Source organism: Aotus nancymaae, unplaced genomic scaffold (genome assembly GCF_030222135.1).
Source record: "Aotus nancymaae isolate 86718 unplaced genomic scaffold, 86718_ANA_hifiasm-v0.15.2.pri h1tg000033l, whole genome shotgun sequence".
Taxonomy (NCBI): Eukaryota; Metazoa; Chordata; class Mammalia; order Primates; family Aotidae; genus Aotus; species Aotus nancymaae.
Genome location: NW_026988447.1, coordinates 48,383,883 through 48,528,061, shown reverse-complemented (window position 1 = coordinate 48,528,061; position 144,179 = coordinate 48,383,883).

The window sequence follows — 144,179 nt, the reverse complement described above, 5'->3', positions numbered from 1 at the left end:
TTTCATAGTAAGTGAAATTTTCAAGATTACAACATACATTTACCACTGTGACTTTTTCTTCTAATGTTTAGTACTTTTAAATTACATTTTGTAGTGAAAATGTCTTCTATAATCTATCCACACGTTATTCAAAATAATTTGAAAAAAAAAGATCTACTAAATGAACCTTAAAAATGCAAACTTTAAAAACAAGTGAATCTTCTGTACTTATGACATCTAAAATGAATTATGTAATGTATTTTTATCTGCAAGTTGTTTTGGCAGGATCAAAGTGTGTGTGTGTGTGTGTGTGTGTGAGAGAGAGAGAGAGAGTGTGTGTGTCTGTGTGTGTGTGTGTGTGTGTGTGTGTATTTGAATTCAAATGCACTTGACTCATGGAGAAATGATGCCACAAGCTCCAAACCCAAACATCAGTGATGAAGTGACTGGACCTGAGGAAGATTTTGCCTAAGGAAACAATGACTGTATGCTGCTATGGTTTGAAAGTCACCTTAAAAACTCATATTGAAACTTAATCCACATTGTGAAAATGTTCAGACATGGGGCCTTAAGAAGTCATTGAAATAATGTATTCTTGAATTAATGGATTAATGGGTAAACATGGGCTTGAGACTGGTGGTTTTATAAGAAGAGGAAAATAGACATGAGCTGGCATGTTAGCATGCTCGGAACCTCCCACCATGTGATGCCCTGTGCCACCTCAGGACTCTTCAACAATACCCACCAGCAAGAAGTCTGTCACCAGATGCAGCCCCTAGACCTTAGACTTCTCAGCTTCCACAACTGTAAGAAATAATTTTTTAATTTATAGATTATTCAGTTTCAGGTTTTCTGTTATAAAAAGAAAACAGACTAAGACATATTCAGAATGGACTCATGCAATCTAGAAAAAATAATCATTTACCTTGGTTTATCAATTAAAATATTTTCTATAGTTTTAAGGCTAAATATGTCAGATATTTCTATTATACCTTTGAGACAATATAGAAAATATTTGATGTAAATATTTTAAACATCTAATTAACAACCTGTGATTATGAGATACTTGCATACATAACACATACACACAGAGACATCTGAAAATAAGGGATTATAGATTTTTAAAATGTGTTTCCAACTCTTAAAAGAATTCCCTGTTATAAAGCAGAAATCTTAATTTATTGATCAAATAATTAAGTATTAAAAATTAAAGACTAAAGATTTTAAAGTGCATTTGGAACATAGTTTGATGTTCACTTTCAATTTGTTCTTTTGTGAACTGGGCTTAGCATCATGCAACAGGCTTTAGTCCTTAGTAGAACTAATTTCATGAGTGATGAATCACCTGAAAAGCATTTAAGTGGACAGTAACTCATATAATTTTATCTTCAATTAAAATTGCGTATTTTCTTGATTGTGAAAATTTGTGGTTAATTGCAATTAGCAGCATCTTCAGAATACATGATCAAAAACACAAGGTGATCCCAATGCTACATGTAGGTAATTCTGAGGTAAATTCACAGGTCTTTATGACTCTCATGCAGGCTGCCATAGATTACAAACTGAAATCTTACACTTTTGTTTTAGCTCTTGCTTTAGTCTGAATGCTGGTGTCCCACCAAAAGTTCATATGTTGGGATTCAGCCTCTAAAGTGAGGATATTAAGAAGTGGAACATTTGACAAGTGATTAGGTCATAAGGGCTTCATCATGAATGGGATCACTGCCCTTTTAAAATCACTTGAAAAAACCTGATTTTCCTTTCTGCCCTTCCCCTTCAGCCCTGTGAGGTCACTATGGGAAAGCACTGACTATGAGGAATTATCCTTCACCAAATACAGAATATTGCCCGTGGCTTGATCTTGGACTTGGCAGCCTCTAGAACTGTGAAAAATACATGTCAATTGTCTATAAAATGTCCTGTGTAAAGTAATTTGTTATAGCAGCAAGAATAGGCTAAGATAGCCCTCCTCCATACTGACCAATATGATTGGCAGAAAGCATTGCCATTGACTAGATCATTTTGTAGAATAGCCACAGATGATTGCACTGATTAAAAATTCGGGTAGATATGAGTCTATGATTCTATGTTGGTTCTATAGCCTGTTTGCTTTACTCTGTCAGATGTATTTTTCAGGATTCTTTGTCATTAGTCTTCTGGTTGACTTCAGCCAATGAAAGTCACTGGCAAGAGAAAGGGAGAAGCCAGCATATTTTTGACACTCATTATCTCTTAGCAGTAATAGCTGTTACCTGAAATCCAAATTTAACTGGGAGTCTTGCCTGTAATTTAGCCCAGGATCTCACCTGTAGACGTGCTTGCTTCTCTGTCTTCTCTGTATCTTCAAGTACCTCCTCTCTTTACCCCATTAGCCTAGTGGTGGCAACAGCTTCTACTGTTGCCAACTCTGGGGTACCTCATTATCACTTTCATTATTTCTGTATTCCTGATGGTGGACCATGATCAATACAGGGAGAATTAATATACCAGACACAGGATAAAAGGTTGAAGTTGTGGAGAACCAAATGACAGTATTTGACTACATCAAAATTAAGAATTTCTATTCCAGGAGTAGTAAGTTCTGATATACTATTGCACAATAGAATAACAGTAGTCAACAATAATGTATTGTATACATCAAAATAGTGAGAAGAGTAAATTTTGAATGTTCTCATCACGAAGAAATGACAATTTTTTGAGGTAATAGATATGCTAATTACACTGACTTGATCATTCCAAAATATATATGTATATTGAAACGTCACACTGTACTTCATAAATATGCATTAATATATTATAATATGTAATTAAAAACAAAATAAAATTTATTTTATCAATTTTTTAAAAAAATTTTGATTCAGTGAAAGACTCAAAATACACAATGAAAGGATAGTTACCACAGGAGAAGAAAACATCTGCAGGATGTATAACTAGCATATTTTAGTATCCTGAATGTGAAAAGAAATCTTGCAAAGCATACAAAACTCTGGAAATCCAATTGTAAAATGGGCAATTATATCAATAAACAATTCTCAAGATAAGAAGACAGAATGTCAAGTAGAAAAATGAATAGATGCTTGGATAAAAATTTACCTTAATTACATAAATTAAAACAATAATGAGATTCTACTTTCTACTTAGTAGTCTCAGAAAGTGGTCCATTCAACATTGTTACTGGTGTTTGTCATGACTTTAAGGAAAATTTTCACAATGTCTGGAGCCCTTGATTTCCTGCAGGAGAGAATATTCACAAAGTGCTTACTTCAGGAACATTCATAGGTGTCATTATAACTGAATTTTAGAGAGAAATGTCTCTTCAGAAAAAAATGGAATCTGCATCATAAATATGAAGTGGACCAGATATGCTTCTGCTGGCAGCTCATGTCATTGTTGCCACTGAAAATCCAGCTGATGTGAGTCATATCCTTGAGGAACACCAGCCAGCCTGTGTTACTAAGATTGATTGCATTTACCAGCCACACCTATTGCTGCCTATACTTCATTCTCAGTCTTTACTAAGCAGATCTAGGCAGCTTTCTGGGAGCCCTGCATTTTGGTGGGTACTGACTACAGCATTGACCTCCCATGAAGGCATGTGATGTTCCTGATCACCATGGCTCTGGGTAACATAGGTCCTCCTCTGTGTTATGTGGACACTGCCATCCATGCAACACCGAGGAGGTGTACTTATTGGATCTGATGTGGTAGATGCTGGCCCAGGAAGTCTTGTGCATGTGTGGCAGCATTCCTCTTGAGCACCCATGCAAGTCATGCCTGTCTTCTATTTCTCTACATATACTAAAGAGATTCTTTTTAAAGCAAGTTGTTACTGAAAAGAATATGCCAAGGATATATGTCAGGTGATTGCACTTTCCCAACTCCTGAATTTACTGCTGCTCCATTTGAGTTTGCAAAGTGGCCTGAAGTCTCACAAGTTTCCCTCTTAGACTATTCATTCTTCCTTGTTGGATACTAGGTTGTTCAGCCCACAATTGAAGACAGGTCAGCAACAACTATCTTCTGCAATAGTCTATATGAAATAGACTGCTGAGGCTATTGAATATTATACCTCTTCTTCCACATGTTCTTAAACAAAATACGGAGAAATATCTGAGAGAAAACAAGCATTAGTCTTAGTTTTTAAAATTGCAATACTTTGAATAATAACAAGAAAGCAGGAATCAGGAATATTCACACAGTTATCAGCAATAGTGGAATGGAAAAAGGCACTAACGAGATAATTAGCTTATACACTAGACCTGTTTATCACTTTCATAGCTCTAGCTCTCCTACATGTGTAAGAAGGCCTTTATAAGGTGATTTATTTTAACATTGTATGTATGAAGAAACAGCTGGAGATAAACTCTGCAACATAGTGGTCAGATGATCAGGTAAGGACCTAAATCTGGTAAAACTAGATCTCAAATAGAATGTTAAATAACAAAAATAGAAAGATAAAAATGTGAGATTTATTGTGCATATTATTGGTGTAAATTTAAAACTAAATAACTATTATTTTTACACTGGTTTGAATATTTAAATACAAAGACAGAAAAGTTAATTGGAAAGATATGCATTAAAACAAGCATGTGTAGTATTGATAGGAAGGTAATGGGAGGTTAAGGTTAAAAACAATAAGAACACATAAAAAATGGACCAAAAAATTACAGAAGTTTATAAATTTAAAAGAATGAACAAGTTAATCCATATTTCTGAGGTCATGTTTCCTACATCGAAACAAAATTATCAGGCTCATTTTATTTACCTAAAAATACCTTCTATGTAATTACACAGCCATCTTGGTACTTGCTACTATAAATAACAATTGATTGTGTTCACAAACCTGCATATGGTAGACTGTAAGTGTCTAATTTGTATATATTTGAATATGCACATTAGTTTAAAATATGATACAAAATAGTTACCATAAAATTTTCTCTGTTGATTCATCTGTTTACAAAGTTTAAATTTATTGTCAAAAGTTATTCTAGAATCATCTAATATGTATCATTGATATTAGAAATGTTTGGATTTTAAAATGGAATGCATTTTCCAAAAGAGATGATACCATTACCTCAGCATATTTAAGGAACAAATAACGGTGAGCATTTTTCAGGCAAATTTGTTGTATTTGACTTGAGCATTTGAAAGGCATGATTAAAGTAACCAGTGACTCTAAGGCAAGATTTAGTGCACAATTCTTCAGAATGCTTAACACTCCTAAAAATGCTATTCACTCAAGACTGAAGTACTGAATCACTTTGTCCTAATCAGCTGTGAAAATTAAATGTTAACTGCCTTTAATATTTTATGTATTTCTTTTATGTGCAAGAGATGAAAAAGTGATTAAACATTGGCACAAGAATAGAAGAGAACAATATTCTAGATCATCTACACCACATTTTTTTGTTTGTTTCTGGATACAATCAAAGAGGGCTTCATTCAATGATCAATGAAAATTTTTTTATTATTTGTCATCTCTGTATTCTCTGATAAACTGAGATCACACACAGACACATCGAAGTTATTAATGATACAGTCAAAGGCTCCAAAGAATTTTCTTTTTCATTCATTCATTCATTCATTCATTCATTCATTTTTATTCAATAGAGATTGAACATGCTCCCTGTGGGAAGTAAGAATTGAATTTCAGAGTTGCTAAGACATGATTAATTTATATCTATTTCAAATCCTAAATATCTTCCACATAAACATGCAATGATATAAAGCGCTCATGTCCTGTTAAAGTTTGATGAGGAATTGAAGGTAAACATACGACAGCTAAGGGCTGACAATGTGATAAGCCAAAATAAATCTAAGCAAGATGAACTGTACAGACAGAAGACAAGCAATTATTAGAATTTCCCCCCTTGTATGATAGTTTTATAAATATTAATCTTTAAAAAAGTCTATTTTATGAAAAGAAGTGTGTGAAATGACAAAATATAAATACAACAATGACACATGTTTCAATGGTATCTAATATATTCTCTTGTGTGATTCTACACTTTATTTTTAAAAAGCCTGGCTTATATCTGAAATCTTGGATGTATCTCAGGGACAGGTGAATGTGTATCATGAATCAGAAAGCCTCTGCTATGCACCAAACCGAATATTGGACACAGGGTCTTAATGGGTCCATTTCACACACACACACACAAATCTCAGCTGGAAACTTTACAGAGCCCTTCTAAATTACCCTTTCTGTCCTCTTCTGTTTGCTCTTCCAATATATAAAGAGTGGTTTTCTGATTACAACTAATGGACAGAACACTGGTTCAGGCAGCTTTGGACAATAGTGAGCACAGCAGGGTATAAAGCTGGTTATGGAGAAAGAACAAAGGTCTGACTTCTGCAGTTAGAGGTGCATGGCCTTTGTGTAGAATGCTGGGCAGGTGCTCTTTGACAAACACATTATTTAACTCTCTTGGAATGTCCATGATTTCTCTGTGAAATGTTGTTTGAATAAAAATGCTCTTCCCAGTTGGCCACAGGACACACCACCGTCATTGTGTCTGACTGACCTCTGAGGGCATTTGAGATTAGGATCTCAGCAGTAAAAATTTGTTTTGCTATACAATGTGTACTTTAGGACATCTATCCAAATATCAAGTAGATAAAGTACCAGGTGTGTTGAATATTATTACAAAATATCAGTAAAAATTGTATCAATTAGGGCTTAACTAAAGAGCAGAAATGGTAGGTTATATAAATACACACATATGCACACACACACAAACATACAAATAAACATAGGCACATATATGACTTACTACAAGTAATCTGCTTACACAATTGTAAGGGCTGGCTCAACTATCCCAAAGTTCATAGAGCAGTCAGAAAGGGAGAATCCATGAGGAAAAAAGGGGATTACAGCCCAGGTGTTGCTTAAAGTCTCTGATGTCTGATGTCTCATCCAGTCTCTCTTTAAGGGACACCAATGAGATTAGGTCAGGACCACTTGAGATAACCTCTATTTGAATTAAGCCAGAATTAACCTCTTTGGAACTCTAATTACATCTGCAAAATCCCCTCACAGCACCAAGTACACTAATGCGTGATTGAATAACTGGAACAAAGAGAGTGTATGCTACAAAGTAGCTGCTATCTCCTTCCCAGATTCCAACTTACAGAAGAGAATAGCTCTTGTAGCGTACCCTATCTGAAAACAAATTAGAAAAATAACTGTGACGAATGTGTTAGCCTAGCCAGGTTGATATAACACCAACACAAAAATAAATTTCTTTAAATTTATATATATGAGTTCTTTTAGTACATATTTAACTTTAGTCCAACACTATCCATCTATACTTTTACTTGGTTTTTGAGATATAATTATACAAACACTATGAGATGTTCACATAATGAACAGACACAATTCTTGATGTGACAGAATATAATTGAGTAATTCATTTCATTGTGTGTTATCAAGAAGGTACTAAATGCAAAGTAGTTTGCTGGAACAGTAAATGCAGAAATTTTAAGCCATTACCATGTTGCTAAAAGAGCTCAAAGTCTATAGAGAGGTTTTGTTTTTCTTAATACAAAATTTCATTGAAGTGCTACAATAGACATAAACAATAGTATCAAAAGAGAGAGAAAAGGTAAAAAGGTACCTAAACAAGTATGAAGGTGTTAGAAATGTCTTAAATTAGGAGTGATGCTTCCACTTAATTCTGCATGCATTTAGCTACTGTGAAACTATAGAGCAGGGGAAAATTGCTTTCAGGCAGAAGGAAAATGGTATGTGAGGAAAATTATGAAAACTTTTTTCAAAATGCCTCAAACAGCTTTTCTGAGTTCTCTGAGTTCTTCTAGTGAATCATTAAAAGTTGAGAACGTTTGACACTTAGAGTAAATAAAGAATATTTTGGTTCAGTTTGGTTTGGTTTTTATTTTTTGTCTCTATAGAAAAGACAAGTAAAGAAGATCTGGGACCTCTATCACCTACCTACGTCAGTTTTTCATCCTCTGTTATTTCCTCTTATTAAAAAGTGAACATAGGCCAGGCACGCTGGCTCACAACTGAAATTCCAGCAGTTTGGGAGACGGAGGCGGGTGGATCACCTGATATCAGGAGTTTGAGACCAACCTGGCCGACATAGTGAAACCCTATCTCTACTAAAAATATAAAAATCAGCCAAGTGTGGTGGCACACACCTGTAGTCTCAGCTGCTCGGGAGGCTGAGGCAGGAGAATTGCTTGAACCCAGGAGAGGGAGGTTGCAGTGAGCTGAGATGGTGCCACTGCACTCCAGCCTGGGTAACAGAGTGAGACTCTCTTGTCTCAAAAAAAAAAAAAAAAAAAGGTAAACATAAAACACCAAAATATGATCCTTCTAAAACCTATTATGTGATTTAAACCGAGAGTCTCTACCAATATTTCATATTTTGGATGCTCATTAAATTTTTAAGGTTGCAAATACAAATCAAATGGTTACCTAAAAGTAATGCCGTTTAACATGATATAAATTCAACCACAATTAGAGCAAATGCATCTGTTAATAAATAACAATCTTTGCCTTTTAGTGAATAATTTAAAAACCACTAATTTATAAATGGATTGAGATCACATTTTCAAAAATTGTCATCCACATACAGATTTACACATGTAACTAATACTAAAATGTGAAAAGCCACATCAATCATATGTCCATTGAACTTGTCTTCTAAGGAAACATCTCAAAAAATTAAGTTAATATCATATGGTGTTTTCTCCCTGTCCCTACTTGTTTATGATAGATTATTTTCATCTAATATTTTAAATTAAATAATTGCATATAAATAGTTTTTAAATAAAATGTTACTAAAAATCATATGGTCAATTATAACTCCCTTGTCTCATTATCATTTTTATTTTCTCTGTTTTCACTACTTGATTTTTCGTTGCAAATTATCTTTATTTTCATTACTTGATGTTTTTCATTACTTGATTTTTTATTTTCCCTCTTTATTTTTACTACTTGATTTTTTGTTGCTATTTATCTAATGATTCTTAGATACCCACTCAAATTTAACAGTGAAGCATGTACAGGTGGATGAGAAACTGCACTTACAGTTCAGACTTGTTTACCAATAGGTCTCAGTCTGAGGTGATTTGTCAGTGATATGCTACTGCACTGGAGTATAACTAATGGTCTAAAGACCATATATATATATTACTTTTGGGCTACTTAGTTTCTTCGGGGAGAAAATCTCTAATTCTCTACCAAAGCGTAAAGTGGCTCTTGGTGTTCTGCGATCTAAGTGAACAAAGAGGATGGAAATTTGCTGATGTCAGTACTGCACCACTCTGACCATCTCCTCACACCTTCCCCTTTATAGCTAGGATGTCTAATCCAGTGGATGGATGATGTATCCACAGAGCTGCAAATAACAACAGTAGCACCTATACTAACCCTTGTACCAATACAGGCAGATGCCATGGTATTTGACAGAGAGTACTCTTGCTCTGCTGCTTTGTATTAGAGTGTTCAAAGCTGATCTTAATGTTGCTACGTGGGCCATGTTATCACCCATCCCAACGCTTCCTTAGAGATGTGCTGTGTAAAAAGTTTTGGCAATTGATATGTTCCTTTTTAGGTACATATAAGCTTAAAACTTGGCCTAGGACCAAATAGAAGAAAAATTTTGTGAAGTTGGAAACATGTACAATTGTGTAATGATATCCTTTCCTATCCCTTCATACCACGTCCTGATCCAAGAAACTTTTCCAATAGAATCTGAGCATATTTACTCTCATATTTAATTTTTGTGAAAATGTATTTAATCCACTAAGCCTACCTTTAATTGTCAAAAATACCAAAATTTTAAAGATGATGGCAAATATATTATATATATATGTAATATTAATTTTCTTAGTCATTTCTGTACAGCAAAGTACGTACCAGAATCAGAAGAAATATATTTAGGGAGCCTGGATAGTAAAACTGAGAGTTTTCTGTTTCATACCTTTAATTTTGTCCTCTGAATTTTATTTTAACCAACAAGCAATACCTACAATAGAACAGAATAACATCTGCTAGTATCCTGTTGTAGACCTGGAGGCTGCTGATAAAAATCTAAAGTAATTCACTCACCCTATTCCGCAGGTCCTTGTCCTTGTGGAATTCAACTCAAGGGGATTTTCAATGAATTTCATTCCTGTTAATGTTTGGGTGATTTGTTTTCTTCTTCTTTTAAAGATTATATTAACTATTTCATTGGGTGCCAGAAAATTGTTTTGTCTCCAAGCCCAGCAGAGCTTGGCATCACCACCCACATGCCTCCGCTTTTCACGCAACCAGGTAGTCAGTACTATGATTCTAAGGCCTGTGCCTTAAAATTCCAATGAGCTAAATCTGAGTTGTTAGTGTTCTCTCTCTCTCTCTCTCTCTCTCTCTGTGTGTGTGTGTGTGTGTGCGCACGCGTGCGCGCACATGCGAGCATGTTTCACTTAAATCATTCTAATTCTCCCTAAAAATTATCACATAAATTCATAACTGATTGTACCATACAGGAGAGTTTTCATTGTGTAATTATCTAGGGTTCATTTGCCAAACTATACAGCAAAGCCATTGACTAAAGCACAAGTATTTGATTATCTGTTTACTCCACTGATAGGGGAAACCTAAATATTCTTTCACTGATGAAAAGTTTAACTTTACTCACTGTTCAGGCTTTTCCTTGTTTTCTTCTATAAAGGCTTTGTCATCTGCAGAGAATATTGATGTTAATTTTTCTATTATTAGTAATGGGCTTCTATCCACAAATTATTAGTAAACCAAGGAGCCTGCATTTTCTCTAATAGCAGAGTTTTGGGCTTGGATCATGCAGAACTGGGAGTGGAGAGGTAATCAAAGGACTTTATCATGGATTCCATGGGAGTGAAGCAAACTGCTTAAGTATGTGGTAGAGTTCCTGAACTCCTTCCCTCTCACCTTTTCCATACCATGCTGTTGATTACTCCACTGTCACTTTATGAATGGGTTACTGTATGCCACTCTTCCCTATTGAATGTCTTTCTGACATCACTCAAAGTTTGTTCAGCATATCTGGGTTCATCTGAGACCCATCAGTGGTAGTAGAGATCTGTGTCAAAGCTCAGTCACATTTTTAGGTAGAAGCAATTAATATATTTATTTTTTGAATAATAATGTAGAGGAATTAAATGATCCGTACAAAATCATCCAGCTACAACAGCAGACCTTGACGTCAAAGCCAGACATCAAGCCTTTGACACTAGTTTGTTAATCTGTATCACATATCACTACATTTCTCCAAGTGCTCTGTTTCTTGGCTCTAATAAATGTATACATATGTCTTCTTAAAATAGTATTCACTTAGATAACTGATTTTTAAAATGTATTTATTGATTTATTTATTCGTCAAAGTTGTAACGGTAAATTTCCACTGTGATAATACTAAACTATCATTATTTAGAATTATTGGAACCCCAAATAATGAAAATTTCTTAGCATATGCTGGATATTAGTGCCTAATTAACTTACATTAACTATGTAAAAGAAATACTGACTAGAATAATATATTCAGTAGTGTATACACCAGTAAACACTAGAGACATCTGTGGCTTACCACAGTAGAGATTTGCTTCTCAATCACCTAAATTAAAAAGTAGATGTTCGTGATCTGTGGCAGGAAGGAGGAAGGGCAGTGGATTCAGCTGCTGACAAGCATTCAGAAACTGAAGCTCACAGTTTTCAGCATTAGCAACGTGGGACTTTCAGGGTTGTCCATTGTCATCCAGGCAGCAGGACCAAGAAGAGAGAAGGTGGAAAAATCATATTCACATATTAATCACTTTGGAGGGGAATACAGGCATTTTTTTATGTTCTCCTTTTACTCCTAGAAAATGTTGATAGTGGTTTTGTTGCCAGTTTGGAACAATTCTATGCCATGGAAAAGGACTATTTTTTTTTTTTTTTAACGTCACAGATAGCTGTCCCTGCTACAGATAGAATGCAGTATTTTGGAAAACTTCTTATAAAACCTTTTTTAATTTTTAAGCCTATGAATAACTTATCAAACAAAGTGTTTTAAAGATGTTTATAACTGATGTGTGCTTGTTTAGTTAGTTAGATATATGTCATAAGCAAAGAGAAAAAAAATTGTGGCAGGGCCAGGAATTTAGCAAAACGAAAGCATTATAAATAATTTTGTCCAAGCCTAATAGCACAGGGTTAGGCTTGCTTATGGAGTCATAAAAGCACAACAGAGGTATTCATAAATTCCTTGTCATGGAACAAATGCAGGAATGGTACTCAAGAGAAGAGGTTTTACAGCCCTGCGATGTCCTTGCTATTCTCCACATTGATCTCCAGTTGCTGCCTGACTGGACGTACATATTACAAAAGGCTGATGAGACTGAGAAAGCTTTGGAGAAGTAAGGCACTCAGTACTTCTATGGCATAATGAGGATATATGCAGTTACATGAAAATTAAGATGGCCCCGATCAATAATGTAAGTCAAAGAATAAAAAAGACAAACTTCTATTTCCCTAAAAAAGAAGCGAAACTGTAGATCACAACTAGTTAGTGAGGTTGTAATGCACAAAGTACGCTCAAGATTTCAAAGTTCTTGTATTGCTTATCTGAATGAAATTAAACACATACATCATTCTAACAAACATTTCCCAGCAGACTGTGAACTTTGAAAATGAGAAAAAGAATTAAAGGCAATGTATTTTATATGTGTGTTCCTTCTTCTCAGGTTCAGTTATTTTTCCATAAAGAATTTAGGTTTCCTATTCAACAGACATTGATCAGTCTTTTAATAGATGCTGCTTGCTAAAGTAGTGCAAAAACTGACGCTCAAAAACAATAAACACAACAGTTCTCATTTATCTAATTGTCTAAGTGACAAACCTAGTAGCCTATATCAAAAGAGTAGAAAAGGATGTAGAGATATGACTTGATTCTTTTCTTTAAACTTTTTTTGGTTTGTTAAAATATATATATATATATGCCTCTCTTTTTTAAATTGTACTTTAAGTTCTGGGGTACATGTGCAGATCTGGCAGGATTGTTGCATAGGTACACACATGCCATGGTGATTTGCTGTCTCCATCCCCCTGTCACCTACATCAGTCATTTCTCTCAATGTTATCCTCACAAACTTCTCCACACCCCTCAGGGTTGTATCTGCAGATTTGTTATATAGATAAACTTCTGTCATGGGGATTCCTTGTAGAGATTATTTCATCACCCAGGTATTAAGTCTAGTACCCATTAGTTACTTTTTCTGCTCCTTTTCCTCCTCCCAGACTCCAGCCTCCAGAAGGTCTAAATGTCTATTGTTTCCCTCTGTGTGTCCATCTATTCTTATCATTTAGCTCCTACTTTTAAATGAGAATATTTGGTTTTGGTGTTTTGTTCCTATGATAGTTTCCTAAAGATAATGGCCTAAAGCTCCATCTATGTTCCTGCAAGGGGCATTATCTCATTTTTTATGGCTGCATGGTATTCCATAGTGTATATGTACCACATTTTCTTTATCCTATCTACCACTGATGGGCATGTAGGTTGATTCCATGTCTTTGCTATGTCTTTTCTTTTATATGTCTTTATGAAAGAGAGATTTATATTCCTTTGGGTATATACTTAGTAATGGTATTGCTGTTTTTAGGTCTTTGAGGAATCATCTCACTGTCTTCCACAATGATTGAACTAATTTACAGTCCCACCAGCAGTGTATAAGCATTTCTTTTTCTCTGCAGTGTCATCAACATCCGTTATTTTTTGACTTTTTAATAATAACTATTCTGACTGATGTGAGACGGCATCTAATTGTCATTTTGATTTCATTTCTCTAACAATCACTGATGAGCTTTTCTCATGTGCTTGCTGGCTGCATGTACACATTCTTTTGAAAAGCGTCTGTTCCTATTCTTTCCCCACTTTTTAATGAGGTTGTTTTTTTCTCGTAAGTTGGTCCAAGTTTCTTATAGATGTTTGTCGTATACACAGTTCGCAAAATTATTCTCCCATTCTGTAGGGTGTCTGTTCACTTTGATGACAGTTTCTTTTGCTGTGCAGAAGCTCTCTCTTTAGTTTATTTAGCTCCCATTTGTCAAGTTTTGCTTTTGTTGCAATTTCTTTTGGTGCCTTTGTCCTAAAATCTTTGCCCCTGCTCCTATGTCCAGAATGGGATGGTCTAGGTTGTGTTTCAGAGCTTTTATTGTTTTGAATTTAACAGTTAAGACTTTAACCTATCATGAGTTAGTTTTTATATATGGTGTCAGGAAGGAGTCCAGTTTCAATCATCTGCATATTAACCAGTTCTTCCAGCACCAGTTATTGAATAGTGAGTCCTTTTCCCATTGCTTGTTTTTGCCAAGTTTGCTTAAGAGCAGATAGTTGTAGGTGTGTGGCCTCATTTCTGGGTTCTGTATTCTTTTTCATTGGTCTTTGTGTCTGCTTTCATACCAGTGTCATGCTGTTTTGGTTACCTTGTAATATAGTAGCCTTGTAATACAGTTTGAAGTCAAGTAGCATGATGCCTTCAGCTTTATTCCTTTTGCTAAGTCTGTCTTGGCTATTTGGGTTAATTTTTGGCTCCATATGAATTTTAAAATGGTTTGTTCTAGTTCTGTGAAGAATATCAATGGTGATTTAATGGGAATAGTATTGAATTTGTAAATTCATTTGGGCAGTATGGACATTTTAATGATATTCATTCTTTCTATCCATGACCATGGAAGGTTTTTTCATTTGTTTGTTTCATATCTGATTTCTTTGAGCAGTGTTTTGTAGTTCTCCTTGTAGAGATTTTTCACCTCCCCAGTTATGTATTTTATTCTTCTTGTGGCAATTGTGCATGAGATTACATTCGTGATTTGGCTCTTACCTTGACTGTTGTTGATGTATAGAAATGTTAGTGATTTTTGCACAATGAGTTTTGTATCTTGAGACTTTGATGAAGTTGTTAATCAGCTCAAGGAGATTTTGGGCTGAGACTATGTGGTGTTCTAGATACAGAATCATGTCATCTGCAAACATATATATTTTGACTTCCTCTCCTTCTATTTGGAAGCCCTTTATTTCTTTCTCTTGCCAGACAGCCCTGGTAAGGACTTCCAATACTATGTGTAACAGGAATGGTGACAGAGAACATTGTCTCCTGCTGGTTTTCAAGGGTAATGCTTCCAGATTTGGCCATTCAGCGTGATGTTGACTGTGGTTTTGTTCCTTCCTTTAAAAAAAAAAAAAAATTTTTTTTTAGTTTTTATTTTAAGTTCAGGGTTACGTATGAAGGTTTGTTAGAGAGGTAAACTCATGTCATGAGGATTTGTTGTATAGATTATTTAATCACCCAGGAATTAAGCCCAGTTCCCAATAGTTATCTTTTCTGTTCCTCTGCCTCCTCTTACTCTCGACCCTTAAGGAGACCCCAGTGTCTGTTGCTTCCTTCTTTGTTGTTCAAAAGTTTCATCAATATCCAGTTCATTGAGAGTTTTTAATATAAAGAAGTGCTGAATTTAATCAAAAGCCTTTTATGTATCTGTTGAGATAATTATGTGAATTTTGTCTTTAGTTCTCTTTATATGGTAAATCACATTCATTGATTTGCCTATGTTCAACCAACCTTGCATCGCGGGGATGAAGCCTACTTGATCATGGTAGATTCAGCATTTTGATGTGCTGCTGAATTCAATTTTCAAGGTTTTGTTTTGAGGATTTTTGCATTAATGTTCATAAAGAATATTGGCCTGAAGTTTTATTGTCTTGTTGTGACTCTGCCAGGTTTCAATATCAGGATGATGCTGGCCTCATACAGTGAGTTTGGAAGGAGTCTATCCTCCTCAGTTTTTTGGAATAGTTTCACTGGGAATGATACCAGCTATATTTTGTACATCTGGTATTATTCAGCTGTGAATCTGTAGGGTCCTGTGCTTTGTTTGGTTGGTAGGCTAATTATTACTGATTCAATTTTGGAGCTTGTTATTTGTCTGTTCTGGACACCAGTTTCTTCCTGGTTCAGTCTTGGGAGGCTGTATCTGTTCAAGAATTTATCAATTTCTTTTAGGTTTTCTATTGTATGTGCATAGAAGTGTTCATAGTAGTTTCTGATGGTTATTTTTATTTCTGTGGGGTCAACAGTAACTTTCCTTTCATGATGTCTAATTGTGTTTGTTTGAATTTTCTCTCTTTTCTTCTTTAGTCATCTAACTAGTGGCCTATTTTATCACTTTTTTCAAAAAACCAACTCCTGAGTTCATTGATCTTTTGAAAGGTTTTTCATGTCTAAATTTCCCTCTTAATGTTTCCTAAGCTATGCACCAGAAAATTTGGCATGTTGTATCTTTGTTCTCATTAATTTGAAAGAACTTCTTAATTTCTGTCTTAATTCCATTATTTACCCATAAGTCATTCAGGAGCATGTCATTTAATTTCAATGTAATGTCATGGTTTTGAGCAACTTTCTTAGTCTTGACTTCTATTTTTATTTCATTGTGGTCTGACAGTGTGTTTATTATATCAGTTCTTTTGCATTTGCTGATGATTGCTTTTATGTCCAGTTATATGATTAATTTTAGATTACATGCCATGTGTCAATTAAAAGAATGTATAATCTGTTGTTTTGTAGTAGAGAGTTCTATAGAAGTCTATCAGATCCATTTGATCCAATGTTGAGTTCAGGTTCTGAATATCTTTGTTAATTTTCTGCTTTGGTGATCTAATACTGCCAGTAGTGTGTTGAAGTCTAGCCCTATTACTGTGTTGAAGTCTTAACATGAAAGAGTGTTGAATTTTATTGAAAATGTTGTCTGCTTCTATTGAGATAAGCATGTGGATTTGTCTTTAGTTCTGTTTACATGATGAATAATGTTTATTGATTTGTGTACATTGAACCAACCTTGCAGTAAAGCTAAACCAACCTTTAACCCTAGGGTTAAAGCCTACTTTATCATGGTAGAAAAGCTTTTTGAAGTGTTGTCAGATTTGGCTTGCCAGTATTTTGAGGGTGTTTGAATAAATGTTCATGAAGGATATTGGCCTGAATTTTTCTTTTTTTGTTGTGTCTCTGTCAGGTTTTGGTACCAGGATGATAGAACGAGTTAGGGAGGAATCTCTCTTCCAGAATTTTTTGAGTAGCTTCAGAAGGAATGGTACCAACTCTACTTTGTACATCTGGTATAAATCAGCTGTAAATCCATTTTGTCCTGGGATTTTTTTTTTTTTTTTTTGGTTGGTAGGCTATTTATTACTGGTTCAATTTCAGAGCTGATTATTGTTATACTTAGGCATTTAATTTCTTCCTGGTTCAGTCTTGGAAGGGTGTCCATGTCCAGGAATTTATTCATTTCTTCCAGATTTTCTAGTTGATGTTCATAGAAGGGTTCATAATATTATGTGAATATTATGTATTTCTGCAGAGTCAATGGTAATATGCCCCTATTGTTTTTGATTGTGTTTATTTGAATTTGTTCCCACTTCTTCTTTATTAGTCTACTTAATGATCTATTTGTTTTATAAATATTTTCAGAAAACAGGTTGCTAAATTTGATCTTTTGAGTGTTTTTTGTGTCTTAAGCGCCAACAGTTCAGCTCTGATTTTGGTTATTTCTTGTCTTCTGCTAGCTTGGGATTGGTTTACTCTTCTTTCTCTAGTTCTTTTAGTTGTGATATTAGGTTGTCAAGTTGAGATCTTCCTTTTTGATGTGAGCATTTAGTGCTATATATTTGCTCTTAACCCTGTGTTAGGTGTGTCCCAGAGATTCTAGTATGTTGTATCTTTGTTCTCATTGCTTTCAAAGAACTGCTTGATTTCTCACTTAATTTCATTGTTTACCCATAAGTCATTCAGGAGCAGGTTATTCAATTCCCATGTAATTGTATGTCTTTGAGTAAAATACTTAGTCTTGATTTTTAACTTTGCTGTGGTATGAGAGAGTGGTTGCCATGATTTATGTTCTTTTGCATTTGCTGAGGAGTGTTTTACTTTTGATTATGTGATCGGTTATATAGTATGTGCCATATGTTGATGAGAAGAATGCATATTCTATTGTTTTCTGGTGCAGAGTTCTGTAGATGTCTATCAGATCTATTTGATCCAGGTCTTGAATGTTTTTGTTAATTTTCTGCCCCAGTGATTTATCTAATGCTGTCAGTGGAGTGTTGAAGTCCCCCACTATTATTATGTGGGAGTCTAACTCTCTTTCAAGGTCTCTAAGAACCTGCTTTATGAATCTGTTTGCTTCTGGGTTGGGAAATATATATGTATATATATTTTCTCTACTTTCTGAATTTGATTGGTGGCCTCTCTAGCTATGTTGGGGAAGTTCTCATGGATGATATCCTAAAATATGTCTTCCGGGTTGCTTCCATTCTCCCCATCTCTTTCAGGAACAGCAATGAGTCATACATTAGGTCTCTTTACATAATCCCCTATTTCTCTGAGGTTTTGTTCACTTCCTCTTGTTTTTCTCTCTTCTTATCTGACTGTCTTATTTCAGAAGGACAGCCATCAAGCTCTGAGAGTCTTTCCTCCACTTGGTCTATTCTGACACTAATTTTTTTGAGTGCTTTATGAAATTCTTGTAGTTTGTTTTCAGATTTATCAGGTTGGTTTCATTTTTTTTTTTACACTCCCTGCTTTGCCTGTCTGTTTCTGCATTGTTTTAACATGAATTTTGGCTTTGTTGGAATGAGTTTTAATATATACCTTTAGCTCAATGATCTTTTTTCCTATCCCTAGTCTGAATTTTTTTCCTGTTATTTCAGCATCTCAACCTAGTTCAGAACTCCTGCTGGAGAGATGATTCAGCTGTTTGCAGGAAAAAAGGCCCTCTGGCTTTTTGAGTTTTCAGTTTTTGTGCTGATTCTTTCTCATCTTTGTGGGCTTAACTTCCTTCAGTCTTTGACATTGCTGACTTTTTGATATTTTTTTGTTTGCTTTTATACTATTTGATTGCCTTGAGGGTTTGATTGTGGTATAAGGTGGATTCAGTTGACTGGCTTCATTTCTGGAAGGTTTTAGGGGACCAACACTCTGCTCCCAAATCCTAAACTGTGTGTTTTAACTGGGGGACATATATTGGGCACCAACTTTATTCTCTGGCTCTTCAAGGTTAGGAATCTACTGTGCTGGGGGAATCTGAGGTGCTCCAAGACCACCAATCACTACACTCCAATGGATGGTGTCAGCCAAAGCCTTCCGTAGTGCAGTGACAGCAGGATCCATCTTCACGTTCCAACAATAGCAGTAGTGGCAGCTGTGGCAGAGTGCCAGTGGGTTCTGGGGTGCCTGCCTCCCTTGCAGCTTAGTTAGAGGGGAAGGTGGGGGTGGCTGGGGACCTCTGCTGGAGACTGTGTGAACAGTTGTGCTGAAGGTGGTGTTGGCTCAGGGGCCAGGCACTGGCAGGCACAGGTTTGGGTATAATTCAAACCTTCTCTGCTCCCCTTAAGCAGGAATGATGGCTCAGGGCAGGGGAGGATCCACTGTTCTCTGCATAGTGATAGTACAAGGGTTGGGTGCTCGTAGGTGTGGTGCTTGCTGGCTCTGCACCCTCCAAGTCTCTGTCTGCAATGGCATTCCAGAAGCAAAGGGGAGGTAGACAGGACTCCAGCACACTGTCGGTGCCAGGAAAGCAAAACCCGCCTGCACAGACATACACCAACAGAGCAACCTGGGGAGCTGTCCTGAGCCCGGGGGGAAAGATGCAATATAGGGAGGGAGTGTGTGGGCTGGTGCCTGGACATAGATGCTGCCCCACTGGAGCTCTCTGCCAGTCCTGCACAGTCCACCAGCATGGAAACTGCGACACAGGCCTCCAGACCACTCAAGGCTGCCCTGCAAGTAGGCATGGCCATGCTGGGGCTCTGAGAGAGGCCAACAGACCAGGGAGTGCTCAAGTCAGATTGGCCCTATCTGTTAGACAAGACCACCCTGCAGTGTTCAGTTCCAGCAGTTCCTCTAGCACTAATACCTCCTATGGGAGCAAGTCAAGCCTAGCAGGATGGCCACTTCTGGCCTTACTCTGCTACAGATGCTCCTGCATCAAACCTTCTGGGCTCCACATTAGCTGGCTTCCTTCCTCTACCACTTCTCTAAGAAGCTCTCCTTGCCAATTCGAATGCCTGTGGTGGTTGATGGGTCTTCTTCTGCCAGTGGTCCAGACACCTGTGGGGAGAGCAGGTTGCTCTTTGCCATTTCAACTCACCCGTTCTTCTGGAGCCATTGGTAGCCAGGAACAAGTCTGGGTGCAGTTCATCTCCATGTAGGGTTCCCAGCTTTCTCCTCCTTCTTGCCAGCTTCTGTGTCCTCTCTCCGTCCACTCTCAAGAAGATCTGTGAGGAGCATGCCAGTCATCTCAGTCTTTAGGTGGGGGTTGTTCCACCTGTCTGCATTTAGTTGGCCATTTTACTGAATACAATTATTTTGCTATACCAAAGCTATGATCAACAGCCAGTCTCAAATGAAGGCAGTGAATGAAAAGGTGTTAGATTGCCATCAGAAAATTCATTAAACATAAGATACCCGCTGTTTGAAAGAAATGCAGTAGTGACAGACTGCCAGGGAGAAAACAGTAACTTACAATTATTTATCTTAAGGTGAATTATCCTTTATGCTAGTTTCATCTTTTAATAATAGTAGATTAAAAGGATGAAACTAAACTGTAGAATTATTTGGTTACACATATTCATGATTTTTAATAATAGATAAGATTTTACATGACAAATGATTTTTTAAAGTGGTGATAAAAGGAAAGGCCATAACATGAGGAAGTGAATGTGTTTTAACAACAAAAAAAAATCAATATTTTAGGGAAAATGAGCCCATAAAATACAAGACAATAAGGGTTATTTTATAAATTATTTTTGTAATCATATACAAGATGTATTTGTATTCACAATTCTCTAATTAAGTATTACATTCTACAGTAGATACACACCCTCTGTAATATGCAGGAAGCTAGTTCAGCTGTTGCATACATTAGATGACCAGGTCCTTATTTGCCAAAGCATGTCTTTTTTTAGTTTTTTCCCTAGAGATATTCGTTCTTCCATGAACACATGGTTTTCCAAGTAGGAACCTCATCTTTGCCCTCCAGCATTGAAGAATTAATCTAGAGATATTCATTCTTCCATGAACACATAGTTTTCCAAGTAGGAACCTCATCTTTGCCCTCCAGCATTGAAGAATTAATCTATGTGGACTTATAACTTCAGTTATTCTAGAAATTGTTTACAGTTTTAAATTATATAATTAAGGGAAAGAGCCTTGAATGTAATAAACGTAATGCAGCTTGGGGTCATTGTCCTACATCAAAGATACATAATTCAGATGTTCTCAATACCATAAAATACATCCACATGTAGGTTCCAGACTGTCTATAGATGGAAACAAAAGTTCTCTAGGGATGGCTGATGTCCTCACCTCTAAAATAGTCGCTTATAACAACTCAGAAGAATACAAGTTGTATCTCTTTTTCGTAAAAAAATATTAAGTAAGATGCAAAGTTTCCCAGCCAAGATACTGAACAAAGTTTCATTTTTATATTTTTGTATTATTAGTACATCTACAAACAAAAATTTCTAGTTGTTTACATACTAAACTTTCTACTAATTACCAAGACTCACAATCCTAATTAGTCAAACAATTTAGACAAATCTCCTATAAAAATGTTTTCACATATAGACTTACATAAAACCTCAGGTGGCCTTAAAATTTTTCATAAATAGTTTTGAAGGCTGCACATACACTTCATTTTCTCCCCCATCAGTATGTCTCTACCAAAAAGTACAATATTATACAATTAATATTTGTATGTGCAAGGTACGATTTCGTTAGATTTCATATAAGGTGTGGGTATACATTGCATTATTTCTAATGCATTTTTAAGATCATAGAAACAAAGGTTGAATAATTATTAATTTCCTATTGCTGCTTTAACAAATCCACAAACATGGATTGAAACACAAATGTTTTATCTTATGTTTACGAAGGTCAGAGGCTCCAAATCAGTTTTATTAGTAAAAAAGTCGGATGTCAGCAGTACAGGTTATTTCTGGAGACTCTAGAGGAGAGCCAATCGCCTTGCCTTTGCCAATTTCTAGAAGACATCTGCACTCCTTGGTTTATAGCCCCTTCCTCCATGTTCGAAGAGACAAGTTAAAGTAGTATCATTACATCTCCTTCACCAAGTCAGCTTCTGTTGTCACATTGTATTCTCTGACCCTTCTCCTCTTGCCTCCTGCTTATGAGAATTTTTTTTTGGGGGGCGGAATTTTTTTTTTTAATTATACTTTAGGTTCTCGGTTACATGGGCAGATTGCGCAGGATTGTTGCATAGGTACATACATGGCAAGGTGGTTTGCTGCCTTCCTCCCACCATCACCTATATCTGGTATTTCTCCCCACGTTATCCCTCCCCACCCTCCCCGCCCCCCACTGTCTCTCCCCTAGTCCCCTGCAACTGACCGTAGTGTGTGATGCTCCCCTCCCTTTGCCCACGTGTTCTCATTGTTCAACACCCACCTATGAGTGAGAACATGCGGTGTTTGATTATCTGTTCTTGTGTCAGTTTGCTGAGAATGACGGTTTCCAGATTCATCCATGTCCCAATGAAGGACACGAACTCATTGTTTTTTATGGCTGTGTAATATTCCATGGTGTATATGTGCCACATTTTCTTTATCCAGTTTACTGTTGATGGACATTTGGGTTGCTTCCAGGTCTTTGCTATTGTAAACAGTGCCGCAATGAACATACGTGTGCATGTGTCTTTATAATAGAACAATTTAGAATTCTTTGGGAATTCTTATGATCACAGTGGTCCCATAGGCTACTCCTGAATATTCTCCATATCTTGAGATTCTGAACTATATGGGAAGTTCTTTTTGCCATGTAAAGTAATATATTCAAAAGTTCTAGGGATTAGAACATGGACTTTTTGGGGGAATGGAGGCACTATTTAGCCTACTCCAATAAGTTTGAGGTAATTTATAAGAATGGCCTAGAAAATATGAGGTTCCATAACTGGGACTACCATGTTATAAATAAACCAGTCAAAAGTCACTTTTGCTGTCAAAGTTCAGCGTTTCTGAAAAATGGAAACTGAAGAACTCAAAAGTCACGTTCACTTTTTCACACAGAGGAACAACGTATATAGTTCTTTTTCTTCTTGTGTGTATGATATTTTAATAGTTTTATCAAATAAGATTTTTTATGAAAATTATAATTTTCTGATTTTCTTTTAACAGTTTCTTCTGATTATGGGAGTCATATTACTGTTTTATTAGAAAACTGGATAAGTAAAAATAAACATGAAGATAGAAAACAAAATATAAATTCAGGAATCATATTGCTCAAGAAAACACTGATAATATTTTGGTAATATGTCTAATAGTCTGTTTCTCATACCATTCATATCTAGAAACATTTTGTTTCAAAAAAGTACATATTATAATAAGTCACGTGGATTCAGCACTTAAAATATAGCAGATACTATGGACTGTCAAAACGGCCATGAGTCCATGGAATATACATATATATATATATATATATATATATATATATAAAATCAGTTAGCCATGGTTAAGTAGCATAATTTAATAAATTGTTGAGTCATACGTTATGACTTTTAACACATTGGGTCATATTCCTTTTCAGAAAATGTATACTAATTTTTAGTCATATCAGTGTATGCAGTACTTTCTTGAGGCAGTAAGTTTTTTTGAATCTAATTTTTTATTCCGTCTTGAATCACCCAATTAGGAGTGTAGAATATGACCCAAGGAAATCTCATAGAATGACTAGACACTCCTTGCCTCATAGTATAATTTTTATCTAAAACTTTATGCCAAAGAAGGACACCTTTGGTGTATACTAGAACAATTTTAGAGCTTATCAAGAACTTAGATGCTCAACTTTTGTACTGAATCTGGGCCTTCCTATTTAGGAATTAAGAATATGTATTTTTGGTTTTCTGTCCTTGCATTAATTTGTTTAGGATTCTGGCCTTCAGCTCTAGCCATGTGGGAGCTAAGCATTGAGCACCCATGGGATGTGCATATCATATAAATAGGGGAACAATAGACAATGTGGACTACTTGAGGGTGGAGGGATTAGGAGGGTGGGTTAAGAAGCTACCTATCAGGTACTATTCTCACTACCAGGGTGTCAGGATTCATACTCCAAACCTCAGCATCATGCACTATTTTCATGTAACATATCTGCACGTTTCCCCCTCATCTAAAATAAAAGTTAAAATTTTTAAAAAGATACAATTTAATTTAACTTTTTAAAATAAATGTTAAAACTTTTAAAAAGTCCCCAAAGAAAAGTATATGTATTTTTGAAATGTTTTCCAGGTAACTAACATGTATCTTCAGGTTGCAGAATCTCTGAGTAAATGCTAATGCCTGAGACTTTTAGTTTGACTGCCCCTATGCTCTAGTTCTTTGTAATTAGCAAAGTTTTTCTCTAGTCCTTGTAAGCCTAGAAAAATACATTCTAAAAAAGAGTATGTTTTCTCTTCAATTTGTCCTATTTTGTGTCTTTATGATTAAATTGGATTCTCTTAAACCTAAGCTTCCAGTAGATGAGTCAAAATTCATTTTTTTTTTCCTGGTAGACATTCTATAAACCCACCAAAATTTATTGTGAAGATTATCTTTTTGTCTATTAAACATACACAGTGATGTCATTAATCACATCACTGTTTATGTGTTGGTCTGATTCTGGATTCTGTACCATATATCAGTTTGTCCTTGAATCAATACTACATTGTCTTAATTTCTAAGCCCTTCATATCAATGAAGGTGTACCCTAAAGCTTTTCTTCTTCCTCAAGATTAACTTGTTTATTGTGGGTCATTTTCATTTTCATATACATATTAGAATCAACTTTTAAATTTTCATAAAAATGCCTACAAAGATCTTGATAGTAATTGCATTAAATCTGTAGAAGAATTTGGGAGATTAGTATCCTAAAACTTTTTAATTTTCCAATCAATAAATACAGTATACACTTTTGTTTATTTGTCTCATTCAGTGTCTCAGTAATACTTTATAGATATCCAGTACATATTTTGTTTGTTATCCCTAAGTAATGTATTATTCCCATAGTATTGTAAATAATATTTTTATTTTGTTTTCCAATTTCTAATTGTTGCTAGTATAGAAATCCACTTGGTAACCTGTGCCCTATGATCTTGTTCCATTTGCTAATTAATTCTAATAGATTGCTTATAATACTATTGGATTTTCTAAATATTTTCCTTTTCCCTCCTCAATACTTACATGTTTTATTCTATTTCTCATACCCTATTTTAGTGGCAAGAACATTTAAAGTTCATTAGCAGTGATAGTGGTGTATATCTGTCTTGTTCCTATACTTAAAGGGAAACTATGAACTATTTCACCATTAAATATAATCTTAGCTGTATGCTTTGTGTGAGTTGTGTATAAATTAGCAGACAAATTTCTTTTTTATGTATAGAGTTTTCTAGTGATTTTAATCATGAACAGGTATTGAATTTTATTCATATTTTATTTAAGGCTTTGCTTATGCCTAAAAATTATCATATGATTTTTCTTTTTTAATGTTAATGTGATGACTTTATTGATTTCTCAATAGTAAACTAACCTCACTTTCATGAAATAAAACTTACTAAATAATTGTCTATTAATGTTGTTATATATCACTTTAATTTGGAAATTTGATTTGGGAATATTTTTATAGGCTTGTGTATATGTTTATGAGAAATATTGTCTTGTAATTTACTTTTTCGTATCTAGTTTTGGTATTGAGGTTATTACAAAATAAGAAAATGATGTGGAAGCACTTCCAATCTTACTCTTTGGAAGAATTTGTGTAAAATTAGTATAATTCCTTTCTTAGACATTTGGAAGAATTCCCTTTGAATCATCTGAGTCTAAAAGTGTGTAAAGATGTGTATTTGTGTGTAGGTATTTAAATTTAGATTCAATTTCTTTAGTAAGACCATTCAGATTATCTATTTATTCTAATGCTAATTTTCATGAGTTACATATTTTGAGAACTTGTCCATTATTGTGAAAATTTTAACTTTATTGCCATATATTAGTCATGATGTATTATTTTTATTTGTGAGATCAAGGTTGATGCTTTGTTGTTTATTCTTATATGGATAACTTACATTATCGCTGTTTATTTTTTTCTGATAAGACTTGTTAAGGAGTTATAAATTTAATTAAAATTTTCAAAGAATTTATTTCTGGATCTAATTTACATTCTCTGTTTCATTGCTTTTTCTCTTACCTCTACAATTCCTTTGAGCTTAATTTGCCTTTTATCCGACAAGCTTCTTGAACTGAAAGCTTAAATCAATGTTTTACAACTTTTCTTCCTTTCTAAATTGTCCATTTAGAACTTAAAGTTGCACTTTAAATTTTGTTACATGCTTTACAGACAAACTGCATACTTTACATGACCCATATTGATTATTTTAAAGTCATTGTTTAAACACTCTGAATTCTGAATCAACGCTTGGTCTCTATTATCAGCTCTGCTTTTTTTTTTCCACCTTCTTTTTCACTCATTTTCTCCTGTTTTGTCATGTCTCGAATATTTTGAACAGATGCCAGACTGCATATTAAAAATTTTGGAGTCTCTAGTCTCTCTTATTTTTACCAGATAGAGTGCCAGCAGATCCGTTTCATTCTTGGCCGACTGGATTTAAGGCTTGGTTAAGTATAGTCTATTTCTGTTTCTCATGCATATTACAGCCACTTTAGGTATCTATCGCAAATACCAAATTACTGCCAAACTTACTGGTTTTAAAAGCAACATTTATTATCTCACAGTTCATACAGGCCAGAAATCTGGGAATGATTAAGCTGAACTTTCTGCTTCAAAGTCTCATATGCTGAATTCCATGTGTCGGCAGGGCAGCAGTCCTCCTAAGGATTACCTGGGGCAGGATCCACTTCCATGGTTACTCAAGTGATTGTAGCAGAATTCAGGTCCTTTTGGGCTCTTGGACAAGGGATTCAATTCCTCATTGGCTGTTGCCTGGAGGCCATGTAAATTTCTCCATAGAGTAGATCACACATGGTTTAAATATGATACTGTGCAATATACCACAATAGAACATAACCTTTACTCCTGTGGAGTGACTTTCCATTGTCTCAACGGAAGTCTTGAGGTATTTCCTAAAGTGATTCCTCCAAAGTAAAGCTTGAAATTCACTCACTCTTCATTTAGGATTACGTAGCTGCTAAAATCTCTGCTCAACAATTCAGCCTCCTAGTTGCTGTCTTCTGCTTTATTTCTTGGAATATGTGTCATTTGCATGACCTGAAAATTCTTTCTCTTTGGATTTTTGCCTTTCTTGTCCTAGCTTCTGAACTGGGCAGCCCTGAACTGTCCCTTTTGTTCTCTGTCCCTTTTGATCCTTTAGTTCTCTGATTTGGTACACTCTTCCTTAATTACAATTTTTATAATGTATTCTAGAAAAAAATCTGAGGCGAATTTGGGCTAATCTCATGGGCTTCCTTTCTTTCACGATTATAGTTCCTAAAATCTTGCCTGTTTGGGTTGCCATTTATATGGTTTGTAAAAGTCAGTTTATATATTTGTCTAGTAGTATTTTTTTCAAAGCAAGATGGTTCATTTGATACAGTATATGTTATTAAATTTATGTATCACTATGCTCTTACGTTTGTATGTATTATAAGAATTTTTGAAGTAAAAGCCTTTATATTTTATTACATTAAGTGGGAATTTTTTTCTGTGTTTTGAACAAGGGGGCTCACATTTTCATTTTGTACTTGTGTCACTAATCATGTAACTAGACCTGATTCCTGAATAATAAACTTTTATTATCTGGATTACATTACTCTCTAAAAAACAAGAAATTATTTAAAAAGGATTTTCCCATAAAGCATCTTGCCTGGCATGACAGACTTGATAGCTCATCTCTAAACCCAATTTCTCTTCTCTGTCTGTATCCCAGGCTCCCTGGCCATTGGTGTGACTATGTGACAGAATCCTAGTAAAAGAGAAATGACTATAAGTGTCATGTCCTACTTCTAGCACTATCCCATAAAAACCTCCACTCTCTGACTCTTCAGGCCATTCCCCCCTTGATTTCATACAGAAGACTTCAAAGACCTAGGAAGCCAGAGATGGAAGGGGTGTAGCATAGAATCTTCTTGTAGGAAAGCTGTCTTTTTCTCAGAAGGCTATTTGGGACCTTATTTATATGAATAAAAAATTATAATGTGTTTGACTCATTATCCTCTTGCCGGTGTTTATTTCAATATTTAACATTTCTATTAATAGTATAGTCCATCAAACCAAATTTCTTAGTAACCAATATCAAGGTCATCCATTCATTTCATTTTATAATCTATTAATTGACTCAAATGGACAAAGCCTTGATGTTAACAGAAAATGTATATTGGAGGAAGAAGAAGATTGGGAAATAAAACTGATGATGTTGCACATATGTAGTTATTTTCATTGCATTGTATATATCATGATTCTTTCTGTTGAAAATAAGAGAAAAGATATTTTAATGTATTTGAGATAATTTGTTGCCCATATTTCAATATAAAATAACAAAACGTGGGAAACTAGATTATTGGTAACATGCTAATGATTCGTCTCTAAGATAATGATATGATTTGGCTGCATTCTCACCCAAATCTTGTCCTGAATTGTAGCTCCCAAATTCCCAGGTGTCCTGGGAGAGACCCATGGGGAAGTAATCAAATCATGGGGGTGGGTCTTTTCTGTGCTGTTCTCATGATAGTGAATAAGTTTCATGAGATAGTTTTGTAAAGGGAGTTCCCCTGCACAAGCTCTTTCTTTCCTGCTGCCATGTAAGACATCTCTTACTTATCCACCATGATTGTGAGGCCTCCCCAGCCATGTGGAACTGTGAGTCAGTTTAATATCTTTCCTTTATAAATTATGCAGTCTTAGGTATGTCTTTATTAGCAATATGAGAACAGACTAATGCAGATAATATGAAATAATCAAAATTATCTTTAATATACTTATGGTAACAATAACTTGACAGATTTGATATTTGTAAAACCTAAATTATGATTTATATTTAGTATGGATTGAAATTAAATGACTAAAAGAAGATCGATTTCAAGTGGAATAATATAAACAGTAACATAATCACGTATTTCAACAAGTAATTTTATTATTTACTATAAATTATCTCCCTTAAATTTATATAAACACACTTCATCATTTGTCATTCCATTAGAAACCAATTTTCCTATGTATGCTTGTATGTTCTTCCTTCTGCAGTGCTCTGTCAGCCTATAGATTTTGTCTGATGATACTTTATCTGTAACTGTGCACTGCCCCTGGGATCACTCAATGCAATTTTTAGAAAATCAAATGATTAGTTCTGTTGGATTTAACCAACTCTCTCAAGAGTAGGAATGACACCTGTCATAAATTACTCATGAAATTTAAGACGCATAGAAGAAATAGCAGTAAGTTAAAGAAAAATCCTTTCAATTTCATCTGCCCATGGAAAATTGCATATAAACCATCCCTGATGTCTCTATTAATATAGAAATGGAATAGTGCACTGCAAGAGGCAATGTATTACTATATCATAAACTGGCATTGTGTGATTAATGTGATGGTAAGAAACTCTTCTACCTATTAGTAGACCTCAAGTTAGTCTTGAAGGAGGCAGAGTGACTCATTAGGAGCAAAATAAAAAGCAAATACCCAGAAATGAAGAAACAGAAAATTCAATTCAGGAGTATTGAAAAATTAATGAAAATTTTTCAGTAAAAAATATAGAAATTTTCAAATATTTAGATGATTATATTGTGGGAAGATGGTAAATTATTTAATGGGGCCCTGCTATGAATTGAATGTCTCCCCCAAATCTCAAATTTTTTAAGCTAGAAATTTAATCTTCAAATCATATGTTGATTGGAGGTGGGTTCTTTAGGAGGTAATTAGGATTGCATACTGTCATCAGTGTAAGACTTCCACAGTGGAACTGGTGGCTATAAAACAGGAAGGGAGACCTGACTGATATGTATATATGTACTCCTGCCCTCTCACCATGTGAATGCTTTCTGCCATGTTTTGTCACAGTAACAAAGTCCTCACCTGATACCAGTGCCTCACTCTTGGACTTCCCAGTCACTAGAATGATGGAATAAATACACCTCTATTTTTATAAATTACCCAATCTGTGATATTCAGTTATGGCAACAGAAAATGAACATAGGATAGACCCAAATGGCAGAACTGGAATTATGAGGAAAATATGTGGAAACAGATTTTGGCTCAGTGAAATAGAGCCTGGCATCATAGCTTAAGCAGGTCATTTTAGAAAATACTAAGTAGATCTTTTCACAGATTGGTATTACAGATGGTAGATATAGCGGGCTGACTTGCAGCCCCCTAAAAGATACGTCTACACGTTAATCCAAGAATCCATGAATATTACCTTATTTAGAAAAAGAGTCTTTGTCATTATAATTAACTGAAGGATCTTGAGATGAATAAATCATCCTGGATTGTCCAGAAGAACAACAAAGGTTCTTATAAGAGACATAGAGGAGGAGACAGAAACAGATTAGGTGTTGTGAAGGCAGATGCAGAAATTGGAGTGATGTGGCCAAAAGTGAAGTAAGTCAGTAACCACCAAAAGCCAGAAAAGGCATAGAAACAATTCACCTCTAGAGCCTCTAGAGGGAGTATGGCTCTCCCAAACCCTGGGTTTTGGCTATCTGGACGTCAGAACTATTAGAGAATGAAGTTAGGTTATTTTAAGCCACCAAGTTGTGGTAGTTTTTCATCTCAGCCATAAAAAACATATAGCTAATGGACAATAATCTAGAATATTCAAGGAAATGAAGAACTGTTAGGAAGATTACACTGTCTGATATTTATATTCCTCTTCCAAAACTACGTACTACTTTTTCAACATTATAAAGAAAAAATTATCTAGCATTCTGGAAACATTTATGCTATTCCCTACCGCCTCCAGAAAGGAAATTTTAAAGATCATTATGCTATTTTGGATAGTTGGCATTTAAAACAAATTCAATGAGACATTTTTCCCATGGAAATTATTGTGGAATCAGTAAAAATTTCAGAAAATTGCAGAATAAAATATTTACCAAAGTGTGTAATAGATCTAATCCACAAAGTATTAATGTCCTTTCCTTTTTCTTACCCTTCTTTTCTTTATTTTCTGTTTTTTTACACATTGTAAGCAAACAGTTAAACCAGTTTATATCCAAAACAAATTTATCTAATATTAAGAAAATAATAAAGTTAGAAAAAATAATAAAAGTAAAAACTGTCAAAATATCTCTCTCTTAGGATCTACAAATGTATCTCTCTTAGGATAAACAAAATAAAAGTTTATTAAACTTTTATTTTGAAAAGTTTATTTTGAACCTCTAAAATATTTCCATCTTAGGATATACAAAAATAAAAGCAAGAACTGCTGACATATATCTCTCTTGGGATCTTAAGTTCTATCTTTCTTATTTTATATTTATAGCTTTACTATGTTCTTTCCCTAACACAACATGTAAAAGAACTTGACAGAATGATTTGACTCCCTTTCAAATAAACTTGTGCATAGTTTCAAGAGTTTTTATTTTTTTTAGAGTAAAACTGATCTAATTTCCTAGTTAGTTCACATTCATGCCTAGAAGGTACTTGGAATTCTTGGAAAAGAGTACACACAGAGTTGTTTCAACCTGATAACACCTGTGCTTTTGTGACCAGGCTTCTGAAACCAATTGCATACATAATATACACTTGGGTAAATGTTACCTGTAGGTGAACAACTAAACTTCAGGCTTGATTTTCCTACCTAGAACTCACTGCAGTAGAACTATAGAAGATTAGGATTTTATTTTGTTTCATACATTGCTTGTATGTTTTTATCTTTGGAAGCAGTTCAGATTAATTATTTCACAGTGTTTAGAAATCATATGCATGAGTAGAGACGATATTCTCCAAATGCTTTAATTTAAGCTTTGGTGGTACTCTGAAATTCTGCCAAATATCATTTATATTAGTCAGTGGAAGGAAATATTAACATAAAATAATGCAAGTCTATAAATAGAAATCTTTTTCAAATTATTTTTGGAAGAGTTCGTAAAGTTTTTACCTGCAATTTTTCCTGATTAAACCCATTTTGGTTTGAAGAGTTGGCCTTCTCTACAGACACTAAATTTTGGCCAAAAGAAGACAAGTCTGGTTAAAAGATGCATAAGAGGAACACCAACTTGGCATCACAAGTTAGAAAGTACCAAGATGTTCAGTAGATAATCTTGAATTATAATTAGTTTTATTTATCTTATGTTACACCATTAAATAGAGCTCCAAAGTTCGTAATTAACATGTTCTCTTCCTTTCATGTTCTCTTCCTTTATGCACATATATAGGTATATAAAAAATCAATTCTTTAGTCAACTACAGAAAAAAAAAGTTGACATAGAAAAGCTATTTTTGACATCGTCGCCCTAAATTTTGCTGGTAACTTTGAATGCCTAATTCACAAAGTAGTACTAAATTTTCTTTATAGCCCTTTAGAATGGCTGAGGAAGATTGATATAAGCACACATACAAATATTTGCCTGCACTTCAAGTGTATAGAAATTTAAGAAATAGTGATGGGATAAAGAAATGAATATAAAAGCTCTTACACGGCGTAAAATATCCGAAGCCTCCATATTAATTAGAGGTCACAAAGACAGCCCTTGAATATATTGAGTAACTTTGAGTGGTTCAGAACTAGCAATTAGGAGATGAAATGTAATCATGACTATAACCATTGTCATACTCTCTTCTTTCTATACTACTTTGCACATTCAGCCTGTGAATTTGTCACTCCCCTACTGATGTTTCTTACAACCCACACCACTGTGGTCACTGGATCCGCATTCCATCATAAAGAAACTCTCCTTCATCCTCAACTTCTACACAGATGGCTTTATACAGCTCCTTGTTCTCAAAAGACAGAATTTTTCTTGCAACCATCTTCAGTGATGCCTGCTCCTTCCCCGTCCCTCTATGTCAGTCATGAACATTGCTCACATCCTTGATTTAGATTATAAAATGCCTCTTATTGTATACCCCAATGATACCCATACCATTGGACCAACTAGTTATTCCTCATTAGTAACTCCTCCCTGGTCTGCCATTCTTCTAGTTTCTGGATTCATGGCTGGTCTTTTGGTATACATCACTAGAACCATCAACCAGTCTTTCTTTTTGTGCTTCTGGGAGTCGATCTAACTTGGATTATTGCTACAATTGGCCTTATCAAACATTATGCCCCCCAAAATTAAGCAGTTCTGAGTGGAATAAAAAATACATCATTTTTTTTCCGGCATTAACACTTTTTAACAATTTATTTAGCAGTTCCTGCTTCTCACCTTTAGTATATCTTCTGAATTTCCTGAGTTTCCTTCGGCCATTTCCAACTCTTTGCCAACAATATCAATTACCTTCTAATTCAAAGCCCAACTGAAAATTTTCAAGGTTTATCTCCACTCTCTAAATATTTTGGTAAATACTATTCTTTTTTCCTCTCATCTTTCTCACTCAAGTTCTCTTCATCTGTTTTTCTTACCAATTATCTCTGTCTGCTTACCTGCTTAACTTGCTTACATTAAAAATTCATCAGCCATTTTTCTCCTCTATCTTCTGCCTCCGGATGACTTCGTTCATTTCCTTCGAATTCCCATGCTGGCCTCTCTTCTGATTTTCAGACATATTTAATGAATTGCAATATCTGGAATTTCCATAAACACCTAAAAAATAGGTTATTCTTTTTTTAGAAAAAAACGAAAAATGAAAAGATCTTTACTTTTAACAAGAATAATACTACCAAATTCCTAGAAAATAAGACTGTTCAGTAGAAAATCAGCAGAAGACTCAAACCATTCCAAGAAGAGACATAAATGTAGCAAAACATGTACAGCTTCTCCAGTAACAAAGAAAATGCAAAGAACAGGTGGTTTTGTTTTGTTTGGCTGAAGGATAATTCCGTATTAGTGAATACTAACGAAAACCAGTGTTGTGAAAGATGTGAGAAAATGCGTATTCTTATATTTGGAGTAGGTGCATTATTTGAGCAAAACTTGTGAGAGGCAGAAGGTATATACTATATAAATGGAAATTGCAAATGCTAATACTAACCTTTCTGCAGTATACATACTGAGAAATGCATCATCAGGCAATTTTGTTGTTGTGTGAACATTATATTTACACAAATCTAGATAGCATAGCCCACCACAAACCTAGGCTATGTGGTATAGTCTATTGCTTCTAGGCTACAAACTTATACAGCATGTTACTGTACTGAGTACTGTAGGCAGTTGTAACCCAATGCTAAATATTTGTGTATTTAAACATAGAAAAGATACAGTAAAACTACAGTATCATAATTTTATGGGTCTATATTCATAAATGAATGCTGTTCATTATGGAATGAAATGTGCTTATTTGGCACATGACTATGTAGTGTTTTTTTTTCCTGTTTCCTAAATCATTTTTAATCTATTTTTTCACACGTGAGTAACTTATTTAGTGGTGATTTCTGAGATTTCACTCAAGCAGTGTACATTATACCCAATGTGTAGTCTTTTATCCCTCAAACCCTAACCCCTACCACCCTTTCCTCTGCGTTCCCAAAGTCCATTGTATCATTCTTATGCCTTAGCATCCTCACAGCTAAACTCTCACTTATGAATGAGAACATAGAATATTTGGTTTTTCTTTCCTGAGTTACATTACTCAGAATAATCATTTCCAATTCCATCCAGGTTGCTGCAAATGCCATTATTTCATTCCTTTTTATGGCAGAATGGTATTCCATTGTGTGTGTGTGTGTGTGTGTGTGTGTGTGTGTGTGTACACACATATATATATGCATATATATGTATATATACACAGATGTATATATACACATATATAGCATTCATATGCATACACACACACATATACACACAAACGCATATATCATATATATATACACACACACACATCATATTTTCTTTATCCACTCATTTATTGATGGGCATTTAGGCTGACTCCATATTTTTGCAATTGCAAATTGTGCTGCTGTAAACTTGCATGTGCAACTATCTCTTTTTGCATGACTTCTTTTCCTCTGGGTTTTTTAGACAGGAATGGGATTACTGGATCAAATGGTAGATGTAACTTTTGTTATTTAAGAAATTTCCACACTGTTTTCTATAGCAATTATACTAGTTTACATTCCCACCAACGGTGTAAAAGTGTTTCCTTTTCATGATATCCACGCCAATATTTTTTTTTTTTATGGCCATTCTTGCAGGAGTAAGGTGGTATCATATTGTGGTTTTGATCTGCATTTTCCTGATAATAGTGATGCTGAGCACTTTTTCATATGTTTATTGGCTATTTGCATATCTTCTTTTAGAATTGCTGATTCACGTCCTTAGCCCATGTTTTGATGGGATTGTGTGGCTTTTCTTTGTTGCTGATTTGTTTGAGTTCCTTGTAGATTCTGGATTTTCATCCTTTGTCAGATGTATAGATTGTGAAGATTTTCTCCTACTCTGTGGTCATTCTGTTCATTCTGCCGATTATTTATTTGGCTGTGCAGAAGCTTTTTAGTTGAATTAAGTCCCATCTATTTATCTTTGCTTTTGTTGCATTTGCTTTTGTATTCTTGGTCATGAAGTCTTTGCCTAAGCCAATGTCTACAAGGGCTTTCCTGATGTTATCTTCTAGAAGTTTTAGGGTTTCAAGTCTTAGATTTATCTGTGTCTCTGATCCACCTTGAGTTGATTTTGTATAAGGTGAGAGATGAGAAACCAGTTTTATTCTTCTGCATATGGCTTGCCAGTTGTTTCAGCACCATTTGTTGAATAGGATGTCCTTTCCCCACTTTATGTTTTTATTTGCTTTGTTGAAGATCAGTCAGCTGTAAGTATTTAGGTTTATTTCTGGGTTCTCTATTCTGTTCCATTGGTCTATCTGCCTATTTTTATGCCAACACCATGCATTTTAGCAACTGTGGACTTGAAGTATAGTTTGAAGTCAGGTAAAGTGATGCCTCCCGATTTGTTCTTTTTGCAACGTCTTGCTTTAGCTATTGGGATTTTTTTCTGGTTCCATACGAATTTTAGAATTGCTTTTTCTAGCTCTGTGAAGATTAATGGTGGCGTTTTGATGGGAATTGCATTGAATTGGTAGATTGCTTTTGGCAATATGGTCATTTTTCACAATATTGATTCCATCCATCCATGAGCATGGGATGTCTTTCTATTTGTGTCATCTGTGATTGCTTTCAGCAGCGTTTTGTAGTTTTTCTCATAGAGATCTTTCACTTCCTTGATTAGATATATTCCTAAGGTTTTATTTATTTATTTTTTTTGGCAGCTATTATAAAAGGGGTTGAGTTCTTGATTCGATTCTCAGCTTGGTTGCTGTTGGTGTGCAGCAGAGCTACTGATTTGTGTACATTAATTCTGCATCCTGAAACTTCACTTAATTTATTCACCAATTCCAGGGGCTTTTTGAAGGAGTCATTAGGATTTTCTAGGTATATAATTATGGTATCAGCAAACAGTGATACTTTGACTTTCTCTTTATCAATTTGGATGCCTTTAATGTGTTTCTCTTGTTGGATTGCTCTGGCTAGGACTTCCAGTACTATGTTGAATAAAAGTGGTGATACTTGTTCTATTCCAGTTCTCAGAGGGAATGCTTTCAATTTTTCTCCATTCAGCATAAAATTGGCTGTAGGTTTGCCATAGATGGCTTTTATTACCTTATGTCTCTTGTATGCCAATTTTGCTTAGGGTTTTAAACATAAAAGAATGTTGGATTTTGTCAAATACTTTTTATGTATCTATTGAGATGATAATGTGATTTTTAATTTTAATTCTGTTTATGTGGTGTATCACATTTATTGTGAATATTAAACCATCCCCACATCCCTGGTATTAAATCCACTTGATCACGGTGAATTATCTTTTTGATGTGCCGTTGGATTTGGTTAGTTAGTATTTGGGTGAGTATTTTTTGCATCTATATTCACCAGAGATATTGCTCTGTAGTTTTCTTTTTTTGCTATAGTCTTTTCTGGTTTTGCTATTATGGTTCCTGGAATGATTATATACTGGCTTCATGGAATGATTTTGGGAGGATTCCCTCTTTCTCTATATTGTGGAATAGTGTTAAGATGATTGGTACCAATTCTTTGAATTTCTGATAGAATTCTGCTTTCAATCTGTTTGGTCCTGGACCTTTACATTGGTAACTTTTTAATTAGCATTTCAAACTCGCTGCTTGTTATTGATTTGAGCAGAGTTTCTATTTCTTCCTGATTTAATCTAGGAGGGTTGGATATTTCCAGGAATTTATCCAACTCTTCTAGGTTTTCTAATTTATTCATGTAAAGGTGTTCATAGCATCCTTGAATTATCTTTTGTATTTCTGTGGTATCAAATGTAAGATCTCCCATTTCATTTTTAGTTGAGTTTGTTTGGATTACCTCTCTTTTCTTCTCAGTTAATCTTGTTAATTGTGTATCAATTTTACTTCTATTTTCAAAGTACCAGCTTTTTGTTTTATTGATCTTTTGTATTTTTTGTTTGTTTCAATTTCATTTAGTTCTGCTCTAATCTCAATTTTTTTTTCTTCTGCTGACTTTGGTTTCGGCTTGCTCTTGTTTCTATAGTTCCTTGAGGTGTGACCTTAGATTGTCTATTTGTGCTCTTTCACACTTTTTGATGTAGGTATTTAATGCTATGAGCTTAACTCTTAGCACTGCTTTGGTAGTATCTCAATGGTTTTGATAGATTTTGTCACTATTATTGTTTGGTTCAAATAATTTTTAAATTTCCATCTTGATTTCATTTTTGGCCCAATGATCATTCCGGAGCAGGTTATTTAATTTTCATGTATTTGCATGGTCTTGAGGGCTCCTTTTGGAGTTGCTTTCCAATTTTATTCCACTGTGATCTGAGAGAGTATGTGATGTAATTTCAATTTTCTTAAATTTCTTGACACTTGTTTTGTAGCTTATCATATCATCTATTTTGAAGAACATTCTTTGAGCTGATGAATATAATGTGTATTCTGTAGTTGTTGGGTAGAATGTTGTCTAAATATAGGTTAAGTCCATTTGTTCTAGGGTGTAGTTTAAGTCCGCTGTTTCTTTGCTGACTGTCTGTCTTGATGAACTGTCTACTGCATCAGTGGTACATTGAAGTCTCCCACTGTTATTATGTTGTTGTCTCTCTCATTTCTTAGGTCTAATCATAACTGTTTTATAAAGTTTGGAGCTTCAGTGCTAGGTGCATAAATATTTAAAATTATGATATCTTCCTGCTGGATTATTTCTTTTATTATTTTATACTGTCTCTCTTTGTCTTTTTTAAGTGATGTTGCCTTAAAGTTTGTTTGTCTTATATAAGAATAGCTACTGCTGCTGGCTTTTGGTGTTCATTTGCATGGAATATCTTTTCCCATCCCTTTACCTTAAGTTCATGTGAGTCCTTCTGTGTCAGGTGAGTTTCTAGAAGATAGCAGATACTTGGTTGAATTCTCATCCATTCTGCCATTCTGTATCTTTTAAGTAGAGCATTTAGGCCATCTACATTCAAATTTGGTATTAAAATATGAAGTACTATTTTACTCATCATGCTATTTGTTGCATGAATGCCTTATTTTTTCCATTATGTCATTGTTCTACAGGGCCTGTGTGTTTTGTGCTTCAAGGAGGTTCAATTTTGGTGTATTTTGAGGATTTGTTTCAATATCTGGAGCTCCTTTTAGCAGATCTTGTAGTGCTGGATTGGTAGCAGTGAATTCTGTCAGCATTTGTCTGAAAAAGACTATGTTTCCTTCATTTACAAAAGTTAGTTTTACTGGATACATAATTCTAGGCTAATTGTTTTGCTTAAGAAGGCTAACAATAGGACCCTAATATTTTCTATCTTTTAGGGTTTCTGCTGAGAAATCTACTGTTAATTTGATAGGTTTTCCTTTATAGATTATCTGATGGTTTTGCCTCACAGTTCTTTCAATTCTATCCTGAGTCTTGACTTTAGGTAACTTGATGGCTATATGCCAAGGCAATGATCTTTTTGCAAATGAATTTCCCATATGTTCTTTGAACTTCTTATATTTGGATGTCTAGATCTCCAGCAAGGCCAGAGAAGCTTTCCTTTATTATTCCCTCTAATATGTTTTCCAAACTTTTAGATTTCCCTTCTTCCTCAGGAACACAAATTATTCCAATTATTCTTAGATTTGGCGGTTTAGCATCCCACACTTCTTGGAAGCTTTGTTCATTTTTTAAATTCTTTTTTCTTTATCTTTGTCAGATTGGGTTAATTTGAAAGCCCTGGCTTGGAGCACTGAAGTTCCTTCCTCTACTTCTTTAATTTTATTGCTGAGAATTTCCAGTGCATTCTGCAATTCTCTAGATATGCCCTTCATTTCCAGAAGTTGTGATTGTTTCATACTCATGCTATCTATTTTACTGGAGATTTTTCCATTTATATTCTGTATCATTGTTTTATTGTATTTTTTTTTTAATTGGAATTCACCTTTCTCTGGTGCCTCCTTGATTAGCTTAGTAGTTAACCTTCTGAATTATTATTTTTTTTCCTAGCAATTCAGAGATTTTGACTTGGTTAGGATCCATTGCTGGGGAGCCAGTGTGATCTTTTGGGGGTGTTAAAGAACGTTATTTTGTCATGCTGCCAGAATTGTTTTTCTGGTTCCGTCTCATTTAGGTAGACTGTCAGAGGTCACATATGAGACTCAAGGCTGCTGTTCAAATTCTTTTTTCCCACAGGTTGCTCCCTTGATTTGATTCTCTACCCCTTCTTCTAGGGATGGGGCTTCCTGAGAGCCAATTTGAAGTGATTTTTACTTCTCTTCTGGATTTAGCAGATCTACCAGGCTCCACACTGGTACTGGGCAGTGTCTGCAGAGTTCTGCGATTTGATCCATCTTCAGGTTTCTCAGCCACAGATACCAGCTTCTGCTCTGGTAGAGGCAAGCAAGGGAGTGAAACAGATTCCGTGAGGGTCTTTGGTTTATTTTTGTTAAGTGTGATGGTTTTGTGTCAGTTAGTCTCCAGCCGGGAGGTGGTGCTTTCAAGAGTGCATCAGCTGCAGTAGTATAGATAGGATACAAGCTTGCCCTAGGGCCAGGCATTGAGTGGGGTCATAGAGCTCCCAAGAGATTATGCCCTTGGTCTTCAACTACCAGAGTGGATAGAGAAGAACCATCAGGTAAGTGCAGGGTTAAGGGTGTCTGAGATTAGACTCTTTTTGGGTGGGGCTTGCTGCAGCTGCCATGGTGTATGGGGGTGTGGTTCTCAGGCCAATGCAGTTCTGTTCCCAGAGGTATTATGGCTGCCTCTGCTGCATCACAGAGGTCATCAAGGAAGTGGGAGAAAGCCATCAGCCACATGCTTCACCCAACTCCCACACAGCCTGCAGCCTGAAAGACTGGTCTTACTCCACCATGCTCCCCCAACGACACCAAGTTTATTTCCAGGCAGCAGGTGAGCAGGGCTGAGAACTTGCCCCAGGGTATAAGCCTTTCAACTAAGAAAGTAAGTGAACTCACAGTTCTTTGGCTGTTCCATGGAGCCTGCAGCAGCAATCCCCCTCCTTCAAAGGATGTATAGATTATCTCAGCTTTCCTGGTATGTTGCTGTGGTAGTCCTCAGAGCAAAAGTTCATGGTGTGAGTCTCCATATGCTGTCTCTCCGAGTGGGAGCTGTGAGTTAGTTCTGCCTCCTATCCACCATTTTTCTCCCTTTCCTTAACAATAGGTTATTATTTTATAAATCTTTTCCTGCTTATTTACTCAGATAAACTGTATCACTAGGGTCCAATCAGGGAAAAAAAAAAGCCCAGATCATAAATTTCATTGCAAGAAATTTGTTATGAAGAAATGTAGCAAGGTTGTTAGAAGAGGTGAAAAAGCAAACAATAAGATATAGTGAGACAATCCAGAGTTTTGTATGAGAAAGTAACCATTACTATCCCCTGAGATTTATCACATACTAGGAGTCTGAGCCACCAGGAGGGAACTGTTAAAACAGAGGACTGTAATGGGAACTAGAAACAGAGAGGAAACATAGCCTCTACCAGGGATACAGACAGAAAAAAAAAATTGGAGGAAGATATGTGATGGCTTTTTTGTTTCTTCAACCCTAATACCTCCCTCTGCCTCCCATTTGCTACAGCTAGTTGGTCAGCCCCATGCAATTGTGAGTAAAGCAGAGGAAGGGCAAGAAATTGATTTGAGAGCAAATGTATGAATGACCAGTAACCTAGCAACCACTGTGATTTGAGTCAGGGCCTTTCTGCTTACTGTTTTCTGTTTTGAAATATCTTTGCCCAAGCTATGATTGCTTGTGTATACTCTTCCCTGATACAACTAGAGAGGCATACTCTCCCTCTGTGATATGTTTTCCTTGTTTTGTATTTAACAGTCTATTAAGACATGTTTGCTGAGTGGATCTTTTTCTGTTGGGTGAATGCTGTTTGTAAATACCAATTTGGGATTTATAAGTTTCAATAAAACCAACAAGTAAATATATCGAGCTTTGTCACTCAACAACTACACTCACATCCAAGGATAAGCAAGTGCAATGATATAAACTCATTATCTCCCCATTTCTATTTGCCATATAGAGAATGCAAAATTATCAAAAATACAAAATTATCCACTTTTTGACGTCTTTTTGGTCTAGGATAATTAAAAATGAAGATTTTATATTATCTCATCCATTGATCGTATTATATTTTAGAAACACATCTGTTTCACAGCTGGGGAAGTGCTATGGTCTGAATGTGACCCTTAAAATTCATAAGTTGAAATTCACTCATCAGTACAATCGTATTAAGATGTGGGGCCCTTAAAAATGATTAAGTCATAAAGGCAGAGTCATCATGAGTGAGATTAGGGCTCTTTTTAAAGGGTGTGAGGTAAATGCTGAGAGAATTTATTACCGCTAGACCTGCCTTACAAGAGTTCCTGAAGAAATCACTAAATATAAAAAGGAAAAACTATCATCAGCCACTACAAAAAAAAAAAAAAAACTTAAGAACACAGACTAGTGACCTTATAAAGAAATCACATAATCAAATCTGCAAAATTACCAGCCAAAAATCAAGATTACAGTATCTAATCCACACATATCATAACTAACCTTATATGTAAATGGGCTAAATGCTCCAAATAAAAGACATACAGTAGGAAGCTGGATAAAGAAGCAAGACCCATTGGTAATCTGACTTCAAGATACCCATCTCACATGCAATGACACACAGAAGCTCAAAAAATAAAGGATGGAGGAAAATCTACCAAGCAAATGGAAAGCAAAGAAAAGCAAGTGGTGCAATCCTAGCTTCTGACAAAACAGACTTTAAACCAGCAAACATCATAAAAGACAAAGAAGGTCATTACATAATAGTAAAAGGTTCAATTCAACAAAAAGATATAATTATCCTAAATACATATGCACCCAGCACAGGAGCACAGAGATTCATAAAGAAAGTACTTAGAAACCTTCAAAGAGACATGGACTCCCACACAATAATAGCGAGAGAATTTAACGCTCCACTCACAATATGAGACAGATCATTGAGACAGAAAATCAACAATGATATTCAGAACCCAAACTGAATCAAATGTACCTGATAGGTATCTACAGACCTCTCCACCCAAACACAACAGAATATTCATTCTTCTTATTGCCACATGGCACATACTCTAAAATTGATCTTTCATACAAAGTAAAACACTCCTCAGCAAATGCAAAAGATCTGAAATCATAAGAAACAGTTTCTCAGACCACAGCCCAATCAAATTTGAAATCAAGACTAAGAAATTCATTCAAAATCATACTATTACATGGAAATGAAATAACCTGCTCATAAATGACTTTTTGGTCAATGATGAAATTAAGGCAGAAATCAAGAAGTTATTTGAAACCAATAAGAATAAAGGTAGAACATACCATAATCTCTGGGACACAGTTAAGGCAGTATTAAGAGGAAGATGTATAGCACAAAATACCCACATCAAAATATTAGAAAGTTCTTAAGTTAACAACCTAACATCACAACTGTAATAATTAGAGAAACAAGAGCAAACAAACTCCAAAGTGAACAGAAGACAAAAAATAACCAAAAGCAGGGTTGATCTGAAGGAAATACACACACACACACACATTCAAAAAAGCAATGAATCCAGCAGTTTATTCTTTGAAAACATTAATAAAATAAATAGATTACAAGGGATCTAAACACAAGCAGAAATAACAAGGGGGATATTACCACTAACACTACAGAAATACAAATAACCATCAGATAATATTACGAACACCTCTATGCACATACACTAGAAAATCTATAAGAAATGGGTAAATCCCTAAACACATACAACCTCATAAGAATGAACCAGGAAGAAGTTGAATCCCTGAACAGACCAATAATGAGTTCTGAAGTTGAAGCAGTAATAAATAGCCTATCCACCAACAACAACAAAAAAAAACAAAACAAAAAACACCTGGAACCAGATGGATTCACAGCTGAACTTTATCAGGTGTACATGGAAGAGCTGGTACCATTCCTACTGAAACTATTTCAATAAATTGAGGAGGGACTTCACCCTAACTCATTCTGTGAGGCCAACATCATCTTGACACCAAAACCTGGCAGAGACAAAACAGAAAACAGAAAACTTCAAGCCAATATCCTTGATAAACTGTGATGCAAACATCTTTAACAAAATACTGGCAAACCAAATACAGCAGCACATCAAAAAGCTTTTGCACCACAATCAAGTAGGCTTCATTCCCAGGATACAAGATTGGTTCAAAACATGCAAATCAATAAATGTATCACATAAACAAAACTAAAGACAAAAATAACATGATTATCTTACTAGATGCATACAAGGTTTTCAATAAATTTCAACATCCATTTATGTTTAAAACTCTCAATACACTAGATGTTAAAGGAACATATCTCAAAATAATAAAATCTATATATGACTAACTCACAGCCAACATCATACTGAGTGAGTAAAAGCTGAAAGCATTCCTCTTGAAAATTGGCACAATACAAGGATGCCCTCTCTCCCCATTCCTATTCCACATACTATTGGAAGTCCTGGCCAGAGCAATCAGGCAAGAGAAAAAAATAAAGGACATCCAAATTGTAAGAGAGAAAATCAAACTATCCTTGTTTGCAGGTGACATAATCTTATATCTAGAAACCCCACAGTCTCAGTCCAAAAGCTTCTTAAGCTAAGAAACAACTTCAGCAGTCTCAGGACACAAAATCAGTGTACAAAAATTACTAGCATTGCTATACTCCAACAATAGTAAAGCTGAGAGCCAAATCAGGAACGTACACCCATTCATAATTGTCACAAAAATAAAATACCTAGGAATACAACTAATTAGGGAGGGCAAGATCTCTACAAAAACTACAAACCACTGCTTAAAGGAATCAGAAATGATACAACTAAATGAAAAATATTCCATGCTCAGGGATAAGAAGAATCAATATTGTTAAAATGGCTATACTGTCCAAAGCAATTTATACATTTAGAAATGCTATGCTTTTTAAACTACTATGGGCATTCTTCACAGAACTAGAAATAAAGTATTTTAAAATTCATATGGAACCAAAAAAAAAAAAAAAGCCCAATTAGGAAGGACAAATTTAAGCAAAAAGAAAAAAGCTGAAGGCATTATGCTACCCAACTTCAAACTATACTACAGAGCTAGAAAACCCAAAAAAACATGGTACTGGTACAAAAATGAATACATAGATCAATGGAACAGAATGGAGAACTGAGAAATAAGACCACACACCTACAGCCACCTGATCTTTGATAAACCTGACAAAAACAAGGAATGGGGTAAAGACTCCCTTTTCAATAAATGGTGCTGGGATGAGTGACTAGCCATTCGCAGAAGATTGAAACTGGACCCCTTCCTGACACTATATACAAGAATTAACTGAAGATGAATTAAAGACTTAAATATAAAACCCAAAAGTATAAAAACCCTGGAAGACAACTTAGGCAATACTATTCAGGACATAGACACAGGCAAAATTTCATGACAAAGATGCCAAAAGCAATTTCAACAAAAGCAAAAATTGACAAATGGATCTAATTAGACTAGAGAACTTCTGCACATCAGAAGAAACTATCAACAGAGTAAACAGACTACCTATGAAATGGGAGACAATTTTTGTAAACCATGTATCTAACAAAGATCTAATATCCAGCATCTGTAAGGAACTTAAACAAAGGTACAAGTAAAAACCAAACAACCCCATTAAAAAGTGAGCAAGGAACATGAATAGTCACTTTTCAAAAGAAGACACACACACACAAATATATGTGTGTATATATATGCATAAAGATCAACCTTACCAATCATTAGAGAAATTGAAATCAAAACCAGTCAGAATGGCTATTATTAAAAAGTGAAAAAATAACAGATGCTGGCTAGGTTACAGAGAAAAAGAAACACTCATACACTGTTAATGGGTTATACACTGTTGGTGGGAGTGTAAATTAATTCAACCACTGTGGAAAAGTGTTGCAATTCCATTCCTCAAAGACTTAAAGACAGAAATACTGTTTACTGGTGTATAACAAAAGAAATAGACATGGTTCTACTAAAACACACACACACACACACACACACACATACACGGGTATGTTCACTGCAGCACTATTCAAAATAGCAAAGACATAGAATCTTCCTAGATGCTCATCAATGATAGACTGGGTAAAAAAACAAAAAAGTGGTACGTCTACATCATAGAATGTTATATAGCTCTTAAAAAAGAACAAGATCATGCCCTTTGCAGGGACATGGATGGAGTAGGAGGCCATTATCCTTAGCAAACTAACACATATTAAGAGCCACCAAAAATAAATATAGGAAACTCATTTCTGTTCTTTTTCACTTGTAGTAGCAAGTGAACTCACTTCAGTACCTATCAAATAAAAGAACTGCCAGAAAAAATACCAGCAATGACTGCCCTCACAATGATATCCATGATTGGTGCATTCAATAGAAAGGGATCTCTGAGAAAGGTATATTAAGGATATTGATATTATGCTACTTGTCAGAAGTAAATACTGCATAGTGTTCTTTGCTCTTGTCAATATCATGCAATTTAGTTTATATGACAGCTCTTTTTTTTGCCATATACAGGAAAAACATTCACACAACTTTTAAAAATTAACACTCACACATTGAATCACATCATTATAGTCTCCTACTCTAATTCAGCCTCCAAATGTTGATTCAAACCTACAAAACCTAATTCCTTATGTTTTTTGAGGTAGCTAGAAGCCTAAATTTCTTCATATATTTGGAGATAAGATGAAAGAAAATCTGCATGAGAAAATGGTCTGTATAATATCAATGGTCACTTTAGTAGTCTCTCAGGAACTGTTTAGAATCAAATTGATGAAATCAACATTCAGTAAATTAGCTATAATGTTTCCAAAGACATCAAACAATCCATCTCTAACAAACTTTTGAGACAGACACGAAAGCAGACTCTCCACCCACATCCATTTGCTTTGATGTTATGTATAAAGCCATAAATTTTAATAATGAAAGGAAATCTGCTATTTATGACAATTTTCTCTAAATTCTGTCAGTGCATGTTTTCTCATCTATAGACAAAACTCTTCACAAATTCATTAAGCACTTTTCGTTCCAAAAAGGAAAATAGGCTTTCCTATTTGCAGTTTTTTTCTGTATTTTCTATTTGCAGTTTTTAAAGAATTATAAAATTTCATATAGCTTGCAGAACTTTCATATTAGCATATTAACACATAAAAAATTAGCAGAATCATGTTCACTAATTGATGCATGCTGAAAAGTGCAATATGTGCCCATGGAATAAAGTTTCATGTATTCTAAATAAGTTGATCATACCCTTCCATTTCCACTTTCCTACTATAAATATTTTTAAGTTTCATAGTTTGCAGTAGTTTAATAACAAGTAGGCTATGATTGATTTTTATTCTGATGTAGGTAAAGGACAAGTTGGACCCTTTCTCTGGAAATGCAGAGTAAAACAAAACAAAACAATGCAGACCACTGGCATTAATCTGCTAACTCTGAAGTCATTATATGAATATCTAAACAAGTCTTAAAATTTAAACCTGACATTAAAGAGAAATAATACCTACTCAAGCCTGTGAAAACAAAACACCTAATTGTGTATTTACTTTATTAACTTCTCATTTTTGCCAACCTAAAATCTTCCTTGAGACACATGCTAGAAAACAATTCTCTATAATCATGTAATGACTTGCTGTAAAAAGATCTATGGCAGCTTTCAAACAAGAAATTCTAGGTAATAAACTAGTTAGAATTGTTAGTAGATGAATATTTCTTTCAATTATAAGATGACACATACGTGTCACCCTTATCCTGTCCTCCTTCTTCTTCAGTTTGTAGTGTGAGTCTGGTGTTTCCAAGTCTCCTGTTATTCAAGGAAAAGATAACCTTGGCATTTCTCCTGATTTTCTATTTACTCATTTAGACCATTAGCATCACCATAGTTATGATACTATCACGATCAAGACTCATCTGTAATACAGCTTACAGTGATAGGTATGGAATTGGTATCAGTGAAAATTACTTGTGTTTTTCTGATTAATTGCTTCAGTAAAAATTAGAATTTATTTCTATGCTGAGGTTGGAAGATGTTAGATGCATATTAAACCAGATGAGCCTGGGAAATAACCCAATTATCAACATTACTTGACACTGCCATTAAAAACCCAATGTCAAAAAATAATTTTAATATAACAAAAAACACATAAGAAATTCTATTTCTATTTTCACAGTAGAGTTGTGATTCTTAATGAGTTGTTTATGTAGTACAAAAATTTACTGAAGAAGAAAAATGTATATATGTGAGAATGGACAGTCATGCAGTGCTTAACAATAAGGATGCACTCTGGGAATTTGTCATTAAGCAATTTTGTCATTGTGCAAACAATATCAAATGTGCGTACACAAACCTAGATGGTGTAGCCTACTACACACCTAGGTTATATGGTATGCCTATTGTCCATAGGCTACAAACCTTTACAGCATATTATTGTAATGAATACATTAGGCATTTGTATCACAATGGTATTTGTGTATCTAAACATTTCTAAACATAGACAAGGAACAGTAAACAAAAGTTACAAAATATTTTCAAATGGTACACTTGTATAGGACAGCTCCATCCTAATTTTATGAGTCTACTGTCTTATATGTGGTCCATGCTTGATGAATAGTTGTTATGTGGCATATATATATATACCAACTTTACTGATCATTAGCGAAATTGAAATCAAAACCAGTCAGATTTCCCAACACCATTTATTAGACAGGGAATCCTTTCTCCATTGCTTGTTTTTGTCAGGTTTGTCAAAGATCAGATGGTTATAGATATGTGGCATTGCCTCCGAGGCCTCTGTTCTGTCTATATCTCTGTTTTGGTACCAGTACCACATTGTTATGATTACTATAGCATTGTAGTACAGTTTGAAGTCAGGTAGCATGATGCCTCCAGCTTTGTTCTTTTTGCTTAGGATTGTCTTTGCTATGCAGGCTCTCTTTTGGTTCCATATGAAATTCAAAGTAGTTTTTTCCAGTTCTGTGAAGAAGGTCAATGGTAGTTTGATGGGGATAGCATTGAATTTATAAATTACTTTGGGCAGTATGGCCATTTTCACAATATTGATTCTTCCTAACCATGAGCATGGAATATTTCTCCATCTGTTTCTGTCCTCTCTTATTTCCTTGATCAGTGGTTTGTAGTCCTCCTTGAAGAGATCTTTTACCTCCGTTGTTAGTTGTATTCCTAGGTATTTTATTCTCTTTGTAACAACTGTGAATGGGAGTTCACTCATGATTTGGCTCTCTGCTTGTCTGTTATTGGTGTACAGGAATGTTTGTGATTTCTGTACATTGATTTTGTATCCTGAACTTTGGGAAAACTGGATAGCCACATGCAGGAAGCTGAAACTGGACCACTTCCTTACAATTTACACAAAAATTAACTCCAGATGGGTTAAAGATTTAAACATAAGAACTAACACCGTAAAAACTCTAGAAGAAAACCTAGGCAAAACCATTCGGGACATAGGCACAGGCAAGGACTTCATGACTAAAAGACCAAAAGCAATGGCAACAAAAGCCAAAATAGACAAATGGGACCTAATTAAACTTAAGAGCTTCTGCCAAACAAAAGAAACAATCATTAGGGTAAACCAGCAACCAACAGAATAGGAAAAAATATTTTGCAATATACCCATCTGACAAAGGGCTAATATCCAGAATGTACAAAGACCTAAAGCAGATTTACAAGAAAAAACAAACAAACAAATTCAAAAGTGGGTGAAGGATATGAACAGACATTTTTCAAAAGAAGACAAATTTGCGGCCAACAAACATATGAAAAAATGCTCATCATCACTGGTCATTAAAGAAATGCAAATCAAAACCACATTGAGATTCCATCTCATGCCAGTTAGAATGGCGATCATTAAAAAATCTGGAGACAACAGATGCTGGAGAGGATGTGGAGAAAAAGGAACACTTTTACACTGTTAGTGGGAGTGTAAATTAGTTCAACTATTGTGGAAGACAGTGTGGCAATTCCTCAAGGACCTAGAAATAGAAATTCCATTTGACTCAGCAATCCCATTACTGTATATATATCCAAAGGGTTATAAATCATTCTATCATAAAGACACATGGACACATATGTTCACTGTGGCACTGTTTATGATAGCAAAGACCTGGAACCAACCCAAATGCCCATCAATGATAGACTGGAAAAAAAATGTGGCAAATATAGACCATGGAATACTATGCAGCCATAAAAAACAATGAGTTTGTGGCCTTTGTAGAGATATGGATGAACCTAGAAACCATCATTCTCAACAGACACAAGAACAGAAAAACAAACACCACATGTTTTCACTCATAGGCAGGTGAGGAACATGACAGCACTTAGGCACAGGGAAGGGAACAAAACTCACAGGGCTAGGTGGTTGGTGGAGGGGAAGGGAGAGGAGACAACGGGGGAGGTGCTGGTAGGATGGGGAGGAATAACACTGGGAGAAATGTCTGATGTAGGTGACACGGGTGGGGATGGAGACAGCAAACCATGGCATGTATGTGCCTATGCAACAATCCTGCAGGATGCAGGATGTGCACATGTACATGAACCCCAGAGGCCAAATACAATTCCTTCTGAAACTATTCGAAACAATACAAAAAGAGGGAATCCTCCCAACTCATTTTACGAAAGCAACATCATCCTGATACCAAAACCCAGCAGATACTCAACAAAAAAAGAAAACTTACGGCCAATCTCCATGATGAACATAGATGCAAAAATCTTCAACAAAATACTGGCAAACCAATTGCAACAACACATCAAAACGTTTATCCATCACAATCAAGTAGACTTCATCTAGTGATGCAAGAAGGCCGGTTCAACATACACAAGTCTATAAACGTAATCCATGGCATAAATAGAACCAAAGACAAAAACCACATGATGCAGAGAAGGCCTTCGACAAAATTCAACAGCCCTTTATGCTAAAAACTCTCAATAAACTAAGTATCAATGGAATGTATCACAAAATAATAAAAGTTATTTATAACAAAATCACAGCCAAAATCATACTAAATGGGCAAAAACTGGAAGCATTCCCTTTGAAATCTGGCACTACACAAGAATGCCCTCTCTCACCACTCTTATTCAATATAGTATTGGAAGTTTTAGCCACAGCAGTGAGGCAAGAAAAAGAAATAAAGAGTATTCAATTAGGAAAGGAGGAAGTAAAATTATCTCTATTTGCAGACCACATGATTATATATTTAGAAGACCCCATCATCTCAGCCCAAAATCTCCTTAAGAGGATAAGCAACTTCAGCAAAGTCTCAGGATACAAAAGTCAATGTGCAGAAATCACAAGCATTCCTGTACACCAATAACAGACAAACATTAAGCCAAATTATGAGTGAACTCCCATTCACAATTGCTACAAGGAGAATAAAATACCTAGGAATACAACTAACAAAGGAGGTAAAGGACCTCTTTAAGGAGAACTGCAAATCAGTGCTCAAGGAAATAAGAAAAGACACAAACAGATGGAAAACATTCCATGCTCATGGTTAGAAAGAATCAATACTGTGAAAATGGCCATACTGCCCAAAGTAATTTATAGATTCAATGCTATCTCCATAAAACTACCAATGATCTTCTTCACAGAACTGGAAAAAAAACACTTTAAACTTTATATGGAACCAAAAAAGAGCCCCCATAGCCAAGAAAATTCTAAGCAAAAAGAACAAAGCTGAAGGCATCATGCTACCTGACTTTAAACTATACTACAAGGCAACAGTAATCAAAACAGCATGGTACTGGTACCAAAACAGAGATATAGACCAATGGAACAGAACAGAGGCCTTGGAGGCCACACCACATATCTACAACCATGTGATCTTTGACAAACCTGACAGAAACAAGCAATGGGGAAATGATTCCCTGTTTAATAAGGGGTGTTGGGAAAATTGACTAGCAATGTGCAGAAAGCAGAAACTGGACCCCTTCCTGATACCTTACACTAAAATTAACTCCAAATGGATTAAGGACTTAAACATAAGACCTAACACCATAAAAATCCTAGAACATAGGCATAGGCAAGAACTTCATGACTAAAACACCAAAAGCATTGGCAACAAATGCCAAAATAGACAAATGGGATCTAATTAAACTCCAGAGCTTCTGCACAGCAAAAGAAACAATCATTAAAGTGAACTGACAACCAACAGAATGGGAAAAATTTTTGCAATCTACCCATCTGAAAAAGGGCTAATATCCAGAATCAACAAAGGACTAAAACAGTTTCACAAGATAAAAACAAGCCCATCATAAAGTGGGCTAAGGATATGAACAGACACTTTTCAAAAGAAGACATATTTGAGGCCAAGAAACATATGAAAAAATGTTCATCATTACTGGTCATTAGAGAAATGCAAATCAAAACCACATTGAGATCCCATCTCACACCAGTTAGAATAATCATTAAAAAATCTGGAGACAATAGATGCTGGAGAGGATGTGGAGAAATAGGAACACTTTTACACTGCTGGTAGGAGTGTAAATTAGTTCAACCATTGTGGAAGACGGTGTGGCGATTCCTCAAGGACCTAGAAATAGAAATTCCTTTTGACCCAGCAATCCCATGACTTGGTATATATCCAAAATATTATAAATCATTCTACTATAAAGACACATGTACACGTATGTTCATTATGGCACTGTTTACAATAGCATAGACTTGGAACCAACCCAAATGCCCATTGATGATAGACTGGACATATATACCATGGAATACTATGTGGCCATAAAAAATGATGAGTCTGTGTCCTTTGTTGGGACATGGGTGAATCTGGAAAGCATCATTCTCAGCAAACTGATACAAGAACAGAAAATCAAATACCGCATGTTCTCACTCATAAGCGGGTGTTGAACAATAAGAACACATAGACACAGGGAGGGAAGCATCACACACTGGGGTCTATTGAGGGGGACTAGGGGAGGGACAGTGGGGGTAGGGAGTTGCGGAGGGATAACATGGGGAGAAATGCCAGATATAGATAACAGGGATAAAGGCAGTAAACCACATTGCCATGTAGGTACCTATGCAACAATCCTACATGTTCTGCCCATGTACCCCAGAACCTAAAGTGCAATAAAATATATTTAAAAAAAAAAAAAGAATTTTCTTAGGTTCATTTCAAATGCCAGTGCCACTTGCATGAACTATTGAGAATTAATTCATTACCATTTTATTTACTTATTCACTCAATTATTTTCTTCATTTCAGAAATATTTAGCAAGCATTCACGTATCAAACACGTACAGTGGATACAAGTGTGAACACAAAAGCAAAGTTTCTGGACACATGCAAATTATATCCCAGAGGGGAGGAAAAAATAATAAACAGAAATGTCAGTTAATTATAGTCATGTAAAAAGGAATAGAACTGGATAAGTAATTTAAGAATGGGAGAGACTAATGCATCAATTATACAGAGTAATAAAAGAAAACCTCTCAGATATGACATGCAATCAGAAAGCTGAGGAAAATGAGCATGTGAGTTCTCTAGATACCTGGCAAAATGAGTGCTTCAGGCAAAGTGAGCAGCAAGTGCTAAAACACTGAAGGCAGGAATGTGTGTATTGTTTCAAAGAAATAAAAGTGCTAATGTGGCAGACTGCAATGAGAATGAGAGAAATCAGAATGTAAGAAAGATTAAATGGAACACCAGAAACAGATGTTGCAGGATTTGAAGGCCATGGTTTAGAGTATACAATGTTTTAAATAGGGACCTCATGTTGTCAAGGTTTTTATATTAAAAGCATTATTCCACATACTGGATGGAGAATAGAAAGAGACTGGGCTTGCCAAGTGTAGCATGAAGGCTGTTAGGAACCATGTATAGTGGCCTCATTTCTGAATAGACCATGACAGAGTCTATTTGTTTCAGTCTTAGGACTCTCTATTTCTCAGAGTCAAAGTAATCAAAACATTTCTCATAAAATCCTGAATCAGGCATTGAAGGGTCAAAATTATTTTTTCAAGACTCAAAATCTAGATTTGTTCCTAGATACCAAATAGTCTAAATAAGAAGGCTTTAACGCTCACTAGTCTATTGAATGTCATTTAATTCACTTGTTTTAGTATTTTTTTAGGACCTGAATAAAAGGATTAAAAAATAACATTAAAATAGAATCTGGTTAAGATTTTTATGTCTGTGTTACTCACCAATAATAGCTTAATGAATATTTCTTCTATTTTAATTAGAATTTTCACTACGTAACTAGTTCCTGGACCTCATGAAACAATTTTCACATTCCCGCTGATATCAATTACCCAAGCTAAAAATCTATCTTCTGCCCTGTGGTATTTCAAATATGGTGTAAATGATGAAAATGCAGGCAGCTGAAGTAATTGTCAATTCAATTGTAGTTACACTAGGCTGAATTGCATAAATTTATCATCAACTCTAGAACATAGCATTATTTAAATGTAATTTCTGCAGTTTTATGGTTTGCTGATATATTTAATTGCCCAAATGTTGGCCAGTAGTATAAATTATGCAGCTGTGTTTTTTTGGTTCAGATCACCATATTAACAAAACTATAAGCTTATAAAATACATTGTCAATTGTAGTAATTTAAATTATTATTCAGTTTACATGATTATTTGAAAAAAATCAAACAGAAAAAAATATATACTTTAAAAAGCAATATATAGCAAGAGTCCCACTTAAGCTTAAAAGTAAGCAATGCCTATTATATTCAGAAAGTGTGCCTAATGAGGTTCATTGAAAGCAACTCATTTAAAAAGTAGACATAGAATTCACTAACCACCTGCCTCTTTATGGTTGAAATAGCCACAGAGCAGTCCATCAGGCTAGAATCCTATTACCATTTATCTGAAAATTAAAATGGTAGATAGGGAATATAAGTAAAGGAAAAATTGGCATATGGGGATGATATCATATCTAATCATTGCTGAATATTTTAATTTGCTTATTTTGTTAAGATTATAAAAATATATTCTGTAGAATAAATTATCCATGAACGTATACTGAAACAATTTTTTAAGATTTCCTTTGCATATACCAATTCAAAAAGCTCTCTTTAAACTCCTAAAACATACACCATACCCAAAGCTCTTACAAACACACACATACAACTCAAACAAGGTAAAGTAAAATACAAAGTATATACCATTTACCATTTTTTAAAATCTAAATCAAAGTCAACACCTGATATAAATGACTGTGAAAGAAATTTAACTGAGCTCATTTATTTAAAATGCTTTCACGCTGGGCACATTGCCTCGTGTCTGTAACCCCAACACATTGGGAGGCTAAGCTGGGAGAACTGATTGAATCTGAGAGTTTGCAGCCAGCCTGGGCAACAGAGTGAGACCCAATCGCTACAAAAAATAATTAACTGGGCATGGTGGTATAAACCTATGGTCCTACCTACTCAGGAGGCTGAGGTGGGAGGATCCCTTGAGTCCAGGATTTCTAGGTTACAATGACCACTTCAATCTGGATGACAGTGTAAGACCCTATCTATTAAACAAAAAAAAGGCTTTGAATTGAGTTAATATTTCTGAAATAGAATAAGGATTTCTCTTTCTCTCTCTCTCTCTCTCTGATGCGCGCGCGCGCACACACACACACACACACACACAATTTGTATTTGTACTAATGATGAAAGCATGCTTTTGTTATATTTTTCTAATTTTTAAAAATTTTATTTGCCTAAAATAACCATAAATGAAGTCAAAGGGAAATTACAATGCAGTAAAAAGTCCACTTTCAACTCAGGTCACAGAAAAGGCTTAAGTTTTAATATGGAAAGACAATGGTGATACGTATTTTTAGAGTACATGTAATATTTTGATACCTATATACAATTTGCAATAATTAAATCAGGGTACTTAAGATATTTGTCACCTCAAGCATACATCTTTTATTTGTGTTGGAAACATTTCAATTCTTATTTTCTAGCTATTTTGAAACATACAAGAAGCACTAAGAATAGGCAGCATTCATGGTGATATTCTTTTCTTCCCCAACCCCACACTCAGTATCTAGTTTAGTATGATAGTCTCTTAATTCCACACCTGTTTTCCTGTGTTGGTATATTATCTTCATCTCCAGCATAGGAATTTAGTAGAATTTTTTTAGATCAGCCAAGACACACTACTGAACCAGTCAATTCATTCTTTCCAATAGTCTCAGCATATGCCAGACATACACTATTGGATAACAACACTTTTTTCACCTTCCTGATAAGGTGTTACTCCAGATCTTGATGTATCCTAACATATTCCTCCACGTAGATTGGAAGTGGAGAGAGGCTTACATAATTAGAAAATCTAGGAGAAAACTCTTGGAGTAAGTATATCTTCCCCATCCTGTCTCTCCTATTCTTGAGAGAAGTTGCTCAGAGAGCACCATATTCAAATCTACTCCTTGGAAGAGGAACTCTATGAGAGCAAGCGCTGACCTATTTGGCAGTGTTTTGTGTGTAATTGGCTTCATTCTAGACTTCAGTATAGGGGCACAGTCTCCCTGCAGTTTATACGCATATTGAAAATCATAATTTCCAATTGCTTTTGCTGGACCTCTTGCTCTTTCTTATCAATTGATTCAGATGAAATTTGACTGGGTTCCCCCAAAGAATCAAATGCATAGCATCTCATCTCAAAAGAAGATAGGCATTGTTTTAAAATCTGAAGATAGTTCTCCTTATAATATACAGCAGGGATCCCTAACCCCCAGGCTATCCATCCATGGCCTGTTAGGAACTGGGTTGCTCATCAGGAGGTGAATGGCGAGTGAGCAAAAAAGCTTATTCTGTATTTACAGCCACTCCCCATTGCCTGCATTACCACCTGAGCTCCACCTCTGGTCAGATCAGCTGCAGCATTAGATTCTTACAGGAGAGTGAACCCTGTTGTGAATTGTGCATGTGAGGGATCTAGACTGCGTGCTCCTTATGAGAATCGAATGACTGATGACCTGTCACTGTCTCCCAGAACCCCCAGATGGGACCATCTAGTTACAGGAAAACAAGGTCAGGGCTCCCACGGATTCTGCACTATGGTGAGTTGTATAATTATTTTATTATAAATTACGATGTAATAATAATAGAAATAAAGTGCACAATAAATGTACTGTGCTTGAATCTTCCCGAAATCATCTCCCCTCACTGCCCCCTACTTTCCTACCTAGCCCGTGGAAAAATTGTCTTCCATGAAATCTGTCCCTGGTGCCAAAAAGATTGAGGACCACTGATATACAGTATTGTTGTGATTGGTCTTTGGTCCTAAATTTTCATCCTTGCTTATTTCTTATATATATTACAATAAAAATGTCTACAGGAACCGTTTTACCTGCTAAATTTTAATACCATCTTCCAGCCAACAAAATATGTTTCTCTTGGGTATAAAATCTTCATGAGCTTTTACTCTCTTTAATTCTTTTAAAGTTTTTTTTTTAATATGTCAAAACAGACTATTAGTGTTAACCAAGTTAAATCAAATTTAAATTAATCCAGACAGCTTAACACATGAATATATTCATATGCAAAACACATAGTCAAATCAAATAGAGAAGCTAATATCAGAAGTTTTTAGAGAAAGGAAATCACATCAAGTGCAATTTAACCTAATTGAGACTGATTTTAAATGACTTTTATTTCTAAGGTAGATTTAATCCTCTAATGACAGCTTTTTTCTATCTTAAATTCAGAGCCCTTTGAATAGTTTTCATTTTCCTTTTTTTTTCCCTTTTTATCTTGTTATTTTAATTCATGGGGTGAATAAATTTCTGTCTAGCAAAATTTCATTATCTTCTGCTTTGATTAAGGATCATTACAATTTGTAGTATTTTTTATCTCTTTGAAAGAACTTTACTTTCTGTTGGTTTAATAAAATGCTAATATATGTTACAGGAGGAAAAGTAAGTATAAGTATTATAACATATTTTATTGTGGAGAAGAATGTTAGTTTACTTATTTTTTTAAACCATGTATTAGAAATTTCTAAGGACAGAGAGTGCTCAGAATCACTTAATAATTCTTGAGGATTCAATAGCAGACATTTTGATTACATTTAACAAGTATTTTATTTAAAAATTTTTGTTAAATGGCTGAGTGTGACCAGTGCTGAGTGCACCATTGAGGTTATGCCCAACAGGGCACCTGTTCTGATTCCAACATACTTTAAAAAAAAGAAAGAAAAAATATTACAGTTAAGTACTGTAACTATTGTGACAGTAGTATGGGGCAGCTTGACATGAAATTTGAAATATGTATTTAAAGAATCAGTGAATGAACTTTCAAAGAAATTTATGTCTAAGGCAATTTCTTTAATATTAATATGATATATGCAGATAATGTATAAGAGTATTGGGCCCAAAGAAATATGAATTGATCACATAATATTTCCTTCCATGATGATACTTCATTTTTATTAGCCATCGTAGTTTTATTTTCTGTAAATGTCTTATTCTTAAATTCTCCTCAATTTCTTTTTATTCCTCTTGCTTATTCCATATTGTTTTGCTAATGTTGTTAATGTACATATTATATATTGGTTAAAAGTGAGAATCTGGACTTCAGAGCCACTGCCTGCATCTGAATCTCAGCTCTGCCCCATACAATCACTGTGACCTTGGACAAATTTCTTAATATGTCAATATGCTTCAGTTTCATTTCTAATATATGGTAAATAATGATATCAATTACATAGGAGAGATATAATGATAAAATAAATTGCTAGAGATAGAGTACATAAAACAAACTTGCACATAGTAAGCTCTCTATAAGTGCTAATGTATCATTATATGTTAGGTACTAATTTTAGTGTAAATCTATCATTAACAGCTGTCCAAATACTATCAAGGATCGTTTGTATATTTCAACAACTCCCTTATTGTGAATCTCATTTTCCCAAACTGAAAATATTTTCTAATGGAAAATATTTTTCTCAAAATTTCTCAAAATATTTATTTTGAGAAATTTTGAGAAAAATATTCCCAACTACATTTTCCATTAGCTTGCAGAGATCTGATTTAGGTTCTGCCAATTTCATGCACCTGCATGAAACTGTGACTCATAAGTAAGCCATGTCATCAAACCAGCAGGAATAGAGAACCCCAATTGCTGGAGCACACAGGAGCTAAGTAGTGAATTTATGAGATTAGCAATAATGGTATTTCTTTCCTAATTGTGACTGAAGCAGTGAGATCCACAGCATTAGTTGCTTAACCACCTAGTCCTGTGATGTGGTCTGAGAGTTGTTCCTGGAAGCTTATTAATATCTCAATTAATCCTCCTGTTTAAACTTGTGAGTATGCCAGGCATGGTGGCTCACGCCTGTAATCCCAGCACTTTTGGAGGCCAAGAAGGGCTGATCCCTTGAGGTCAGGAGTTAGAGACCAGCCTGGCCAACATGGCAAAACCCCATCTCTACTAGAAATACAAAAATTAACTAGGCCTGGTGGCTCATTCTTCTAATTCAAGCTACTCAAAAAGCTGAGGTGGGAGAATCTCTTGAACCCAGGAGTGGAGTTTGTAGTGAGCTGAGATCATGTCACTGCACTCCAGCCTGGGCAACAGAGTGTGACTCTGTCTCAAAATAAATAAATAAAAACTTGTGAGAGTAAAGTCTCTTGACTTATAGTGGGAAAAATGACTAATATAGTAATTTACTTCAGCAGTGGTTTCAGGCATCTAGCACTTTAAGAAAAAAAAGGTTTTGAGGAGGAGTATTTGAAATTGATCAACTCATCTGATTGAATTTGAAGTCAATAAAGAATTCATTAGCATTAGAGAAAGGTTGTTGGTATTCCATGGCACATACTGAAGAAATAGACATCTCTGTGGTCACCTGGAATGAAGTGCAAATTAATTAAAATAAACTTTGAGGAATTTGGTGGTTACATCATTTTAATAAGTATCAAAATGCTAGGGTTAATGGGTAGACTATTCTAGCTGTGTAGGAGAGTTTTAAAATAATTTAACAGTTCAAAGTTTTAAATTATTACATCAACCATTATCAGATAACCAAAGGTTTTTATATGTTTAGAATTATTTTTCTATCATTTAGCAACAGGACTGTTTAGCAACACAGAACCTGATGTTATTATTGTATTGCAACATATGCAGAATCTGCAGCTGTTTTAGGTCTCTTTTTTCATGTGCTTATTCATTCGATAGGTATTTATAGCCAACTACATGAAAGGCATTAGTACAAATACTATGTTATGGAAATAAAAAAAAATAGATAAATCATCTGCCTTCAAAAATATTACATTCTGTATATGGGGGGTAGGAATAAATAGAAAATTAACATCTATGCTGATAGGAAAGGAAAACTGAAGCGAATCTAAATAAACTGGATAAAGATGGGACAATGCTTCACTGAAAATGACTGGGGAATACCCACACTCCCCTCCTAAAGCAGGCACCAAGTTGAGATTAAATGAATAGGGGACTTATTGGGGGAAATGCCTGTGAAGGATAAACAGGCAGAGTCCGAGAAGGTGGAAAGAGTTTTGAGGTCACCTATGAAGGACAGGGCCAAGTAAGAAAATTAAATAGGTAGAATCTTACACCACAATGCAATTCTTTAAAATTTTCATACAGGCAGACAGGGAATCCTTGAGCCAAGGTCACCTGTTTAAGGAGTTTTTTTGTTCTTCAGGAGTGGACCAGCCGTTCTACCCCCACCATCATCAGTCACTGGCTCAGAGCAGCCCACAGGAAACTTAGCCTTGACCCAAATAAAGTAGTGGAACAAGTTGGGACCATTAATTATGCTTCCCAGGGCAGAAAATTGAGCAGAATATTTTCATGTCCCTTTGGTAAGTTAGAGAAGAAAGCTGGAAGGAGTTAGGAATGAAGCCACGCAGCAAACTGAAGGAAGAACATTCTACATAGAGGAAACTAAGAGCACAAAGTTGCTGAGAAGGAAATATGTCTGGCATGTAATGTGTATCTATAGCCTAGTGAGCAGAAGGTAAGGCATAAAAAAATAAACCAGAGGGATAGCAGGATCAGGATCATATAGGTAAAATAAAAGGGGGAGTTATTGTAAGGATTTTCATTTTTAATGAAGACGGAAAAACTCTGTAGATCATTAAGAATAAGAATGATGTTTGAAATTATCTGAATTTTGTTTGATCATTCTTGCTCTCTTATAAAATGCATTCTATAAAGAGACATGGTTATAAAAATATTAGATAGGATTCTATTGCAATTTCCAAGGGAGATATAATGATGCTTGCTTGTTTCTGATGAGGGTGTCTGCCACAAAGACAATGAGAAATGGTCAGATTCTGAATATATTTTAATGCAGATCTGACAAGGGATGCTAGAGAAAAGAAAGAGTGAAGGATACATTCAGATTCAGGGATTGAGTAGGAGGGTGTCAGATGACAAATTTCAGTGAAGGTTTTGGGAGGATTCAGATAATTACAAGTTCCCTGAACCTTCTTATCATAGTAAGTCACTCCATGAAATAGAAATAGCCTCTCTTTGTCTGGTGAGTCTTAATTATATATTCCCATTCCTGGCTTGATTATAGATTCTGCAGTAGTGTCACATATGAAAGTGACAAAGATAAGATAGACACCTTGTACAAGGAAATTAAATTTATATGGGAGGTAATTCAAGAAAATGTGAATGATGGAGCAGGTAGAGTGAGCTAGAGACGGAGGCCAAGATTATTTAAAGAGGTGGATTACTGAGGTCACTGTTGTGAGCAATGTGGATGTGGTTCCACCAGATTTGAGACATACACAGAATGGCTCCCAGAAATGCCCATTTGAAGGGTAGGAGGCTAGGGAATTATGTGCAGACTTCCATTATTTATTGTTTGAGGAAGGATGGATAAAAATAGAACTTGAAGTGAGAGAGGTAAGAAGAGGAAATGCCACAAAGAATCTCTTATGTCATTGTAAAGATTTTCATGTTTATTCTTTGTAAAATAAAAAAGAATCACAAAATTTTAATTAGAAGAGTGATTAATATTTTTAAATAGGACAATTATAGCTGCTCTATCATTCTAGTGGTTCAAGGAGACCAGTTTTTATGTATTTTTGTTTCTCAGATTTCTACCAACCATTGTGTGTCTTTGTGAATTATTGCCTTTTAATGTTCACAAAAAAATAAGAAATGAATGACTATAGTTACAAGGCATATTAGTTTTCTTTACTAATAAAAAGTGTACTGTATATCATTTTTGTAAAAGTTTAAAACTATAAAATAATAGTTTGTATTTGTAAAAGCTTAAACAGGTAATATGGATGGAAGTAATTCAAAGTAAATTTGTGATAGTGGTTGCTTCTTGGTAGAGAAGGAAAAAGGATTCTTGTTTTATATTAACTTGTCATGTTTTATTTTATTTTACCTTTTGCAGAAAAATTTTGGAAGAAAATATAGCCAAATGTTGACAATTTGAAACCCAGGGTGGTGTTGAATTAGTTAGCTTTTGCTGTATAAAAAGCCACTCTAAGACATCTTTGCTCAAAACATGCCATTTTTAATGTCTTAATATTGTCTTAATATTGTCGATGAAAATATGAGCTCAGTTTGACTGATTGTTTTCTCTGTTAAAGTTCTCCTGGGATTACTCATGCCTGCAATCCACTGCCAGGTTTTCCTGAGGCTGATTACTGTGAGAAGGTCACATCTTGGGCAACCTTGTCTTGCAGAAGCCTAGAACAGGCTGTTCACAAAGTGGAAGGAGAACTTCAAAAGCCACAAGATGTAAATCTTGATACAGCACTTTTTAGCGCCTGCTTACATAAAACTGCCCAAAGAGACTTTGACCAAAGAAAGTCACATGGCTAACCCAGGTTCAAGTGGTGGATAAATAGATTCTACCTGTTAATGAAAGGAACTTCAAAGTACTGAGGTCCTAGTACTCCTGGTCACAATTGTTCACATTTCTCCTCCAAAAAATATGTGCTCACTTCCACCCCAGAATCCTCAAAAACCTTTCTAAATTACACTATCAAACTTGAAGTGTAGGATCCCATGGTCTATATTAATCTGTGTGCAGATCATGTTCCTCTGGTGGCTAGTAAGGCAAGTTATCTGTATTTGCCCCCCTAGAAACATACACTCCTAACAAACAGTGGTGAGATAGGAACAACATGACTGCAGAGGAAGTAAGTGACAGACACAAAGCAGTCATTGGTTCATTGCTATGATGAAATTCTAATAGACAAATGCTGCCAGGATCTCTTCTCTAAGGATAACATCTAGTTATCTTCCTGGAAGTGGTTTCCAGTTCACTATTCTCTACTGTATCATTCAGTGATTCCTTCATCCATCCTCTTGTCTTTCCAGATCTTCACTTTACCCTCTAGACTCCGGGTTCCTCCTCTGAGATGTTCTCCCTCTTCTGTAAGAAAAACTGAGTCTATTTCTCGATCTGTTTCCTGTCCATAGAAAATGGAAGGTACAGAAGCTTTTATGCAATTTTCTCAGTCTCTTTATTTAAATTTGGGTCACATTTACTTATACAACTCTTTTAAAAAATCTTTGTGGGCTTTCTATGTATCAGATAATAGACCACTTCATTTGATAAAAAGCCATTTTCTTCCTTGTTTCCAGACAGGCTTTCCATATTTTGGACAAGTAAGGCCACTTAAACGCTTTAGAGATCTTAACTCAGGGTCTTAAGACTACACTCTCAGTTTGATCTGATGCCATAACCTCAATTTTGTCATCATGAACCTGATGCTACGTTTGTTTGGTAGTGCTTTGGATTTCATTTCTAGGTTTTATGTATTTGAAGAATTTTAACTTCGCTGAAGCAAAATGGTTTCATTTTCTAGCTCATCGTGGCGCATTTATATTCTCCCTAAATTCTTCTTGCAAAGGGAACCGTTCCTTCCTTAGCCTCCTGACTAGCTTGGACTACAGGCATTCCATGTGGCCAGCTAATTTTTAAAATATTTTTGTAGAGATAAGATTTCAATATGTTGCCCAGGCTAGTCTTTAAATGCTAGACTCAATCCTCCTGCCTTGGCCTCCCAAAATGCTACAATTATAGGTGTGAGCCACCATGCTCAACTTAGTCTCTGTTTAAAGTTTTCATCTGTATTTTCAAGTTCCTTCAGCATTTTTTTTATTTCTAGATGTTCTGTTTGTTTTTTCTGTTTGGTTTTTAATGTAAAATAATTTATACATATACTTTAAAAACATATATATATATATATACATATGCATAATCTGTCTCATCTTTCATATCCTGAATTGTTTTTCTGATTTCTACATGTTGTTTTTAAACTTTCTCTTGGATCTCAACTAGCTTCCTTGCAATTCATATTTTTAATTATTTGTCTGTCATTACGGAATTTTCATTTTGGTTAGTATGCATTGCTATTCTGTAGCAACAGTGTCATCCTTTAGGGTTGTCGAAACACTATCATATTGTACAACTGGAGTTCTTACTCTGAGTCATTCTTATCTGGAGATAGGGTCACTTCTTATTTTTGAATTTGTTTTCATTAGATTTTAAAGTTTTCTATTATTTTCTCCCTTGATAGTGTAACTGTAATGTATGTTATTTATGATAGTTTGTCTTTGCGGGTGTTTTCAGGTCAATGCTCTATATGAGTTCCTTGGCTTTAGGTAACTTTTGAATGGGGCTTCTCCAATGCTGATTGTTGTAGCAATCTATTGGGTGTGTGACCCGAGTCACTATCTTCTGCCAGGGATGGAAGGACTGGGGTCTCAGGAAGCCTATCTGGCACGATGCCCTTCTATCAGCAGGGTTTTGGTTTGGTTTTGCAGTCTAGTAGGTAGCATTTATAAGTAAGAGTAAAATCGTCCTCAGATACCCTGATGATGAGCAGAAGCATAGCCCTGACAGTGTGTCTTGGAGAGCTTGTGGTGGAATGCACTAAGGTCTCCATGGCAGTGGGTGGGGAAAAGGATTGCACCAGCTCCTCATCCTGAGGGAGCAGGAGTGCAGTCTGCTTTCCTGTCACCTCCTCCCTATATTCCAGGGCATCTGGCTTTCAATTTAGATAAACACTGTCCCTATCCACAGGCTGCAGTGGTACTGAGGTCCTCAACATGCCCATCCCATGGCTACCACCAATATGACTTCAGGGTATGATCTCTTCCTTCTACCCAAAACAGACATAATCTCAGATATGTCTCAGACATAACCTCAGTGGAACTGAGGTCCTCAAAATGCCCATTCCATGGCTACCACCAACATGACTTCAGGGCATAATCTCTTCCTTCTGCCCAATCCCTGTGGCTTGTCCACAGTCCCCTGCATGAACACTGCTGTTCTGCTTAGGAGATTAGCCACACCCTCTGAGCCAGCCCATAGCCCAGGCATCTGTAGAATTTAAAATTATTATTACTATACTTCTACTGGCTTAAAGAACCATAATAGTGAACAATTTTTTTTCTAATGTTTTCCCTCTTTTTCCTTCAGCATACACCTTGGTCACCACCTATTTTAAAGTCCTTCTTTCACAAAACTTCTGCCAACTAAAAAAGAAACTTTGTAAAGCTTTTAAAGAATTAAAGTTAGTTTTATTCAGAAGTCTTAGTAAGGACTAGAGAGTAAATCCTATAACCCAGGAACATTTATATGAGACAATCCCAGCACAGTATTTCAGCCCACTGTTTATATACAGGTGGTGGGGGCTCAGTAAATGTAACATCACATCAAACTTGCTCAGAAATTACATTGAAGCAGAAGTACATCAAAATATAGGTGTAAAAATACATCTGGTTATACATTACAGAAGCATAACCAACCCCATCAGACATCTTATGTATAGGAAAAGACAGTGACGAGGGTCATTTATCTTTTAAGGAACAGAGTGACTCAGGGAAAAGGTGTGAGGAATCAGGTGCTCTATCCTGTTTTGTTTTCAAAGCATCCCTCTGGAGAGCGGCACATTGTCATGGAGTCAAGGGTACAAGCAGAAAAGAGGAAGCATGGCTTATTACATTTCCTGCTTTGTTTCACACTTCAAAAATAGAAGGAAATTAAAATCCAAAGTTTTTAAGCAAAAAATGTTTGTTTGAAATGAAAATATGTCCTTTAGTAATTTGCAATGTCATAGTTGCTTGCCTGTGGCTATGTTTTCAGAAAAGATAAAATTACAAAAAAGAAAAAAGAAAATATGATGTGTATTTTTTTACCCAATGATAGTTCTCTGAAGCTGAAACCCTAGTTTTGTGCAAAATACAGACTTGAAACAGTTATTTAACAAAACAATCAGACCAAAATGAAATCTTTTCATGTTTCTATTAGCATTCAATATCCTCAGAAGAATGTATCTTTTAGCCTTTGGATAAAACCAAGTGGGCTGGGCACAGTGTCTCAGACCTGTAATCCCAGCACTTTGGGAGGCCTAGGCAGGCGGATCACCTGAGGTCAGGAGTTCAAGACTAGCCTGACCAATATAGCGAAACCCTGTCTATACTAAAAACACAAAAATTAGCCTGGCATGGTGGCACGTTCCTGTAATCCCACTCTGGAGGCTGAGGCAGGAGAATCGTTTGAACCAGAGAGGCGGAGGCTACAGTGAGCCAAGTTTGTACCACTGTACTCCAGGCTGGGCAAAAGAGTCAGATGTTGTCTAAAAAATAAAAAATAAATTAAAAAATTAAAAAAAAAACAAGTGGAACTATTAGGTTCCTCATGTTTCCAAGCTAAAGAACGCACATGTGCTGTAACTGGGCCAATTGTAGCACTACACTAAAGCAAAATGTTTTTGTCTCAAAAAAGCCAAAGTCAAAACTTTAGTTAATAATCAGTACAATATAAAAGACAAAAACATTTAGTTGTCAAAGCAATCTTCTAAAAAATTGCACCTGAATATCCCTTAGGCACACTATTAACTGGTCTTTTCTAACCACTCCATTTTTATTCTGATAATCTCAGAATTGCCATTAATAATAGGAGATCTATGCGCTAATAAAATTATGGTTGGTATTTAGCGTATTCCACCAACAATTAATGAATTGGAAAGAATAAACTTGAAGAGGCATAAAACATTTTGCTTTAAACACAAAGAAAATCAATACTAATACGATCCAGTCAAGAAGTAAATCACATGTTATTTATCATTCAATTCTCTTTTTTTCAAGTTTACCCTTGCCAGATTCAATTTTGTTTTTGACGTTGTCACAGACCTAGATGGTTATGTTCAGTTAGAGGAAGGAAGAACAACACACTGGACAAGTTCATTCCTAAACTAGTCATTTTGAACACTGTGACTATATTTTGAAGAAAATAGAAATTAATGAAACAGTCTTTGAGAATATCCATAATACGCACTGTCAGTAAGAGTCCTCCTCTCTAGTCTTTTATTTTCATATCATTTATATACATATTTATTAAGGAATTACTTCGTGCTAGCCTGCATGTAAGTGCCACCACTGGATCAGTGAATTAAATAGACTGTTCCTTGTTCCCACAGAACTTGTATCTTGATGCCCTTTGGTCTTGATAGGATTTCTTATTCTCCAGTTCCTTTTTTCTTCTCCTCCTGCTAATAATGCCGTGTTAATTTTCTCAGCTATTTATCCTTGAATTTTAAAAATGTGTTAATGAGATCTTAGAAGAGGTCAGTTTCCCCGAAAATCCTTAGATTTTAAATATTTTTTCTCAGTGCTGGCAAAGCTGCTTTTTATGTATTTTTAGTTTGCTTCTCTTATTGCATTTCAACAGGTTGCTTTTGTAAACATTGCCAGGTTTCTCTTATTCCTATCCCTCACAAATATGCCTACATCCACAGATGATATATTCTGCTCAGAAAAAATACACTGGAACTTGGTAGGCCAGGTGAATTATGGAAACAGAAATTTAAAATCCTGAAATGGGAGTATGTAGACTCAAAGAGGAACAAGAAAAGACCCTATTGAACATGGAGTGTCACAGCATAAAAGGTGAAACAGGAAAAGGAATTAAAATTACAGATTAAAAGACAATGGACTGGAATCCAGGGTCTGAAAATCCAGAGACAGAGCTTTAAAAAAATACAAAAGTTAACTATATTGAATGCTGTAGAAATTGATATATGTTATTATAAATTCATCCAGTTTGCATAGGTCATTCTCTGTTCTTAACTGATCAGTTTATCGAGCTTTTAGCAAAATATTTCTGGAAACTGGTCAATGAAGTGTAAACGATGCTGGGCTGGAAATTCTGACTTTTCTACTAACTTTGTAAAGTTGCTGAATGTTTATGAATCTGTTCTCTGAATTTCAAAATAATATATACAATACCTATCCTACCAAATTCTTTATGTGAAGATTAAATTAAAAATACATATGAATTTGCTTTGTAATAAAGTGTCATATGATTTTAAAGATTCATTTGTATTTTGTGAATAAAAGCATTTTTTTTAGTTTGTCTGAGTTTTTGCTTTACTACACATTTGCTTTCTTTCTATCATCACATCTAATGAATTTTAGTTTTTTAATTTAATCAAATTAAGTGCAATACTCACATTTGAGATGGGATCTGACATAATCTTTAAGATTGTCCTTAGGAAATTATAATCAATAAAAGGGTACTTTTGGAATATAACACACAACACACACACACACACACAGACACACACACACAAATAATCCTAAAATAATATTCTGGGAGCAAAGAAAGCAAGACAATATTAGCAACAAGGTTAATGTAGCAAAGTCAATGATAAGCAAATTTATCATAAATGAGAGAATATTTGCAGATAAATTGAAATAAATCTGTCTTTAAAGAGTAAAAAAAAAAGTCAACTCCTTACTGCATTTATTATTTCTTCTTATTTCATATAGAAAATAAACTTGGATCATAATCATTTTGCTTAAGTATATGTGGAAAAAGGTTAAAACAGTCATTATAACTCTAACTTTCAGTTAAATAATGTAGTATTATTTATTTTCAATGATACGATCTGGAAAAACAATTTAAAAGATTAACTGCCTTCACTGAACCACCCTTTAAGAAAGCAGCACTGATTAGTTTGAAGAGATTTCATTGCTAAAATGCTTTCTGTCATCATTCTTCTGCTTTGAAGATATCTCTGTAATCAGTCAACTGCCCATTGGTGAAATGATTTATTTAAAGAATATATATGGTTGAATGTATCAGTGTGTGTGTGTGTGTGTGTATATATATGCAAACATGTTATATGTGACACATATATATGGGTCTATAATCTTAGTATTTTTCTCATTCTGACCTCAAGACTGAGCAGTTGCTGTTCCCTCAAACCAGATGTATTTCTCCTAGATCTTTATTCTGCTCAATCCATCACCTCCTTCACATCTCTGATAGAATGCCACTTACTCAAAGTTTTCTTTTTTGACCAACTTATCTAAAAAGAATGTAAGATCTACAGAGCAATTCTAACCCAGTTTTTCTGGATAATTTTTCACATAGTAAGAGACAATTATGAGTTTTGTCTTTTACAACATAAATATCCCTAGGTTTTGTATACTCTCATTATTCCTATAATTGTCCTCTAAATGTTTTCTACTTTGTCGCTACACCTTTGAAGTGCTGGTCTAAAACTCTAAAAACTAAACACATTATTGCCTTCATTCTAGATGTTACACTTCTATTAAAGTATTTTGAAATTTTATTAGCATATTTGCCAGCCATCTGTTACTGATGATTCACACTGTTTATTAGAAATTTAAATACCTAAATCATATATAATGCTATTGAGCCGTTGTCCTCTCTTAGATTTTGTAGCTCTTTCTTAAACCCTCGCATCAGACTCTACATTTATACATACTAAATGTGTTATATTTGACTCATCATTTCCAAATTATTGATGCAGTTCCAGAGTTTATTTTATCCAATGTACTTATTTGTTGATATTTGAAGATGATTCTGTCTCAGAAACTTTTTATAAGATTCTCAAGTTAATAATAAATGTTTTGTTAAGAATCCATTTTTGTCCAAGGGATATGATTAAACATTTCCCGGCACAGCCAGTCTCCAGAGCACAATGATACTTTAGAAGGATACAGAGAGATGAAAACATGCGTCATGATTCAATTACATATAGTAAGGGTGCAGCCTTTGCAGTGGAAACTCTGTAATAACTGCTTTAATTATTCTATTCAAACTGTTTTCTGACCAGTGTACCTCAGTTTTGTTTGCTTGATTATGAAATATTAATATTATTCCGGACCCTCTTCCCATTGATATGCACTCCATAATTTCTTACTCAGGCCGTCATTGATTTTCACTGATCCAAATACAAAGGGTGTAACAATAAAGCTCAAATGTAAGACGACAGCCCTGAGTAACTCATATTTGTTGTTCAGATATATTCTTAAATATTCATTCCCATAACATGTGGCCATGTTATGAGGGAATCCTGTTATTTGGGAAGTTACTCTCAGTCATAGCACTGATCCATGCCCTATAAATTAAAATGTCCTTTGGACCTTAGGACTTTACTATACAGTCCCTATCACAAGCTCATTGAGTAATTATCACTTTAACATATGAGTATACATCATTACATTGTGGCAAATAGAGGATATAAATCATGTATGTTGCTCACTATTGAAGCACAAACATTACCAATGTCTACCCCAAATAGGTCTACTTTTTCTTCTATGGGAAGGACATACAGTTTAACATTGAAGTTAACATTAAATTCCAACAAAGCTGGAATTAGCTAATTCTATCATTATCATTTTGACAAACAGGTAAGAGGAAACTCTGATTTATACTTATCATTTTTAAGGGCTTCAGAAGTTGTGAGCATATAAACCTATGTACACACCGTTATGTCACTTGGGGCTCACCAGCCAGCATTCACATAAATTCCACATATCTGCTCCTGTGACTTACATTGTTAAAGTCCAAAAAAATATTTTTCCATATATCTTATTCTAAGTCTTCATAAAAAAACACAAGTACATCTGAATGTCATGAAGGTTTGCAGGTGGTGTTGATGTCAGTGTTGATGACAAATAGTATTTTGCATTTCAGAAAGGAATTGCATAATAGAAGATAAAAGACAATTAATTAAGTTGCCAAATTCTTTCTCTCAGGTAGCAAGGATGTAATTGATTCTTGAATAATTAAGCATAGTCTTTCAGTAGTTTCAAGGATCCACTTTCTCATTTTTGTTGGTGTCTTGATTAGTAAACCAGAAGTACTCATATTACTCATAACACAGTATCATAATGGCATGCAGTGACTGAGGAAATGTGTCCAATAATAACAAATTCATTTTATTCTTAAGTGTGTGTGTATGTCTATATATATAATAATTTAGACATAATATGTATGGATTATGACTAATATGTTTATTAGTTATATATATTATATGTAAAGATACAGTATTAGATTATATATTTATACTACATATAAATATGCTACATATAAATATACATGTACATAATATATATTTATGTACAAATGTGTAAATATTTATATTTATAGTATAAAGTGTAAGTATATTTAATGCTATATAAATACTTGCACATTTATACATGTAAATATATGTTTCTGTATAAAGAGATGTATTATAAGGAATTGGCTCACATAATTATAGAGCCTGACTGTACTAGTCCATTTTCACACCACTGATAAAGACATACCCAAGACTGGGAAGAAAAAGATGTTTGATGGACTTGCGGTTCCAATAGCTGGGGAAGCCTCACAATCATGGTGGAAGGCATTGAGGAAGAAGTCACATCTTACATGGATGGCAGCAGGCAAAAAGAGAGAGCAAACTTGTGAGAGGAAACTCCTCTTTATAAAACTGTCAGATCACATGAGACTTATTCACTATCACAAGAATAGCATGAGTAAGTCCCACTCCCATCACTTAATTACCTTCCACCGGTTTCTTCCCACAGCATGTGGGAATTCAAGATGAGATTCAGGTGGGGACACAGCCAACCCATATCACTGACAATTCACAAGGCCTGCAGGGTGAATGGGCAACCTGGAGACAGAGGAAAGCCAATGGTGGAGTTTCAGTCTGAAGGCCAGCAGGCTGAAAACCCAGGATGAGCCAATGTTGCAGTTGAGACTCAGGGCAAGAAAAAGCTGATGGCCCAGTTCAAAAGAACTTAGGCAGAAAGAATTATTCTTACCCAGAAGAAGGTCAGCCTTTTTGTTCTAGGCAGGCCTGCAATTGATTGACTGAGGACAATTCACCTTAGGGAGAGCAGTCTGTTTTACAGTCTACTGTTTCCTATATTAACCTCAACCAGAAATGCCCTCACAGAAACACTCAGAATCATGACACAGTCACGGTGACACATAAATTTACCTATAATACAGTACCAATTTTTACTTTGGCAAAGTAATGTTTGTTACATTAGAAAGTTACATTTGTAGGAAAGTATTTAATGACTTAATTTAAATGCCAAAAATTAAATAAAACAATGGTTTTTAAATTATTTATTTTCATTTGGTTATTTAGTTAGAATTTATATATTTTAATTTTAAAATATTATTTTGAATATTTTGGCAAAAATACTGTTTTGAAAATATAAATAAAAAACTAATTTTATTTACCTTTACATTTAGTTTAATTTTCTTTTTTTGAGATGAAGTCTCAATATAATTGCCAAGCACATTAATTCATAACAGAAAACGTCTGATGTTTGTATTTTGCACTGCACTCCTGGAGTAGAGTGGCAAGATCCAGGCTCACTGCAACCTCCACATCCTGGGTTCAAGCAATTCTTCTGCCTTAGCCTCCCGAGTAGCTGGAACTACAGGCACATGCCATCACGCCCCACTAATTTTTGCATTTTTAGTAGAGACAGGGTTTCACCATGTTGGCCAGGATGGTCTTGATCTCTTGACTTCGAGATCCACCTACCTCAGTCTCCCAAAGTGCTGGGATTACAGGCATCAGCCACCACTTGGGGCCTAATTTAATTTTTAATAAAATTAGAATCAAAATTTGAAAATACTAAATACAATTACATTTATTTTAAATTCTTTAGATAATCATGAATTAGGGTAATTAAGATTTTGATAAAACAGAACCTACAAAATTAAATAACAGAGAAAAAGGAAAATACTAAAAGGTCAAAAGTAAAAAATCTGTAAATGTGCAGTGCTCTCATATATATTTTATATATATATATTTTCTATCTATCTATAAACTTTGAGTAATAAGTGTGAGCAGGTATCTAAGTATGACTCACATAAAATTCATGAAAAGTATAGATTTAAACCATGAGATTGTACCAGTAATCCCATGTGTTCTCAAGTCCCAAGCCCTATACATGTGAGTTTAATTGCTCCAATGAGTACCAGATTTGTCATCAGAACTGTCTGCAGATCTAATTAAGTTGTGAGACATGCCATTGCAGAGATTTTAACATCAAAATAAGAAAGCCTGAGAAGAATGAAGTAGGAAATAAGGTGAGAAGCGCTTGTGGCCCTAACAAAGAGATTTTTAATGCCAGGCAGAGGAAATTGCCGGAGAAAACTCCTAACTCTACTTACCAAGTTTTGCTTAAGTCACCAAACATCAGGAAAAATTACCAAAATTTTACTGCTATGTCTAATTAACTCATTGAATTTGGAAACAGAGCTCAGGATATTCTTGCTTAGAATGATGAGGTAGGCACATTCTATTAAAGACATGGGACAATGAGGGATAGAATTAGGGAATAAGACAATTTTGATAGTTTCTTCCAAATGGTCATATTTGTACTGTAGGAGCATTCTAGTAATAAAGTTCATGACTAATTAGCACAGGGAATTTCTAAATAATGCCAAATAGTATTACTATTAAGACATAAGAATTTGCATGAGTACTGTGGCAACCAACAGAAAGCATTTCATAGAACTCTAAATTAAAGAAAAAAAGTGATTAACCTAGGACATCATTACAGCATTTATACCAATCTTTATCTATGTTTCTCCTGGACTGCCTTCAGGAATATTCACGTGAAAGCAGGAATACGAAGACAGGTTCATTCCTGAGAGACATGAATATCCTCTGAGAGTTGGTTTAGGCTTGAGAATCCCCCACAGCTTGCTCAGCATCCCTTAGACTGCATGGTATTTTCGGGAGCTCCCATTCAATCTTTTTCTTTTCTCTCTCATTCAAGAGCAATTTTACATCGTGGTTTGATGATTCTCCCAGCTGTTCTAGATCTCTTCTATTTTCTCTCACATGGCGCTTTGCCTAAAAATATTCTTACATGTTTAATCCCATTTTCACGTATTTTTCTCAAATGACTCAGACTAACACAAAAGCAGAGATAATATAAAGACAGGAGGATATGCAAGCAATTTTGAGAGTAAAATTGACAGGAAATAGCTTATTTTGTTGAAGCAGAAGAAGGAAGAGTGATATACTACTCAAGTTGTGAAAATGGTGATCATATTAACTGAGGTTTCAAAAATAGGATAAAAAGGAGTTGAAGGAAAAAATTTCAGTTCAGTTTTGGAACATACTCAATATGAGACGTCATGAGCACACTGGGGAATGAGGCCCAGCCGGCTGTTACAAGAGTTGGCTATGAACTGAGGGGATAGACAAAGACCGGAGATGCATGTTTGACAATCATACATACTACGGAGACTGTCTGAAAAACAGAGCAAATTGTTGAGGTTTTACACTACCTGTATGCTAACCAGTTAGCCTGCCACAGTTCTATGGATTCTGGCGGAAGGTATGAGACTCCTGGATCAGAGATGGATAGTTCATTACTCATGGCAATTGCAATAGAAGTGCATCACTATTTGTGCTGTTGTCACAAGCCTCAGTTACCACAGGGCCACATAAAGAGGTCCAGAAGACAGATGACACTTGCACACACACACACAGTAAGTTAATTATAGAAGAAGAGCTCTGAGCTGAGGAATCCAATATATCATAATGAGCAGTAAATGTGCTTTTTCTTTCTTCTAGCAGGTGGCATTATCTCTACTTTTCAAAGCTGTTGACTATTCGACTATCTTTGAAAAGGTAGTTGAAAAGAAGGACATTCAATGGCTTACACACAAAATGTGCCGCAGCATAAAAGACCCAGGGAAAATTCTCTGGCAATACATATTTTTTAGTATGTTACCAGCAAACACACAGAAAAATAATCAAATTCTCTTGAAAAACTATAATTCTAGTTAAAACAATTTGATGCCATTTTTTCACTTCAGACTATAAAAAGTGTATGTTTGTGTATATGTGTGTGTATGTGTGTGTGTGTGTGTACGCCTATGTGTATGTGTATGAATATGTTTTGTTTTGTTTTCTGATCCATTCAGGTCTGGGACAATGTTTTTGTTTTCTGTGTTCACCATAAGAAATAACTACAAATTGCGTGGCTTAAAACAACATAAATTTCTTTACTTTTATTTCTGGAGGCCTGATGTCTGAAATCAAGGTAGCAACAGAGCTGTGCTCCCTCTGAATGCTCTAGTGAGGAATCCCTTCCTCCCTCTCCCAGCTTCTAGTGACTCGAGCTGTTCCTTGGCTTGTGTTTTGAATAAATTAAGTCTCTACTTCCATCTTCACTTCACTTTCTCCTCTGTGTGTCCTTTCAAATCGCATTTCTCTTTATGACACTTATCACTGGATTTTAGGCCCACACTAATCCAGGATTATCTCATCTTAGGATCCTTACTTTAATTATATCTGCAAAGAAGTTTTTCCAAATAAGGTCACATTCACAGATTCATCAGGATAGACCTAAGAGTTTCAAGGGCTGAGCTGGGGGGCCAAGGGGTGGCAACATTCAACTCACTACAGAAGGGTACAGCAAAACAGCTGTTAATAATGTTGCCAATGTGGTTTCCTAGAACAACAGCAAAAATTAACATTCAGCCTACACCCTTCTTCCAGGAGTCATAAATATCTGTTTCTGAATTTACTATTAATCTCCTATATTCATTCATTTTGGGGTTTTTTTTTTTTTTGGTTGTTATTGTATTTTCCTTAAGGTTATTAAAAACTTGTTGATCTTATTTGTTTTAAAGGTTTAGTTTTAAATTTTGGTTAAGTTCTTTATGGATATCCAAAGGTAGTCATGTCTATTGATACTTTTCTACATTATATTTTTCATCACTTTAAAATTTTTTTTAATTTCAAAATTTTTCTTTTGCTTTTATGCATAGAAGATCCTGAGCCAGTCCGTAATGTGATGGACAATATCTTTTTTATTTTGTCTAGCTTTGTACATTTTTAAAAACAATAAGCTCTTTAATCCATCTAGAATTAAATTTGGTGTTGGTATGCAGTAAGCATCTAACTTTATTTTTTCATCTATCATTGATAACATTTTTCTTTCAGTAATTAAGTTAGTCTTTTAAACTTCTTTTAATATGTAAAGTATCATATTCAGATTCACTTAATTTTTATTCATCCACTAACTTAAAAAAATCTAAATGCTGTAGAAACTGCAATGAAGGAAATAGACAGAAATGTCTGCCTGCATGGAATTTATAATAGAATGAGTGGAGACAGACAATAAAGACATAATAATAGTAATAACAATAACAAATTTGTGTGTGTGTGTATATATATATATGTATGTATGTATATACATACATATATATATATATATATATATATATATATATATATATATATATAGCATGTTACAGGGTGATAAGTTTGTTGTGGAGGAATGCCAACCTGGGAAAGGGAAAAAGAAAAGTTGAATTGTAGGATTTTAAAGAAAATTGTCAGAAAAGATTATATTTGAGCAAAAAATATAAAGAAAGCAAAGGAATGAATATCTGTATGAAAAGATTTTCAGGCAAAAAAACAAACAGCAAGTGCAAAGTTCTTGAAATGGAAGGTATTTGACACAGAGAACAAAGCCTGAGGGGCTGAGATAGAATAAGCGGGAAAACAGGGCACATCTCTGAAAGGTATTCAGTTTATGTTGTCTAGGATCTTGTAGGTAATTGGGCTATGTTCGCGCTCTCTCTCTCTCTCTCAAAAATAGATGGAAAGTAGAGTATTTTAAGCAATGAAATAGCATGACCTGATTTTAACATTTTATTTATTTTTTTAAAAGAGATGGGAGTCTCACTTTGTTACCCAGGCTACCCTGGAACTTTTCAACTCTAGGGATCCTCCTACCTCATCCTCCCAAGTAGCTGGGACTACAGGCATGTGCCACCATAACTGACTCACTGGTACTTATAAAATAAAATAAGCAGAAGTCAGAAAAGGGAAGTATGAGCAGACTACTGCATAAATCCAAGAAAGAGAAGTGTAAACTAGGATTATAGCAGTGAAGATAGTGGTAGTAAGTTTCATTCTGAGTCTAGTTTAAGATAAGGCCAATAAGATGTGCTAAATGACTGGGTATCCTTTGGAAGAGAAAGATAGCCTCAGGCAACTTTCGCCATGTGGCCTTGAGCTTCTAGAAAGATGGTGTTGTCCTAACAGAGATGGGGATATTGCATTAGGTAGAAATTTTGAGTAGGGAGGATGATGATAAAATTTAAATGGCTATTACTCTTCCAGGCATAGACTTTGAATATGTAGCTGGAAGTAATTATCTGGAATCTAGGAAGAAGTCAGTATTGGAGTCATAAACTGCAGACACAGTGAAAGCTGATATTATAGAATTAAGGGGTAATTGTTGGAGTTTGGATCTTGAAAAGGTTAAAAAAAAAAGGTGAAATGCTATTCCCACACCAGGTCATTAGTCTTTGCCTAGGAACAAGTTCCCCATGGTAACAGGGAGGAAAAGTTCCTTTCCCTTCCTCCTGGGAAAGAGAAGAAGAGAAGTTGGACTGTAGGATTTTAAAGAAGTACAGGTAGAGATGCTGGTAAGTAGCTGAATATTTTTGGAGCTCTTCTAATGTTTTCTATATTCTTAATAAAGGAGAAAGCTTGGTCAGTTGTGAGTGAAGATGTTAGATACTATGGGTTGAGGAGGAAAGAGAATGTATGAAATTGCTGTCTAGGAAAGGAAGGTAGTCAATGGACTAGGAAAATACTATGTGATTCCAGGCTGTACTAAGGGCCAACTTAAATCACAAAACTATGACTTTAAAGTGAGACTAATGAGTATGATAATGTGGTGTTTTTCAGACCTGCTCAGCTCTGTGGGAGTAGATAGAACTGAATGTACCAAGGTTATGGCTTGACCAAATTAATATTATAAATGAAGAAGGCAATATTATAATTATTGACTATGGATTTTAGGCTGGGTAAAAAAGGAGAATAAATATGGAGAGAACCTAATACAAAGCTAATAAAGCTTCGACTTCAGGCATTCTCACTTGACCCACCGTTTTTCAGGGCTCTGGGTGAGACTGTCATCGTGTGTTAATGCTTATGGTTGTAATTTTTCTAAAAAGGCATTTTGGGCTGGGTTTGGTGACTTATGCCTGTAATACCAGCACTTTGGGAGCCTGAGGCAGGCAGATCACCAGGTCAGGAGATCGGGACAATCCTGGCCAAGATGGTGAAATCAAGTCTATACTAAAAACACAAAAATTAGCTGGGCATGGTGGCGCCTGCCTGTAGTTCCAGCTACTCGGGAGGCAGACTCAGGAGAATCACTTGAACCTGGAAGAGGGAGGTGGCAGTGAGCTGAGACTGTGCCACTGCACTCCAGCCTGGCAACAGAGCAAGACTGTCAAAAAAAAAAAAGAAAGAAAGAAAAAAGAAAGGCATTTAACCAAAATCTTTCTTGAAGGGCTGTTAAGGAAGTCTCCATGAATGAAAAAAGTAACAATCTATAGTGAATTTAACAACGGCCTAGAAAAATCAGCTCAAAGGAGCTAAACACTATTTATATTATCTTCAAATATATTCACATTATGTCATAGTTTTAAAATTGATACTATATCTCTTAAGTGATTTTTATAGGGTTAGCCCTTACTATATAGTGATGTTTTTATAAGTTTGAGTTATTTGTTAGACTGGTTAAGACTAATTAGTATAGGAGGAATTTCTTCTACCTCAGGAAAATGCAGGATTTGACACATTATTTTTAAGTAAGAAATTTGTGCAATTATCTTAAAGTTTGCCCAGCCTCAAATTGGATTTATTTTCTCTAGGTAAAACCCAGTCCTCAGAGGACAAGCCACTTTCATAGTAATTATGACTTTAAGTAAGTAATATGATTCTTAATAACTCAATATATATATTTTTGGATGAATGCCTTTTTCTTCAAAACAGTCACTTTCAGAGACTAAACGTTTAGTTTAATAATATTTTACACTACTAAAAAAAATTTCTAGAATCCCTCTTAAAAATTCCCTTTAGGGGCCGGGCGCGGTGGCTCACGCCTGTAATCCCAGCACTTTGGGAGGCTGAAGCGGGTGGATCACGAGGTCAAGAGATTGAGACCATCCTGGTCAACATGGTGAAACCCCGTCTCTGCTAAAAATACAAAAAAAAAATTAGCTGGGCATGGTGGCGCATGCCTGTAATCCCAGCTACTCAGGAGGCTGAGGCAGGAGACTTGCCTGAACCCAGGAGGCGGAGATTGTGGTGAGCCGAGATCGCGCCATTGCACTCCAGCCTGGGTAACAAGAGCGAAACTCCGTCTCAAAAAAAAAAAAAAAAAAAAAAAAAATTCCCTTTAGGGTTTAGGTCACCATAATAGCTATTAACAAAACCAATTACTACTTATGAAATATACTATTGTGATGATTGACTTATTTAAGTTCACCACCTCATAGTATCTTCCCAATAAAATAAATGATGGATGTATTTCATGCCCTTTCTAAGAAAACTTTTTTTTTAAGAGTAGTCTTAGGTTCAAAGAAAAATTGAGAAAGAAAGTTATAAAGATTCCACATGTCCTCTGCCCCTCCACATGCATAGCCTCCCCCATCATCAACACCCCCCTCCAGAGTGGTACATTTGTTAGACTTGACGAAACTACATTGATATATAATTACTCACAGTCCATAGTTTACATTGGGTTCATTTATGGTGTTGTACACACTATGGTTTGGGGCAAATGTTCAACAACATGTATGCATCAATATAGAAGTATCGTACAGTAATTTCATTGCCCTAAAAATCCTCTGTGCTTCACTTACATATTTCTCCCTACTCCCAGCCACACTCTTGATACACGCCCTTTTCATAGATGAGGAAAGTTGGACATAGAGAGGTTTAATTGCTCAAGATCACATACACAATATAAGTAGCAAAGTAAGAACTTTTTTTTTTGTTTTTGAAACGGAGTCTTCCCCTGTTGACTAGGCTGGAGTGCAATGGCCCATCTCAGCTCACTGGTTCTCTTGCCTCAGCATCCCCAGTAGCTGGGATTACAGGCACCTACACTCCCAGCTAACTTTTGTATTTTAATAGAGATAGGGTTTGACCATGTTGCCAGGCTGGTCTTGAACTCCTGACCTTAAGCGATTTGTCCATCTTGGCCTCCCAGAGAGCTGGAATTACAGGCATGAGCCACTGCGCCCCACCTCTTCCCTTATTTTCAACAGGGAAAATTAAGCCTTTTGTTTTAATTTTTATCATTAGAAAACCCAAACATAGGGAATAGTGGCCTAGACAAACTAGCTTCAGGAGACCCTAAAACTATTCCTATTAATGACTAAACAAATCACATTTGTAAGCAGCGGTGCCATGTCACTTCTAAATACCTTACTGGGATATGTTCATTCCTTTGAAAGTATTTGTCACTGAAGACAAATGAACTATTATTTGTAAAAAGGAATAGAGAAAAAGTATTTGCTTACAATTTTTCCTAAAAAGGGGGAAATATATGGGGTTACACCAATAATATGAATTATTTTCAAGGAAAAGTTTAAAAAAGGGATTAAGACATCATTAGATTGTTAATATTTAAGATTCACAAGGTGTATAATTCTTTAATCTTACATTTTTTTCATTATTTCTTCTTAGAAATGTGAATCTACCTCAAAATAATGCAATAGATACTGCATCTCTGGACAAAAACCGTGTATATAATGTGGGTTGTGACATATGTTTCACCCTGCTTTCTTACTCTTGAAAGCCATTAAACTTAGTCCATTCCGAATTAATTATCTCAGCAGTCAATAGTCCAATGACAGTATACAATACCTATAGCAAGCACCACAGATGGCTAAAGACACTTTTCTTTCTTCCTTTAAAACACAATGGGTTATTTTTCTATTTGTAGGAAAAAATATATATATATATATATGTCCCATCTTTTAATTGTATCTGTCAATAATGAAACATACATAGATTCTGTAACAATAGTGTTTGAGAGATCATGTGTGGAATGACAATATTTTTAAAAGATGCCGCTTTTAACACATGCTTCTTTTCTGCTGAAAGACATTCTGCAGAATAAAGCTTAGAACCAAGGAAATCAATTCCCAAATGGGTCTGTATTCCCTCAAAGCTACTTCTCTGCTCTTTTGTCATTAATTGTATTGACAGCTGGTAGTTCCTACTTTGAGACAATTTATCTTCTCACTGCATATTTATTGAAATATACCTTGTTGTATTATTGACCTTACACCATGAGGAAGCAGTGAATAATGGCAAAATCCCCTCGGTCCTGACAGATGGTTTTAGTATTCATCTTTGCTGTCAGCATTAGGCCTCACAGCATATGCAAAACAAAAGAACATTAGCCTTTGAAGGGAAAATGAAATGTTATCTGAATTAAAGGAGCAATGTGGAAATTCACATACAATATTTGTGTTTAATCCTGAATTTCAAAGGTAAAGTATCTTCAGTTGCAAAATAATTTCCCAAGTCTAAAGACAGGAAATACAAATGGGTTCAATATATGTACTGTTGATATTCAGAGCCAAAGGGAACCCATGCAGAGTCAGAATGTTCAAATAATTTTAAACTTTGTCTTTATTAAGTAAAATGTTTTCAATATATCAATAATATTCTACTTTAATATAAATATCTAAAGGAAATTTTATTTATTAAATGTGAACATTTTGTGATATTTAGGCTCAGTATGTTGTTCATGGACCCCTGCCTTTTACTTGCTCTCTCTGTCTCTCCTTTATCCCTACTCCAGTTCATTCTTCATTTTCTCAGCGCTGTCATCTTTCCCAAGCACAGATATAGCTGCTTAAACATTCTCAGTGATACTCAGTTTCCTAGGAACTAATGTTAGAATCTGTTTGCAAAGATCCAAGACCTTCCATAATATGGCTTCTATTTGTTTTTTCTCTAGTCTTGTAACCAATTCTTCTCAAATTTTATACTTGAATTGCTCTACAGTGAACATATTTCAAGATGATTTCAAATGTTCCATGCTTCTATATAATTACCTCTTACTGTATGAGGGTAAATCTGTGAGTTGCTTTTAACCAATAAGATATAGCAACTATGATGGGATGTCTGAGCTTTTATTAGATTGTGTTATATGGCAAAAGTGATGTGAAATCACCTTAATTGTTATGTTACATTATAGAAGGCTCCATCCATCAGACTGGAGAGAGACTCTCCCTTTTGTCTCTGAAGAAGGAAGCTGATGTATTGTGAGAGGGTCAATGAAGAGGGCCACTTGGCAAGGAATGTGGGCTATTTCCAGGAGTGGACAGTAGCTCCTGGCCAATCATTAGTAAGAAAACGAGACCACAGTCAGACAGCCACAGAAAATAAATGTTTCCAACAACCCAGATAAACTTGGAAATGGATCCTTCATCAGTCCAACCTCCAGATGAGAGTGCATCTCAAAAAGTAATGCCAAGTCCTCTTACTTGAGGATTATTTTTAATCTTAGTCTGTTGATTCTAGCCTTGGAAGTTCATGACCTGAGGGACTAGTTAAACCATTCCCAGACACCTGACCCATGGAAACATGAGAATAAACATTTTTTTTAATTGTGTTTGCCTTAAGCTACAAAGTTGTAGTGAGCCAGATGTGATCGTCCATGTCTTTAATTCAAGCTATTTGGGAGGCTGAGGCAGAAGGATCACTTAAACCCAGGAATTTGAAGACAGCCTGGGCAATATAGCAAGACACCATTACTAAAATAAAATAGGATAAAATAAATTTGTGGTGACTACTCCATGAAGCAATAGAAAACTAATACATGCTGTTAATTTCCTAAACATGCCACATCTATTCATACCTCTAGCCATTGCTCATACTGATATATCCTTCCCACTACCTCTACCTAAAATACTCCTGTATGTGGTTTAAGTTCCACTTAATTGTCTTCTCTTTGAAGATGTCCCTGGTCTAGAATTTTAGAATCAAAGTCTCTTTCTGAGTTTCCATATAACCGTCATAGGTCAAATACGGCATCTTGCATAATGTCCTCTTGTTTAGTACCTATTCTCTGTTTCCCTTCACCCATGTTCAAGGATCTATGTATGTGTATACAAATAGAAAAATATATTCAAATTAATCTAATGTTGTGAAGAAAGGAACTGTGATTTATTTTTATTTCTCCATCGCTAAGCACAAGTGCTTGGTACATATTTATATGCATTAAGTCAGTATTAATAGTCACTTTTAAAATATATTAATAATTATTATAATCTAATAATTATAATCTAACAATAATTTATAATATATATTATATAATAATATAAAAATGAATTATTATAAACCATATATTATGTATAAAATAAAATAAATATAATCATTATTTGTTATTTCATATAACAAAATATTTTTTATACATATATGTCATTAATGAGCACTAACTATGTCCCAGCTAGCGAGTTAACACTTCACATACCTTTATGTTAATCAGATAGAAATTACTATCGATATTTTAAAGTTATAAAGCTAGGCCAAGCATAGTGGCTTATGTCTGTAATCCTGGCACTTTGGGAGGCTGAGGTGGGTGGATCATGTGAGGTCAGGAGGTCAAGACTAGCTTGGCCAACATGGTGAAACCCTATCTCTACTAAAAAATACCAAAAATTAGCCAGGTGTGATGGCACACCCCGTAGTTCCAGCTACTCAGAAAGGTGAGGCAGGAGAATTGCTTGAACCTGGGAGGCAGAGGTTGCAGTGAGCTGAGATAGCACCACTGCATTCCAGCATGGGCAACAGAGTAAGACTCTGTCTCAAAAAAAGAAAAAGTTAAAAGCTAAAATTGGGTCGTGTAGTTGGACTTGTGTTATTTTTAAATTCTCATCATTTCTTCATATCCTACCCTTTTGTTCACTAACAACAACTGTGTTTCCTCTGCTGATGTCCCCTCTCTCATTCCACTAGGCAAACCATCATGAATATCAATATACTCCTGCCATATGGGAGGACATGTGAACCCCCTTGAGACTAACTGAACTCCTCTCTCAGATGTAAAATGAGGATAGTGAGAGATAGCTCAACATTTTTATCCCACATGTACATACATTGTATGTTAAAACTACTAGGGACCGTTTCTCTGGGCATTGAAGACAAAACTTCATGCAGAAGAAAGTCCATACGTGGAGGAAATCAGAACTAATACACATGTCATGAAACAGAACTTGGCCTAATTTTTTTGAGCTCCTAGATTGAGTAGTTAATGAAATAAATCTTACTCCTAAGAGATATTTAAATTAATAATTTCCTTTATGTTTGACCTAATTTAATTTGGATTTCTCCTGAAAAATACAAAACCCAGTTTCTCACTGATAGCAAATGATGAAAATCAGGATCTGAATTTAGCTCTGTATCTGAGATCAAAATCACAGTTTTATAACAATTTATTGCTTTCTCCTCAACTAGAATATAAACTCTTAATAAGAATCCTATATTAAATATTCTCATAAACAGTAATACTTTCAAAAAAGTATCTTAATTATGCTAATAAAAGTGGTTGTTTATTGAATACATATAATAAATAACAATAATAATACTAATCCATTATTTTAAATATTATTTCTATGTAATAAAAATACAGATATAATAAAAATGTATATGTCCTTTAGTTATATTTTAAAGGCTTGTATAAATGTGACAATATATATCTGTGAGTTGATCAGAGGTAGCAACCTACATTTCAAAAATTTATCACACAATAAAAAATGAAATAAAACTTTGGAGTTCCATGCAGATTGGTCTCTAGAGCAGCCCAGGAAACGATTAAATGCAAGAATCAGATGCTACAGTAGTGTACTTCTTTGTTTCAAAATGCATATTTGAAGCTTTCTTTAGTCCTTTAAATAGAGAAAAGGAGAATAGAGATTGACCTAGATTATAACAGTCATACAAGACATAGAAACCATTTAGATTCTGCATTTTTCTCATGTATTTGTATTATCTTTAAAATAATAGTATTTTAAAAATTACAACAGAGGGATAATTTTCATTTGAAAGGTTTAGTAATTATATGTAAGCATTTTAATTCCACCTGTTAAGGTATTTGGTCTTAAAGATTACTAGAGGGCCTGAAGAATAAAATTAATCTCTCTTATCCTGTAGAAAATGTCAATTTCACTTTATTGTGTGGACAGAAAAAGCACTTACCTTGCGTTTTTAATTTTCTGTTACATTTCAATGAAATATTTTATAATATTTTGAAATATAAGTTGTATGCAGTGTAGTAAACCAAATAGCATTGTCATTTGACTAATAGATCCATCAAAAAGCACATATGCATTATTTTCCTGAGATGAAAGGCAATATGTTAATCCAAAAGGCTTAATAAAATCCTGCAGAATGAAGCTATTCAGCAAGCTAGATAATTTAAAATTAAAAGCAGAACTAGAAGCAAGGTACAGACTTTGAAAATTAAGCACCATCACAGCATTTGATGTGCTTTTGAGCTGCAACATTTTGTTTTCTTACTCTGTAGATATTGAAATTATAAAAATTATAATAATAAACTATTTTAGTTCTATATAATAATTGAGTGACATTTCTAATAGGCCACTAATTACATCATCAATGATCTGCAAGATATTTCTTTTTCATATAGATAAGCTTAATAGTATCAGTCCTATGGTAAGCTGCAGTTAGCCCACAAACCCTAAATTCAGCCACTTGTTTTATTTTCTCTCAGATTTTCTTTATTAAACATGGTAGAACATTAATAATATAATGAATATCTGTGAATTTATATGCACAGACTAAATATTTTAGAACCCTGTGGTCCCAGTGATCACTTTTTTTTTTTTGAACTCTTCCTAAAATAGCTGAATCTACATGTTCATTTAATTTTGTGTTGTGTAAATCGATCAAGAAAAAAACTTTAAAATGTCTCATATTATCTAAAATGCTAAGTAAGATTTACCACCCTAACACTAAAATAAAGTTTAAGTTCAGAATTTAGATGGACACATCATATAATGTTAAGGTTGAAATGTACATGAAAGATCATTGAGGCTAAAGGCCTCACTGCATGAGGAAAGGGTGTTCCAAAAACATACCTTACTTTCCTGGCATTACAAGAACCCTTTCTTCAGTCTTACCTGGCAAAAAAACACCAACTCTAAAGTTAAGGGCTGAATTGTGTTCCCCTCAAGAAGGATGTTTTGAAGTCCTAGACCTCTGAACTTCAGAGTATGAACTTATTTGGACATAGATTAACTGCAAGTGTAATTATTTAAAATGAGGTCACATTGGGGTGGAGTGGGCCCCAGTCCGATATAAGTAATGCCTTTGTGAGGAGACAGCCACGTGAAGACAGCATGCAGAGACAACGCTATGTGACTGCAAAGGTAGAGACTGGATTTATGCAACTGCAAGCTTTAAATCAGCAACAATTGCTGAAAAACGAGGCAAGAAAAGGATGCCCTACGGTTTTCAGAGAGAGCACAGCACTACTTACACCTTGATTTTTCACTTCTGGCCCCCAGAACTGAGAGACAATAAATTTATGTTGTTTCATATCACACAGTTTGTGGTCCTTTGTTATGGCATCCCTAGGAAACTAATACGTTACGTCAACCCATGAATCTACCTTTTATTTTGTGCACAGAGCCATCTAAAATGGTAGAGAAAACCTTAAAACCATGTAGACATGTCTCTCTTGAATTTATTACCACAATGCTCAAAAGAATACTTCATGACAATCCTACTACACTTCCTAAGCAGATCTACTTCCCCACACACTAGAACGGAATTTCACAAAGTCTCCTCTTCTAAATTATTCAGTGCCCTCTACCATCCTCATTTGATGACGATGTCTTTATACCACACTGAGATGATGGAAGCAATTTAAACAGACTCCTTCATCTTCTACCACTAAATATAACAATATAAGTAAATGTGTAAACGTTTATTTTTTTCTTATTCCACACACAGAAATATCCCTACAGCTCTCAAAATGAATTCTGTTCTGTGCGCTCTTTATACGTTCCCTCTCACCTTAACAATGCCAATCCTTGTTTTACTATGTAAAATTCTTCCCTTGTCCAATATGCTAACGTTCTGATATTATTCTGTAAAAACACAATTTCAGTCTTATTTTGTTAAAACAAAGACAAAATAAAACTTCTCTTCAACCATAAATACCCTTCCAGTTATTCCTCATTTCTCTCCTCCTTTTCAGAATAAAACTTCTTAAAGAGGTGAGTGTACTCTGTCTGTAAATCCTCTATCTGTGTATCTGCACATCCTCGTCTTTTCACTTTTCAGTTTACATCATTCATTCTAACTTATGTCCTCTTCACTCAACTGTGTCTTCCATTGTCAAAGTTACCAAAAACTACTATGTTGCCAAATCGATTGGTACTTCTTGGTTTTCACTATAGAAGATTATTCAAATCTTTGATTAAGGTTAACTGTTCGTTATTCTTAAAATATTTTCTTTTCTTGATTTCTTACCTGTGATTTTACTGTTTCTTTTCAAGTTGACCACCCGTTATTCTGAAAATATTGTCTTTTCTTAATTTCTTACCTCTGATTTTACTGTTTCTTTTAAGGTTGGCCCCACCATATTTTTAAAGTATTTTCTTTTCTTGATTTCTTACCTCGGATTTTAGTTTCTTTGTTTGTTTTCTTCCTATCCCCGGCTTCTCCTTTCCAGTATCTCTTTCTGCACACACCTCCTCTACATTTTCTGTCAATGCTGGAGTTCTTGATACCAACTGCATCTCTTCAGAAGATCTTATCTGGTCCCACTGCATAAACAATATTTCCAAAAAGATGACTCACAAGGTATATTCTAGCACTGACGTCCTCTGACTTCTAGACATGTCTATGTCTTGAACTGCTTGAAATGTCCTCTTGGAAATTTGATTGTTACCTCAAATATAACTTATCCAAAATGAAATGATCTTCAAAGCCTGTTTCTTCTCCATTATTTTCATTCTTACAAAATGTTATCATCAGCTAGATATTCAGTCCAAAAGCCTTGGATTTAAACTTAATTACATTGTTTTTCTCTACCTTCTCTCCACATTTTGTCTAAGTTTTATTGGTTCCAACTTCAAAATGTATCTAAAATACTCACACTTACCATTTCTATTGCCAATAATCTACCAAGATTGCATCATCTTGTGCCTACATTATTGAAATAGCCTCCTACCCAACTCATTTTCTAAACAACACCTAGACAAGTACCACAAACGATCTGTGAAGGCCATATCTAGCTAGGAGATGTTTTACTTAAATTAATTTAAATGTCTTTAGAAAGAGAATGTGCCCTCCAGTTTAGTGCATAGCCATTTGTGTATATCAAACCCACACGACTCATTAGGCTACCGGCCTGCCTCCTGTAGTAAACCGAGTTTTAGATTACGATCACGTGTCATCTTCCAAAAACATGAATCAGATCAATACAAGACCTCGTCTGAGATAGCATCTTGCCTCACTCACTAACACTCCTCACTCATTAGTATTAACCACGTCAGTTTATTTTGTTATTATTCTTCAAATATGCTGGATATTTTTAAATTTTATTGGTATGCATTTTCCTTCCTGCTTGCAATGCTTTTCTAAGTCATTTGGAAAGACTGTCCTCCTATCGTTACTCAGATTTTAGATTAAATGTCACCTCATCAAAAAAAGCTTCAGTGAGAATTCCCCTCTGCCATTTAGATACTTTCAAATAGTTCTCTATTATATCCTCTGTATTATCCCCTCTGTGAATTTATCGCTGTCATTATCTTATCTGTTTGTTCACATGCTAATTTTGAGTCTGTTCTCATAAGTACTTTGGAGCAGTGGTCATAGCTGTCTTCCTTGCTGCATCTCCAGCTCCTGCATTCGTTTGCTGAATATAATGGCCTCCAGCTCCATCCAGGTTCCTGCTAAGGACGTGATCTTGTCCCTTTTCATGGCTGCATAATGGTGATGAGGAAGAGGGAGAGCATCAGGAAGAGTAGCTAATGAATGCTGGGCTTAATACCTAAGTGATGAGAATTTAAAATAGAAATAAAAATAAACCTCATTTCTGCCATTTCTGACCATGTGAACTTGGGTATGTTACTTAATCTCTTTGTCCCTGAGTTTCCATATCTGCAATGGAAAGATAATGATAACATTTACTTCACAGAGTTGTTTGAATAAGTATATGTTACACACTTAGAGTAGTGTCTGGAACACAAAGGGTAGTCAATTTTGTTCTCTGATTTTATTATTTTTGTGAAAAATGTAAAGATAGATTATTTAAGTGAATGAAATTAAATTAGTATGTTTTGGTGTAGAACTTATGAAACTGATGTTAAACCCCACTACATTATAATATTCTGATGTATAAATGGAAGAAAAACATTTCTTTAAATGTATTTTATATTAAAAAGAAGATTAGTTTTGGTTTTGACTCTTGATGTAATTATTGACCACAGTATTTTAGACTGAAATAATGTCAATACCAGGCTCTATTTTAAAGACAGGAAAAATAGAGCAGCAAAATAGACCAGCTTTTAAAGCAGTAAAAGACCACAATGCTAGACAAAAAAATTAACTCTTCTTACAGTCACATACTTAACTTTTTTTTCTGTCAATCACCATTTATCTAGTGCTTATATTCTAAGATTCTTTTGACATCAATAGTTAAAAGTTATTCATAATTATAGAGTTGTTCAAAAAAATAAAATAAAGGAAAAGTCATTCATTTTAGGTAAGCCAGAGAAGTGTCTTTACCTTCAGTCTTTTGTTACTCCATTTTCTGTATCCTGCCTCAAAATACTTCTGCAGAATTTCTGAGTCCTAGCAGACCCACATAAATCTCAGTTCTGTTCGTTTAAGTGTTAAGTAAATATCTTTCTTGAAAAAGTTTATTGTCTCCCGCAGGAAGCAGAACCCTTTCACATGTATTAACAATTTATATCAAGCATGGCAAATTGAAGTGCAAATTTGTTCATCTATGTGCCAACAATTATAGCTTTTTTTTTCCTTCTGTGACTTTCTCAAGCAAAACTTGATGTGCAATGAGATTAGCAACTGCCAGTCTAAATAAATGGAAGTCTTGTCACCTTACACTGTTTCTAAGTAATAATGTAATTGAGTGGCCATAGAAAGATTTGTTATAGTTGCTATGGCTATGCAACCAGGCTGTCCTATGACTTACTGAGGTTAGAGTACCTGTGCAGACCTCCAGGGTGTAAAGCTGGAGAGAATTCCAGGACTTACCAGCTTGGGGATAAAAAGAATCCTTTCCTAGTGAAACTTGAAGGTGAGAGGCCAGGTCAGAAACTGCTTGAAGGTGCGTGGGATTGAACCAAGTATATCTCTTTAGAACACAGGTAAGAAATTATCATTCCAATCATGCGGCCTTGGATAAAGTTTATTGAAGCCCATTGTCTCCAAAAGTCAAGAAAATAATAATCTTTCCTTTCAATATCATCCAAGCTTCCACCGCCCCAAAACCTAAACAGACAAACCCAAACAATAATTTGAAGTAACTGTTTACTAGCAGACAAAGATTATGACAGAAACAAGTGGACTCGGTTGCTTAAAGGTGGAGACCTAGCCAAACAACCAAAATAGATATATTATGATAGATTTAATGGAAGAATTAGAAAAGCACTTTACTAAAAAATGATTTTAATGAAAATAAAATTGAAATTCTTAGAAAACAAACAAAGTTTTAGAACTAATAAGAATGACATAAATTTAATAGATGAACTGACATACTGAATGGTTTATAATAAAAATAAGTGATTTGGAATATCAGAAGAAAGCACTGTTAACATTCTTATCAATATCATTATATTATTCAAAATCATACTGAAATGTATACCTTATGATATTCAGAATTTCAAAAACAAGAAGAAAAAACATAAAAAAAAATGTGCAAGCTATCATAAATTTGCTGAAAGTAACATTTTCTCCACAGAAAATTCAAGAAAATCAATAAAAAAAACTATTCTTTAATATATTTTTGGCAGTATCTCTTTTCTTCTATGGTGAGTAATTTATAAGCCCATTTAAGACAGTTTTATGGATATATGTGAGTGTATATATGTATATATTTAGTAAAAAAATGAGTGTCTTCTTTGACTCTACCTAATACACATTATAGTTGTGCAAATGTAATGACACTCAATAAATATTTGTGGAAAAATATTAGATTTTTATTTGCATTCAGTAATATTTTATCCATTAGATATGTGATTCATTTATGTTTTGTGATATATGCTATTGAGACTTGAAATTGGTCCCTCTAACTAGTCATTAAGCTGTTAGGCAGTGGTGTGATTGACAGGAATATATTCTAACCTTCTTCTACTATTTGTCAGGTGAACAATGTTTTACTAATATGATAAAACTATCTTTTAGTAATATTTATAAATTTATTTGATTTTCAGAAATGTTTAATTCCTTTTCTGCTTAAAAATAGTTCCAGCAGGATTGCCAAAATTTCATCTAAGTGTACACATTTAGATGTTTATGAAAACAAATAATGATTATCTCATTGATTAAAATTTTTCCAAAGTATCCTAAAGAATACATGTGCTGAATGTTTTAATTTACTTAGACAAAGTTTACAATCACCAATTATTTATCATATATTAAATTTATTATTTCACAAAATTTACAGGAAGTGCATAGACAATAATGATTATAATTCACAGTACCAATATTATTTCTGCATTTGTATCTTTTTATTGCCAACTCCCAACCTGTATCTCTTATTCTATTTGTTTGTTTCAATCTATTTATTACACTAGATGGTATCCTTAAGTCAAATTCAAAATGCTATTGAATTATATGTTCCTAGCTTCCTGAAGAAACAACTGTTACACAATGAGAACATTTGCTATAGAATTTAAAGTGTAATAAAGCAGTATCTTATTCTGAAAAAACTAATTGTTAAGCAAAAGTTATCTGCACTGCCAGGTCCTGAAATAGCATGAGCAGAAATGGATACTAAAAATGAACAAACTGTGGAACTTATTTTGTATCATTACTGATTATTACACAATGCTTAAAAGCATATTCGCAAAACATACAACATGGAAATGCTTATTTTCATAATATTAAAGTTAAAAACATACATAAATTTACATGTGTGTATGTGTGTATAGTCTCAACTGTATACAAATATATACACATCTGAAAAATCCATCAAAATTTTAACAGTGATTATCTAGTTATCTCTAAATAAAAATTATGAGTGACATTTATATTTTATAATTGCATACATTTCCTAAAATCTAAACTATATTTTGTTCTCATAATTCCCACAAAATACAGATAATTTAGTTGGAAAATTTGATTAGAGTTACTTGCTAAGAGTTCTAGAAAGGTAAATTTTGGCTCTGGGTGAGGAAACTTTTTAATCAACAGAATTAATTGAAAGGTATTGAAGTGTCAGCTCCAGTGAGTATTTCTCCCAATGTAAAATGATTAGAACACATCTCTCTCCTTAAAGCAGAAGCTTTAGAGAGGCTTAATCTTTAGCACAAGTTTGGCATTTAAAGCCTCTCATCTTCCAGCCAACCCATATCATATTATTGTAATTACACAGAAAGTGACATATCCTGTTTTTGCCATTTTAGTATTTACTAATAAAACATAGATGTATCTATGAATTCCTATACAGAAGTCCCCTGGCCTCAATAAAATACCCAGATAATCCATTTTAATTTACTATTTACATATTGTAAGACTACATATAAGGTACTACCTCATGTGATTGGGACAACAAGATTACTGATGATAATCATATAGTCTAGAAATTGTTTGTAATAAAATATAGATATGGTAAAGTCTGTCAAAAGTGTGTTCTCCAAAACTGGTATTTTTAACAGCCTAAACATAAGAAAAAATATGAGCTTTTTACTATTTAAGTCATTTCCTTTAGATGCACTGAAAGGGATACAGACTAGAAGAATGCTATTCAGGCATACTGCAATGTTCATATATTTCCTGTGTTCTTGTCATAGTTTATCAAATATTGTTTATGATTTGCTTCTTGTTTTTCTATTTAAACATTCCTATGCAGTTTCCCATTTCTTGCTATCAATTATTATTCTCTTCCATCAATTACTCTAACCATCTTTGACTCATATATTTTGGTTTCATAATCTTTTAAACTTGGAGTATATTCTAATTCTCAAAGTTTAAAATGAAATTTTGCCTTTTACACTTAAAACTTTGAAGTTACATATTTGATGAGTAAATGTTTAGTATATATTTTTAAAATTAATTTAGACGTTTTCAGGGACAATTGTGATTCACAGAAAAGGAAAATACACATATGTGCGCGCACACACACACACACATATAAACAAAACATGCTTTTGAGGCAAAATCAGATTAACCTAACACAGATTTTTAGTTTCAATTTAAAAATTAAGAAATAAATACTTAGGAATTTACAAAATTTTAAATTCACTTCTACTTGTCATCTATTAGTACCTATCTATCTAATCTACACACATACACTGTTAACATATTGTCAGGTATGTTTTGTCTAAGGGCAAGAAGAGACTCACAGGGAGTGGAAGGTGCCTGTCAGTTTATTCTGGTGTGCCCAAATAGTTACTGTGTCTAGAGTTGTAGTCAGTGAAAGTGCTGTGGTCAGAGCAGTTGAAGCAGCCACTTTATGCAAGGGGTCCTCGTGTCCAGAGTAATTGATCATTCCCGGGAATCTGGGTAACAAAGATGAGGGGAAATTGGCCTCAGTTAATCCACTTTCAGCCCAACTGTCCCCCAACCCCACCCCAAATCACTAAGATGATACAAGCATATAATACAAATAATTATTTTAACAAGTAGTTCTGATTTCTATGTTATTTTTAGAAGACTCTACCTTTAAATTTGTATTATTCTGTTTGAAAATCATTCCCAAGAAGAAAGCTTATCATCTGATGATTAATAGATAGCCTATTAGAAAGCTATGGTAGATAGTTATAATAGAAATAGCAATCTCTGAAATTGTGAAAAATAGAGATTTTTCTTTAAAAAGTGAAATAGTTTAAGAATAATAATTTGCCATTTATCAGATTATATTCTAAAAACTTACTGTTGCATTATTTTATTAAATCTCCATGATGACCCTCTGAGGAAAGTAGTATTATTAATAACACTTATAGAATAGAAAACATGGTCTCTAAAGCTAAAGGACTTGTCCAAGGTTATAGAGTACTGTTATGATTCAGATCTAGATATGGGGGAATTCAACGCCCCCATTCCATGTAACTTAGTTACTCACTAAAAAAGGAATATATTATAAAAACAAACATCAATATTGATTTTTATTTTTATCAATTTTTATTTATTCATGTGTAAACTGACACTATTAACCTCTTTTAAGAGCTAATCCTTAGGCAGGGATTCAATTAAAATTGTATGATCTGGTAAGTTTGTCTTACTTATCTAAACATAAATATGCATACTTGAGAAAATTAGATATACTTTTTAAAGCTATGTGTTAATATACCTTAGCAATTACAAGGAATTGACTTAGAAAACTAATCCTCGAATAAATGAGTTGTCTAAGACTACAATATTTAAAACAGTCAAATCCCAAGTGATTGCAAATTTCTGCACTAACGACTGCATTCTTTTTTGCTTAATTAAACAAGTTTGTATTAACACAATTGCACTCTGTTTTGCTTAACGGAACAAATACATCGTAATCATAGTCAATTATTATGATTGTTAAATACTAAATATATAAACTTAATAAAATGCATTTTGGTCATTTTAAAGTAAATTTTGTATGATTGTAATTAATTGGGTTTCTTTTCATTTGTCTTTCCTTTACAAATGCTACTGAACTCTAAAATTTTTTTGAGGTAATAAAAACATTTGAAATTATGCATGTATAGATATATTATTTTCTTATTTTGAAAGAGATGTATTAAAAGGCAAGGCAAAAACAAGAACAACGTTCTTATTTTAATTATTTTACACGTCAGAACCAAAGTCAACTTAACTAGCTATGGTTTAAAAACTAATGTGTGGAGGAGATCCCTTTTTAATATTTATAAGCAACTATATAATAATAATGTAAATCACAAAATGTAGGGTTATATCAAATAGCTAATGGAAAGTAATGTCATATCAAATAGCTAATGGAAAGTAATATACATTAATATTGATTTGAGAGATAGTATCTAAATTATTTGGGCCTCTTATTGATTTCTTTTCAGAATATCAAATGTTTCTTATAACAAAATCAATATGGCGCTTTACAAGACATTTGGCCATAAGTGAGACAATTCTCTGGGCAGCACATTCAGAAACATATCTATTCCATCCCCATTTGTTTAACACAATAAATTTGTTGCTAGAAATGCTAATTTGAGGAACACAATGGACAACATATATTTGCTACTAAGCACAGGCCATTCAGATATTTTATACAGCTAGATTATAATAAAAAAGGATAAACAGACAAATGAAATATAAAATAAAGAATACATATTCATTATGGTAGATACCGATTGTTATATCAAAAAGAAAAATAACATTAACAAAATTGTTTTTAGAGACTGTAATCTCTTAAAATACATTAACAAACAAACGCACACATATAAACTCTTAATATTGAAATTCAAGTTTTGAAATGAGCAAAACTAACTTCTGCTATTTCTATGCATACAATAAATTATTTTAGCATGAATGGAGGACCTGTGATATAAAATGAATTCCATGTATTTTAGACATATCGTAGACATTATTATAACTAAACTGAAATGTATTTTTTAATTGTGTTATTATAAATAAGTTATTTTAAAAGGCTATAAAAGTTATTAAGTGTTGCTGGATGCAGTGGCTCATGCCTGTAGTCCCAGCACTTTTGAAGGCTGAGGTGGGTGGATCACCTGAGGTCAGGAGTTTGAGACCAGTCTCGCCAACATGCTAAAACTCTGTCTCTATTAAAAATACAAAATTAGCCGGGTGTGGTGACGCCTGCCTGTAGTCGCAGCTACTCAAGAGGCTGAGGCAGGAAAATCACTTGAAATCGGTAGTCAGAGGCTTCAGTGAGCCAGCTTCATGCCACTGTACTTCAGCCTGGGCAAGACAGAGGAAGACTCTGTCTCAAAAAAAAAAAGTTATTAAGTGTTATACCCTAAATAATGCTATAAGATGTTCCAAATTAGGAAGGTGTTCTAGGTTTTAAAATAAGTCAATATTGTGATTAAAACAATAATTTCCAATCTAATTTTAACAATCTTATGACATTATTTTTCAATGCATTTTTTTTGTATGTACTAATTTACATTTATAAGCTAATTCAATTTTGGCTTCTGGATCTAATAGCTTTTTTGTATTTAAGAGACATTGGTCACATAAATACATAAGCAGTAATAATAGATCTATTAGTTTATTAAATTTTAGTAAAAATTGCTTCCAGAGGTTTGAATGTAGATAACTTGCCATTGTTTACATAGAACAGATAGTTTATTTCTACTATTGAGATTTTTACAAAGAAGTTGTGGGGAATATAAAAGCTAAGGGGATTCGAGTAATTAATAAGAGATGTAAATCTTGAGAAAGTATAATTTAGATGAAGACTAGTCTAGTCCCCAAGGTAAAGATCATTGCTTTAAATCTGCTTGAGGTGCTAGGCTTCACCAAGAAAGCTGCAGACTTCTTTACTTTCCTTTTGATGCTATGGAGTCAGTTTATGAAGATAAAATAGGGGCAAAGATAAGAGTGTGCTTTGGATTAAAGACTTAAACCTTACACTAAAATTGACTCCAGATGGATTAAAGACTTAAACATAAGACCTAACACCATAAAAACCCTAGAAGAAAACCTAGGCAAAACCATTCAGGACATAGACTTAGGCAAGGACTTTATGACCAAAACACCAAAAGCATTGGCAACAAAAGCCAAAATAGACAAATGGGACCTGATCAAACTCCACAGCTTCTGCACGGTGAAAGAAACAGTCAATAGAGTGAATCGGCAACCAACAGAATGGGAAAAAATTTTTGCAGCCTACCCGTCAGACAAAGGGCTGATATCCAGAATTTACAACGAGCTAAAAAAGATTTACAAGAAAAAAACAAACAAGCCCATTCAAAAATGGGCAAAGGATATGAACAGGTACTTTACAAAAGAAGACATACATGAGGCCAACAAACATATGAAAAAATGCTCATCATCACTGGTCATTAGGGAAATGCAAATCAAAACTACGTTGAGATACCATCTCACGCCAGTTAGAATGGCGATCATTAAAAAATCTGGAGACAACAGATGCTGGAGAGGATGTGGAGAAATAGGAACACTTTTACACTGTTGGTGGGAGTGTAAATTAGTTCAACCATTGTGGAAAACAGTGTGGCGATTCCTCAAGGACCTAGAAATAGAAATTCCATTTGACCCAGCAATCCCATTACTGGGTATATATCCAAAGGATTATAAATCGTTCTACTATAAGGACACGTGCACACGAATGTTCATTGCAGCACAGTTTACAATAGCAAAGACCTGGAACCAACCCAAATGCCCATCGATGATAGACTGGACAGGAAAAATGTGGCACATATACACCATGGAATATTATGCAGCCATCAAAAACGATGAGTTCGCGTCCTTTGTAGGGACATGGATGAACCTGGAAACCATCATTCTCAGCAAACTGACACAAGAACAGAAAATCAAACATCACATGTTCTCACTCATAGGCGGGTGTTGAACAATGAGAACACATGGACACAGGGAGGGGAGCACTATACACTGGGGTCTGTTGGGAGGGAGAGGGGGGGATAGATGGGGGTGGGGAGTTGGGGAGGGATAGCATGGGGAGAAATGCCAGATATAGGTGAAGGGGAGGAAGGCAGCAAATCACACTGCCACAAATGTACCTATGCAACAACCTTGCATGTTTTTCACATGTACCCCAAAACCTAAAATGCAATAAATAAAAAAAAAATAAAAAAATAAAAAAAAAAGAGTGTGCTTTGGCCTGGGTTAGGCCTTTGGCTATATTTCTTAGGGAGCTGTGTTTGGGGGAAAAAAAAAACAAAAAACAAAAGAAGAAGAAAAAAAAAAGCAAGTTGGCAACAGGGGGATGTATTTTTAACAGTGAACTGTGGATATGGACATCTTTATAATCCATCCAACCTGAGGCAGAATTGTTCCTCAAATCCAAATTAGGACCAGCCATACAGCTGGACAGTAGTGCAATCTACTTGGGTGGGTTGAAGAGGCACGACCAAAATTAGGTGGTACCATAGTGCAACCTATTAGCTTTGTTAACTGATAGTTTCTTGTTATTGCCAACATTTGAACATACGATATTAAACAATCACAAGGAAGGTATATGCAAACTAGTGAGATTTAATTCTTGGAGTAGCAACACTTCCTTTTCAATTTTGAGTCCTTTGTGTTTCATTTAATGGACTAAACTTTTGTAAAACCATCTGTCTTGAAGGTTATAAAAATGTGTTATCATAAGTTCTCGGTAACCTGAGTGTGTTTGCTCTTTTCTGTCATCAGAATATTTTATTCAATAAAAGAAATTATGCTATTGACTTAGTATATTTCAACTTAGCAGTGCATAGGAATAATCTAAAATGCAATATGTGAAGGTGCTTACTAGATTTATAATTTGTGCAAAAAACTTTTTAAAAAACACATCTCAAAACCATCATTACTCCTCATTTATTTGCTTTTTTATCTTCTGGGTTTTGAAGAATAAAATAAGAGGTAATAAATGTTGTTGGACTAAGAGTTTCAGTGTTATTCTCTGTCAGAAAATTTCCAGGAACTTTCTAGGGAACAGCTGAGACAAAATAAAAAGTTGTTTCTATTGTCATAAATAGTGATGAAAAATCAATCCCTTCTGTTCTCTACGTTTTATTTATATCATGCACAAATTTAATTTAATATGGGTAGTCAATTCACATTCTTCAAAGAAATTTAAATATGCAGACTTCAACTCTGAAATCCTGGCAAATAAAATAATATTTGAGATTTTTTTTCCCACAGATTAAAGCCTCTCCAACTCTGTATCAATAAATGTCAATGAATCACTCAATTCAGAAACCAAGTCAATCCTGAAAAATGCCTTCTTCCACACCCTTACAGATCTAATCCTTCAATGAGTTTTATCAATTCTACCTCTATCTGTTAAGATCATTTACTCCTATCTGTCTCCATTGCTACACTCTGATATACCTCTGCTGCCAAGTGATAGTTAATTTATCACTATGTTTTCTCATCTACTCTATCCTTAACGATTGCCTTCTGTACTTTCTACAATCTCTTACCAACTCTCCATTCTCTGCAGAGTAGTCAGAGTGATTTTCTTAAAATGCAGATCAGATTATTTCATTCCCATGCTCAGAGTCTCATTGCTCCACTGCAGAAAAACATGAATCACAAACATTTTACATGCTTTACATGGCATTGCCTTCTCTCAAGCATTCTTTTGTGTCTGTCTTAAAATAAGCAATAATAAATATTATTTAATAAATACATTGTGCTGAAGACATCAATTTCCAATATATTACACAATTTGCTTTTCTATGTTACAAATTATTTGTTGTCACTCCTTCGCATGCACGCACACACACACAGACACACACACACAAAACAACAAAAACAAAACAAATCTTTTTGATAAAGAAATTTTTGGTAAATTTGGTTCTGTAATGTATCTCCAACACCAAATATGGCCCCTATATTAAATCTCCAAATATCAGTTATCAGTTGACTAATGATAATTGCAGTGGCTTCCTCTATAAATGAGAAAGTTGGAAAGATTGCTGACTCTCAAAGGTGGGAAGTATTGCCATCAGGTTGTTTTAAAACATTTGAGAAGCCTGTGTGTGTTTGTCATGGGAGGTGTGCCGCTGGTATTGAAAGCATAGGCACCATAGAGTCACATTATCTCACAACACATTGCACAGTGAAGTATTACTATATATTGCACATAAGTTTTGGCATTCTGACCATGCATTTATGTAGATAAAAAACTGGTTTTAATTATCTAAGACTAAAATATTATTTCATTTTACACATAAAATATCAAGAGTTTTTTATGGTTTTAGGGTATAATAAGCTTTCCAGAAATGAAGGTAACTTGACTGTTGAGGTATGGTTGTACTGCTATTTTTTCCTGAGGATTGTTCACCATTTTGTAAAAATCGCACTACTGCTGGAGAAGGTTTATGACATTTAAGTTACTGATATAACACCACATGTTGAGTCTATATTTTTAGCTTTCCCATTCATGAGAATTTTTTTTTCATTTATATGTATATGTTTGCATATGTGAATATATCTAGTTAACCTTTACTTTAAATTAGAAATGTAAAAATTAAAATAATACACTTTTTATTTTCTTTACTTATCTTCATATTTATTTACTACAAGTCAACAGAACCATTTGGCTACTTTATGTTTAAGCTTTTCCTGCTGAATCATTTACATATTAAAATAGATATGTCCCTTGCCTTACAATATGGTTATTTTTCAATAAACCCATTGCAAGTTGAAAATATTATAAATCAATAAATGCATATAACACCCCTAACCTACCGCACATTGTAGTTTAGCCTAACCTATTTTAAATGTGTTCAGAACACTTCCATTAGCCTACAGTTTGACAAAATTATATGACATATTTTATAATAAAATGTCAAATATCTCATGCAATGTATTGAATACTGAAAGTGAAAAACAGGATGGTTGCAAGAGTACTTGAAGTGTCATTTCTACTGAATACATATCACTTGTGCACCAGTATAAGTTAAAAAATTTTAAGTGGAAACATCATTACATCAGATATTGTGTGTACGTACATATTATTTGCTAAACATTGCTTTTTCTTTATCAAATTCATGGAATTATCTTGACAAAAAGTGTGTTTGTAGGTGTTTCAAATTATCTTAATTTCAGGTCAGAATATTTAAGGGTGTGTTGTAGCCAGAGTAATGTCGTCCTCCTCCAAAAAAAGATATCCATATCCTAATATCTAGAACGTGTGATTGCATTACCTAATGTGGCAAAAGGAACTTGGCAGATGTAACTGAGTTAAGGATTTTCAGAAGAAATGATCATCCTGGATTAGCCAGCTGTGTCTAGTGTTATTACAAAACCCTAATAAGTGAAAGAGAAATGCATGAGAGTCAGAATTGCAGAAGATATCATGATGGACATACAGGTGAGACTGATGCAGTTGCTTGCTTTAAAGAGAAAGAAAGGGTCCAAAAATCAAGGAATGCCAGCAAACTCTAAAATTTGGAAAAGGCTAGGAAAAAAAATCATCCCATATAGCTTCCAAAAATGGGGCAGCCTGGCTGATATCTAGACTTAGGCAAGTGAGACCCATTTTGGACTTCTGATGCAAGAATTGTAAGATCATAAATTTGTGTTGTTTTAGGCCACTAAGTTTGTGGTAATTTGTTATAGCAGCAAGAAGAGATTAATATGGGGTCTCTAAGTAAAGTTGCACTAGACAAAGAAGACTTTATTGAAGACTGTTGTAATAGAGGATAGAGATTGAATTCAACTTTTTTTTATGTCTTCCAGTACTTTCTTGAGCTAGTAATAAAGTACCAGAGGATATTAGAGAATAGGTTAGTCAGTGTAATTAGGCCATGTGTTCTCATTTATTGAAGTTAGGCTTCTACCTTCCCACAGAAACTGGAAAATAACAGTTCTATGTTTACCTTTCAGAGGGATAGTCCCCAGGTTCTTAAGAAAGACATCCCTAAGTTGTAAAACAGGCAAAACACTCCTCATTTGTAAAATTCTGCATTTGAAAAGGACAGAGAAAGAAATTGTGATTACAAGTTTTTTTTTTTAAGTAAACACTCTAAGAAAAGAGAGGTCAGGGGCCTAGAGTCAGGAAGAAGCTCATTTAAACTTTCATCAAGATGTGGAGAATGTTAAGACTGTCTTGGCCAGGGGGCATTAAAAAATATTAGTTTAAAAACATTCCATGCTCATGGTTAGAAAGAATCAATATCATGAAAATGGCCATACTCCCCAAAGTAATTTAAAGATTCAATGCAATCTCCATCAAGCTACCATTGACTTTCTTCACAGAACTGGAAAAAAACACCTTAAACTTCATATGGAAAAAAGAGCCCACATAGCCAAGACAATCCTAAGCAAAACCAAAACAAAATAAAACAAAAAACTAAGCTGGAGGCATCATACTACCTGATGTCAAACTATACTATAAGACTACAGGAATCAAAACCGCATGATACTGGTACCAAAACAGAGATATAAACCAACGGAACAGAACAGTGGTCTCTGAAGTAATGCCACACACCTACAACCATCTGATCTTTGACAAACCTGACAAAAACAAGCTTGGGGGAAAGATTCCCTATTTAATAAATGGTGTTGGGAAAACTGGCTAGCCATATACAATTATCTGAAACTGGACCCCTTCCTTACACCTTATACAAAAATTAACTCCTGATGGATTAAAGATTTAAACATAAGACCTAACACCATAAAGACTCGAGAAGAAAACACATAGGCAATACCATTCAGGACATAGGCAAGGACTTCATGACTAAAACACCAAAAGCAATGGTAACAAAAGCCAAAATAGACAAATGGGATCTAATTAGACTTGAGAGCTTCTGCACAGCAAAAGAAACTAACATTAGAATGAACCAACAACTCACAGAATGGGAAAAAATTTTTGCAGTCTACCTATCTGACAAAGGGCTAATATCCAGAATTTACAAAGAACTTAAACAAATTTACAAGAAACAAACAAACAACCCCATCAAAAAGTGGACAAAGGATATGAACAGACACTTTTAAAAAGAAGACATTATGCAGTCAAAAAGCATATGAAAAAAAGCTCATCATCACTGGTCATTAGAGAAATTCAAATCAAAACCCCATTGAGATACCATCTCATGCCAGTTAGAATGGCAATCATTAAAATATCTGGAGACAGATGCTGGAGAGGATGTGGAGAAATAAAAAGGCTTTTACACTGTTGATGGGAGTGTAAATTAGTTCAACCATTGTGGAAGACAGTGTAGTGATTCCTCAAGGATCTAGAAATAGAAATACCATTTGACCCATCAATCTCACTACTGTGTATATACCCTAAGGATTACAAGTCGTTCTATTATAAAGACACATGCACACATATGTTTATTGCGGCACTGTTTACAATAGCAAAGACTTGGAACCAACCCCAATGCCCATCAATGATAGACTGGATAAAGAAAATGTGGCACATATACACGATGGAATACTATGCAGCCTTAAAAAATGATGAGTTTATGTCCTTTGCAGGGACATGGACGAAGTTGGAAACCATCATTCTCAGCAAAATGACATAAGAACAGAAAACCAAACACCACATGTTCTCACTCTTAAGTGGATGTTGAACAATGAGAACACATGGACACAGGGAGGGGAACATCAAACACTGGGGCCTCTTTGGGGGTGGGAGGGCTAGGGGAGGGATAGCAGGGGGTGGGGGGATTGGGGAGGGATAACATTAGGAGAAATACCTAATGTAGGTAATGGGGGATGGATGCAGCAAACCACTATGGTATAGGTATACCTATGTAACAATCCTGCACAATCTGCACATGTACTCCAGAACTTAAAGTATAATTTAAAAAAAGAAAAGAAAAACTATTAGCGGGAATACAAAAAATAATAATAAGTATTATTTTTAAAAGTACTTAAAAATAAAAGTACTTAAAAATAAAAATAAAGAATAGACTGGATGAATTTTAATTTTTCTTCAATTTTTGAAATTAGATATCTCAAAATACTGAATATTCAATGTACTGATATGGAGAATTTGCCAGAGATTGTTCTTATTATTGCTATTATCAAGATTCACCAAATCCTATGTTTTCCAAGAAGGTTTCCTTGGTTTTCAGACCCTATTATCTGTCTCATAAAATGTCCTACAACCAAATATTTTCTGTATACATTTTTTAATATATGTAATATCTATAACCAGATCATATGCTGCTGGAGCCTAAAGACTTTGTTCTGTCCTATGCCATGTCCTTTCAGTCACAGAGAATAAGACGTTACATTCTCAATACAGTATATACTCACAAACATATGGTCATTGCTTGACTATTTTCTCCTAAAGTTTACTAATGTGGTTAGAATAAAAATTTCAGAATATTTTTGAGTTAGTTTAATAAGAAAGCATACATATATTGATACTATTCTATTCAAAACTGAAACATTTATGATAAACCCTAATTTTTTGGTGTCTTACATTTTGCAGGGCTAAGGACTAAAAACACATTTATCAGTATATATCCATGTTGTTAACATATGTAATTAGATAAGACAAATACTTTGACTTAACATATCATTTACCAAAGTCATGTATAACTACTATGAAATTAAGTTCACTGTCCCGTAAAACCCTCTGCCATGATGGACATGTTCTGCATCTGCACTCTTCAATACATTAGCCACTGGCCATATGGTACTATTTGGTACTCAACATATGGTTACTGTGTTTGAAGAATTGAATTCTAAATTTATTTCTTTTTGATTAATTTGACTTCTGGCTTTAATCACCATAGTGAGAAGCTCAGCGCTTGAATCACTGAATTTCTATAATTAATTTTAACCATAGGCATTGACCTGAACTCACAGAATTCTACAATATCTGTTTATTATGAAACAAAAGACGTAAAAGTATCAAAAGCATTGATGTACTGTTATGCAGATTTCATTTTTTAAGCCACTGAAGCTACTTAAATCAAACATCATACTTCCAGAAAATAAGTATATTTCTTTGTTTTTAAGGATATAGGAAAGACAAGTGAAATCCAAGGGAATATAAAATTCAATGTTTTTGCTATGAATATCTTGTTAAACTAATATTAAAACTGAAGATAAACACACTTGTCAGTTGCAGAGTTACACAATTATTATTTGTTTTTACTTTATATGCTCCCTTACACAATTTCAATAACCTAGTAGCACTTTGTCTATGTTTATAAAAATGATTTCTGAATTTTATATTCATGAGTATAATTGGACCCAAATAGTAGAGATCATCTTTACTCTAAAGTTTTAACACTTCCCACAAGGAGCTGTTCTAATCTTTGACATTTTGCCATCTTTCAGGTGTGCTGTAGACTGCTTTCAATGGTTTGACGTTTCTCTCATTCATTACCGCCCTAATTTTTGCACCTCGATTTGTAATTTATTATTGATTTTAATTAACCTCACATAACACACAATCCAGCTGACAGATCCAAGAACGGAGTAACAGCTTGGGAAACAAAGGAAAAGACAGCACAGCAGAGCCTCAAAAGGAATGGAGTGACACATGTGGAGCACTTAAAAAAGAGGAAATTCATGTCATGGAACAATATTGTGGCACTTTCTTTAAATCGAGAGAGCTTTCCATGATCGAATTCCACATGCAATTGTTTGGCTCCCCTGGAAAATGCAGGCAGCACTGTCTGGTGACCACAGTGTGTCTTTAGCAGTTGTACTATTTTATTAATTGCACAGGATGGCTGAAGCTTTTCATAGTTTATCGTCTGCAGTGATATGTTAATAAAACAATCTGGCATTCCAAATTTTATATATTCTTTATTCTTTGAATCATTTTGAACTTCTGAAATTTATACACAGATTTCAAACCATGACTTTAATTACTATGATTTTTGAGAGAAAAAAATCAAAGTAATAGTCTCCAGTTCAAAGAAATATTTGATAACAAAATAGAATTTTAATTTAGAAAGTCATTACCATTTGCAAAAGAAACTAATTTTTGAAGTTTGAGTTTTAGAAAGATTACATGCAAAAACCAGATAATTGAAATGCAAAACATGAGATTTTTATCCACAAAAGTCAGAAAATTCAGGTTTGGTCCACACAACGTAACTATGAACTTTGATACCCTTCCTATAAGAAAATAATTAGTTCTTCTTCACCTTTGCAATGCTCATCCAATAGCAAAATACAAACACCAAGTGAACAACAGTATCTTATTGAGGATCTATTTCCTTTACATGAAAACTATTTTCATCTATACTTTGCTATTGCTATATTATTTTCATATGTGATGGAATTTTTCAATGAGAAGAATTATAACATAATATATAGAGATAATAGTTAACACATCATCAGGAAAGACTGCCAGCACTCAAATCACGGGCTGCCATTTACTCTCTTTGTGACCTTGGACAGGTAACTTAACCTCTTTCTTGATTATGAGATCAGAAAAAGAGAATGTGCTCCACAGTCATCTATCCCCCCTGGATTCCTTGTGTTCTTTTCTCTATTCTGAACATAATCTGAAGCAATACAGTTGGGATAGGACCAGTGAACAAAAAAAGCAAGATGTGGTTGCAGCCGATCAACTCCTGCTCACTGTGCTTGAAGCTGTGCGCTGTGGTCGATGTTGCTCATTTGGTAAAATCACTTGCTTTCATGCTCTATATGAATTCATATCAGGCTTCTCATAGGGTATGTTTTTATGTTAATCTGCTGTCCTTTCTGTGAAAAAGAAAGAAAACTGGGCTCACTATGTTAACAATCTTCACGCTACATAACCCAGATCTCATGTATGTGAATAGTAGAATAAAGTCTTTCCCTAGAAGGTTTTATTTTGGCAGTTTTCTTTCAAGTACATCACAGAGTAACTACTTAAATATAATCTAGGTAAACATTAGTGTTTCATCTTCTACCAATTGAAATTCAGAGGAATTGTAATAGGAACTGAAGGACCAAATGCTCAGTGTGTTTTCAGCATCCTGCTGAGAAGATCCAAGCACACAGTGACTTTTGAAGTCACTATGGGCTCTAGGCTCTAATCATTTCCATGGGAGGTGGAAAAAGAGATGAGAATGGGCCCCATGAATGCTTTTAACTGGTGCTACTATGATTCACAGGAGAAATCATTGGATATATATCCCTCAAGTAAAACTGAGCAATTAAACAGAAAGCTAGCTAGAAAGCATCAAGAAATCACAGGGCATATTCTGATTCATAGATCAGAAAAAGAAACATTTTATCATTCAATAAAAAAATTAAAACGTTCCTCAAGCTAAATACCTTGTAAGGTTTGGGGACCATGTCCACCACCATGTTTTATAGTAAACTAAGTTCAACCTCTGGCAGCACAATAAATAACAATAAAAAAAAATTCTTCTTCTGGGAGGATATTACAAAAATATTTCTATTTTATTTTTATAGAGCACATAAATCCTATATTATATTGCTATTTTTATAAAATTCTAGGACAGTACTGAAAAGAATGTGACAAGAAAGGATTTATATAACAATATCTCTGAGAATTATTTTCCATAATATACATTATTTGAATTTTAAAAGAATCAAGTTGTTTATTTATTTGTATCTTGAATTCAGTTTTGGAGTTCCTCTTAAGAAAAGATGCTTGGAAATAATTTAAAATAGAGTAAAGCTTTTTATAGTTGCCTTTTGAATATATGTGGTCATTCAGAGGACATAATATGTATATATAATGACACCGTCTTGTTTTAACAATAAATCTGATCTCCTTCACCAAATGATTTTTTTCTGTAGTGCTAAAATGTAACATTTACACGAGTAGCTGACTTTCATTAACTTATATTTGAAAGGATTACAAAAAATGAAAGGGCCAAATACAAAGAACTCCAGTAAGGCAATGAGAAGCTTTCAAAGGCTCCTCCAGGACTATGGAAGTTTTAACAACTTTTATAATAGTAAACCAAATGATCTGTTCAAACTCTGGAGCCAAAAGCTAGGTCGATCTCTCTCAAAGCAAATAGATCTTCAGTGAAAACAGGAGTTGTTAGGAAGAGGGAAAGACGAACGCTTGCCAGGACAGCAAGCAAAGGTGTCAAGTATGCTTCACCTCTTTGCCTAATTTCCATCTGTATCCTACTTCCCAAACATAGTAATAGCCCCCTTCCCTTGAAAAGTTTAGGCTACCTCCCAGACATAAATTTATTGCGATCCGAGACTAGCATTTCTGGTTGATGGCAGTCCCATCAGTTCTGCATTGAACTCTTGATACCCTAGTAAATAGAATAAATAAGTTTTTCAATTCTCATGTACTTTAATATGAGAATTATTCAATTCTCATGTACTTCAATAACGTTTTTCCTTCCATCATGAGAAAAACGGGAAACAATACGTGGTAATGACTGATGCACATTACATATCATCTCCTCCCGGAAAAAAAACCTCAAGCAATTCCTGCTTAAGAAATCAAATAGAATTCCTTAAATGGCCAAATTGGTAGCATTGGTTCTAATTTTGGTAAGGAACTTCTTTATGGATTTTCTTAATGGATCCCTATCTGTCAACATTGAAGAAAACTTTTGTAGACTTTATTTCATAGGAATGCCCAAAATCAACATTGGAGAGGTCAACCTAATGGGGCCTTATTTTTTTTATCATCCCACTTTGTTAGTGCAAATTTAGGAGTTTAGGATGTGCTCAATTGAGCAATCAGTAGTCGTCAGTGAGCAAGGTTATATTTTTAAATAAATATAACTTATTTAAAATTGCAGCTGGCTGTATCCCTATTTATATCTATCCAATTCCACAGTCTAGTAATCAAAACCAGAGATTATATTTAATCATAGTCTTTGAGCCTACAACTAGCATTGGAAGCTTTTCTCTCTTGGTTAATTGCCTTGATCTTCTGTGTGCTGGTCATTCATCTGGATCTTTTCAAAGTGATCTTCCCCTAGAACAACTTGAAATAATTATTAGATTGATAAAAACAGTCATATTTATATCCTTGTTCCAATTCCATATTGTTGGTTCCCTTTCTACAATGTGAGCAGTCAGCTACTTTATCAAACTACATTATCTTAGGATAATGATATTGGATGACATCAGTGGAGTCACATATTTCTTAATCCCCTGTACTTTCTCCTACTAGGTTTATCACTTCACAATTAATCTTGTTACCTGCCCCTGTAGGGAATTAAGCTTGTCTGACTATTCAACTATCCAAATTATCAGACTGTTAGTAAATTTGGATTGTAGACCAAAAGCAGAAGAATAAGTCTTGCCAACACTTTTTTTTTTCTTTCCTGTCATGGTTTGAGTGTTTGTGCTCCCTCCACAATTCACACTGAAACTTAATCTCCAATGCAACAGTATTAAAAGGTGTGGTTTCTAGGTGATTAAATCATGGGATCTGCTCCCTTGTGAATGGCATTAAGGCCTTTATGAAAAAGGCTTTATGCAGCTTCAGGCTCTTTTGTCATTCATCCCTTTTGCCTTTCCACCTTGTTCCATGTAAGGACACAATGTTCATCCCCTGTGAAGGAGGCAGAAGCAAGGTATCATTTTGGAAGAAGATAAAGGACCCTCGTGAAATATCACACCTGCTGACACTTCGATGCTAGACTTCTGAGTCTCCAAAACTTTGAGAAAATAAATTTTTATTGTTTGTAAATTATCCAGTCTGTGGTATTTTTCTTTACCAACGCAAATAGAATAAGATATTTTATTTTTTCAGAGGACAGTTGCAATAAAAGTTTGCCTTATTTTTTTTGTACAAATGTGTTGGATACCTGTGCAATTTTGTTACATGTGTAGATTGCATAGCTGTCAAGTTAGAGCTTTTAGGGTATCTATCACCCAAATAACATGAATTGTACCCATTAACCAATTTCCCATGATCCTCCCTCCTTCTAACCCCCCAACCAAGTCTTGATTACCTATCATTTCACTCTCTATGTCCCTGTAAACTCATTTATTAGCATCCACTTATGCATGAAGACATTTGATACTTGGCTGTCTGTGCCTGGCTTGTATCATTTTAGATAGTGACCTCTAGTTCCATTCATCTATGTTGCTTCAGAGAAACATGATTTAATTGTTTTTTAAGACTGAATAGTAATCCATTGTGCATATGTACCATATTTTAAATCCAACCATCCATTGATGAATGCTTAGGTTGATTCCGTATCTCTGCTCCTGTGCTACAATAAACATGTAAGTGCAGGTCTATTTTTGATATATTACTTTCTTGTCCTTTGGGAAAATATCCAGTAGTACACTAGATTGAACAGTAGTTATATTTTCAGTTTTTTGAGAATACTGTTTTACATAAAGCCTATTTTAAATACATCCCACCAACGATGTATAAGAGTTCTCTTTTCCTTGCGTTCTTGACATTTTTTTTTTTTTCTTTTTATTGATAGTTATTCTAACTGGGGTAAGATAATATCTCATTGTAGTTTTGATTTGCATGTCTCTGATGATCAGTATTGTGGAGAAATTTTTCACATATCTGCTAGCCATTTCTATGTTTTCTTTTTAAAAATGTTTATTCATGTGGTTTGCTCTCTTTTTACTGAAAGAGGTTTTTTTTTCTTTTTGAGTTGTTGAAGCTTCTTGTATACTCTTATCATATAAATGGTTTGCAAATATTTTCTCTTATTAGAAAGGTTGTCCCTTCACTCATTTTATTTTATTTTATTGCTTTGCAGAAGCATTTTAGTTTAATACAGTTTCATTGGTCTATATTTATTCAATTTTCTATGCTTTTAAAATCTTAGTCATAAATTCTTTGCCTAGACCAATATCCAAAAGAGGCCTTCTTCAAAATGTTTATAGTTTTAGGTCCTACATGTGAGTCCTTAATCCATCTTGAGTTAATATTTTTTGTATATGGTAAAAGACAGGGGTCCAGTTTTCATCTTCTGCACATGACTACTCAATGTTCCCAGCATCATTTGTTGAAGAGGGTGTTTTTCCCCAATCCATGTTCTTGGACTTGTAAAATAACAGTTGGTTGTAAATAAGTGGTTTATTTCTTCATTCTCTATTCTGTTCCATTATTTGATGTGTCTGTCCTTATACCAGTATCATTCCGTTTGGTTACAATAGCCTTGTAATATAATTTGAAGTCAGGTAATGTGATGCATCCAGCATTGTTCTTTTGCTCATGAATGTTTTGGCTATTTGGACTCTTTTTTAGTACCATATGAATTTTAGAATTGTTTTACTAATTCTGCGACAAATGATGTCATTATTTTGATAGAGATTGCATTGAATCTGTAGATTGACTTGGCCGGTATGGTCGTTTTAACTTTCTTAATTTTTCAAATCCATGAGCATGGGATGTTTTTCCTTTGGTTTGTATCATCTTCAATTTGTTTCATCAGTGTTTTGTAGCTTTCCTTGTAGAGATCTTTCACCTCCTTGATTAAATATATTTTTAGTTATTTATTTTATTTTATTGTTAGCTATTGTAAATGGGATTGCCTTCTTGATTTCTGTCTCAGCTAGATCATTATTGGTGCACTAAAAGACTATTGATTTTTGTATGTTGCTTTTGCATCCTGCAACTTTACCGAAGATTTATCAACTCTAAGAATTCTTTGGTGGAGTCTAGGTCTTTCTAGATACAGGATCTCTCTTCTTTTCCAATTTGGATGCCTTTTATTTCTATCTTTGTCTGACTCCACTAGCTTGTCCCTTCAATTGTAGAGATTCCAGCATTCTAACTTTTTGACACACTTCCCCTAATATTGCAGCCTGGGTAGGCACATGATCTAATGTCCACAGTAAAAACAGCAATAATTTAACCATTCGTTAGTGACTAAATAGATATTCTACATTTCTCACCTGTTATGTTCTAACAGAACTCAGGAAATTCAATATTTTAGAGTCAGTTACTTGTGAAACCCCATTACTGGTAATTAATATTATATCAGTTATAGATTTTAGATTGAAAAATAATTTTTACAAGTGAAATCAAACTAGTAAAATATACAAGGAAATTATTTCCTCACATTATTGAAAATGCCAATAGATTCACTATAAGAACTCTATACCTGATGTATGTGTCTAGGTGTGTATGTGTCAGCACACGTGTGAATGACTTTCTTGGTTCTATCTTCCTTGCCAGTCATATTTGTCCTCAAGTCATGGAGGCAAAATGAATGCAATGTTTCTAGGCTTTAAAGGTAACATAAAGCACTCTCCAGAGGAAAGAGGAGAACTGTATCTTAGCACTCTCATCTAAAGTCATGAAAAATTACTCATATTGGGCTTATCAGATTAAAGGGTATACTGTGCATATTTATTTAAGTACTTTGCTTAAATAGATGAAGAACTTCAAGTATGTATCTCACCTGTGGATCAAGAGACACTGTCATAAATTTTATAAATAATACATTTTCAGTGTACACAGGCTCTTAGGATGGAAAAGAGAGGGAAAGATTGAATACATTTTCACTTTTCATTGCAGCTCAATAAATAGGTAAAACAAAATATGCATTGAATGAATAATCAAAGCCACATTGAAATAAAATTTTGGTTATGTTACCCACATAACCAAATTTTAGGTAATTTTTCAAAAAATTACATTCTAAAAGCATGAGTTTTCATAATAAAACTTAATGTGAGGGTGGACTTCATTATCTTGTACTACGGAAAGTTAGTTTTAGTAAATAACTTTATTAAAGCAAAAAATTTGATTACTGATTCCTCAAGACATTACTCCTAATCAAGTATTAGTTAATCCCATGCAAGCTCAGATAGATGCTTAATCACATAACATTGGAAAAGATATTAGATCACATACTCTGATTGCTTGACTTCTAAAGATCTTGGTCTGATGTATGGTTTCCAGTATTTGCAAACTTTTATTCCTTAAATAAATATACAAGCCCCATGCTAAGTGCTCTAACCACACAGAGCCCACATTTTTGAGGTACCACTGTGATTTTATTCACTGACTTTCTCAGAAAAGGCTTTTAAAAATAGATGTTCAAAAATGCTGAAGCCAGACTGGAACATAGAATCTGTTCAGCTTATCTTCTTACAGCACTAATTTTAATAGTAAACATAGGTCCCCTGTTGGATGTGTAATTAATATCACTTGAGTTTATATCTAGGCACAGTATTTCTGGTTCAGAAGATACGAATATATTCTTACTTAGTAGATAAAACTATTTTACAAGTGATTATGCCATTTTATACACCCATTAGCAATTTATGAGAGTTTTAGTTGCTCGACATCCCTGTCAATTTGGGATTATGAGATTAACTATACTATGAGAAAAGAATTTTGCCTTAGCTTCCATTTGTTCATTTTCATATGAGCTTATTAGATGGGTGTTGTGTGAAAATATTTTTTAAGATCTAGCACAAGAAAATAAATCAGTGAATATTAGTTATAATGAAATTCTAAATAAAATTAGCCAAAACCACATGCCCAAATAACATTCTGTAGCCAGTGGTGGTGTTTTATTTCATGACATTTAACTATTTCTATACTCATTTGATTCTTTTTAGTGTCATAATGAAGCAGCAATGATATCCTTTAAAACTGGAAAAAGAGGTGTGCATATTTAAATTAAAAGATTTCACCTTGATAAAGTGAGAATTATTTTCATACAAAAAAGCTCTCCCACAGTGATAAAGTCATTATCCCTAATGTGGTACACCAGAAATATCCACACAGAGCATGTGCATATGGAGTGGGCCTTCCAGATCAGGAAGGAATTTACAGTGTTGTATCAGAGAAGGCTTTTCTTATTGGAAAAATAGAGCACCGTAAATGGGGAGACAACAGTGTTCTGAGCAGGCAGAATTAAGGTTGGAGTGAGAAACAAGGTCTGACTTAGACTCACAAGTACTCCCCAGAAGAACACCATTTTCTTCTACCTGCAGATTTTCTTCTGGAAACAAAAGCAAGGTTTACTTCCAATATTTTACTCCAAACACTCAACCAACCAACCTGTGAGCAGCATGCCCACAGAGGAACATGTGTTGTTCTGTTTTGTTTTTAACCTATTACATTTTTAATTACAAATACATTTTATAAAAATAACTAATTTTCCAAACTATTAAGTTGGGATTTTTCTCTATTATTTCACTCTGTTGATTTTACCATTAATTCCTCTGAATGAGTCCTTTCGAGGCTCTTCTCAGCCCTTGGCGGGTAGGAGTACTCAAACATGAAATCAATTAGACTTTTAGAAATATGCTCCTGAGGAAAGTCACTTGTTATTTCCGTTTTTTTTTTTTTTTTTTTTCTTTCTGGAAGGAAGACATGAGCTGCCCTCAGGCTGCTAGATACTGTCTAATTGATCCAGATAATCTTTTCATTTTACAATCTGTTAAATCTACTAAAGAATAACCTCATAACTTAAGGGCTATTGCAAAATTGAAGAGCTGACAACACAACATACTATGTGGTTAAAGGTTCATTTGAAATTCAGGATGAATGCGGGTAGACTAAATTCACAGTGATTATCCATATATCTTCCATCCAGTCCAGAAGTGCCTAGAGTCTCTGTTAAAAAATGCACTATGGTTCACAAACAACATCTGTTTTAAGCCAATGACAACTAAACTCCCCAAACTAAAATTTAAAACTTGCTATTTCAACATTACCAGCACCATTCACCATATCAAATCAAGTCAGTGTACAGAATCTCATGGCTTGAAGGTAGGCTGAGAAAGCATAGAACACCTCTTAGCATCCATTTAGGGTTTCATCTGTCATCAAAAAATTCAAAGTGCTTATATCCAGAGATAAATGTATTAGTTTCTTCTTTTGTTCAATTAAAAAAAATAGCTGTCCACCTTCCTCAATCCTCAAACATAACGAAGGCAATAAATGTGAGGTTGCCAGTGTTATGAACAAGAATACTAAAACATAATTTAGAAATAAATATAATTGACTTTTAAAGACTTTTTCAAGATATATGAGTATAAATTCAGCGTGAGAAAGTAATAATAATTTAAATAATGGTTAACAAATAACATCAGAGTCAATCTGATCTGCTGTCACAGATATGTGACATTTGGAAGTCTCCAAAGCATTCTAATTCTTAGTTTCTACATCACTAAAATGATATACATTTTATTTGTGTCACAGTGTTAAAATTAGATTTTATAATTAAAATTATTTTCACATATACAGCCTCATAAAAATAGAAATGTAAGATCAGGTACAGTGGCTCATGCCTGTAATTCCAACAATTGTGAAGGCTGAGGTGCAACATATCACTTGAAGCCATGATTTTGAGACCAGCCTGGGCAACATAGTGAGACCCTGTCTCTATAAAAACATTAAAATATTAGCTGGACATGGTGCGGCATGCGTGTAGCATAGCTTCTCAGGAGACTGAAGTGAGAGGATCGCTTGAGCCCAGGAGTTCAAGGCTACAGTGAGCTAGAATCACATCACTGCACTCTAGCCTAGGTGAAACATCAAGAAACTATCTCTACATATAATAAAAGTAAATATATATATACACACACACACACACACACACACACACACATAAATATGCATATATCATATGTAAATGCAAGTATATATTATGCATACACACATATCTTTTGCACATTTGAAGCTTTATACAAATTTAACTCTATGAATTTTTCTATCACCACTAGATAATTCATATATGATGATGTCTTCTAGTTTAGGCAACAGGCTTTTTAAACAATGTGCCGTTATAACCATACACGCATGACAGTGCTATAGTGTACCTAAATGTGTCTTAAGATAGATATACTTCAAGTATATAGCAGTTATCCTCTGAATAATAAACACACATTTATTTTAAGAATTATTGAATTCATAGTAATTTTATTTATCAGCAATGTGAGAAAACACTTTTCTAAAAAAATTAATTGTAAATAAAATTCCTTCTATTTGAAAAGAAAATTATTTTTTTTATCTGGGTAACTTACCTTAAAAAAGATAAAAATTCAGTTCTTATTAGATAGAATAATGCACAATAAGTTAAAAGCTAAATTTAACATTTTATGGCAAATCACAGAGATCAGACAACTGTTTTAAATAGGTATAGACACTGTTCAGCAATCTCCCTAGGGTCAGTGTTTGTCAGTTTTTTTTTTTTTTTTTAATATCTTCATATCTTTCCTGGAGCTTCATATATATCAACGAACTCATATATTTGTTGAAGTGGATTGATGTAAACTCAATTCTTAACAGAGGAAAACAACTGTCCTCACCTGAGAAAAGTCTTGGTACCTCGTTTATAAATAATAATGTACTATGCCTGCTTATTTATCACTTACCTCTCCTGCCAGATGGAGTACAGAACCCCTGCTTCTTTTATCTGCCAATGTGACATTAGCAGCTAGGGTGACAAACATGTATTGGTTTTGAATAAATGAGCTTATAGTTCACTTTTAATTGGTTGACATATACCACACAACATTAAACTTCATTCTTGGGAACTAAAAATTTGTCAACTTTAATCAGTGTTTTTCAAGGAGAAAATAAAGCTGGCTCTAGGTATTATATTTTTCTTTAGGAATGCAGTGTGTGGTATTCTAAAGTTATTCTTGATTTGCTAAGCTTTTTGAAACTTGAGTGACTTTATAAAGTAAAAATTGAATTTGACTTACAAATGTGAAGCTACAACTGAAATTTCTAATAAATGAAACAGATTCTCATTTTGTATGTTACCAATAAATATAAGATACACTATTAATACCAAAAGCTTCTTTTAGAAACAACTGAATGTAATATATTGCTGTTGAAAACAATGAAAGGAAGAGATCACTGGGTATTATCAACACGTGTTATATAAAGAAAGTTTCTGTTAACATTACAGGAAAAATGGGAACTAGAAATAAAAGCAGAGGTGGAAAATTGCTTTTGGAAAATTAGAGTGATGTAAAGGAATTTAAATAATTAAATCAGGCTCAGGAGCAGCATTTCTGTCTTGTTCTTATTGATTGATGAAAATGTGGCTTTTATATGGAGAGGGTACTAAGTGTCTAGAACAGTGTCAGGCTAAAGTGGACAACTGAAGTCCCGTTCTTTCCTCAGTGGATCAAACTGAACCTGCTCTACTTGTATTTAATATTTTCCCACACTGTGGCCAAACTCATTCCATCTCCCCTACGAGGAAGCTTTCATCATCTCATCTCCTCACTAACCGTGTGCCATTCTAATTCTAGTGCTATGTTCCTCTTTTCCAGCTCCTCTAATGCCCTGGCTTCACAACCACTAAGTTATGGAATCCAGAAGTATTCTACCAGTATACAAATCCAAGTATAGCTAGATTGGATGCATTCAAATGGCATGTCTGGTTAATTATGTCTAGATGTAATTCTCCAAGCTGTGAGGCTAATTTTGTCAGTTTTACATAACTTTAGTAGAATATGCATCTCACACTGACAGTGCAGTAATGATTTTATGTATATATATGCTCATTTCTCTTTAAGATATATATTGTTAGGCAAAATATTAATAATTTTTGTTCCTACGTATAACACTTACTCATTTCCTTAATAAATATTCACTGAGTTCCTATTATGTTTCAGACACTGTTTCAGGCACTGGAGATCCAGAACAAGAAAGGGAGTTCCAGACGTTACATAGATAGGAAACACAAAATGAACTGTTCATAAATCAAAATCGTAAGCACATGTTACCAACATTTGTATGGGCATATTTTAAATAAATGTGCCAGTATAATTCACGAACATCTCAGGGAAAATATGTCTCAAAATGAAGTTGATTTGTAACAAAGTGTAAATGTAGATTCTATACAACGTTAAATTTTTTGACCAACTTCTTTATACATGTGAATAGATTGCTCTTATTTTTATTTGATATTCTGGTTATTGAAGAGAATTAAAAATGATAGCTCTGTCATTGTGTTTGGTCCCATATTTCATTACTACTTTTATTTTTGAATTCACAGTTCATGTTCAGAAATATTTAATCTACTTATCCATTTTGTAAAACACAGTAATAAAGACAAAATAATTGATAAATCCACTAACTTTGGCACAGATAAACTGTGACATGTCAAAATCTGCTGAAAACAAACAAGAGTGGTAAAACATGGCCGGGTGTGGTGGCTCACACCTGTAATCCAAGCATTTTGGAGGCCAAGGCAGGCGGATCACCTGAGGTCAGGAGTTCAAGACCAGCCTGACCAACATGGTGAAACCCTATCTTTAAAAAAAAAAAAAAAAAAAGACATGAACAATAATAATTGTGCCCTGTTCATAGCTGGGTCACCAGAGGCGGAAGCCACTGTATAGACATGATCATCTGACAATGTGCTCATTTCTATCTGTGAATGAAATGTTAGTGAAACCTAATTCCTCTCTTATTCTTATGGGGAAATTAAATATAAACAACAGTTCTATTGTCTCTTTTTGTGCCCCATTGAAGCACTACTCTATATTAGAGACCACTATTCCAGACTAGGAAATTATTTATGGTTTTATCATTATTAATAGATTTTAGTTGTCTTGACAAGATCTCTGTAGGAGTTTTTTCTGCCTGTACTGCTGATAGCTGCCAACAAAAGATACGGCATACTTCATGGTTACACAAACCTTTTTTATTGTTGATTTTTAAATCTTCAGAATTTAAGTGTCAAACATTTTCTAGTAAAACAAACCTATTTTTAAATATGTAATATAAAACACATAAAGTTTCGGTAGTGAAGAATATAGTTCAAAAGTGAACTAATGTCTGGTTCCAGGTCTACTCTTATTTATTTGAACTGAAATCTTTGTACCATCATGTGATGAATGTCATAGAATGTTAAATTCTTGAATTTAAATAAATTTTAAATTGTCCTCCTGATGTCGTAATTTAAAAAGATAAATAAGCAAAGATAATTTTCTAATATAGTCACCGTACTTATCTACTAAAATTACTCTAGGTAATTACTTGAGATAGAAACTCATATGAATAGTATTTATATGATAATGTTTCTCTCTCTGTATATATAAATACATATATGTTACATATAAATAATACCAATGTCTTAAATTGCTTTGAATTACAAGTTAAACTATTTATATATTAATTATATAAAATAAACAGCTATTTATATCCAATAATGTAATTATATATATAATTATATATAATATATAATTATAATTATATATAATTATATATTATATAATATATATATGTATTATACATTCACAATTGTCCTTTCATATTTTGAAGAATGTCAATTTAAATAAACATATGTTCCCATTTGTTTCAGTTTTTGATGAAAATGTATAAGTACATACATACACACACAGTTTTATAAACTCAATTTTAAAAGTTGTATAAAGTTTGTAAAAGAAATATGCAGTGATTTTAGTATTAGTTCCTTCTATATGATGTTATTAAGGGCGAGTTTTTATACGTCTCCATTTTATTCCATATTTTCAAAATTTACTAAATGAATATGAGTTACTCTGATCAGACAAAAGCAAACAGGGACAGGAAAATTAACCAATATGGCAATACAGTAGAGACAAACATTTATCTAACGAAGTTTTATTTAGGTAAAGAATTTCCCACTTAATTCAAAAACTAACTGCAGCTTTATTGTAGACATGCAATTTGTCAGATGTTTTATTTAGTGCTACATAAAGTTGATTTTCAGAAGTAAATACACAATAATCATTATTCTTTGTAGTGCATAACTTTCATAGCAATTCACGCTTATAAAGGTGAGGTTTAAAATGTGAATGACTTTTGAAGCTAAGCAGGCTTTATAAATGTACAAAGCAGCTAACTTAACACAAACAGGAATGGTTGAGGACTCTGGAAAACCAGAGAGTGCATGACCTGCCTAAGGACATTCTCTTAAAACTTTCAACGCTTTGCTAGCTGAAGGAAACATGTCCACAGGTACAGTTCAGATCATATGGTAAAATTTGCAATCAGTAATTATAAACTCAACTTTATTCTTAACAAGAAATAATAGAAATAAACATGAAAACTGGAGGTGAATTTCACCATTATCGTGGTGAAAAATTATGCACAATGATTAAGTAAAAAACAAAGTATAAAGAAATGTATTCATGATCACAAGCAGGAATCTCATGTATACCTACATAGAGTTTACGTATATAAACTTTAATTGCCGCATTAAATATGAATTAAAAATATAAATTAAGAATTATGATTTGTTAAAGCTTGATAAGGATGCTTTCCAGATTTATGTGACTATTGAATCAAGTAAGATTTTTATAGCCTCAACTGGCTGCCGGAATCGGGTCCCTATATTGTGACATTAATCTCACTTAGTTTCTACACAGACGTGACCAGATAAAAAATCTATCCAGAGGCTGCAACTTGCAAATTTCTAGAGTTGTTTCATGAAATTCATGCTCCTTTCCTTCAATCTCTGCAAGTTTGATCAAAAGTCCTGTTTAGATCCACAATTATCCACCGTCTTCATGGCTGAAATGTTGGACCACTTGGCTCTACTCTGGCATCTACGCTATTCTTCCCAACCTTGACTTTGAATATTGGATGGGATTCTCTGCACACCTAAGTGCCAGATACAATTCTGCTCAAGAGGCCTAGATTCCTATTGCCATGAATGATGTCCTGTCTTACCTCATTTTAACATTGTCCACTTTACATTCCTTTAAAAAAAAAAAAGGTAAGATCTTGCTCCGTCTTACAAGCTGGAGTGCAGTGGTGCAAGTATGGTTCACTACAGCCTCTACTTCTAGGTTCAAGTGATTTCCCCACTTCAGCCTCCCAGTTATCTGGGACCACAGGCACAGGCCACCTAAACCAGATAATTTTTATACTTTTTGTTGAGATGGGTTTTACCATGTTCCTCTGGCTGATCTTGAACTCCTGTTCTCAAATGATCCTCCCACCTTGACCTCCTAAAGTTCTGGGATTACAAATGTGAGCCTTGGTACCTGTCGTCATGTTTTATTCTCTTACAACTGAAATTCATCCATCTGATTGGGCCTGTTTCATCAACACTGGGTCAAATCGAACCTGAGTATGACAAACCTCTTGGGGTGCTAAATATTTTACTTTTAGTCATGCTCTTAAGATACCAACCTTTAGGTAGATCATCCTTTATATACAGTCCCAGATAATTTTGGCATGTCATATTTCTTCCCTTATTCCACATTTATGTACTACCAATAATCCAGAAGTTTTGAATGATAACACACATTGAATAATACTATTAAATTGAGTTATATACCAGAAAGGAAGAATTGTTATTCCAGCATTAATTATTGTCTCCACATTCAAAAGTCAGCAGACTTGTTTATGGCAGAATTCCTTTTGACTATTTAAGATTCCCACATTTTTAGGAAGCTGAGAAAAGAGAAATCTTCCTTATTTTCTGGTCATTTAGAATTCAGTCAAAACACTGCAGACTGGAAATGACATATTTTGTTTTGACCCCTAAAAGTGGAGAGGAGGATAATCTACAATGAAAACTGTTATATTGTGAACATTGCCACAACATGAGCAGGAAAAAAAATAGACAAAGGGCAGTGCAAATATGCCTTCTGGAATTAACAGTAGAAAAATCTTTAATAGACACAACATAAAAATTAGGGGCATTATGATTATGCATAGAATAACATAATTTATAATTCATTTTAAAGTAATAGAAAATATAAGATATTCATAGGAATAATAAATCTAGGGTATAGAAGTCACATAATTTCCACAAAAAAAAATTGGCTTCATTATTCTTCTATAATCAGTGACTTAAATGAGTTTCTGTCAAAATGCATCAAGAAAAGCAGAAGTTGAGAAATTTACTCAAATATTATTGTGCCTGTGTCAGACAAATTTCTTCTCTGAAGATAGATCTCCATTTTCACAGCACTAAACTTCCTGTACTGGAAAATAACCTAGATATTTTGAGAAACACATATGCCCGGGGGCTTACAGCATACTGAACATGAGCGTTGAATTAAATGAATTCAGAGAAATAGATTCTTAATCAGATAGTATTGGGAAAATAATGGGAAGAAATTAGGATTTCATTGTAAATGAAATCTTTAAAAAATGAAGTTTTTAATCATAGCATAAATAATCTGTAAAAGATAATTATGCTCAATGAAGAACAGATGTAGGCCAATAGTCACATGTTGAATTTTAGCTGAGTCCTCTGCTTCTACAAAACAGAAATGTTGAAGAAATTCTCCCACCCTTTAGCATTCTGGGTAATGGTTTATTACAATGAAATGCCCTTTCCTGTAAGACTTTGGTAAGAATCACAGGTAGTATCCCTAGTTACCTGTGAAAAGGCCAAAGACCCTCTAAATTCCCTTTCTTTGCCCCTTAAATAATTAAATCTCTTGTCCTTACTGATCAATCAGTTCAAAATACTTGCTAACCAAAATTTGGTTAAGTTTATTTTTCCTTCTCTGGACCTTTAAACTTTGATCTACCTTCAGCCTGAACCAACATACAACATGCAACCCTTCCTGAAAATTGACTGGCTTCAGAATAAAACATTCTCTGACTTACTATACCAATATGTCACTCTTTGCACCCACGTCTCCACACACCATTCTTCCTAGCCTTGTTTACTCCTCCCCATGAAAGAAAAACCTCTTTTGCCTAGCCCTTCAGATGCTTGCAGAGATCATGATCAGAGGGAACTTCCTGTTTGAAATAGCCCTCTCCCCTTTGCCCCATCACGCCATAATCCTTTTGAATCAAGTCTGTCCTTTCCTGAGTCCCTCTTTGTTTTTGACAATGCACATGCATGAAAGCCTAGATGTAATTTAGGTTATTGATGTCATAAAAATGAATTAAAATGATAGATCATATTTATATAACTTCAAAGAGCAAGAATAGTGATGATATTTACCAAGAAAGGGAAAACTGGAGGAGAAACATGTTTGATGTTAAGAATAAATATCAAGATTATATTTTGGTTAGTAAAATTTAGGATGTTTTTTAAACATCCTAGTAGGCAGTTGAAGTTTCATAGGAGTGATGAGGCTGGGTGTTAATTTGAGAGTCATCAGTATAAAGGCTATATTTAAACAAAGGCACTAGAGGAGAAAATCTATGAAGAAAGCAAAAACAGAGAGAAGAGAAAGAAAGTTTAAGACTGAGACTTAGAGTACACCAACGCTTAGAGATCAAGCCTAGGTATAAGAACTGACAAATGAAATCAGCTGATCCCTTGTGCTGGGGGAGGGAATCAAAGCATTAAAAACGTTATAGGAATCAGAAGTGTATCAAGAGTGTGATCTGAGAGACCAAATTCATTCTGCTTGCCACACAACAGCCAATAAATTGAAAGACGAGTTAAAGCGAGGAAGGCAACTTAGTTTTGGATAGCCAGCAAACCAAAACGACGGTACACTGATGCCCTAAAGAACCATCTTAAGTCAGCAAAGATTTCAGGCTCTTTTTATGTTAAGGACAGGGCGAAGATGAGGAGGTTGAGATCGAGAGGTAACTGATGACCACAGACATCTGGATGCCAACAAGGGTTGAAGGAGGTTGGGAACTTCTTTGTCCTTGGTCAGGTCACAGTGCTTCTATAAATTTTTAACAAAATGTAGTCAGTTGTTTACATACATCTCTTTTAACCTCAGAGTTAGTTTCAAAAACTACATGATTGTTTTTGCAAATTATCTCAGTGCTCTAAAATTATCCTAGTCTACTTGTAGGAGGCCCCTTAAACAAAAATGGAGTTATTTATGTTAGTTCTTTGGCTGTTTCACTGTTGCAGTTGCATTTTTTTTGGACAAGATCTGGAACACTGAGTACTGTACATTTTAAGAGATATAAATCTTTGTATGTTTGTCTATGTCATTGCATTTCTAGCATGTTTTATTAAAGTTGTCATGATTACCATTAAAATTCCAGCCAAGTAAACCAATTAAAACTCAGAAGTGAGGCATTAGTAACCTGTTGGACATTACTACCAGTGTGCTACATCAATTTAACTTAAGCAAATTATTATGTTTTCTTACCATTCATTTCACTGGAACAACATAGAACTTAACATTACCAGTTGACTTCTTTCTTTGATGAACATGTTAACAGAAATGCAAATTTTTCTGTAGAAACTAGGAGCACATCTGTCCTAGCCAGTCCGTGAGCAGAATTTGTCAACTCCAAGTAAGGATATATCAACTGAAGGAACTGCAAGTTGCTATCAAAGGAATTGGAAAAATGCTTGCAAACATTTATGTAACTTGTTTAAAAAAGAAATAAATACTTATAACTTACTCCTGATTTTTCTCAGTGCTCAAAACCTCCCCTAACAGTATTTAGATGAATAGAGATTCACCCCTAAATCTTTCTGATCATGAAGCACAATGATAATTCTGAATATCACTACAAACATATAAATATTATTATTTTTATAAGTTATACTAATAAAAATGGTAAACGTTGGTTATATAGGTTCATCCATGTCACTTGGTTTTTTGGGTAGTTTGGATATTTATTCAGGACAAATATGAAGAGGAATAACTGGATTCCTTTTCCTCAACAGCAAATGGCATAACTGCATCGAAACAAAAATGCATGACCCAATGAGAGCCTTTAAACACATAAGTTTTTCTGGAGCAGTTTATGCTGTCAGATCATTCTAAATTGATTTGTAAATCTAATATTAAAGTTTGAATAAACAATCTGTGTACAATTTAATCTCTCCAATTTCAGGTCCCTTCTAAAACTAAGTTAAAATCTATTACAATGTAAGAAGTACATCTAAAAAACAATTAATTTATTTTGACTTCTGTCTTGAAAACTACTAAAACAATAAAGGAATTATTAACTGTTATCTTCTACCTCACCATCATAGTACCAAAATCTAGGTATATTTAAACTATCTTCTAAAGAAAAATGAGACACATATTTATGAGAATGGCAAGAAGCTGAGTTGCAGTGAATGCTATATGCAGTAATATCTGTAACAGATACTTGAAACATTTATTAATAAAAATAATCATCAGCCCACTAGCTATAATACCAAGTTGTCTTCTGTTGCTTTACTGCACGTCTTGGACTTCTTACTTTCAACGGTCTGATAATGTAATGAATTTCAAAAGTACCAAGTTTTCAGTTGAACCATTCGATTCTCAGATAACTTTAGATCTTAGTTTCGAAACTGAAGTGTCTACTTTTCTATTCTAATTATTATCACTACTGACATTAAACACAACTTGTGACTCTCAAAAAAGTTTGTGTGTGTGTGTGGGTGTATGTGTGTATGTGTTGAAAACCAAGAAGCCAAAAACCAGTTCATTACTCCCAATGTATTTAAATTTCCATGTGTATAATACATGACAACACTAAAACTTCCAAATGAATCATGAATTTGATAGCACTATTTTAAAATTCTTATTGATCTACATTCTACAGTCTCAGTTTCTAAGTATTATTGCAGATTGATGACTCAAAATTATTTTGAATATATTTTTTCTCACCTGAAAACACGAGAAGAGATCTTCACTTCCATTTATACTCATATGAGAATACCAAAATGAACATGGATATTATATATATATAAAACATATGTATATATATTTATATACATCACACACAGAAAAACACAATCTATAGCACATCTGTAGCAATAGCTATTTTACTTACATAGTTGTAAGTTTCATTGAAACACAATTAAAACCTCTATTTGACATGTAAAACACTTAATGAGTCTAATTATAAAACTCCTGAAAAAGTAACAAATATGAAGTTGATTATAACTAAATATGAGTTTCAGAGATTATGGGCATATTCTACCTATGTTTAAGTGTCCTATCTGTAACCTGACAACCATTTTTCAAATTTAGTAGAATTGGAGGAATGTGTGGGTATAAGAAAAGCATGTATATCTAACTATTGGTCTCTGTCCAGTTCATTATAATTATTGGTTACTTGTATTCTATTTGATTAGTTCTGTAGCATTTTTTTTAAATTTTCAAATTGCTTACTTTCTTCAGTAATTTCTTTTATTAACAGCATAGTTTCATTTTAGGCTGTTTGTGCTTTCTTCTAATATTTCATCAGCATATCTCCAATCAAGAGTAATAACGTTTACATAGGGTTCAGACATTTTTACACTGAAAATGGGTAACGCTTTTAAATAAAATCCAGATATGTTTTTAGAATTTCATGTACTTGTTATTTTTATCCAGTAGTATTCATTATACATGAACATGTTCAGTTTTCATGTAATTGGTGATTGCTTCCATGACATCATGCTAAAGGGATTCTTTGAAACTTACCACCAGCTTAAATTTTGACAGATACTAACTATAGAAGACAGATCTTCACCACAGAAATAAGAATTATAGTCAAATTAAGTGTGGCATTTACCATGTTCCTGCAGTTATTTTAAAAAGAAAGAAATTGATTACTAGCATTGAAGTGATTAATAATGTATTGTACTTGAATATCCCCAATGATTTCCTTTTATATCCAGGGGATTCACTGTTTTTGGGGTTGAAGAATTATAATGTAAGAAAATTCAAACAAACTTTGGCCTAGGAGAGTATTAACAACAGAGAGATATATGCATGACCATGAGGGTTTTGTGCTTATCTCTTTAATATTGAGGATGTGTATGTATGCCTACAGTATGAACACTTATTAATCATCTTTTTAAGTTATGTGGAATTATAAATGTAACAAAGGTCATGCTGATACTGTGATGTGCTATGTAAAATGGGTATTCTCTGCTCAGTCCAAGATTTGCAGTATCTGCTGTTTTCAAGAACATGTGGAGACTCCAGGTAAAACAGCAACTGCCATCAGTAACAGGGGTTCAGCTTCATATGGCATACCTGCTACGTTATGTGTGTGGGGGAAAGAAAGGAGAAAGGTCCAAAATAAAAGAAACAAGTAGCAAATGAGGGCCTCAGAACATCAAAGAGGAAGTTTCTTGGATAACATTGAAGTTTCAGCAATAGCACATGAGGGTCTCAGGGAATGGTAGCTCCAATTATGTTGATTGTTACATGAATCTGTTTTCATCTATTTACGCTTTTGGCAAGTGTATTCTCTGCTTGGAGAGACAAGAGGATCTAGAAAAACTGGGAAAAAAAGAAGTTACTAAACTTTTCGCATCTAAGTACTTCTATTATGTCAATATTCAGATGAAAAAGTCTAAAACTGAAGACAGTTGAGTTTCCTACCTTCAGATGAAAGATGAGCTTTAGTGTCATAAATGGCAAATTCTAAGATAAATATGGGGTAAATAAAAGGCCATGTAGAGTGTGATAATTGCATGACTATAACAGCTACAGAATCAGATTCAGCACAAGGTCTGGAAAACATCTAGAAATGTGTATTTAAGTGGCAACTAGAAAGCAAATACAGTGTAATAAAGCATTTGAGTGTGCAAAGGTAAACAGCTCTTGTTCATGTAACATTTAATAGAGGCTTCATTAACGATTAGAATTTAAGTGTGCAAAGGTAAACAACTCTTGTTCATGTAACATTGAATAGGGGACTTCATTAAAGATTTGACTAGTTCAGAATTAAAAGACTAGTTCAGAATTAAGACTCAGTTCTGTTTACACTATGGTGAGCTCCTAGTGAAGTGTGAAAAGAACTGACTGGGCAGAAAATATGGTTTGGCTCTGTGTCCTCACCCAAATCTCATGTAAAACTGTAATCCCCAGTGTTGGAAGAAAGACCTGATGAGACGTAACTGGTTCATGACGGCAGAGTTCTCATGAATGGTTCAGCACCATCCCCCCTTGGTACTCTATAGTGAATGAGTTCCCATGAGGTCTGGTTGTTTGAAAATGTGCAGCACCTCCCCATTCTTTTTCTTGCTCCTGTTCCTGCCATGTAAGGCCCCTGCTCTTACTTTGCTTTCCACTATGAATAAAAGCTCCCTGAGGCCTCCCAAGAAGCAGATGCTGCTATGCTTCCTATACAGGCTGGAGAACCCTGAACCAATGAAGCCTCTTTTCTTTGTAAATTACCCACTCTCAGGCATTTCATTATAGCAAGGTGAGAAACAAGGAATACAGCAGAGAACAAAGGGATAAGCAGAGCTCACCAGCCATCTAGGGGAAGCTGCTCTGCAGGAGAAAAGGCAGTGGTAGAAAAGGCTCAAGTCAGGACCCCAGAGAACCATCAAGTGGTGACATAAAGTAAGCAGGGAGTGGTAGCAGGAAAAACGGTTTCACCAAACATGTCAGTGTGTAAGCCATGATCCCAAAGGATAGGGGTGAGCACTCTATGGCCTGAAAGGCAAATCTAGCTTGTGGCTTACTTTTGAATTCCCAAGAAACTAAGAATGGTCTGCACATTTTTAAATGATTGTGAAGGAAAAAAGAAAGGTGGAAGAGAAGAGGAAAAGGAAGGAGAAGAAAAAAGGAATCAAGATCTTATACAACCTGCAAAGCCTAAAATACTTATCTTTATAGAAATCTTTCCCTTTATAGAAAAATTCTGACAATCCCTGCTCTAGAGAGAGGAAGAAAACTCCAAGGACCTAACAGGTTTCTGAAGTTAAACTACTGAGGAACTAAACCACTAATAAAATTCCTGCAAGAATAATGTATTTTTTGAGTTTATCATATGGAGATAAGTCTTTTCGTTACCAAGGCTTAACTGAACCCACAAATAAAGACAAAATATCCATTAAAAATATGTCACATAGAAGCCATTTTGAAAATTATGAAAAAGAGTATTTAGCCTAAATGTAGGTAGAACTATATGTCTGATAAAAAATAAAAAGCACATACTTAAAGCACAGAACTTGATAAGTTGTTGAAACTCTCAACACAATCAAGATTAAATATACAAATACAAATAAATATACATAAGATATATATAACTACCTCATATAAAATAGACCGACATGTATAGACACTTCATCAAAGTTGAGATATATATAGATATATAGATAGATCCATCACTACTCTCAAAATTTCCTCAAGTTCTCTTGTAATCTTCCTTTCTCCTTTTCTCATCTTCCTCTCCAATCTCACCCCATTTCCAGACAACCAGTGATCATCTTTGTGTAACTATAATCCTTTTTTTATTTTCTCTAATTGTATACAACAAAATAACTTAGTTATTTTGATATCCATTCATTTTGCATGCATGAATAGTTTATGTCTTTATATTGCATTGTACGGATGTACTAAAACTTGTTTATCCATTCACTTGTTTTTGACTGTTACAAATAGAGCTGCTATGAATATTTGTGTAGAAATCTTTATATGTACACATGTATTCATTTCTTTGAGGTGAGTACCTAAGAGTGAAATGACAGGTCATATAGTATATATCCACTTAATTTTTTACAGAATTGCCAAAGTATTTTCCCAAGGGGTTTTGGCATTTTGTATTTTCACCAGTAGTGTATGAGAGTTAACACTTTTTTACATGTTTACAAACACTTGGCGTAGTTTGTCTTTTAAAATTTTAGACATTCTAAGTAGAGTAGTATCTCATTATTCAAAATTTTCATTTCTTTAATGATTGAGCATCTTTTTATGTGCTTCTGTTTATCTTCTGTGATGAAATGTATATGCACATAATTCATTGATCTTATATTAGGTTGTTTTTTATTATTGAATGTTGGAAGTTATTTATATATTCTGGATACAAGTCTTTAATGGATATGTAAATGAGAGTATTTTCTCTCTTAGTGTGGTTTGTATTTTTATTCTTTTATAAAGTAATTATTTTTTAGACTCTGGGAACCACTTTCAGCATGAGATTATTTGAAAATTATGAATTACTAGATATCTATCTATCTCTATTCTTTATCTGAAACATCCTAAAATGTATTGAAATTATTTATTTGTGGTATTAATTTGTGGAATAAGCTTGATGGGGCTATCACCTTATCCTATTTCTTATTAACTTCCTGCAGCATTATTTTTATATGAATATCTACATTTTTTAGTAGTTTCCTCAATTAAGTCACTCTTTAGAATGTGACATGATAAAAGATGCTGCTAATCACAAGCTGTAGTCTTTGGAGATAGGAAATAGTCATTTGGCTAAGCAAAAGTGTAAAGCAGTAATAGGTTGTGGCAGGGAAATCTGTATCAGTGCACCAACTAGCTCTCCAATTAGCTCTCTGCTGGGGTACTAGTATCAAGTTGATATCCAGTTGATTCATCATCCTTTTATATGTGCACTGCTGCTGGCTGGCAACATGCATTGTGTAAAGTTCCTACATGTTAGTTTTGCTTCCTGGGGCAATACTATTTATTTAAATCATTGTTGAGGTTGTAATGAAGGAAAACATTTGCTGTCCCAAAGCCTACACATAGGCATAGAGAATGACATTACTTATGCCTGTTCCCTAAATATGACATTACTGCCTCTGTAAGGTTATGCTGTTTTTTAAATGAATTATTCCTCTAAAGGTAGATGATAGTTAGAATACAGTTGTGAATTTTCCACTGAAAATAACAGCTTCAATATTAATCCAAAACCAACTTAAATTGATTGTTCTAAGTTCAAAGATACTAAAAGAAAAGGAAATTACCCTGGCTCTTTTGGAATTTCCCAAACATACATTCTTGTAAAGATGCCTTTGCAATATTGGAGAACACACAAAAAATAAATGTCTTGAAACAATTAAATTTTGTAAACTATAGATTTTTTTTCAGAGACTTTTTATATAATTACTTGAATAACCTTAAACTATTAAAGCTATTAAGGTTTTCCCATCATTCAATTTCTGGTTAATTTCCACTTTATGGTATAAAATAACTAAAGTAAAAGACAAACAGCCAGTCTACAATGTACGCTATTGCCTAATGTTAATTCACACAGTAAAGAATTATGAGATTTAATTACTGAACATGGCAATAAAGATTTTCTATGACCTTCGTTACCACTATCGCTTTTGAGGTACTAATGTTTAATCTACTATGAGAGACTTTTTGGAGGTGAGACATTTGTCTGTTACTAATCATAAAAAAATACTTATAATCATTATAGTCATAGTTTGTTTTATTCATTTATTACTATGCAACTGCTGAAAATAATTATTTTGCCTTTCATTTGTTCAAATATATCATAGATTCATAGATATTTAAGCTAGCCCAGGCCCCACTATTATGCCTACAAATGAAATAATTGCAATTACCATATTTCACTGAAATTATCTAATTCTATGTCTTGCTGCCTCCCAATAATCTAAGCTTATGCAAGAGCAAAAACTGTGTATCTGCACCACTTAGAATGGTAATTAGTTATGAAGGAAATAGCAAAACTATGCAGAATTGAATAGAACTAAATGTGTTTTGTAAACAGTTTGTCTGTTTTACATACTAAATGAGCTAGATTTTATTTTCATGGAAATAACACAATATATACCCAAGAAAGCAAACATGTTTAGAATTTTAAAAGAGAGACTACTAATGAGTTTCTGAGAAGTTTAAAAGTAAACTTCTCTGGAGAACATCTTTAGAATTTTTTTCTCTAATGTTTACTTGGATATATGTAAATGGATTATTGTACTTCATAGGATTACCTCTAGCATGGCCAATAAACTGCTTAAAGGTAGCAATCTTATTCATCATTAAATAACCTATAATCGTATACCTACAATAACTCACTGTCATGCCTTTTCAAAATCGGACTAAAATATTCAAATAATATTTTCTTGTTGATTTTGTTAATGTAAGTAATTAAACATGGTAATTATTAATTTAATGTTTACTTTTTACCTAATACTGTACTCAGCCCATGGTGAAAAAAGGCAACCTTTGAATTCAGTGAATTTACAAACTAGAGGAAGAAAGATAATCATCAGGTGATTACAGTATACTATCATAAACACCATGATAGGAGCAAGTTCTATATCTGTGAGAAAAATACAGTCTTACACTGCTTAAGGAAGACTTTCTCAAAGCTTTGATGGGTAACCTAGAACACTGGGACACAGAGTTTTCCAGGAAGAAGGAGCAGTATCTGAAAAGGCATGGAATTGAGAAGGGTGTACATGGCATACTAAAAATGTGATTGTAGCACAAAGGGCAAGTGTGATAAAAAAGACAAAATTTGTGTGCCATGTTAAGATATTTATACTTTACTTGAAATCATAAAACTTGATGTTTTAAGCTTTAAACAAGAGAAGGACAGGATCAAATTCATATTTGAAAAAGATCAGGCCATAGTTCAGAAAATAAATGAAGAAACAAATATCAGTTAATTGGGGCACTGATTCATATAATTCAGAAAAAAAATGGTAAAATGAACTAGAGCAACTGTGATAAGAGTAGATAAAAAGATGCCACTAAAAGATATATATAAAAAAAATTCAGCAAGTGGCCCTGGGACAACTGGATATTCACATGCAAAGAATGAAGTTTGCCGAACTTACACCATGTGCAAAATTTAACTCAAAGTGGATAAATGTCTAAATGTAAGCGCTAAAACTGTAGAACTCTTAGAAGAAAACATATATATAAATATTATTGACCTTGGATCAGGCAATTAATTATTAGAAATGACACCTAAAACAAAATCAACAACAAAAAGGTAAACTGAATATCACCAAAATTAAAAATTTTGTATTTCAAGGGACACTATCTAAAAAATAAAGAGACAACTCACATCATGGGGAAAATTTGCAAATCATATATCTGATAAGATACTACAGGGGTTTAAAGGGACTTAGGAGGCTGATCAAGGAAAAATATATGGCCATGAGGTGGCAATGACACACACAACTATATTGGGCTATGCTGACTAAGAAGTGATGGTTCCTACACAGAAGCAGAAAAAGGCAAGGGCACTTTCTGGTCACTAGGAAGGAAAACTCTGGGTTACAGAGCTCCAAAAAGCAGCAGCAGCTTGATATTTTTATAGGGCTGGGCTTATCTATCGATAGCAGATGTGAGGCAAGGTTTTATGGGATATGCAAAGCAGACAGTCTCTAAATGGCTAAAAATCAGCTTGTTTGGGCAATTTTTAAAATAACTGATGTGCAAAACTTTGAGTTTGGCACCAGTGGACTTTTGAGTTAACAAGTCTTAGCCTAAATGAAGAAATAAACATCCTCAGGGCCAATAAAAAGAGGCCATCTCAGGCTGGTTTTTATAGCAGGTTCTTGCCTCTGGAATATATAAAGAACTGTTTCAACTTAATAATAAAAAGATATATAAAGATGATTATTTAAATGGGCAAAGGATCTGAATACAAATTACTACAAAGGAGATGTACAAATGACAAGCACAGGAAAATGTGTTCAATATCATCAGTCATTATGCAAATGCAAATTAAAACCACAATGAGAAAACACTGCACAGTGATTATAATGACTATACTATAAAAGGTAAAAAGTAACACGTGTTAGAAGGATATGGAGAAATGAAACACTCATGCATTGCTAGTGAGAACGTAAAATGTTGCAGTCGCTTTGGAAAACCATCTGGCAGTATCTCAAATGGTTTGACATAGAACTACCATATGATTTCACAATTCCACTCACAGGTATATACCCAAGAGAAATGAAACATATGTCCACACAAAAAACTTGTACATAAGTGCTTTTAGCAACATTATTCAAAATAGTCAAAAGGTAGAAGTAAACCAAATGTCTATAAATCAACAAATGGATAAACAAGATATGTTTTATATATATATATATATATAAATTATTTAACCATAAAACAAGCATGAAGTACTGATACATGCTGCAATATGAATGAACACTGAAAACATGTGAAGTGAAAGAAGTTAGTCACAAAGGGCCAATATTTTCTTATGCTATTAATAAGAAATGTCCAGAATTGATAAATCTATAGAGAAAAAAATAGATTTGTGGTTATCTAGGGCAGTTGTGCAAGGATGCATTGGTAGGTGACATTTCAGTATTTTGGGGGTAATAAATGTGTCTAAATTTATTGTGGTGATGGATACACAACTGTGAATATGATAAAAGTGATTAAATTATAAACTCTAGGTGGGTAAATTGTATGGTATATTCATTCTATCTTAAAGCCATTAAAATGAAATAAAAAGTGATTCTCTGAAAAAGATGTGTGCATATTAACATGGATAGGTAGATAAAACAGGGTTCAAGATATATTACTGTCAAGTTTCATGGCAGCTAGTAATGGCATTCACTGAAATAAAGAACACAGAAAAAGAAAAGGGATTTTTTTCAATAAAATAAATTTGGTGGGCTAAATATAAGACAACTTTGAACCACCAAAATTGAGATGACCAGTAAGCAGTTATTTATATAGGTCCTAGGAAGAGGAGAAAAATCTTGAATACAGATAGATATTAGAGGGCTGTTATCATACAGTGAAGTCCTGGTGCAGTATGAAATCCCTAAACATGAATATGTCCATGGAAAGGCCAATAAAAGAAGTGCATAAATTCTAGTAGCATGACCAGAGCTGGCTAGATGGTGTCTTTGCAAAGGCAAGTCTTTAGTAAAGCAATAAGAACAGAAACTTCTTGCATCCTCTATTTCTTATGATTCTAGGAAAAGCATGTCCCCAGGTGAGAAAAGGGGGTATCCATTTGATTAAACAGTCTTAACCTGAAGACTCCTCTTTTATCTCATTTATCTAAAGAGCTCATAAATTATTTGCACAAATGATCTGAAGCAAATGTAATTGTAGTTGACAATTTTTAATATAATATTTTTCCATAAATGCAGTTCTTTTTTATTTTCATTGACACCAACTACATTTAAGATGAGTAAGCCAATGAAACACTACTTATGAACAGCCTTGCAAGATTTGATGCAGATTCTTTACAGCTTCTAAGTTACCTTAGCATTAGATTTTATTGAAAAATAGAAACTAAATTTCAAAAGAGAATATGTATTTCTACCCAAGGGAGGAAAAATCATTCTCAAATTTTAACTTCAAAATAATAGTTTTCTAATTGTGTTAATTGAATGTTAAATGTATTTTTTAGACAACAGAACTTTTACTTGATGGTATTAAATCTCTATTTTAAGATTATACAAAATCATTGAGAAATAGAACACACTCTTCTGTGTTCATATGGTTAAACCACTAGCTATTCTGAAGCAATAAAGTTTCACTTATACAACCAAAATGAATATAATCATTAAGTGTGCATAGCATATGTATCAGCAATTGCAGCACATATCTATTACAATAGGGTACGCTGTGTTTAATGTACCTCTTAATTAAAAATGAAGAAACCCATTGTTTTCTCCTATGTATGATGACCTTAATTTGCTATTCCTAGAAGGATTAAAGAAATGCAAATATTATCCTGCACAAGCCTGTTAAGCTTCCTTACATATCTGTGAACGTATCAGGTTTCTTCTCATGTCAGGATGCTTGTGCATCCCTGTTTCTGAGATCTCTTTTCCCAAATGTACACAAAGCTCACTTCCTTTCTTCCTCCATGTATTTGTACAAGCATCACTTTGTCATTGAGGCCTTCTCAACTATGCCTCTGACATGCTCTGCCCTCTTTCCTGTTTCATTATTTTCTTTTCTTGATAACTACTAACAGTCTTTTAAATGCTATGGATTTTGCTTACTTTGGTATGTACATTGTCTAGAACCACTAGAATAGAGATCTTTTTGACTGTATTGATCAGATATATATCCCTAGTACCTAGCACCTAGAACTGTGCTTGGCACATGTTAAGCACTCAACAAATACACAGTTGTGGAGTACATAAAATGGGTTGGAAGTAAAATTTATAGAAACAATGGCTGAGGATATTGCAGAACTAATGAATGTCACTAATTCTCAGATGCAGAAAGCCCAATAAACTTCATATAAAATAAATAAAAAGAGGTTCATACTAGACACATCAGAGTGAAACTTCAGAAAGCCAAAGACAAATGGAAAGTCTTTAAAATTGTCAGATAAAAGGACCAGATTATCTTCAAATGAGTTACATGAGTCTGAGAGCCAGCTTCTGGACAGCCATGATAGACTCCTGAAGACAGAGGAGCAGAACTTGTGAACCTATAAATCCACACTGTAAAAACATTTTTCAAGAGATATCACAAAATAAATAGCTGTAACCTCAAACCTAGGTAATAAGGATCCTTGCCCTGGGCCCAGCATTGTTAAAGGCTCCTTTCTGGCCTTGCTTTGGCCTCACCCCCCAAATGGAGACTGATTTTGTAAACAGAACTTAGACCTGCAAGCTGGGGTGTCTACACAGTATCCTTACGGTGAGAGATGAGGCTGGGGATAGGAAAGGAATGTGGGGTAAGGTATAAAGTAGAATCTTTCATTTTGTCTTATGCTATGATTTCAATAAATGTTATTGGTGGAATTAACAAAGACATTTAGAGAAGTATTATGGGTGGCACATGTACAAATAAAGATCTTTCACTGACAAACAAAATCCAGCTGTTTACCACCAGCAGATTCTTGCAAAGAAGTTCTAGCACTATACAAAAGTATAAAATCCCTAAGTATGAAAAAAAGCAAATTAGTCTAAGTAAAAGATGTGTGAGAACATATGGAAGGAAAAGCATAGAAAAGGTTAAAAATGTGAGTAAATCTAAACAAATACTGACTATATACAATAATTATAGTATATTGCAGAGTAAAAAAATATAATATAACATTTACATAGATGAATGAGTCTACATCTTTATATTTTCTTGGAGCAGGATAAAGGTATTCATTTACTTTAAAATTAGGTAAGTTTAATATTTACATTGTAATCTTTAGAACATTCTGAAGCAGATAAATATATTCCAAAGTAGAAGATAATTAAATAATGGAAAGAATAAAAAGAATCAATCCCAAAGGAGGCAAAACAGGAAAGAAACAATATGGACCAAATAAAACAATTACAAAACTCAAAATTAGATAATAAAGAAAAATACAAATATACTAGTAATTAAATTAAATGTAAATGAACTGAATGTGTCAGTAAAAACCAAGTATTATCACATGGGATTTAAAATCTCCAATAGTATTCTGTTCAGTAAAGATGTGTAAGAATACAGAAAGGTTGAAAGCACAATGATGAAAAAAAGAAACAAAGCAAATTCTAATCAAAAGAAACTTGATGTACCTATGTTAGTATCTAGAAAAAAAAAAGGCTCTAAGACAACAGTAGTTCTTCACTCCCTTCCTGGAAATGGCTTGGCTGCTGCTACCAAAGAAAGGCTTCAAACTGCTGCTGGAAATTGCCTTGGTGAACTAATTCCCCTCTCATCTTTATGTCACTAGTATTAGTTTCAAAAACCACCCTGTGTTTTTTCTGGCTGTACCAATAGTGACTGCAGTGACTTCTCTGGAAGTAGGAAAAATGCCAACAATGTTTATTCCCTTTTTCTTTTAATTTATTTATTTGGGGGAAAAGTGGGAAGTTTTAATTATCTGCATAATTGCTTCTGGTTTCTAATTTGTTACAGGACTGCACAATCTTGCAAAAAACATTACCCCAAGGAGTGAGTTGTTCTAAAGAACAGAGGCAGAATCCCACTGTCTTGACTACCAATTACTTTATGGTTTGGATTTCTCAAGATGTAAAAAGGAATAGTATAAAATATTGCTATGGCAAATACAATATCAATCTTCTACTCCAACTATAGCACCAGATGCTAAGATTCATAGAAATTACTACTTAGAAGGATTTTGACTTTCCTTTTTATGCCTTTCTCTGAATGGGATTTCTGACTTATTGTTACAGCTACAAGAAAAGCACCTAAAATAACCTTAAATAATTAAAAGTATAAAATTCAATCTCTCAAAGACAAATAGGTTGTCTCACATCATCCCCCAAGTCACACAGCATTGAGCCATTTGTGACAGGAAGTTTTGCCCAACAGTGATCCCTTAGCCTAAACTAATCACTATGAGGCAGCTGGCAATTTGACAGGGAGAGACAAGCTGACAGCATTTCCTCAAACATCAAGCATGCACTGTGTTTCCAGTGCCAAGCTGGATTTGACATTTAATTTAAAAAGTATCTTAACATAGGTCTACACAAAAATGTAGGCTGCTGCAACAAAATAAATTTTGTCTTATTTAAAGCTAGAAAAGCTTGATGCCCCAAAGGCAGAATTTTTATAAGAAAAGTATTACTGTTCTACCAGTGGAAATACTGAGGGTATTAAAAATAATGTATTTTGACTAGTTTATGGCATTGGACTTGGCTCAGGACTGCATATAATAACTGCTTATTAAACAAGTGGAACTACTATAAATAAAAGAATCAACTGCTGTAATTAGCTTGTGATTTGTACAAAAGTACGGTCAGCGTCATACATAAAAATATATGTATACATACACACATACACAGGTCTATAAACATATATGTATGTGTCACTATATATGGACACACATTCACATATGCACACATTACACATATATATGTGCTCATAAAAATGTTTTTAGAAACAGTAATAACATTTTAATTATATTTTGCAGAATGCACATACATGCATTCTTATAATATATTTAGTGATAAGTAGAATCAATACAGTTTCATATTATCAAACAAATCAAATGAAAGGTTAATATGTTTAAATATGTCAAAAATTTTTGTTAGAGAAATAATATTTTTCAATCTCATGCTATTCAGTATATTTAGCTTATTTGTTTGTGTTTGATTTTTTTGCAGGGTGAAGAAAACATAATATTCTTTATTTACCATTCCATTTCAAAATTCTTAGGCTACAATGAAAAACTATGTCAAATTTAAGTGTAGTTAAAAATTTCACTTTTTAAATATTTTATAGTTGAAAATTTTACCTTTTAACTATAAAATTAATTTTACCATCTTTTTATTAAACAGTATGAAGTATCAAATCTCATGTCTGGCCTACAACACATTGTTCACACTTGCTGGATTACTAGTTGTCCAGTTGTCTGCTTTTCACCATTGGTACCCACTCCTAAGGACTCCTCTAAACTGCAAAGAAGTCAGGAAGTATGTTTCCAAGAATATCCTTCCCTATATATAATTCCAGGTTAGACTTAAACAATAAAAGGAACTAGGGCACATTTAGAAGTTATAGTTCCCTCAGGAGGTCATCATGGCCACACACCAGGGCTTCTCGGCTATCTCCCTGATGTCCCTGCTTCTCTGTTAAAGACTGACACTTGCAGTGATTTCTCAGCCAACACTGGAGGCTTCTTGTCCAGTGCTTCAGGCTAATGTCAGCAGTGACTGGTTCTTGACACTCCTATCCTACATTACCATCCCTCTACTCACTAATTAAACCACACCCCACTTCCTTCTCACATTCCCGTATCCTCAGCTTCTATATAAACTACTTTATTTTCGCAATCCTTAGAGCAGTTCTGGTTTCCTAACCAAACTGAGACTAATACACTTTCACTCAAGAAGATAATAGATGCTATGTATTAGAACATTTCAGTAGTGTGATCTCGAGGCAGGATGGGCACAGCATTCTGAAAACAATAAACAAACATCTAAAATTGTCTCTCTTTTTAAAGGTTAATGACTTCAATAAGAGATGTTGATGGCCTTTGAGGGTAATACTTTACTTTCTATTGCTTATAAATGTCTGAAGTGATATTTCTCTAACCTGCTATCAATCATGTACTTGTTAGTGTAAATTAAAAATCTTGGACCAGAACCTCAGTCATGACCACACCATTAAAATGAGTTTTAAGGCGCTCTCTCTCTCTCTCTCTCTCTCTCTCTCTCTCACACACACACACACACACACACACACTTATAAAACCACTTAAGGTTTAAATGTTACAAACTGGTTATTTTGTAACCTTTAATTCTCAAAACAATCTTATGATATTGGTGGGAGAAATAAATACAGACTTCTGAAATTTCAATTTTTTTATGAAACCTCCATTTCCATCTCTAACAGAATTTCGCTCCCCCTTCACTGAGCCCCCTGTATTCTCTGTGGATTTTGACCACAGCGATATAATCACTTAATGTTATTTTTTTTCTCTTTCCTCTATTACACTGTAAGTTTCTTGGAGAAAAGGGTATTTCTAGCTCTAAAGGGAGGCTTATTGAACGAATGAATAAATAAGAAACTAGTTTTTCTCTGAGAAGTTGGGAGCAATAGCATCAACTTACAGTTACAAAAAAAGATGAATAGGCATCAAAGAAAGACAAGTAGACTTAGAATAGAACATTTCACATTCAGAGCACAAGCCAAGGAAAGCCCACAAAGAAGACGAATTCAGATAATGGTGACAAAGAATATTTTTGCTCCCTACTTCTGTTCAAAAGTTGACAGTATGCTTCCTCCTTCCATCCCTCCCTACGTGTCCCACTATCTACTGATTCCATTAAACTGAAGGCCACTCTTTATTTTATATCTGTTAAAGAAGAGATTTTTTTCTAAAGTAATAGAATTGGAAGGGTAAAATACTAGAAAAAAATAATAAAGAGTAATCTTATAAAGAATGAACTCTAATAAAGAGTTTATAGAAGTCCACTTCATTTGTGGCAGCATGACTGAATGAGGGCATCACTGGTTAAGGAGTGAGGGTCTGAAACTTTCAAGGTTCTGTTAGAGGTATATTGGATGTTACACCTTGGAGCTGGCACAATGAAGCATAGCATTAGCTTGGGAGAAGTCCTTCTCTCTTCCTCCAGCAAGATCAGAATCATTCCAATAACCCAAAGATGAGAATTTCTCAGATTTTCTAAAAACAACTTAGTAGGGGTGTTGACATTTTAGGATGGAACAATGGTGAGGCTTCTTGAAAACTGCTCACAGGCATGAGCAAATGGTAGCAGGAGCAAGACAGCAGAATCGGACAATTTGGCATAGAGAAAGAAGCTTATAAATTCCCATATGGTTACCAGCATAGTGTCATTTTCAGACTCCCAAAGTCACGACTTGACAGGGTAAGAAAGAGAGCAGTGCTCATACTAGTGCATAGGTCAGGGCTATAAAATCAAGATTCACTTGACTGAGAAGTAAAAGGATTGCCAAATAATTTTGAGGGCCCAGCTGAAATTGGAAAGCATAAATCTGCTCCACAGGACAGAATGAGGATGAAATCCATTAGAAGGTTATATCAGTGATCCAGGTAAAAATGGATGAATTTTGAATTAATATGATGTCAGTTGGAAATTAGATAAGAAAATGAATGCGAGAGGTATTCAGAGTGTAGAATCTATAACAATTTATGGCAAATTGAACATGGAATTCATTGAGAACAAGATGGTTAGCTGTGGCTCTCAGATGTAAGGCTTGAGTAATCACTGGTTGTTTAACTCACAGAATCAGAGAGAAAAGTAGGAAGAGAACATTTTATTAAAAAGATGATTTGAGGGTCAGTGGAATTTACAAGGTATTTGAAACTCCTGTAGTGCTTACAAAACCACAAGAAAGAGTATATACAATGACAAGAGCATCAGAACCTAGGCAAATCACAGGAAAATCAAACATAAGGGATACGTGTATAAAGAAGACAGAGAATATGAATCTAAAATGAAAATCAAGAGATTGTGATGACAAAAAAGCAAAGGAAGATAAATTTTCAAGAAGGGAGTGTTCCGCTGGTTTAAATTTTGCTGAAACTTCAATGTAGTACAGAGGTATGCATGCGCTTAATTAACTTTACAAGGCAGCTTAGCGAAACCAATATGGTTGTGACACAAAGAAAAGAGGTAGATAGAGGGCTGAGTGATTAATTTTGACGAGGAACACTTTCTTTGTACCCTCTCCAGAGAAATCGCACCAATATAGCAATAACTAAACCAGCAAATTCCAAATGTTCTGATCACACATACATCTCAGTAAAAATAAAATTAAATTTAATTATTATACATGTTTATTTTAGAACATCATGAATGTAATCACTGATAGAAAAAGCACTTTGAAATGAATTGATTCCATAAAAAATCAATTTGGAGAAGAATATAAAATTGTGGAACCAGAGAGTGAAATCTGAGAAAGAGTGTTTGGATTGAAATTGAGCGCAGTCTTATTATGTCATTTGTTACAACGTTCTTTGCCATACTTAATTCAAGGTTTAAGAAAGATTCAAAGAGAGAAACAGAGTGTTATTACTGAGGAAATACATATTTAAAAATTCAGCTATCAAGAATGTATCCGTAATGTTTTCCTAATATAGATTCAGAGGCAAGCTATTATAGTTATTATGACAGCCCATCTCTCCAGATATTTGTTGAAAATTCCCATTTTGTTGAAAGTTTTATTTTTCCAAGCTTAGGAAATACAACCAATTTCAAACATTACCACCAGAGTCATCTACAAGTCGTTATGGGGGTCCCCGGTATAATTCTATCATTTTAAAATGCTTGAAAACAACTGAATACTTAAGAATAACTACATATAACCTACTATTTTGGTTTGGAAAGAAAGTATTTTGAGCAATGTATTTTAGTGGGGAAACAATGAGAAAAGGTCTTCTGTGGAATAATGAAGAATTATTTACTAATTCATTTCTCATGACTTCACAGTGATGAACAAGAAGAAATAACTTGGTGAGGAAGAAGTGGCAACTGAGAAAGTAATTTTGTCATCATAGAATTTTGATAGCCATAAAATTGAAGATTGAGTATAGTGAATAATTTATTCTAGACTTTAGGAAGACAGACTTCTAAAACTTAGGGTAGAAACAATGTACTAAATCACATCTCAGAATGGAAAATTATTCAAGTGATCTGGAATGCTCTCAGAGAAAGTATTTATGGCTAGGTAGTTATTTGTGAGGAACAAAATTAAGATTTACCTTAAAAATTTATTACATTTGCCACTAAACTTTGTGCAAATTAAATTCTAGGAGAATATTTACATTGATATGAAAATAAGAACTTTTAATAAGATGGAAATAAAACAAAAATCAATATGAAAATTAGTATCAGAGAATTATAAGAATGGCATTAGCTGAGGCTTATAATAATTTTTTTAAAATTCGAAGACTGCTTTTGTTAAATGCATGAGAACAAAGTTAACAATAAATGGATAGGCTCACTGCCTGGAGTTGATGGTGTGAAGTTAATGGATAACATTGCAAAAATACATGACACCATATTGTTTCTGTTTTCCATAAAGGGTAAAAGGGAAAATTCCTAAGAGTAAATGGAAAACTAAGATTAGAAAAATGATTATTAAAATGTTTCTCACTGCTCTATATGAGGTCAAGTCTCCTGGCTGGGAAGAATGTCATTATAGGAGACTATAAGTAACTGTAGATGGGATTGTTTAAATATGATGATAAATCTTTGGTAATTACGAGAAAATGAATATATATCAAAACAATGAAAATGGGAAAATTTGATTACTTTTTTTTCTGAAAGGGGAAAAGATTCCTGATGAGACATATAAGACTAATATTTTGAAAAAGAAGAACTGGCAACTAGAAGCCAAATGGACTTATGAGGAAAACAATAATATGTTTTATTCAATATACTCAATATTGTCAAGTTGAGAAACTGTAGCAATCATCTGGAGAGAGAGATTAAAAGCAAGATTTAAGTTTGTTGAAAAAATGTAGCCGAGGTATTGAGGACACAGCTAAATAATGGAATCGATGTCTAAAAACATACCAGAGGAAAGAAAATAAAAAGAACAAGTTTATTATGAAAATATTTTATGGCATTTAACTCTAACAACAACTCTGTGAAGTAGATATTATATATACTTAAAGCTAATAAAATTGAGTCTTAGAGGAAATTTTTAAACTTTACTGGATTATTCAGCTGGTAGTGGAAAAACTAAAATACAAATCTACATCTTGCTGACTTCAAAGCCCGAGCTAGATTGCCCTGCCTCAAGTACAGTTCACAAAAGTAAAACTTTCAACGATGTGGCTAAAGGGGCTGAATGAAAAGACATTAACTTTATGACACATATTTAAGTATCCAACTGAATAAAAAGAAGAAATACATTGTTTAAGAGCAGCACATTTTAGGTGAAAATACATTAAGTTTTATCCATTTATTTATATGCTTATTGAACAGATACCTATTGAGCATCTACTATCGAATCAAGTTTTATTCTAACTGTTCAGGATAAAATGGTGAACAAAATATACAAAATATCCTGACATTTGATACCTACACCTAGAAAGGAGAGAGAGTTAACAAACATTATAATTACATGATGAATTTTATGTTAAGTAAAAAAGTAATAATAATAAGGCAGGGAATAGAGATAGGAAGCTTGAAAGAAGAGTTTTTCAATTCCAGATAGAGCATTATATAGGCCTCCTGGAGAAGATGACTTTTCAGTAAAGACATGAAAAAGTTGAGAAAAGGTGCCAAACAGATACAGGTGGGAAAAAAATTCAAAAAGAATAGCTCCTGCAAAAATCTTAGGCAGCAGTGTCTGTAAAATATTTCAGGAGTGTTGGGAAGTGAAAGTGGTGGAAATTGGATTGGGTGGGGAGTAAAGAGGTGGGACGTAATAGCAGATAAGAAGGGTAGCATTAGGATATATTGCATAGGCTATATTGCATTGGAAATAGTGTCAGTCATGTGCCAGGCAAATTAACGCCAATAGAATTCCATAAGTTAGGTGTTGACAGCTGGGATAGACGTCCTTCTAATAGAATATGAGTCATGTATTCTCAGTTAAGGCAATGGAAAACTTTATACCCAATATAATAAACCAAGAAAGAAAAATAAGGAAAACTGAGGTCAAAAGGTCATGAAGGGTACAGAACAGACAGCTTATAAGGAAAATAGAAAGTCAGAGTACATAGTAAGTGTTGAAGAATTGTCAGTTGAATTAATAACTAAATGATAAATGTACTTCTA